This window comes from Scyliorhinus canicula, chromosome 7 (genome assembly GCF_902713615.1).
Source record: "Scyliorhinus canicula chromosome 7, sScyCan1.1, whole genome shotgun sequence".
Lineage (NCBI taxonomy): Eukaryota > Metazoa > Chordata > Chondrichthyes > Carcharhiniformes > Scyliorhinidae > Scyliorhinus > Scyliorhinus canicula.
This window is the reverse complement of record NC_052152.1, coordinates 20522589-20666767: the sequence shown is the minus strand read 5'-3', so window position 1 is coordinate 20666767 and position 144179 is coordinate 20522589. Positions and strand designations below refer to the sequence as shown.

The window sequence follows — 144179 nt, the reverse complement described above, 5'->3', positions numbered from 1 at the left end:
CCTATCATCACAGGCTGAGCACAAGGCTTCACATAGAACCATCTCTCAACATATTCTGTTGTTATATCATCTTACATCACTGATGATGTCGGCAGTCTATTTACATTAATCCTTCACACTACATATCCTCCCAATTCTCTAAATCCAATAAATACCTCATTGACAATGCCCTACATCTTCTCCCAGAAGTCTCAGCCTTAATCCCTGGTTCACAGAGAAAGTCAGTGTGGTTCTTCATCACTCTCCCCAGTCTTGTTCTCAGCTTTCCTGGAGGATGGATGGGTTAGTTCCGTGTTCTCTCTGGAACTTGGTGGAGTAGTATGTAAATCATCAGATTCTGGACACCCTCCTGATCTTCTGGGTAACTGGTCCATTCCATGGAAGGTCTGATTGTCTCTTTTTCCCCACTATTCCATTTTCAATCTCTACAAGATAAAATGACTGTTTAAGGGTATGATTTAAAGGAAACATTTCAAAATGTCATTTTGGTCGTGATTGACGGGGTGTTCCTCGACAGCCGCATTGACCCACATTTAACGGCACTTAGTGCTGGAAATGAGCCCCCACAAGCTTCTCGGCATTACTGGCTGTCTCGCTGTCTGATTCACCAACATTGCGCCTCATGGTCTCCCGCTAACGGGGGGCGGAGCTGCTTTTAAACGGTCCCTCACCACTCACTCCCAGTCCACACACAAGCGTGACATCGCGCAGACGTGCACCTCGCTTTGGCGATGGTGACCTGGCCAGGCTTCTCCAGGCTGTGGATGAGTTACGCGACATCCTATTCCCGCAAAGGGGTCGGAGGACCAGCAGCAGGGTCACCAATACCGCGTGGGAGGCAGTGGCAGCATAACCAGGAGAACCGTCAACGGAGGAAGAAGACCAACGATCTCCACCGAGCTGCAGGGGTAAGTTATCACCTCCCTTCTGGTTCCGCATCAGTGATCCAGGCAACAGTACCGCATTTTGAGCAGTCCGTGGCACTGCCGCATGTGGCAACATGGGCCTCGTTATATCTGGGCGCAACCTCACTACTCGGTCTGTGGCCTCTGCACCAGCACCATCTGCCAGGACCTCGGCAGGTAGCCCTTACCCCCAAGGCCCATCCCTGGGATGGTCCTCAAAGATGCCGAAGATCTCCGAGTGCTCCAGGCTGAACCTGGAACATCCCTGCGATGGCAGAGAAACCTGTAGCCCCAGCATCTTGGTAGACCTGATCCAGCTCAAAGTTGATAAAGTCTGATGCCCGGGCACACAGGGCATCCATGACCTCATGTGGGATGTAGTTTGGGAAACGCTGCACAGCCCTGGAATAATCCAGTTGCGTAGAGGTTAGGGCTGCGGTGATATTCGCGGCCACCAGGAGCAGGTGTCCTCCTCCACCACGGGTGCCAAGTCCGCGAGGATGTAGCACGGTGCCACACTGTCTCCTTGCTGAGATGGAGTCTCTGCGACACATGCTGTCCGTCAGCTCCTAGAAAGACCAATGAAATACCTTGGGCCTGTGGGTTCCTCCTTGGCCTGATGGGCGGCTGGGTTATCAGAGTGTGTGGCGGCCCCCTGCACATGGGGTGCTGCCTTCAGCCCGTGTCGACGCTGCTGCCTTCTCCAGCATCTGGCCGCCTCTGCGGGATCGACATAATCAGCCATATTGTTGTATCTGTGAGGAATTAGAGAAGGTGAGAGGCAGATAGTCAGTCAGAGCTTCCACACCGGGACTCTTAAATCCCCCAAGCCTTCCCCACCCTTACGTGTCCTGCCTTCTCTCAGAGTGCCATCCATCGAGCCGGTTGTGCTGAAGATTCTCGTTCTGCACACTCACCCCGGCCACAGCAGGAGCCTCTAGACCCCAGGCTTCTGCCGGGAAGATAGGGAGACCCTGCTCAGCTGCCCTCCCCTGACTGTCATGATATGCACTCATGTACATAATGAGATACAGACACCCGGTACAGCCAATCAACACACAGGACAGAACACAACCAATCACCAGGCAGAGGGGGGGTCTCCCACTATAAAACACACAAGGCATCAGCATTCTGCCTCTTTCCACTTGTGATAGCTGTAGTCAGGGTGGAAATACCAGTTAGCACCTTCTACATGTGGCTCAGAGCTAGTCTGATCTAGTTAGTTTTAACATCGCTGTTTAATATTGATACCAATACAACGCTATATCAACTAATTTTCACAAAACAAAACAAACACACGGTATCTCCCCTCACAGGTTCCTCAACAGAAATGGAGGGTAAGCCTGAGAAGGTCCAGAACTTTGTTGTAGAAATGACCTGTCCATCAATATGATACTTGTTCCACATATCAGAGCCATTCCAGGAGTCACAGCTGTGCAGACCCACCCACATGGTTCAATCTCACCGGAACCAAATCCTGCCATCCACATATTCCACTGGTACTCAAGGTGCAGTTGAACATCATGGACTTCCAGCGTGTTTAACCCGCAATGATGTGCCAGTTACAGGCAGCACTCACCGCACCAGCAACAAAAGCATCACCAATCTCCGAAAGCATTTCTTCAATGGCGTCATCTTGGTCCATTTGGAACAATGTCGCACACCAGGCCACACAACATCTTCTTGCTTCAAACCGGGTTGCCTTCTGGACTCACACATTCCCCCTGAGCCCAGTGTTCCAGGACCCAGGTACCTTCAAAATAATTGTCCTTCTTTCCGGCTACAGAAAAGGAAGGAAACAGTAACAGCAGCCTCCAGGCATCAGCAGCCACCAGCAGGAGCAAGCAGCAAACACAACCTGCAGCTGTGAAGTGCTCTCTCAACAAGACCAATTCCTCATTAGAAAGTGACTTCAGCTGTGAAGCTAGAGGTTGCTCACAGTCAAAGGGAGTTAAAGTGACCTTCAGCACAGAACCAAGAGCAGGGCTCTGTCCTGGACGTATTTGGTAGGACAGACAGGCGGAAGCTAGAGTTGCCCCCGTTATGGGTATCTAGAATATTTAAAGATGGCTTGAAGGCCTCACTGACGAAAACCCCTTCACCCCCCCCCCCCCCCCCCCCCCAATTCCCAGCACAGGGGTGAACTCTGAATTGGAATGCATCAGCACCCCAACCAAGGGCACCCCCCCTGAGGGGTTCCTCCCTCCCCCTCCCCACCCCCGAGCTCTGGTGCCCTTGACCTGCATGTCGGAAAATAGAAGTGGCTACTCACCTCCTCAGTTCCCTGCAGCAGCCATTGCGCGAGCTTCACGGTTTTAGAAAGATGTACTAAACGACGCTCGCGTGATTTTTCACTGAAGAGCCGGTTAATTAACATAGAACATAGAACATAGAACATAGAACATAGAACAGTACAGCACAGAATAGGCCCTTCGGCCCTCGATGTTGTGCCGAGCAATGATCACCCTACTCAAACCCACGTATCCACCCTATACCCGTAACCCAACAACCCCCCCACCTTACTTTTTAGGACACTACGGGCAATTTAGCATGGCCAATCCACCTAACCCGCACATCTTTGGACTGTGGGAGGAAACCGGAGCACCCGGAGGAAACCCACGCAGACACGGGGAGGGCGTGCAGACTCCGCACAGACAGTGACCCAGCTGGGAATCGAACCTGGGACCCTGGAGCTGTGAAGCATTTATGCTAACCACCATGCTACCATGCTGCCCCGGGAGGCCGTGTCGTTCGACTTCAATCACGCTAATGAGGTGGAAATGAATAAAAATGAGAGTTAATTTTAGAGGTAGTGACTATAACAGAGTTGGGTTTAGCATAATTATGGAAAAGAATAAAGATAGGACAGAAGTAAAAGTTCTAAATTGGGTCATGATGCACGATCAATTGCACGAAAGACTCAGATTGGTACAACTGTGGCTTTATTACAGTCAGATGCGTGGCCTCCTGCTGCAGCTGGCGAAATGACTGATCAGGAGGAGGACACGCATATTTATACAGCTCCTTATGGGCGGAGCCAGCCGGCAGGGGCTACCGGTGAACCTGTAGTGCAGGTCCTACCTTACATCCCCTAATACAGGTGCACACAGAGGTTCACCACAGGGAAAGGCAAAGATGGGGCGACACGGTGACACAGTGGTTAGCACTGCTGCCTCACAGCACCCGGGACCAGTGTTCAATTCCAACCTCGGATGACTGTGTGTAATTTGCACTTTCTCCCCGTGTCTGTGTGGATTTCCTCCGGATGCTCCGGTTTCCTCCCACAGTTCAAAGATGTTCAGATTAGGTTGATTGGCCATGCTAAATTGCCCCTTAATGTCCAAAGGTTGGGTGGGGATACAGAGTGAGAGCGAGGATTGGGCCTAGGTACATTCGATGCAGACTCGGTGGGCCGAATGGCCTCCTTCTGCTCTGTAGGGTTTCTATAACCTGGTGAAAGTGAACTGGTTGCAGCTATTAGAAGGGAAATCATTGGAGACCAATGGGGTGCATTCGAAAGCAAGATTCTACAGGCACAGCGCAGACATGCCCCACAAACAAAAGAGGTGGTGCTACCAAATCTCGAGTCCTCTGGCCATATAGAAGCATCCAGGCCAGAAAAAGAAAGCTTATGACAGTCACAATAATGTTCGAAGTTAGAAAGCCTGGAGAAGGATTGGGAATACAGGGGTGAAGTAAAAACATTAAATCAGGAATGCAAAAAGAGGGTATGAAAAAATATTGGCAGGTAAAATCAGGGTTAACACAAAGATGTTCCATCAGCACATTAAGAGCAAAAGGATAACAATAGAAAGGGTATTTCAGGAATGTACAAGGTAACATATGCGTGGATGCAAAATATGTGGGCAGAATTCTTAATGAATATTTTGTCTCTGCTTTCACAAAGGGGAAGGATGATGCGGGCATTGTAGTTAATGAAGTGGGGTGTGAAACATTAACACAATAAGCACAAGGAGTGAGGACGCAATGCAGGGATTGACGTCCTTGAAGGTGGATAAATCACCAGGAACAGATGGATTGTATCCTGAGCTGTTAAAGAAAGCCAGAGAGGAAATAACGGATGCCCTGGGTTTTTTCTCAAGCCTCAGTAGGTACAGGTGAAGTAGCAGAGGTTTGGAAGTCTGCGAATGTTGTATCAGTGATTAACACAGGTGTGAGGGACAGGCCCGAAAATTATAGGTCAGTTAGTCTGACTTCAATGGTGGACAAATTATTAGAATCATTTCTGAGGGCCAGGATTAAACTATCACTTAGAAGGGCACGGATAGGCAGCACGGTTTTGTTCAGGGAAAGTTGTGTGTTACTAACTCTATTGAATTTTTTGAGGAAGTAACAAGGAGAATTGATGAGGGTATTGCAGTGGATGTGGTCTACATTGATTTTAGTGAGACACTTGACAAGGTTCCACATGACAGACTGGTCATCAAAGTAAAAGCCCATGGGTTATAGGCAAACATGGCAGGTTGGATCCAAAATTGGCTCATTGACAGAAAACATAGGGTCTATGGATGTTTATGCGAATGGAAAGTGTTTTCCAAGTGATGTTCCACAGGGTTTGATGTTGGAGTCATTGCTGTATGATGTCTAATGATTTAGACTAAGCATTGGAGGCATGATTGGGAAATTTGCAGATGACACAAATATTGCCAATGTAACAGTGACTCCCAAATGATGTCAATAGGTTTGCCGAATGGGCAGAGAAGTGGCAAACGGAATTTGGTAAGGTAACAAATAACGGGAGGATTTGGGAGAGTAGAAGGAGTGAGAGTCCCTGGAGTCCCTGAAGGTGGCAGTACAGGTGGATAAGGCAGTAAAGTAAGCTTGTGAAAGAATCCCCTTTATGGGATAAGATATTGAAAACAAAAGCTGGAACGGAAAAGGCCCTGTATAATTGGAGCAAGACATCCCTGTTCTTGAATCAGTGTCATAGTGGTATTGTCACTGGGCTGGTAATCCAGAGATCCAGGTCAATGCTGTGACGACCTGGGTTCAAATCCCACCACAGCGGATGGTGAAATTTGAATTCAATAAATATCTGGAATTAAAAAGTCGAATGATGACCCTGAAACTATTATTGTAAAAACCCACCTGGTTCACCAATGTCCTTTAGTATAGTGGGCCACGGTTGCACAGTGGTTAGCATTGCTGCCTCACAGTGCCAGAGACCCGGGTTCAATTCTGAGTGACTGTCTGCGTGGAGTTTGCACTCTCTATCTGAGTGGGTCTCCTCCAGGTGCTCCAGTTTCCTCCCACTGTGCAGGTTAGGTGGATTGGCCATGCTAAAGTCTCCAAAGGTTAAGTGGGTTTACTGGGTTACGGAAATAGGGTCGAGGCTTGGACAAAGGTAGGGTACTGTTTCCAAGGGGCGGTGCACACTCAATGGGCTGAATGGTCTCCTTCTGCATTGTAGAGTGTCTATGATTCTATGGTTTTGAAAGGCCAACATACAATTTGCCTTCTTTACTGCCTGCTGCACCTGCATGCTTATCTTCAGTGACAAGGATACCCAGGTCTTGTTGCACATTCCTCTCTCCGAATTAATGACCATTTAGATCATAGTCTGCCTTCTTGTTTTTGCTACCTTTCATTTCTTAAAATTATACTGTATCTGCCATTCACGGTTTGTCCCCGGAGCTGTTAGCGACATTAAGGTGAGGGGTGTCCTGCCTCTTCAGTACCCTCTGGTAACATCAATTGTCATCATTTGGCTTGCCGTGCATGGTTGCTTGATGCATCGTTTCTTAGAACCAATAATGTCGTCACCTTTTCCCCATGGGGAAAAGAAAGGAAGGGAAGGAAAGAGGTGTTTTTTTCCAGATCACATTTTCTCCAAGGTCCAACCTGCCATTGACGTTGCGGATACAATGCCAACAGCGACAGCGTTGCCACATGCCTGAATTGCTCAACATGCATGGGATCAGCAGCAAGGAACTATACAGGTGAATGTCCATCTTGGCTGATCGCAGCGGCTGACGCTGTTATTGTCATGTGAGCCCAGCCGCCCCACATTGTTTCCTGATAATCGGAAGGTTGGCTGCTTTGTGACCCGTGCAACTCAATGTGAACCTGGCTGCTGACCCCCTTGTGGCACTCAATTGCCGCAGAGCCACAAAGATACAACAGGGACAGACAGGCCTCTGCCAGATGCTTCCTCGAGCAGACCATAAAAGAGCAGGCCCAAAGCCTGTGCCCTTCAGACAACATTCCAACCACGATCACAATCCTGTCATTGAAAAAAGGCATCTGCATGGAGCCCCTTGGTGTAAACCATCTGTCTAATAGGTGCAGGGGTTCTAAAGAAGCAGAAGTCTCATTCCTTTTCACATAAAAGATTAAGAGGTGTCTAATGGACCTGTTTAAAATATTCAATGCAGTTAGATAGAGAGAAACTGCTCCCTCTGGTGGGGAACAGGGGACATGCAGAAAGCACTCATGCATAAATGGTGGAGTGCTCTCCTCAAAATGCTGCGGACTTTGAGCATCATGTGAGAATTTCAAAACTTAGATTGATAGGTTTCTGAAATAAAAACAGAAAATGTTGGATAAACACAGCAGGTCTGGCAGCATCTGTAGAGAGCAAAAGAGTTTATGTTTTCAATCAGTATAACTCTTCTACAGAACTGAAGAGGGGTAGAAACTGAATGAATGATATAGTATAGTGGGGCTGAATGGAAAGTCAGGAATAGGGCAGAGCTCTGGAGAGGTTGCAAATATATCATGGACAAAAGACAAAGGGGGTGTTAATGGTAGAATGAAAGACTGAAAATGCTAATAGTGGCAATAGGTAAGACAGCAGAATGTGCTAATAGGAGAACAAAGGGCAGGTGAAAATGAAAATTGCTTATTGTCACGAGTAGGTTTCAATGAAGTTACTGTGAAAAGCCCCTAGTCGCCACATTCCGGCGCCTGTTCAGGGAGGCTGGCACAGGAATTGAACCATGCTGCTGGCCTACCTTGGTCTGCTTTAAAAGCCAGCGATTTAACCCAGTGTGCTAAACCAGCCCCAACCAGGTGATCAGTGGACACAAAGCTGAAAGCCAAGGGACAGATGGCCCCTTGGGGGAGGGGTGGGGATATACTGGGGTAATCCAAGGGAACAAAAAAAACAAAAAGGGGGTCAAGATAGAGAGCGGTTGGGGGGGGGGGGGGCGAGGAAGTTCACAGTCAACTCAATGTTGAATACAGAAGGCTGTAATGTGCCTGACTGGTAGATCAGTGTTAGCATTGTGCTTCACTGGGACATTGCACCCAGTCTGCGTTTAGTCTCCCCAATGTAGAGAGGACCGCATTGGGAGCAGCAAATACTGTAGACCAAACTGAAGGAGATGCAAATGAAACACTGCTTCACCTGAAAGGAATATTTGGGCCCTTGGACAGTGAAAAGAGAGGAGGTAAAACGGCAAGTGTTGCACCTTCTGCGAATGCATGGGAATGTGCCGCGGGAAAGGGATGAAGGGTTAGGGGAGATGGAGCAGTGGTACAGTGTGTCACGGGTTGTCTTATTAACAAGAATTTATTTCAAGGATAGGATTGTCAAACAGAACAGAACTGGGTAGAAACAAATTACATCAGTGATATGTCTATCATTTCATAGAAAGGTGCTACTTGGAGGAGGGGAGAAAACATAAGTTGGAGCTTCATAAAGTGAAGATTAAATTCCAACCTTGTCTACATTAAACCATTCAACTAGAGCTATACTCATTATCATCCTCCTAGCTAGGGTCTATCTGTCTTTCCTTATCTTCCCAAAGATTGCACTTATGCTGCTCTGATTCAATGTCTACTCTTCTAGCAGTAAACAATCAAGGCCTTGCTGAGAGTTCTGCTGATTCTGGTCCTTGTCACATACAAGGTTCACATATAAGAACGTAAGAACTAGGAGCAGGAGTAGGCCATCTGACCCCTCGAGTCTGCTCCGCCATTCAATGAGATCACGGCTGATCTTTTGTGGACTCAGCTCCACTTTCCGGCCGGAAAACCATATCCCTTAATCCCTTTATTCTTCAAAAAACTATCTATATCTTAAAACCATTTAATGAAGGAGCCTCAACTGCTTCACTGGGCAAGGAAGTCCATAAATTCACAACCCTTTGGGTGAAGGAGTTCCTCCTAAGCTCAGTCCTAAATCTACTTCCCCTTATTTTGAGTCTATGCCCCCTAGTTCTGCTTTCACCCGCCAGTGGAAACAACCTGCCCGCATCTATCCTATCTATTCCCTTCATAATTTTATATGTTTCTATAAGATTCCCTTCATCCTTCTAAATTCCAACGAGTACAGTCCCAGTCTACTCAACCTCTCCTCGTAATCCAACCCCTTCAGCTCTGGATTAACCTAGTGAATCTCCTCTGCACACCCTCCAGCGCCAGTACGTCCTTTCTCAGGTAAAGAGACCAAAACTGAACACAATACTCCAGGTGTGGCGTCACTAACACATTATACAATTGCAGCATAACCTCCCTAGTCTTAAATTCCATCCCTCTAGCAATGAAGGACAAAATTCCATTTGCCTTCTTAATCACCTGTTGCACCTGTAAACCAACTTTTTGCAACTCATGCAACTAGCACACCCAGGTCTCTCTGCACAGCAGCATGCTTTAATATTTTATCATTTGAATAATAATCCCTTTTGCTGTTATTCCTACCAAAATGGATAACCTCATATTTGTCAACATTGTATTCCATCTGCCAGACCCTAGCCCATTCACTTAACCTATCCAAATCCCTCTGCAGACTTCCAGTATCCTCTGCACTTTTTGCTTTCACCAAACAATTTGTGCTACTGATATGGGCCCTTAGGGTGTGTAAGGTTCAGTGGTGTACAGAGTTCACCGACTGTAGTCCGCGGTAACTTTTACTAAATTAATTAATTTCTCCTAACAAGGCCAGATGGAGGGGTCCTGGTAAAGCGAGAAGACTAGATCCGGGGAAAGCGATCCAGTGAATGGAGAGAGGACTTCTTCCCAGAGATGTGAGCATGGAGATGTATTCCGCAGGGACCACTCCCTCCATGAGACCCTGCTGCACATCTCCATCATGCCCAATCCTTCATCCACTTCCCACAACACCTTCCAATGCAACCGTAGAAGGTGCAACACTTGCTCCTTTACCTCCTTCCTCCTCACTGTTCAAAGGCCCAAACACTCCAATCAGATGCAGCACAATATCATTCCACCTCCTTCAATTTAGCCCACTATATTCACTACTGTCAATGCGGCCTCCTCTACATTGGGGAGACTAATCACAGACTGGGTGACTTTTATGTGGAACACCTTCACTCAGTCCACAAAAATTACCCTAACCTTCCTCCGCTCGTCACTTCAACTCACCATCTTGCTCTCATGACCTGAGCCTGATGTAATGCTCCAGTGACGTTCAAGCAAACTAGAGGAGCAGCATCTCATCTTCCGATTACGCACTTTTCATTTCAGCTTTTCCCGATAATATTCCCCTTTGCTTTCGAATAAATAAATATTCGCAGGCAGCACGGTGGCACGTGGTTAGCACTGCTGCTTCACAGCTCCAGGGACGCTGGTTCAATTCCGGCCTTGGGTGACTGTCTGTGTGGAGTTTGTACACTCTCCCCATGTCTGCGTGGGTTTCCTCCGGTTGCTCCAGTTTCCTCCCACAGCCCAAAGATGTGCAGGTTAGGTAGATTGGCCATGCTAAATTTTTCCCTCAGTGCTCAAAGATGTGCTATGGTTAGGTGTGCAAACGGGGATAGGAGCGGGCCCAGGTAGACCGCTCTTTCAGAAGGTGGATGCAGACTCGATGGGCCGAATGGTCTCCTTCTGCTCTGTAGGGATTTTATGATTCCCAGCTTTCCCAATATTGGCGTTCCAAGGCCAGGGAATAACAAATTGACCATGAAGGTTCCTAATGCAAGTCAACCACCACTTATTTTCCAGTATATACTGTCGGTGCAGGTTCTGACACCATATGCTTCACCCATCCAGCAGTGCGGCCCTGTCACAATGCTGAAGATACTCGTGTGTCAACTATGCAGAGGTTGGCCGTTGAGATGCTGAGAGGTGAGTACTGCCAACCATGAATAGCACGAACAGCTGAGGAATCCATCGAGCCTGAGTGTGAACAGAATATTTAATCCCTACTTGTGTCCTATTCTCTACTTAATTAACCCATATTTCCAATGGTGAACTGTGTTTTAAGGAAGCAGGGGACACAAGGGTGGGCTATAAAAGCCCAGCACTTGTCTTTCAGCGCTTTTTGAGTGCCTATTTCCACTGGGAGTGTGGCACCAGTGAACTAACTCTTCAATTTAATTCAGGGATGGTTTGTGGTGAAATTAACACTAATACAGCAGAGGGCGCTCTTTTCAAGTTAGAACCACAGTGAAAGACTTTAACTTTGCATCAAACTTAAGCCGCACAGAGCGATAATTTGATGAAATCCTGTTCCTGGAAAGGGGAATTCAAATTCACGACTGTCATGCATTTCTGTCGGCTCAAGAGTGGAAAATTGTTATGACTGAGTGCCCATATTCTCAATCTGTGCTTCCGGTGAGTGAGGCATCTCGCAGAATGTTAGGTTTCATAATATTATTTCTTATACATGGCTTCCCTTACTGAGCTTAAAAGTGGAAATGCTTCAGTTAGGATGGCATAAAGGTGCAGTACATTATGGCCTCCATCTCATACATTACGTGACAAATGTTAAAGCTGTAGAAATGAGGCTATTCCGTACTAGCCATGGCTCCAAAAGCCAACACTGAACTGGACCATTCCAGCCATTTGTGGCATGGCAGAGGCAGTGCCCCCTGCTGGGAAGCGCATTAACATGCATGTGTTAATTATGTGCTGGAAGTCAGAATAGGTCGTAGCATGACATCAATCAGCTGATTCAATGCCTATTTCATGATCGTTTTTTAAAAAATATTTTTATTCAGGTTTTTGATACTTTAACGTTTTAAAACAAAAATGTAACAAAGAAAAAATGCCATTAGATCTCCCAGCCACATCATAGCACAGGGCGGAGGAACTGACCTCCACCCCAACAGGACCTGCCTGCAAGCGATCAGCGAGGTGAAGGCTAAATGAAATGAAATGAAAATCACTTCTTGTCACAAGTAGGCTTAAAATGAAGTGACTGTGAAAAGCCCCTAGTCGCCACATTCCGGCGCCTGTTCGGGGAGGCTGGTACAGGAATTGAACCGTGCTGCTGGCCTGCCTTGGTCTGCTTTAAAAGCCAGCTATTTAGCCCAGTGTGCTAAACCAGCCCCTAAACCACCGCAAGCCCCCACCCGTGGGCAGCACGGCACGTCCGACACCCCAAATATGCCCCAGGGGACTGGGCTCCAAATCCACGTGCAAGATCGCCGACATGGGGGGGCAGTACGGTGGCGCAGTGGTTAGCACTGCTGCCGCATGGCCCCGGAGTCCCAGGTTCGATCCTGGCTCTGGGTCACTGTCGGTGTGGAGTTTGCATATTCTCTCTGTGTTTGCGTGGGTTTCACCCCCACAACCCAAAGATGTGCAAGGTAGGTGGATTGGCCACGCTAAATTGCCCCTTAATTGGAAAAAATGAATTGGACATACTAAATTTTTTTTAAAAGGTCAGCGACACGGTGCTGAAGAAAGACATCCAAGCTTTCTCCAACTTTGGGCAGGGCAAACATATTTATGTGTTTGGCCTGGCCCCTCCCACACCGCTCATTGGCCATAACCCCTCCAGAGATGCCAGATCTGCCTCCAAATTCCTCCCATAGATCACCAAGTGAACCTCCTACCAGCCCCATCACCCACAGCACCCCCACCAACAACGAGGAGGGTGATGCCATAGGAAAAGTTGGAAAGACCTTTTTTGTGAAATCCCGCACCTGCAGATAGCTGAAAATCACCCCCCTTGGGATCCCAAACTTCTCCTTCAACTCCTCCAAACCCCCCTTCCAGAATTCGGTCTTTCATTTCCATCACCACTCGCTCCTCCCATTCCTGAAACCGAGCATCCATCCTCGCTGGCTCAAACCCATGGTTCCCTCGGATCAACATCAACTTCAACCTCTCCCCTAACTGAAAGTGTTGCCGAAACTGCCTTCATATCTTCAGCGTGGTCACCAAGAATATTTCCCTGGGGCAAACGGGAGTGGCGCCATTGCCAATGCCCGCAACCCTGGCCCCTTACCAGAGCCTGTCTCCATTCTCACTTACAAAGTCTCTGGCTCCCCACTCCAACCCCACACTTTCTCCACATTCGCCGCCCAATAATAACACATCAGGTTTGGAAGGGCTAGGTCCCCCGATTGTATTTCATCATCTTGATCACACAGTATGACTGAGCTCCTGTGCCAATGACTCATGGCTCAACATGTCCGTAGAATCCCTGTAGTGCAGAAGGGTGCCATTTGACCCATTGATTCTGCACTGACCCTCTGAAGGGCCACCCTACTTAGGCCCACTACCCCGCCTTATCCCCACAACCCCACCTAATCTGCACATCTTTGGACACTTATCTTACCCTACCCCTGAACCATCCTGCCCCCACACCCACCCCACCCCCTTACCTACTTACCTCATCTAGGGGCTGGTTTAGCACACTGGTCTAAATCGCTGGCTTTTAAAGCAGACCAAGGCAGGCCAGCAGCACGGTTCACTTCCCGTACCAGCCTCCCTGAACAGGCGCCGGAATGTGGCGACTAGGGGCTTTTCACAGTAACTTCTTTGAAGCCTACTCATGACACTAAGCGATTTTCATTTCATTTTTCATCCACCCTAGCCCCTCACTCACCCAAACCCGTTATCCACTTGCCTTACCCACCATTCCCCCTCATCCTATCTCCCTTTTTAGGTAATCGTTCAAAGGATTTAGGGATTACTGGCTAAGCCAGCATTTAATGCCCATCCCTAATTGCCCATGAGAAATTGGTGGTGAGCTGCCTTCTTGAACCGCTGCAGTTCATGTGGTGTAGGTACATCCACTGAGCTGTTAGGAAGGGATTTCCTGAATTTTGAGCCAGTGACAGTGAAGAAACGGCGATATATTTCCAAGTCAGAATGTGAGTTACTTGGAGGGGAACGTCCAAGTGGTGGTCTTCACATGTGTCAGCTGCCCTTGTCCTTCTAGATGGAAGCTGTCGTTGGTTTGGAAGGTGCTGTCTAAGGAGGCTTGGTGAGGTCCTACAGTGCATCTTGTAGATGGTACACACTGATGTCACACTGCGACAGTGGTGGTGGGAGTGCATGTTTGTGGATGGGGTGCTAATCAAGCAGAGCTGCTTTCTCTTGCATGGCATTGAGCCTCTTGAGTTCTGTTGGAACTGCCCTCATTCAGGCAAGTGGAGAATATTTCATCACGCTCCTGACTTGTGCATTGTAGGTGGTGGACAGACCTCGGGGAGTCAGGAGGTGAGTTACTTGACACAGATTTCCTAGGCTCCAGCCTGCTCTTGTAGCCACAGTATATGGTTAGTCCAGTTCAGTTCAGTTTCTGACCAATGGTAACCCCTGTATGCTGATAGTGGGGTGTTGTGGGGGGTGGGGGGGATTCAGCAATGGTAATGCCATTGAATGTCATGGAGCGATGGCTTCATTCTCTCCTGTTGGAGATGATCATTGCCTGGCACTGTGCACTGTTACTTGCCACGTGTCAGCCTTAGTCTGTGTATTGGACATGGGCTGCTTCTTTATCTGAAGAGTTGTGAATGGTGCTGAACATTGTGCAATCATCAGCGAACATCCCCACCTCTGACCTTATGATGGAGGAAGGTCATTGATGAAGCAGCTGATGATGGTTGGGCCTAGGACACTACCCTGAGGAACTCCTGCAGTGATGTCCCAGAGCTGAGATGACTGACTTCCAACTACCACAACCATCTTGTTTTGTGCCAGGTATAAGTCCAACCAGTGGAGAGTTTGCCCCCTGATTCACATTGACTCCAGTTTAGCTCGGGTTCCTTGATGCCATATTCGGTCAAATGTTGCCTTGATGTCAAGGGCAGTCACTCTCACCTCACCTCTGGAATTCAGCTCTTATGTCCATGTTTGAACCAAGGCTGTAATGAGCTCAGGTGCTGAGTGACCCCGACAGAACCCAAACAGAGCATCAATGAGCAGGTTATTGCTAAGTAGGTGCCGCTTGATAGTGCTGTTGCTTACCGCTTCCATTACTTTGCTGATCACGGAGAGTAGGCTGATAGGGCGGTAATTGGCCTGTCTGGATTTGTCCTTTTTATATTCAGGTCATACCTGGGCAGTTTATCACATTGCCGGGTAGATGCCAATGTTATAGCTGTAGGTGAACAGCTTAGTTCGGGGTGTGGGCAGTCTGGAGCACAAGTTTTCAGACCTATTGTTGGAATATTATCGGGACCATAGCCTTTGCAGTATCCAGTGCCTTTAGTTGTTTCCTGATATCAGGTGGAGTGAATCGGATTGGCTGAAGGCTGACATCTGTGATGCTGGGGACCTCTGGGGGAGACCGAGATGCATCATCCAAATGGCACTTCTGGCTGAAGATTGTTGAGAATGCTTCGGACTTATCTTTTGTACGATGTGCTGGGCTCCCTTACCATTGGAGATGGGAATATTTGTGGAGCCCACATCTCCAGTGGCTGTTTAATTCTCCACCACCTTTCACAACTGGATGTGGCAGAACAGCAGAGCTTAGATCTGATGCGTTCAATGTGGAATCGCTTCGCCCTGCCTATTGCTTGCTGCTTGAGCTGCTCGGCACACATGGAGTCCTGAGTTGTTGCTTGCCCACTTACCCTACTCCTTGACCTATTCTACCCCCTCACCCACTGAATCTCCTTATCCACCCTACCCCCTCACCCACCACACCCTCTTATCCACTTACCTTACCCACCCTACCACATACCCACCGTACCAAATTACCACTGAGAAACACACGGCTGGGATGCCGGACAGCACCACCCTTTAATTATTGGAATACGGCAGCTCGTGCTGTAAAAAGTGGGAGTAGGTTTTGCACTGATTCTCTGAGAGGTAGGTCCTGCCAGCTGTTCTCCATGAGATTTGCTGCACTTGGGCAGACGTGTGGGATGCTCGATTGCTCAGAAAAATCGGAGGAAGATAAGCGCGCATTTTTTAGTCCGATCAGTGTCGGAAATTCCCGATCCTGATTGGAAGCTTCGGGCCAGGGGGCCAATATTAACTCGTTGTTTTTCAGACTGGAGGATGGTAGACGATTGTGTCCTGCAAGGGTCAGTGCTAGGACCGCTGCTTTTTATGATATATATAAATGACTCGGAGATTGGAATAGAGTAAAGTCTCAAGATTTGCCAATGATAATGAACTCGGAGGAGTGGCAAACAGTGAGAATGATACCAATCGACTGCAACAGAACAGAGATAGGCTAACAGAATGGGCAGACTGGTGGCAAATGAAATCAAATGTACAGAGGTGTGAGGTGATGCATTTTGGCAGACGGGGTAGGGAGAGACAGTTTCAAAGAGTGTACAGGGACAGTTTCAAAGAGTGTACAGGGACAGGCAGGCACGGGGATGTTCATACGCATAGATATTTTACACTGGCAAGACATATAGGTCCATAACTTCTGGGTGTCGTCGATACTGAGAGAGTAAATTGCGCATTTAACTGCGCTCAAAAAGCACGGTGAACTTTCTGACTCCAGCAGCAGCCTGAGGCATTCGACAGGACACTCCTGTCACAGGTCACAGCGTAGTGCGGCGCAGTTTGAATGGAGCCACATCCCCCTGTGACACAGCAGCAAAGGGAACGCCCAATGTGGTCGGGCATTTAAATTGCAGGTTTGTATTGAAGACAACAAGCGACACGTTTTACAAGTGTCTTGAAGGTTTGTTGAAATTTTTTAACAGTTATTTTTACTCGTTCTTTGACACAGCTAATGCAACCTTACTGGTTCTTTTAAAGTAATTTTAAATTTTATTTTTTGTGATTAAAGGTGATTTTTGTTCAATATTTATAAGTGAACATAGGTTTTGTTATTTGTTTTAAATCTGTGAAACTATTTAAATCTGAACTATATTATTATATAACTTTGCACACGGCATGCTCAAAAGTGTTTGTATGTTTTAATTTAGATTACGCAACTGAAAATTTAGTTGGGGAAGAAAATAAATCAGAACTTCTCGGACCACAGACAATGGAGTTTTGTGAAGCAGAAATGTAAATAACACCGCCTCCTTCTAGTCCTGTGGAAGGAGTCAGAAAATAACCTTGGAGATGCTTCTGATCTGGTCATGAGATTGAAAAAGTGCTTTTTTGCATTTAGTTGTCCTTGTAACATCTGTTTTTTCCCAAATTTTGTTCATCTTTATTATTTTTCTGCCTTGTTTACTTCAGTTATTTCATCATAGAATCCCTGCAGTGCAGAAGAGGACCATTCGGCCCATCGAGTCTGCACTAACCCTCCGAAAGGGAACTCTAGGTAGGCCCAATTTCCCACCCTATGCCCATAAGCCCTTAACCCCACCAAACCTTTGGACAATAAGCGGCAAGTTTAGCGTGGCCACTCCAGCTAACTTGCACACCTTTGTACTGAGGAAGGAAACCGGAGCACCCGGAGGAAACCCACGCAGACACGGGGAGAATGTGCAAACTCCACACAGTCACTCAAGGCCGGAATTGAACCTGGGCCTCTGACGCTGTGAGGCAACAGTGCTAACCATTAATTCATTATTCTCATAATTAAATGTTGTGTTTTGATGTTTCAATGAGACATTTATTGAAGTTTGTAAAGTTTAATGGAAAACATTTATGAACAATAATAATGTTATGAGTACAAAACATTGATACCATGGGCGAAATTCTCCGACCCCACGCAGGGTCGGCGAATCGCCCGGGGCTGCCGAAAATCCCGCCCCCGCCGTGGCAGAAATTCTCCGCCACCCGGGAATTGGCGGGGGCAGGAATCGCGTCACGTTGAGCGGCGTGCCCCCCACGGCGATTCTCCGGCCCGCGGTGGGCCGAAGTCCTGCCGCTGGGAGGCCTCTCCCGCCGCCGAGGTTTAAACCACCTCTGGTGGCGGCGGGGTCGGCGGCATCGACGGCGCGAGTGGGCCCGCCCCATGTTAACATTTAACTTAATGCAACTAGTTAGAGATGATGGGCGGGATTCTCCCCTACCCGGCAGGGCGGGGGGTCCCGGCGTAGCGGAGTGGCGCCAACCACTCTGGCGTCGGGCCTCCCCAAAGGTGTGCAATTCTCCGCACCTTTGGGGGCTAGGCCCGCGCTGGAGCAGTTGGCACCATGCCGACTGGCGCCAAAGCCGGCACCGGCGGCCTTTGACGCCAGCCGCCCGGCGCCGGGGCTGGCCGAAAGTACTTCGCCGGTTCCCGCATGCGCCGGTGGTGACGTCAGCAGCAGCTGCCGCTGACGTCACCCCGGCACATGCGCGCTGGGGGATTCTCTTCCTCCTCCGCCATCGTGTAGGCCGTGGCGGCGGCGGAAGAGAAAGAGTGCCCCACGACACTGACCCGCCCGCCGATCGTTGGGCCCCGATTGCGGGCCTGGCCACCGTGGGGGCACCCCCCCGGGGTCCGATCGCCCCACGCCCCCCCAGGACCCCGGGGGCCCGCTCGCGCCGTCGATCCCGCCGCCACCAGAGGCGGCGGGAGAGGCCTCCCAGCGGCGGAACTTCGGCCCATCGCGGGCCGGAGAATCGCCGAAGGGGGCTCGCTGCTCGACGTGGCGCGATTCCCACCCCCGCCAATTCCCGGGTGGCGAGAATTTCTGCCACGGCGGGGGCGGGATTTTCGATGGCCCCGGGCGTTTCTCCGACCCTGCGTGGGGTCGGAGAATTTCGCCTCAGATCTCAGCTGTGATTAAGGAAGGCACGATGGAGGATTCAAGCACTGAGGCAATATGGGTAGAGCTAAGAAATAGGAAGGGTGTAGTAATATTGTTGGGACTGTACTACAGGCCTCCCAAAAGTGAGCGTGAAGTAGAGGTACAAATATGTAGACAGATTATAGAACAATGTAGGAGCAATAGGGTGATTGTGATGGGAGATTTTAACTTCCCCAACAGCAGGTAGCATTGTGGATAGCACAATTGCTTCACAGCTCCAGGGTCCCAGGTTCGATTCCGGCTTGGGTCACTGTCTGTGCGGAGTCTGCATATCCTCCCCGTGTGTGCGTGGGTTTCCTCCGGGTGCTCCAGTTTCCTCCCACAGTCCAAAGATGTGCAGGTTAGGTGGATTGGCCATGAAAAATTGCACTTAGTGTCCAAAATTGCCCTTAGTGTTGGGTGGGGTTACTAGTTTATGGGGATAGGGTGGAGATGTTGACCTTGGGTAGGGTGCTCTTTCCAGGAGCCGGTGCAGACTTGATGGGCCGAATGGCCTCCTTCTGCACTGTAAATTGTATGAAACATTGAATGGGACTCATGTAGTGTTGGAGGTGTAGATGGAGCAGAATTTGTAAGGAGCATCCAGGAGATTTTGTTTTAGAGCAGTATGTAAATAGTCCAACTCGAGAAAGGGCCATACTGGACCTGGTATTGGGGAATGATCCCAGCCAGGTGGTTGAAGTTTCAGTCGGTGATTACTTTGGGAATAGCGATCACAATTCCGTAAGTTTTAGAATACTCATGGACTAAGATGAGAGTAGTCCTAAAGGAAGAGTGCTAAATTGGGGAAAGGCAGAGTATAACAAAATGCGGCAGGAGCTAGGGAATGTGGATTGGGAGCAGCTGTTTAAGGGTAAATCCACATTTGAAATGTGGGAGTCTTTTAAGGAAAGGTTGATTAGAGTGCAGGACAGACATGTCCCTGTGAAAATGAGAGATAGAAATGGCAAGATTAGGGAACCATGGATGACGGGTGGAATTGTGAGACCAGCTAAGATGAAAAAGGAAGCATACATAAGATCGAGGCGACTCAAAACTGATGAAGCTTTGGAGGAATATCGGGAAAGTAGGACGAATCTCAAACGCGCAATAAAGAGGGCTAAAAGGGGTCATGAAATATCTTTGGCTAACAGGGTTAAGGAAAATCCCAAAGCCTTTTATTCGTATATAAGGAGCAAGAGGGTAACTAGAGAAAGGATTGGCCCACTCAAAGACAAAAGAGGGAATTTATGCGTGTAGTCAGAGGAAATGAGTGAGATTCTTAATGAGTACTTTGCATCGGTATTCACCAAGGAGAGGGACATGACGGATGTTGAGGCTAGGGATGCATGTCTAAATACTCTAGGTTATGTTGGCATAAGGAAGGGGGATGTTTTGGGTATTCCAAAAGGCATTAAGGTGGACAAGTCCCCAGGACTGGATGGGATTGATCCCAGGTTACTGAGGGAAATGAGGGACGAAATAGCTGGGGCCTTAACAGATATCTTTGCAGCATCATTAAGCACGGGTGAGGTCCCGGAGGACTGGAGAATTGCTAATGTTGTCCCTTTGTTTAAGAAGGGTAGCAGGGATAATCCTGGGAATTATAGACCTGTGAGCTTGACGTCAGTGGCAGGCAAACTGTTCAAGAAGATACTGAGGGATAGAATCTATTCACATTTGGAAGAAAATAGACTTATCAGTGATAGGCAACATGGTTTTGTGCAGGAAGGTCATGTCTTTCAAACCTAATAGAATTCTTTGAGGAAGTGACAAAGTTGATTGATGAGGGAAGGGCTGTAGATGTCATATACATGGACTTCAGTAAGGCGTTTGATAAAGTTTCCCATGGCAGGTTGATGGAAAAAGTGAAGTCGTATGGGGTTCAGGGTGTACTAGCTAGATGGATAAAGAACTGGCTGGGCAACAGGAGGCAGAGAGTAGTGGTGGAAGGGAGTGTCTCAAAATGGAGAAAGGTGACTAGTGGTGTTCCACAGGGATCCGTGCTCGGACCACTGTTGTTTGTGATATACATAAATGATCTGGACGAAGGTATAGTGGTCTGATTAGCAAGTTTGCAGATGATACTAAGATTGATGGAGTTGCAGATAGCGAGGAGGACTGTCAGATAATACAGCAAAATATGGATAGATTGGAGAGTTGGGCAGAGAAATGGCAGATGGAGTTCAATCCAGGCAAATGCGAGGTGATGCATTTTGGAAGATCTAATTCAAGAGCGGACTTTATGGTCAATGGAAGAGTCCTGGGGAAAATTGATGTACAGAGAGATCTGGGAGTTCAGGTCCATTGTACCCTGAAGGTGGCAACGCAGGTTGATAGAGTGGTCAAGAAGGCATACAGCATGCTTGCCTTCATCGGACAGGGTATTGAGTACAAGAGTTGGCAGGTCATGGTCCAGTTGTATTGGACTTTGGTTAGGCCTCATTTGGAATACTGCGTGCAGTTCTGGTCGCCACATTACCAGAAGGATGTGGACGCTTCAGAGAGGGTGCAGAGGAGGTTCACCAGGATGTTGCCTGGTATGGAGGGTGCTAGCTATGAAGAAAGGTTGAGTAGATTAGGATTGTTTTCGTTGGTAAGACGGAGGTTGAGGAGGGACCTGATTGAGGTCTACAAAATTGAGAGGTATGGACAGGGTGGATAGCAACAAGCTTTTCCCAAGAGTGGGGGTGTCAATTACAAGGGGTCACAATATCAAGGTGAGAGGGGGAAAGTTTAAGGGAGATGTGCGTGGAAAGTTTTTTGCGCAGAGGGTGGTGGGTGCCTGGAACCTTTTGCCAGCGGAGGTGGTAGAGGCGGGCACGATAGCATCATTTAAGATGCATCTGGACAGATATATGAATGGGCGGGGACAGAGGGAAGTAGATCCTTGGAAAATAGGAAACAGGTTTAGATAAAGGATCTGGATCGGCGCAGGCTGGGAGGGCCGAAGGGCCTGTTCCTGTGCTGTAATTTTCTTTGTTCTTTGTTCTTAATGTTTAACATTGCAGCTGCTGTGTGACATTTCATTTAATAACGACCTCAACATTTCCAAATTGTTTGCAATAAAATATATCTTTTCACTTTAACCCAGCGATCAATAAATTGCATTTTTTACTTGAATGCAACGGTTATGTTGTCCTTCTAGAAATAGGGGAGGGAGAGGATGGGAGGGGATGGAGGGAGGGATGGGAGGGGAGGTAGGGGTGGGGGAACTAGGTAGAGACGTTCTTGGAGGAATTTCCAATTCTTCCCAGACACCCAGTGGCAAGAGGAGGCCCAGAAAAGGAGCCTGAGAACAGAATGGACCTGAAGTCCAAGGATCAACCTCACCTCTGGAAACATCTGGCAAGTGTGCGGTTGAAGATGCGGGCACATCAACCATGGAAGGAGCCCACAGAACACAGAGCTTCTTATGGTGGACAATCATACTCGTTAGCGAGTGATCGCTGAAGATTACATACACACCAAACTCATTCTACCCAATATTGTTCCTTTAATGGAATTAGCATCTTCATGACAGACCAAAGTTTAAAAACAATCTTTCTTTTACTTTCTATGATTCCAAACTCACTTTTTAAAAAAATAAGTTTTGTTGAGATTTTCAAAAACATATCCAAAACAGAAAATAACAACAAGAAAACAATATTAACAACAACAAAAAGAAAAACACACCAACCCCCAAAACCAAACCCTCCCCCCCCCCAGTAACTACAAAATGAGAGATAGATAAACACCTGGCATATCCAATAAACACGTATACACATTTATCCCTTCCCCCGAAACAAACCCCCCCTCCCCTCCCCTCCCCTCCTCTCCCTCCCTCCCTCCTCCCCCGGGTTGCTGCTGCTGCCGGCCTATTTTCCTATAGTTCTGCCAGGAAGCCCAGGAAAGGCTGCCACCGCCTAAAGAACCCCTGTACTGATCCCCTCAGGGCAAATTTCACCTTCTCCAACTTGCTGAACCCCACAATATCATTGATCCAGGCCTCCACGCTTGGGGGCCTCGCATCCTTCCATTGAAGCAAGATCCTCCGCCGAGCTACTAGGGACGCAAAGGCCAGAACACCGGCTTCTTTCGCCTCCTGCACTCCCGGCTCCTCTGAAACCCCAAAAATTGCGAGTCCCCAGCCTGGCTCGACCCTGGATCCTACCACCCTCGACACCGTCCTTGCTACCCCCTTCCAGAACTCCCCCAGCGCTGGGCATGCCCAGAACATATAGGCGTGGTTCGCTGGGCTCCCCGAGCACCTAGCACACCTGTCTTCGCCCCCGAAAAACCTACTCATCCTCGTCCCAGTCATGTGGGCCCTATGCAGCACCTTGAACTGTATGAGGCTAAGCCTCGCACAGGAAGAGGAGGAATTCACTCTTTCCAGGGCATCCGCCCACGTCCCCTCCTCAATCTCCTCACCCAGCTCCTCTTCCCATTTACCCTTCAGCTCCTCCACCGAGGCTTCATCCACCTCCTGCATGACGTGGTACACGTCCGAAATCCTCCCCCCTCCAACCCACACCCCGGAGAGCATCCTGTCCCGTACCCCACGTGGGGGCAGCAGACGGAACCCCGCCACCTGCCGCCTGGCAAACGCCCTAAACTGCATGTACCTAAACATGTTCCCCGGGGGGGGAGCCCAAACTTCCCCTCTAACTCACCCAGGCTCGCAAACCTCCCATCCACAAACAGGTCCCTCAACCCCCTAATACCTACCCTGTGCCAGCCCAGAAATCCACCATCAATGCTCCCTGGAACAAACCGATGATTCCCCCGTATAGGGGCCTCCATCAAGCCCCCCTCCTCCCCCCTATGCTGTCTCCATTGCGCCCAAATTTTGAGGGTAGCCACCACCACCGGGCTCGTGGTATACCTCGTTGGAGGGAACGGCAACGGCTCCGTTACCAGGGCCTCCAGGCTCGTGTCCACGCAGTACGCCATCTTCATCCTCTTCCATGCTGCCCCTGCCCCGTCCATTACCCACTTACGCACCATCTCTGCGTTGGCAGCCCAGTAGTACCCACAGAGATTGAACAACGCCAGCCCCCCCCCCCCCCCCCCCCCCCCCCCCCCCCCTATCCCTGCCCCGCTCCAAAAACACCCTTCTCACCCTCGGAGTCCCATGCGCCCATACAAATCCCGTAATACTCCTATTGACCCTCCTAAAAAAGGCCTTCGGGATAAGGATGGGGAGGCACTGGAACAGGAACAAAAACCTTGGGAGCACCGTCATCTTGACGGACTGCACCCTGCCCGCCAGTGACAGCGGCAACATGTCCCATCTTTTGAACTCCTCCTCCATTTGCTCTACCAGCCTAGTGAGGTTAAGCTTGTGAAGGGCCCCCCAGCTCCTAGCCACCTGGACTCCCAGGTACCGAAAGCTCCTCCCCGCCCTTTTCAGCGGGAGCCTACCAATCCCTTCCTCTTGATCCCCCGGGTGCACGACGAACAGCTCACTCTTACCCAGGTTGAGCTTGTACCCAGAAAAGCCCCCAAATTCCCTAAGAATCTTCATCACCTCCGGCATTCCCCCCACTGGGTCCGCCACATATAGCAACAAGTCATCTGCATATAATGACACTCGGTGCTCCTCCCCACCCCGCACCAGACCCCTCCAATTCCTCGACTCCCTCAACGCCATGGCCAGGGGTCAATTGCCAACGCAAAGAGCAAAGGGGACAGGGGACACCCCTGCCTCGTCCCCTGGTACAACCGAAAGTACTCCAATATCCTCCTATTCGTGGCTACACTCGCCATCGGGGCCTCATATAACAGCCTCACCCAACTGACAAACCCCTCCCTGAACCCAAACCTTTCCAGCACCTCCTACAAGTACCCCCACTCAACCCTATCAAAGGCCTTCTCCGCGTCTAATGCTACCACTATCTCAGCCTCCCCTTCTACCGCCGGCATCATTCTAACATTCAGAAGCCTATGTATATTGGTGTTCAGCTGCCTTCCCTTCACAAACCCTGTCTGGTCCTCATGAATGACCCCCGGCACACAGTCCTCTATCCTTGTGGCTAAGATCTTCACCAAAAGCTTGGCATCCACATTTAACAACGAGATCGGCCTATATGATCCACACTGTAGGGGGTCCTTGTCCCGTTTAAGGATCAAGGAAATCAGCGCCTGTGACATGGTCAGAGGCAAAGCCCCCCCCCCGTCCCTTTCCTCGTTAAAGATCCTAACCAACAGGGAGCCCAACAGGTCTGCATACATTTTGTAAAATTCGACCGGAAACCCACCTGGCCCCGGCGCCTTCCCCGACTGCATGCTGCCTATCCCTTTGACCAGCTCCTCCAGCTCAATCGGCGCCCCCAGCCCCTCCACCTGTCCCTCCTCCACCTTCGGAAATCTCAGCCTATCCAAAAAGCGCCCCATTCCTCCCCCTCCACCGGGGGCTCGGACTGGTACAGTTCCCCATAAAAGTCCCTGAAGACCCCATTAATGTCCACCCCCCTTCGCACCACATTGCCTCCCCTATCCGTCACTCCACCAATCTCCCTGGCCGCGTCTCGTTCACGTAGCAGATGCGCCAGCATCCTACTCGCCTTCTCCCCATATTCGTACACCGCTCCCTGTCCTTTCCTCCACTGAGCTTCCGCCTTTCCGGTGGTCAGCAAGTCGGCCTTGGCCTGAAGGTTACATCGTTCCCCCAACAGTCCCTCCTCCGGAGCCTCTGCATATCTCCTGTCCACCCTCACCATCTCCCCCACCAACCTCTCCCTCTCTCTTTGCTCTCCCCTCTCCCTATGGGCTCGGATGGAAATCAACTCCCCTCTAATCACCTCCTTCAATGCCTCCCAAACCGTCCCCACCCGACCTCCCCATTATCATTGGCCTCTAAGTACCTCTTGATACACCCCCGAACCCGCCCGCCCACCTTCTCATCCGCCAGCAGCCCCACCTCCAGGCGCCAGAGTGGGCGCTGGTCCCTCTCCTCCCCCAGCTCAAGGTCTACCCAGTGCGGGGCATGGTCCGAAATGACTATGGCCGAATACTCGGCATTCTTCACCCTCAAAATCAGTCCTCTGCTCAGGACAAAAAAATCGATCCGGGAATAGGCTTTATGCACGTGGGAAAAAAATGAATACACCCTAGCCCTCGGCCTCGCGAACCTCCACGGATCCACCCCTCCCATCTGGTCCATAAACCCCCTCAACACGTGGGCCTCCTGCCCGTCCTGGACATGGATCAATCCAATGGGGGATCCAGCACTGTGTTAAAGTCCCCCCCCCCCCCCCAGTATCAGGCCCCCCGTCTCTAGATCCGGAATGCGGCCCAGCATACGCCACATAAAACCCGCATCGTCCCAATTTGGGGCATAGACATTCACCAGCACCACCCGCTCCCCTTGCAACTTGCCGCTCACCATCACATACCTCCCTCCACTGTCAGCCACCACCTTTGACGCCTCAAACGACACCCTTTTTCCCACCAGAATCGCCACCCCCCAATTTTTTGCATCCAGCCCCGAATGAAACACCTGGCCTACCCAGCCCTTCCTGAGTCTAACCTGATCCGCCACCATCAGGTGCATCTCCTGGAGCATAGCCACGTCCGCCTTCAGGTGCGTAAACACCCAGGCCCGTTTGACCGGCCCATTCAGCTCCCTCACACTCCACGTTATCAGCCGGATCAGAGGGTTCCCTGCCCCCCTCCCCTGCCGACTAGCCATAACCCGTCCCCTGCCCGCCCCAGGCCAGCGCCCTCCGCTCGTCCCGTTCCCCACGGCGGCAAACCACCACCCCGGCCCCCCCTGCATACTCCAGCTCCTTCCTGGCCATTTCAGCAGCAACCCAATACCCCCCCCTCTTCCCCTCCCCTCCACCCCCCCAGGCTAGTACCCCTCCCAGCCACGTTACTCCCTCCGTAGCACTCCCGTGAGCCAGCTAACTTCTGCTGACCCCGGCGACTCCCGCCACATCTCTGACCCCCCCCAACGTGAGGCTACTCCTCCTCCCCCAGACCCATCAGCAGACCCTCCTCCTCCCCCTCCCGCTCTTGCGTGGGAAAAAAGCCCGCGCTTCTCCGCTCCGACCCCGCCCCCATCCACCCACAGCCCGGGAAACAGAAGAAAAGCCCGCGCTTTCCCTCTGCCCGACCTCGCCTACGCAAAAAAGACAGCACCCCACCCGCCCTAGAACCAACACACAACCAGCTTAAAACAGCATAAAACAGCATAAAACAGAGACCCTTCCCACCAAAAGTTAACACAGTTATTTACAAACCCCCGACACTCAGTCAGAGTCCAACTTCTCGGCCTGCACAAAGGCCCATGCCTCCTCCGGGGACACAAAATAAAAGTGCCGGCCCTTGAAAGTGACCCACAGACGCGCCGTCTGTAACATGCCAAATTTCACACTCTTTCTGTGGAGCACCGCCTTCGTCCAGTTGTACCCGGCCCTCCGCTTAGCTACCTCCACACTCCAGTCCTGGTAGATCCACACTACCATGTTCTCCCACTTGCTGCTCCGCTCCTACTTGGCCCACCTAAGCACACACTCTCGGTCAGCGAACCGGTGGAACCGCACCAGCACCGCCCGTGGCGGCTCATTCTGCTTGGGCCTCCTGGCCAGTATTCTGTGGGCCCCCTCCAGCTCCAGGGGCCCCTGGAAGGACCCAACTCCCATCAGCGAGTTCAACACAACGACCACATAGGCCCTCAGGTCTGACCCCTCCAGCCCCTCCGTGAGGCCCAGGATCCGCAAATTGTTCCGCCTCAATCGGTTCTCCATCTCCTCGGACCGCTCCTGCCACTTCTTATGGAGCGCCTCAAGCACCTCCACCTTTACCGCGATGGCCACGGCCTCAATCTCTCTTTCAGAGGCTTGTTGTCGGAGCTCCTGGATCTCCACCCCTTGGGCTGCCTGCGTCGCCATCAGTGTGGTGAATGAGATTCACACGGTGTTATAAGTTACCAATGTCACTCTGTTCCATTGTATATACGTACCGATTTTGTAAGTGCAGTTGCACTACCTGACCACCAGGGGGAGTAGCTCTGGGAGTACTCGAGAGTTTGTACTGGGCTCCCCCCCTGGCTCCACCCAGAACTCCTCCCCCTGGAGCTGCTGTATAAAGATCCGTGCCACAGAGCCAGCCAGCCAGTTCATCGAAAGTTCAACGGGAAACAGGCTGGCTCTGTTGTAGGTATATTAAAACCACTATTCTAATCCTACAAGCACTTGTCCATAGAATTGATGGTTCCATCAATTTAATATACTTACGAAACAGTCGAAGTAAATCACGGAAGCAGCCCTCAAGCCCGGACGCCTAGAACTCGACCCGCAGGATGCAGAGGCTAAATAAATTTTCTCCCACTGGCTGAGATGTTTTAAAGCCTGCCTGGCAGAAGCCAGCACCGCTGAAACAACGGAGGAACAAAAACTCAGCCTACTGCACGCGAGGGTAAGCCACAGAATCTCCACACAGCTAAATCCGGCCGGTTCTTACACCGCAGCGCTGGCAATATTGGACAAAATGTACGTTAGGCCCATTAACGAGTTATATGCATGCCACGTGTTTACGCTTCGCTGTCAGCAGCCTACAGAAACGCTAGCCGAATTTGCACGTGAACTGAACAATCTCTCTAATGACTGTAATTATCAGGCCCTTACCGCGGCTGAACATAGGGAGCTTGCTGTGCGGGACGTTTTCGTGGCGGGCCTTAGATCGAACTATGTGCGCCAAAGACTGCTGGAAAAGGGGGCCCAGGACTTAGATACTACTGTGGAGGCTGCTACCACTATGGAAGTCTCCTTCCGCAGCCTCAACTCGTTTCCCGCGGACCCCGCGACCTCATCGTGGGCCCCCGACCAACAACTCCCCCAGGCCTGTGCCGCACGGCCCTCCATTTCCTCCGGGTTCCCTTCGGCGTCACTAACGAGGTTTTGGTGTTCCAACAAGCAATGGACCGAATGGTGGACCAGTACGGGCTGCAGGCCACGTTTCCGAATTTGGACAATGTTACCATCTGCGGCTATGACCAGCAGGACCACGACGCCAACCTCCACCGTTTTCTCCAAACGGCACAGAAATTAAACCTCACTTATAACAAAGAGAAATGCGTTTTCCGCACAAACAGACTGGCCACCTTCGGCTATGTTGTGGAGAACGGAGTCCTGGGCTCAGACCTGGACCGCATGCGCCCCCTCTTAGAACTCCCCCTCCCCCATTGCCCCAAGGCCCTCAAACGGTGCTTGGGGTTCTTTTCATACTATGCCCAGTGGGTCCCTCAATATGCGGACAAAGCCCGCCCACTCTTTAAGGCCACACGATTTCCCCTGTCAGCTGAGGCGTGCCAGGCCTTCAGCTGCATCAAGGAGGACATCGCCAAAGCAGCCATGCGGGCGGTGGATGAATCCACTCCCTTTCAGGTTGAGAGCGACGCCTCAGAGGTAGCTCTAGCAGCCACTTTAAATCAGGCAGGGAGGCCCGTTGCATTTTTGTCCCATACCCTATCCGCTTCAGAACTCCGACACTCCTCAGTCGAGAAGGAAGCACAAGCCATCGTGGAGGATGTTCGTTACTGGAGGCACTACCTCGCAGGTAGGAGGTTCACCCTCATCATCGACCAATGATCGGTTGCCTTTATGTTTGACAACTCGCAAAGGGGCAAAATAAAAAACGATAAAATGCTTCGGTGGAGGATCGAACTCTCCACCTGTAGTTACGATATTAAATATCGACCGGGGAAGCTCAACGAGCCCTCAGATGCCCTATCCCGCGGGACATGCGCCAGTGCGCAGATCAGCCGTCTGAAAGCCATCCACGATGACCTCTGCCATCCAGGGGTCACCCGGCTCGCCCACTACATCAGAGCCCGAAACCTGCCTTTCTCCAACGAGGATATAAAAGCGGTCACCAGGGACTGCCCGATCTGTGCGGAGTGCAAACCGCACTTCTATAGACCAGACAGGGACCACCTGGTCAAGGCTTCTAGGCCCTTTGAACGCCTTGCGATCTATTTCAAAGGGCCACTCCCCTCCACTAACAAGAACATTTATTTCCTCAACATCATCGATGAGTTCTCCCGATTCCCTTTTGCCATTCCATGCCCAGACATGACCTCCCACACAGTCATTAGGGCCCTGCATAGTGTCTTCACCCTGTTTGGCTTCCCCAGCTACGTGCACAGCGACCGGAGTTTGTCCTTTATGAGCGACAAGCTGCGTCAGTACCTGCTCGACAAGGGCATCGTCTCGAGCAGGACTACCAGCTACAACCCCAGGGGGACTGGGCAGGTGGAGAGGGAGAATGCGACGGTCTGGAAGACCGTCCTACTGACCCTCCAGTCTAGAAAACTCTAGGTCTCCCAATGGCAAGAAGTCCTCCCAGATGCGCTCCACGCAATTAGATCCCTCCTCTGTACAGCGACAAATCAAACCCCTCACGAGCGGCTCTTCATTTTTTCGAGGGGCACTACCACGGGGGTCTCACTTCCGGCGTGGCTGAGGACACCAGGCCCGGTTCTCCTGAGGAAGCACGTCAGGGCGCACAAAACCGACCCCCTTGTTGAAAAGGTGCGCTTCCTCCATTCCAACCCACAGTGCGCATTTGTGGAGTTCCCGGACAGTCGCCAGGACACAGTATCCCTTCGGGACTTGGCACCCGCTGGATCTAGCCCCCCCACCCCCGCTGAGGAACCCCTTACCCCGTTCCCTATGCTGCCGCCCCCTCGCGCCCCCGATTCTGCAAGCTCGCCCCACCAGTTCCACGTGCCAGCACCAGCCCGCCCCCAGCACCCCCAGTCGCCGGTCGAGACAGAGGTGTATGAAGTTCGGACGAGACCCGCCCCGGAGTCTGCCATCGTACCCCAGCTCTCAACACCCACCCAGCCACCGCAAGAGGCTGCAACCCCGGTGCTCCGCAGATCGCAACGAACAATTCGTCCACCGGACAGACTAACTCTGTGAGCCACCACCCCCGCCGGACTTGATTTATTTTACGGGGGTTAATGTGGTGAATGAGATTCACACGGTGTTAAGTTACCAATGTCACTCTGTTCCATTATATATACGTACCGATATTGTAAGTGCAATGGCGCTACCTGACCACTAGGGGGAGTAGCTCTGGGAGTACGTGAGAGTTTGTACTGGGTTTCCCCCTTGGCTCCGCCCAGAACTCCTCCCCCTGGAGCTGCTGTATAAAGATCCGTGCCACAGTGCCAGCCAGCCAGTTCATCAAAACTTCAACGGCAAAAAGGCTGGCTCTGTTGTAAGTATATTAAAACCACTATTCTAATCCTACAAGCACGTGTCCGTAGAATTGATGGTTCCATCAATCAGCTTGTCTGCATTCGCCTTCAGCGAGTCCAGCGGCTCCACTTTAAGCTCCTGAAAACATCCCTGGAGAGTCTCCTGCTGCACCTGCGCCCACTGCCTCCATTCCTCGAGGCCTCCGCAGGCCGCCATCTTGATTTTCTTCCCCCGCTTTTTCTTAGGCGCTGCCACCGCTATTTTGCTGGCCCCACTCCTGGTCAAGACCATAGACCACTGGGGATCCACTGCAGACACCTTCCCACGTCGGGAACCGTCGAGCAAGTACCGCTGGGGGCTCTTAAAAGAGCCCAAAAGTCCGTTCCTGGCGGGAGCTGCCGAACGTGCGGCTTAGCTCCGCATAGCCGCAACCGGAAGTCCCCAAACTCACTTTTTAAAGGAATTAGCAGCCTCATGACAATTCAAAGTGAATAAAAATTACTTTATTTGCATTTTAAACATATTTATAAACATTGAACACTGATATTCTAAAACATTAACTGACCAAAAAAGGCTCCCGATGTCTCCAGCCTGTACTCCATGATTGTGAACAGAGGAAAAAAGTGCAAATAAAAAGCGTAAAAACTTACTGAACGTTGGGGCAAGCCGGCCAGGTTAGCGCAGTCCCTGGATCTTTAATTCAGCCGGTTCACCATAGTGCTTCCAGAAAAATGGTAAAATAAAATGGGTTGGTAGTTTAAGCGTGGCATGCTTTCAGCGCACACGTCTGTGTGTCGGGACGTCCGCATCACCTCAACATGTACGTGCGGCGGAGAATCTCCGTAAACCCAAAAAATGAATGGAAGTTACGGCTATGGGGATAGAGCAGAGGAGTGGAGCTGATTGGGTTGCCCTGCAGAGAGCCAGCAAAGACTCAGAGGGCCAAATGGCCTCATTCTGTGCTATAATGACTCTATGGGTGGATTTGCCACCCCCCTGGTGTGTTTGGAGCATTTAATCAGGCTGGAGGGTGCTGGGTGGGGACCCCATAGCCTTTTTGCCTCTACCCTGGTTAAGCCTGAGGTGGGAAGGCACATGAATGGCCATTCACCCTGACTGTTACTTGAGGCTCTTAAGTAACAAATTAAGATCTACTTGATTGACTCATCCTGCCAGCACAGGCATTCAGGAGGGAAATCCACAAAACAAGCTATCCCCTCTCAACCCACAGCTCCTTACCCCATGACACCCATCTCATCCTCACTCACTGTGTCCCTCAGGGATCCTTTTCATGGGATGTAGATGTGAATATGTAGGTCAGCATTTATCGCCCATCACTAACTGCCCTTGAGAAAGTGCTGGTGAGCTGTCTTCTGCAACTGCTGCTGCCCAAGTGGTGTAGGTACAACCACAGTGCTGTTAGAGAGGGAATCCCAGGATTTTGCCCCAGCGGCGCTGAAGGAACATCGATATAGTTCCACATCGGGATGGCGAGTGACTTGGAGGGGAATTTGCAGGTGGGCGTGCTCCCATGTGTCTGCTGCCCTTGACCTTCTAGGTGGTAGAGGTTGCGGATTTGGAAGGTGCTGCCTAAGGAGACTTGGTGAGTCTCCCTGTGTCTGTGTGGGTTTCCTCCGGTTTCCCCCCATAAGTGTCGAAAGGCGTGCTTGTTAGGTGAAATGGACATTCTGAAATCTCCCTCAGTGTACCCGGATAGGCGGCGTGGTGTGGAGACTAGCGATTTTCACAGTAACTTCATTGCAGTGTCAATGTAAGCCGACGTGCGACACTAATAAAGACTATTAGTATTATTAATAGATAGCTGCCAGCTACCAAATGGCTCTCAAGTGGCAGGATTTGCGACCTCCTCTCTTCCCACCTCTCGGGCCTTTGGTCTAGGGGAAGACCCACCACTGGCCACTTCAGTCGCCTACATTACATTCCACCCTAGGTGCTGGAAACTCTGGTCACTGAAGCCAGGTGGAACCAGAGCGATAACTTTCTGTATACCTGTCTGCACCAGGATACATTGCCTTCCACTGAAATGACAGAGAGGTGATCACTAGAGGGCAGCATCGGGCTTGCAACTGCTGGGATCAAGAGGTGTCGAAACTGTGTAGACACACTACAAGCAATCGGGCCCCACATACATTGAAACACTGAATAACGTTGGGAACTTACTCAAAGGGGAAAAATCTTACATTTCAATGGAGAAAGAAGCAAGGGTGGAAGTAATGGGATTGTTCTTTCAAAGAGCTGCCAAAAGTTCGATGGGCTGAATGGCCTTTTCTGTGCTTGATAAAAATTATTTTGCCTTTATCTGTCTCTTCGTTCGTGCAGTTCTGCGATTGTAAATACATTTAGATAAGTCGAGCAATTGGGCAGAGCGTCGGTAAATTAAATTCAACCGTGATAAACTCAAAACCTACGTGTGGTGAAAAAATAGGCGACGCGAGAATTCAATGGATAGTTTTCTCCGGCAGGGAGAGGGTCAAAACAATTCGATTCGAGCTTTGGAAATCCTTCAACTGCAAGAGCTTGGTGTGAAGATAAAATAAGCTTTGGAATAATGTTTAAATTGCCAATTTATATGAAACTTGCAGGCTGAAATCGCTTTGTGTGGTATTAATAACTAACAGATTGGCTTGTGTGTATGAAATTCCTCTATCTGCCATTTGAATAGAGGCCTTAACTTTTATAAATCAAAATCTGGTGCATTTGCTAAAATAAAGAACAGAAGAATGAGTGTCAGTGTGTTTGTTAATGCACTAAGCTTAACTCGTCTGTTACTAATAGTGCACACTGTGACTTCAAAGTTAATTGCAAATTTCTGTGCCAACGTCACCAAGTTCAGTCAAGTCCAGGTCTTCTATACAAACTACGGCTTTGCTAATTAGTGAAGTAGGCAGAACACTATTATTCTAATCTCTTTTTCAATGGGATTGCTCTCCCTGTCTCCATTTTGCCAGTCTGAAAGGCAATCATTTCATCAGCTTTTCCTTTTTCCGTGCTTGACTTTCCAAATCACGGATGCACGTCGGGCACACATTTTTATTTAATAGGACATGGCTGGCTTTGAACTTTCTTGTGTCCTTCAATAAATTCAGACTTCCATCGCACATCAAACAAGAGTGTTTGCTCAGTAATTTAACATTGATTTCCCAGCCAGCAGCCTGGTGCAGTTTAAACAGATACGCCAGGGCCTCCCGAAACTCCAGCACCTTCATCCTTTTCTTCCCTGAGATATTGGTTCTGACAGGGATCCTGACTCTTCTGGGTGAACCCCTTGTCTCACCATCATCCATCGTTCTTTTTGAAACTCTAATACGTGACTGCAAAGGTCTGTAGCAATGGGTTGATTCAATTTTGAGCTCAGCAGAGTAAGTTTTATTCATAAGCATTTACTCTGTGCCCTTGGGTAACAGTCTGACTGAGTTGGCGAGACCCCCATCTCTGAGACAGAGCATCGTGTCCTCAAAGCCCCGCCCAAGCAACTCAGCAGATGATCTGGATTGTCACTTAGTTCAGCAAAATGGAAGGTGCTGATGCTTAGCTGCAACACGGAAACGTGGTCACGTTCAGATGGATGAATATTATTTTGGCGTAATGTTCTTTGATTGGGTTGATGTTGAATCTTGATACTGTAGTGTGCACAAAGAACATTAGACTTTGTTTTGTAAACAAAGTTATTTATTACTAACACTACACTAACAAAATGGCAGCACGGTAGCACAGTGGGTAGCACTGTTGCTTCACAGCTCCAGGGTCCCAGGTTCGATTCCCAGCTTGGGTCACTGTCTGTGCGGAGTCTGCACGTTCTCCCCGTGTTTGCGTGGGTTTCCTCCAGGTGCTCCGGTTTCCTCCCACAAGTCCCGAAAGGTGTGTTGTTAGGTGAATTGGACATTCTGAATTCTCCCTCTGTGAACCCGAACAGGTGACGGAAAGTGACGACGAGGGGATTTTCATTGCAGTAACTTCATTGCAGAGTTAATGTAACAATAAAGATTATTATATTAAAATGTCTCAGATTAATACAGTTGGAAATAACCGTCTAACACTACCTTACACTAAGATACTACGGAGCTACTCAAAGATGCGACTGCCACGCACTCCTTACTAACACCTTCCTCTGGAACACATGGTGTGTCCGTGTCACGACCCTGCATACTCGCACCACCTGTTGGTCGGATGCTGGAACCACAACAGCTATGGTGGGGCGGGGGGGGGGGGGGGGGGGGGGGGGGGGGAGCTCTATTTAAACATCTATCCAACACTTGTTCCAAGTCCAGTCAGGAGGATGGCTGCTAGGAAAACAGCTCCAAAGTGCCCGGAGGGAGCGCTCACCACAATCCTAGGTGGGGTGGAGGAGAGATGTGACATAATGTTCCCTGCGCCGATCCAGATCTTTTATCTAAACTCGCCGCCTATTTTCCAAGGATCTACTTCCCTCTGTTCCCCGCCCGTTCATATATCTGTCCAGATGCATCTTAGATGATGCTATCATGCCCGCCTCTACTACCTCCGCTGGCAAAGCGTTCCAGGCACCCACCACCCTCTGCGTAAAAAACTTTCCACGCACATCTCCCTTAAACTTTCCCCCTCTCACCTTGAAATCGTTACCCCTTGTAATTGACACCCCCACACTTGGAAAAAGCGTGTTGCTATCCACCCTGTCCATACCTCTCATAATTTTGTAGACCTCAATCAGGTCCCTCCTCAACCTCTGTCTTTCCAATGAAAACAGTCCTAATCTACTCAACCTTTCTTCATAGCTAGCACCCTCCATACCAGGTAACATCCTGGTGAACCTCCTCTGCACCCTCACTAAAGCATCCACTTCCTTCTGGTAACGTGGCGACCAGAACTGCACACAGTATTCCAAATGTGGCCTAACCAAAGTCCTATACAACTATAACATGACCTGCCGACTCTTGTACTCAATAACCAGTCCGATGAAGGCAAGCATGCTGTATGCCTTCTTGACCACTCTATCGACCTGCGTTGCCACCTTCAGGGTACAATGGACCTGAACTCCCAGATCTCTCTGCACATCAATTTTCCCCAGAATATTATTCTGGGTTTCTGGATTACTAGACCAGTGACAACACTACTACACCATTGCCTCAGTGATTGCTGATGATGTTCACTGTACTCGATGGTTAAACCTGGGTGTGGACTCAGAGGAAAGTAAGCAAAGCGACGGAAAGGGCTGGAAGCTGGAGCTGAAACATGGAGGAGACATTTTAAAGCATTGTGAATAAAACCAGTTACACGCTTGTACGCAAAGCTTACTTTGTTTTTATTGGATAGAATGACAAGCATTAATTTTATGGCCACAGAATATCTCAAAGCATTTTACAGTCAGTTAAATACTTTTAAAGTGTAGTCACCATTGTCCTGTGTGGAAATGCAGCAATCAATTGATGTACAGCAAGCTCCCACAAACAGCGGTGACAGTCACAACAGTAACCAGATAATACCTTTCAGTAAAATGAGCGGACGGAGATATATTGGCCGGGACACGGAGGAGAAATGGCTCTTCTTCAAAATGGTGCCATGGCATCGTCTACATCCACTGATAAGAGCAGACGGGCCTGGAAGATTGCAGCTCCAGCAGTATCGCACTGCCTCAGCCAGCCAAGATGCATGGGGCCTCACGGTAGCATGGTGGTTAGCATCAATGCTTCACAGCTCCAGGGTCCCAGGTTCGATTCCCGGCTGGGTCACTGTCTGTGTGGAGTCTGCACGTCCTCCCCGTGTGTGCGTGGGTTTCCTCCGGGTGCTCCGGTTTCCTCCCACAGTCCAAAGATGTGCGGGTTAGGTGGATTGGCCATGCTAAATTGCCCGTAGTGTAAGGTTAATGGGGGGATTGTTGGGTTACGGGGTTACGTGGGTTTAAGTGGGGTGATCATGGCTCGGCACAACATTGAGGGCCGAAGGGCCTGTTCTGTGCTGTACTGTTCTATGTTCTATGTTCTATGACGTATGCAACTTTGGTTATTTTCTTTTGAACTTTGCATTTCCCAGTTCACCAGCAGTAGCAATGAAAGCTTTGGCTGTTCATCAAAGCACCCAAATGTGTGATGAGAATCGAACCCGGGACCCCAGAGTATTACCCCGGATCTCTGGATTACTAGTCCAGTGACAAATGCCACTAAGCTACCGCCTCCCCTTCTCCAGTTGCATCCAGGCCACTGTATCCATTAATTGGATAGTGGCAGCAAGCAAGAAAAACTGGCTGTGCGTTCTCATGTGGGAGGTGAGGATGGGACGAAGCTGACCGTACCCATGGAGACGGGATGGAATATGTGTTTGGTTTGAGCATATCTGGTAAACCTCACAACCTGATAATCCTTCTGTTCCGTTGCTTTCTCGTTATATCTCGGCAGGAAGCTCAACACCCCAAATTGAAATTCAACCTATTATATAGTAGAATAGTCTTTATTGTCACAAGTAGGCTTATATTAACACTGCACTGAAGTTACTATGAAAAGCCCCCAGATGCCTGTTTGGGTGCACGGAGGGAGAGTTCAGAATGTCCAAATTACCCAACAGTACGTCTTTCGGGATTTGTGGGAGGAAACTGGAGCACCCGGAGGAAACTCATGCAGAAACAGGGAGAGCGTGCACACTCCACAGAGACAGTGACCCAAGCCAGGAATCGGACTTGGAACCCTGGCGCTGTGAAGCAACAGTGCTAACCACCGTGCTGCCGTGTCATCCTAGAATCCTTCTCACAAAACCAGATTAAAGTCCAACAGGTTTATTTGGAGTCACTAGATTTCGGAGCGCAGCTCCTTCATCAGGTGAGTGATCCTAGTGTTGTAAGATTTCTAACTGTGCCCATCCCAGTCCAACGCCGGCATCTCCACAGCATCCTAGAATAAGGCTGTGAATCCATTAAGACACAGGCAGTTGCTGGGAAAAATACACTCCCGAAGCATAATTCCTTGAATATCCTTTTTTTGCTGATTAATGTTGTTACACAACTGCTAAATAGCTAGGAGGGTAGATGTGATGCCAACCGTACCATAGGAATTTAATGTGTGTGCTGCCCTCTGCTGATGGATTGTCACGAGGTGGGGGTGGGGAGGGGGGCAAAAGTTAAAATGCAGGTGTTGTTAAGAGGCTGCAGGTCCTCTAATCACAGCACTGAGGGTCTGTGGATGCCAAGCTCCAAGCGCAGCTCACCAACCTTGTGAGGGCTTGAAACCAACCAGCTCCCTGGCTTAATTGTCAGGTCTGCCTAGAAATGGTAGTCAGGTCAGGAGGGGCTTCGGACTAGCTTGTTGCAGGCTAAGATGCTTTAATGGATCAGGAGGAGTAGGATCATTGCTGCTGGGAGTGGTAAAGAGCGGCACAATGGCACATTAGGTAGCACTGTTGCCTCACTGCGCCAGTGACCCGGGTTCAATTCCGGCCTTGGGTGACCGTGTGGAGTTTGCACATTCTCCCCGTGTCTGCGTGGGTTTCCTGCGGGTGCTCCGGTTTCCTCCTGCAGTCCAAAGAGATGCAGGTTAGGTGGATTGGCCATGATCAATGTGTGGGGTTACGGGGATAGGGTGGGGTTGTTGGCCTAGGTGGGGTGCTCATCCTGAGGGCCGGTGCAGAAGTGATAGACCAAATGCCTCTTCTGCATTGTAGGGATTCTAAGGAAAATATTTGAAAGCTTCCTGGGTCTAGTAGCCTTCAGTCTGTCAGGAGCACTAGTCATACTCTTTGACGCCAGGGGCATGTTCCTCCTGTTTGAACTTGTGAATTGTTTGGAGGGCATGTTGGTGTCACGGTCATATCACTGGGCGAGTACACCAGAGGCCCAGGCTAATGCCAGGGGTCACGGGTTCAAATCCCACCATGGCAATCTGCGGAATTTGAAATGAATGAATGGAAACTCGGATATTTGAGCAATCTGTGAAAAATAATCAGGACACTGGGGTGCTCAGTGAACAATCCAAACTCTCCTGGCCAAACCCAGACATCTCCTCACCTTACCTGGTCAGGCCTACATGTGACTCCAGGCCCACAGCAATGTGAGTGACTCTTAACTGCCCTCTGAAATGGCCGAGCAAACTACATAGTTCAAGGGCAATTAGGCCTGGGCAACAAATGTTAGCTTTGTCTCCGATGACCAGATCCTATGGAAGATTAATGAAACACTACAAACGGCCTCCTCCTCGTTCAGAGACCATGCCCTGAGAGGATGTTGGCAAGCATGGAATTCTGAGGATTGGTCCCTGATAATGCTTCAAAACGTACTGCAGTTATTTGCCGTTGCCTAACCAGGAAAACTTCCCATTTTTCCCGCCTGCCATCAGGCATATTGGAAGAGCTGGCAAGCTGGTTATCAACCTGTTTGGCCACATCATGCAAGCTCCTCCTGTGAGTATCATTGCGTTCCATGATCTCCTCCTTGGATCCCGGTTTATTTATTTAAATAGATGCCCACCTGTTCTGGACTGGTGGTCTACCTACAACAACAAAATAAATTTTCACCTGGTGGGTAAGTGGGCACTAATGACACAACCAAAGCGGTCATGCCAATTTTGAGTGCTTCAATAACTATTTTTTCAGGTGATAAATAGGCATCCAGCAGTTGAAAGCCCATAAGACGTAGGAGCGGAAGTAGGCCACTCGGTCCATCGAGTCTACTCCACCATTCAATGAACCATGGCTGGTCTGATAGAATCCTCAACTCCACTTTCCCGCCTTATCTGCATAACCCTTGATTCCCTTACTGATTAAAAATCTGTCTCTCAGCCTTGAATATATTTAACGACCCAGCCTCTACAGCTCTCTGCGGTAAAGAATTCCACAGATTCTCTACCCTCAGAGAGAGGAAATTCCCCCTCATCTCTGCCTTAAATGCCCCTTACTCTTTGATTATGGTGCCTGGTCCTAGACTGTCCCACAAGAGGAAATATCCTCTCAGCATTGACACTGTCAAACCCCCTGAGAATCCGATATATCTCAATCAGGTCACCGCTCATTATTTTAAACTCCAATGAGTACAGGCCAAACTACTCAACCTCTCCCCATAAGAAACTCCCTCCATCCCCGGGACCAGCCATATCGGTTGCTAAAGTTGTGATCTCTACAATGGCTCTCCGCTAGTCCCCAGCAAAACGGAGAATCTGTGACCTTTCGATGCCAGTTTTCCTGGCGTAAAAGACCACGGTTTTCCCGACAGGGTGGGGACATAGTCCCAAAAGCGGAGAATCCAGCCCCACATCTTTCAGGACTTGTGGGAGGAAACCGGAGCGCCCGGAGGAAACCCAAGCAGATAAGGAGAGAACGTGCAAACTCCGCACAGACAGTGACCCAAGCCGGGAATTGAATCTGGGCCCCTGGCGCTGTGAAGCAGCAATGCTAACCACTGTGTTACCGTGCTGCTCTACACGGTACAGCTCTGGATCACTCCCAGTGAGAGTGAGTCCCAGACCGTGTCAACTTGCGAGATCTTATTAAATCTCGTGAGGCCTTTCAGGCGTCGCAATTCTCGAGGCGGCTTCCCGTGAGATTTAATGGCCTCGCCCAACACCAAGACGGGTGCGACGAAGTTGCTAAATCGGGGCGAAGATCTCCTTTTGACAAATCCATGCTGACTATCCTTCCCTTAGATTACCCCCCAGTGTTTTATTCCCCCTCTTTGCTCTCCTAATTTCTTTTTTAAGTAACCCCCTACACTCTCTGTACTCTGTATCAGCCATGAGCCTGCCTTTCTTTTCTTATCCAACCCTGGATATCCCTCAATATCCAGGGCTTTCTGGACTTGTTGCTCTTACCCTTCATTTTTATAAGAACATGTTGGCCCTGTGCTCTCTCTATTTCCTTTTTAAATGAATCCCACTGCTCTGATGTATATTTTCCTACAAGTACCTGCTCCCACTCGACTTTAACCAGATCCTGTACTAAAATTGGCCTTCCCTCAATTCAGAACCTTTATTTCTGGTTCACCTTTGTCCCTTTCCACAACAACCTTAAATCTTACTGAGTTATGATCACTGTCACCAAAATGCTCCCCCACTGAAACATCTGCTATTCGCCCAGATTCATTCCCTGAAATTAGGTCAAGGACAGCCCTGTCTCTTGTAGGGCATTCCACAATACTGGCATAAAGCTCTCCTGGGTGCATTTTAAGAATTCCGCCACCTCTAAGCCTTTCACATTTTTACCATCCCAGTTGATATCGGAGAAGTTGAAATCCTCTCCTATTATTACTCTATTATTCTTACATTCCTGAGAGACATGTCCACCCACCTGCCCTTCTAACTCTCCCTGACTGTTTGGGGGCCAACGGCACACTTCCAGCAATGTGATTGCCCCCTTTTTGTTTCTAGGTTCTACCCATATGGCCTAATTTGAGAAACTTTCTCAGTTATTATCCCTCCTTCCTGCAGTAATTGACTTGTTGATCAATATTGCGACACCACCTCCTCTTTTACAGCTCCCCCATTTTATCTAAAGATTCTCTACCCCGGAATATTGAGCTACCAGTCCTGCCTCTCCCTCAACCCTGTCTCCCTGATAGCAACGATCTCATATTTCAATGTGTTAATCAACACCCTCAACGCATCTGCCTTACTCACAAGGTTCTTTGCATTAAAATAAGTGTCATGCAGCCTAACCATACTACTCCTTTGTGCCTTAACTTGCTAATAATCTATCTGCCTTCCCAACTGACTTGGATTTTCTTCTATATTTGGCTGTGCACCACTTGCTACGTGACCTCCACTCCATACCCCATCCACCTGCCAAATTAATTTAAACCCCACCCAACAACACTAGCAAAAATGGGATGCAAGTCCATTTTGGGTAGGTGCAACCCATCCAACCTGTACATGTCCTACCTTCCCCAGGAACAAACCCAGTGTTTCAGCAATCTAAAGCCCTCCCTCCTTCACCATCTCTTCAGCCATACATTGATTTGCTCTGCCCTATTATTCCTACGCTCACCGGCATATGGCACTGGGAGTTATCCAGAGATTACAGCCTTTGAGATCCTTATTTTCAATATGGCACCTAGCTCCCTAATTTCCTGCTGCAGGACCTCACCTCTCTTTCTACCTATGTCATTCGCACAAATGAGAACCATGACCACTGAATGTTTGCCCTCCCCTTCAGAATGCCCTGCAGCCGTTCAGGGACAATATTCATGGTACCAGGGAGGCAACAGATCATCCTGGAGTCACATCTGTGGCTGCAGAAACGCTGGTCTACACCCATCACTATCACTCCTGCCACTATTGCTCTTCTACCCTTACTCCTTCCCCCTTGCGCAGCTGAGTCACCCATAGTGCCGCGAACTTTGCTCTGGCTCCCCAGAGGAACCGTCACTCCTGCCATTTTCCAATGCAGAAAAATGGTTCTTGAGTGAGATGGCCCTGGGGATTTTCCAATGACCTATCTCCCTCCTTCTTCTGGCTGGTGGTCACCCATTCCCTCTCTGCCTGCACCTCCTTAAGCTGCGGATGACGACATCTAAAAATGTGCTTTGCACATGACTCTCAGCCACGCAGATGCAACAGCCGACATTCAAGCTCTGAAACTCTGAACTCAAGTTAGGTATAGATATAGAATTTACAATGCAGAAAGAGGCCATTCGGCCCATCGAGTCTGCACCAGCTCTTGGAAAGAGCACTCTACCCAAGCCCACACCTCCAACCTATCCCCGTAACCCCATAACCCAGTAACCCCACCCAACACTAAGGACAATTTTAGACACTAAGGGCAATTTAGCATGGCCAATCCACCTAACCTGCACATCTTTGGACTGTGGGAGGAAACCGGAGCACCCGGAGGAAACCCACGCACACATGGGGAGAACATGCAGGCTCTGAACAGACAGTTACCCAAGCCGGGAATCGAACCTGGGACCCTGGAACTGTGAAGCAATTATGCTAACCACTATGCTACCATGCTGGCCTTGGTCAAATCGGTGGCACTTCCCGCATATGTTGTCGTCCTGACTGCAAGGAGCGTCTACGAATTCCCACGTGCTGCAGGCGGTGCAATAAACAGGACTGAGTTCCCTGCCATTCCTTTAGTTAATGGACTCTTAAATAAATTTCTATTGGGCATAAATCTAAGGCAAGTTTTTTTTAACAAGCTGGAACCCTTACCTTACCTGGTTTTCTTCAGTTTTTTGTTATTTAAATAATATTCAGCCTCTTTATGTTACTAACTGCCCTAGTTAATTCCCCGGCTTGACCCACGAGGAGACCATGGGCGGGATTATGTGGCCAGCAGCGCGGGAATTGTGAAAGGCGATTGGGCAGAGAATCGTGCGTGAGGCAGAAATGGTGGCCGGCGTGGGGCGTCTGACATTTTCTGGTGCCTCGGCAGTGGCGTCAATGCGTTCTACTCCGAACTTATAGCAAACGCCATTGACAAATCATTGCTGTCCCTGACCCTGTATTCACCTGGATTCACCTGGAAAGTCGCTTATTGTCACGAGTAGACTTCAATTAAGTTACTGTGAAAAGCCCCTAGTCGCCACTTTCGGGCACCTGTTCGGGGAGGCTGGTACGGGAATTGAACCGTGCTGCTGGCCTGCCTTGGTTTGCTTTAAAAGCCAGCTATTTAGCCCAGTGTGCTAAACCAGCCTCTGCCAAGAGGAATCACTGACGGCGAATTTCGCTTGCGGTTTTTAAAAATCGGGACACAAGCGGTGTGGTTGCTGAAGGATAGAGAGGGGATACGAAAAGTGTCCAACATCACAATAGTGTGCTCACACTTGTGCCGCTGGTCGGAGGTCTTCCGCCAGGGCTGGGGGGGAGTAGCGGAGGGGGTGGCCAGGAGATGAGCTGCAGGGTCGGGGTGCACGGGCAAGAAACATTATTGCTGCGGCCTGAAAGGCAGCCATTCGGCTGCGCACACCACTGACAGCCCACTGTGAACTTAGTGCCACAAGTCATATGGGTGTTCCCCCAGGCCACTCCCCTCGGTACCCCCGGCCCCAGCAAACCCATCAACGTGAAGGGCGCGCTCCAGCACAAACAGTGCCATCTTATTGGGTGGGGTGAGTGTGTGTGAGGAGTAGGGTGCTAATGTGCAGCTTGTCAGCCTCTCGAGTGCCAATCCTGACCAGGGCGAAACCGACAGTTTTGCATTGGAATCGATTGTGTTCCACGTGGTGCTGGTACTAACCCATTAACTGTTAATGAATTGGTCCGGAGCCGGCGCCAATGTTGTTGTTGTGGAAACCCACTGATTCAGCCCCAGCGTCAGCACTTAGTCTAATAATAATAATAATAATAATAATAATAATATGCTTAAATGTCTACCCTTCAATTACCAGCAATTTGTGTTAGATTTTAAGAAGGTAAAAGATTAAGATTTATTCTCTTAAACTCCCACATTTACCTCAGCTCTAGAGTCTCACTCACGGCAGCTAGCACCCCATGTTACAAGGAGTTGAAGAAAGGCTTTGGTGGCTTTACTAAGGCGGCCGCGATCTACTTCTGCAGCTGAGATATGCAGAGCTCTATAAACCTGAGAGCACCAGGGTTGGACGGCAAAATATAATCATTTCCTGCACTATTATAGTGGGTGCCGCAGCTGGTTCAATAAACTTTCCAAATGTTGGCAGTAGTTGAGTGGTCCGTTGTGCGCCTGAGAAACAGTCAAAGTTGATTATTGTGGGCCATGGCTTCAGTTTTCCCGTTACCAATCTCAGTTAACTGTCCCTTTAAAATCACTGGCTCAGAAGGACGCACTTTCTAGATTTCACTAGTGCGTCGTTAATCTCAGTGCATTTTGGACTTCTTTCAAAACAATATGAAGTTTAGCAACTGGCTGCATTGAACTATGGGGAGGGGCTGAACAAAGCTGCTTACTCACAGGTGCAACGTACTCAGTAAGTAGCTGGTTAGATATTAAACCTTTATTTGGTTTCTGTAGGCTTTAGCCTTCAGCTCAGTCAGAAATGTATTGCCGGTTTGACAGGAGGTAATAATTATATTCATTCAGTTTTGGCCACCTTCAGAGAAAGCCTGTTAATTTGCTCCTTTTCGAAGATCTTCCTCGGTAAGGTTAATTATTTTAAAAACATTTTCTAAGATATATCCGTTTGTCCATTGTTAATCTGTTACTGTTTGTCTCTTGGCCCTTTCACACACTGATCTGTGAGTTGGGAAAGCTGCTCTTGTTTTGGGCTCACGTCCAAGTTCTGCTGCTCCCTGCGATACCGGGAGAAAGACTGGGAAGTTCTCTCGTGATTTACTGGAACATTGTGTCGACACTTGGAGAAAGATTAGGAAGAATGAAAGTTTCCCTCTCTCATTCAGGCCTTCCACGCAGGTGTGAGGCACATTTACTTTTGCAGCAATCGCCACTGGTTCAAGGAGGCAGTCAACTCTTTAATATAAAAGAGAGATGGGTTGTTGCCACACCTAATGGGAAAATGTCATTGGTTTAAGATTAAAATGTAGCATCAAAAAAAAACCCAGACAGATTTATCCAAAATGGCAACTGGTCTGTTTGCATCAGAGAGATAGAGCCTCCATTTTTGAAAAGTAGGGAAACCATTCTCTAAGTGGACGGCTGTGCCAGGGAGTACCATGGGCCCAACAAAGATGGCTGCTCAGCTCCTCGGCTCCCCGCAGCAGCCCTTCCGCCAGGTTCATGTTTTTCAAAAGGAGTACTACTCGTCGCCAGCGTGACCACTTGCCGGGGAGGCCGCTGAATTATGGGAAGCCATTGAATATGGGGTGGCTCCTGTTAATTGTATGGAAATGGGGCTTAAGTGGTGATAATTAGTTTCTCACTGCGCTACGGTGAGATCCTGACCGAGGGGAGTGGGTCGGTGGCATCGCAAATGGTTTGGCGCCCGGTGAAGTTCTCGTTTTTGGCCTCTCCCATATTCACCGGCCTCGCCTTGCTCGAGCAAGAGCGCAACGATGCCGGAGAATCGCGCCCGAAGTGTAATTTTGAGCAGGTGTGGTGGGGTGATTCTCTCCGAGTGTTTGGGGTGCATTCCAGACCAGTATTCACCCACACAGTCATTTTCTTGGAGCTTGGGGAGTTTCTCACTAGTAAATCCCACATTTAGGGCACGATTTAACAGGACAGAAACAGTCTCGTTTTGGGTGCATATAGCCGAGCATTTCTTGATGGCTGCCGCGCTAAGAACGACTCTGCTAATTAATGGCACTTTACCGTTTTGTTTGACCTCAGTGATGACCGCCCCGGCAAGGCCACACTTACATCATTTCCTGCATCGGCGAGCAGGAAGAGTATTTGCGGATCGGGGCACCATTTTGCCTTTCAACATCCCTCAGCATCCCCACAGTGGCCTCCGTGCCCTCCCACTCCAGCCAGCATATCACTCGAGGTGTTCATGAATGTGAAACCCCCTCACCCAACCTCTTAAGGGCAAGGCATGCCCGGGCCTGATCCCTGGCACGGGGCAACCTGGCATCCGGGCACCTTGGCACTGCCAGACTGGCACCATGACAGTGCCATTCATTTGTGAAACCATGCTGAATGTTGCCATGGCGAGACTGTTAGTTCCCGGGCCCCGGGAGAATCCAGCATAGACATATTTGAATGAGCCGAATGCTCAATTCAATCTGTTAGTTGGGATCGCGCACAGCGAGGTGAGATCCAGATCGCGACGTCTCGCGAGATTTTGTTAAATCTTGCACAGCGTCTCAAGCCTCGCGAATCTCGTGAGATTCAACTCCCTTGTCGCATCACCAAGTCGGACACGACGAGCCCATTAAATCGTACCCTTATCTCCTCAGAAATATAAAATTTACAATGCAGAACGAGGCCATTCAGCCCATCGAGCCTGCACTGGCCCTTGGAAAGAGACCCTACTTATGCCCACGCCTCCATCCCATCCCTGTAATCCAGTAACCCTACCTAACCTTTTGGACACTAAAGTACAATTTAACATAGCCAACCCACCTAACCTGCACCTTTGGACTGTGGGAGGAAACCGGAGCAACCGGAGGAAACCCACGCAGACACAGGGAGAGCGTACATACTCCGGGCTGCATGGTGGTTCAGTGGTTAGCACTGCTGCCCCAGGTCACTGCGAACCAGGGTTAGATCTCAGCCCCGGGTCACTGTCGGTGTGGAGTTTGCACATTCTCCCCACAGCCTGAAGATGTGCAGACTCAGTGAAATGGTCACACTAAAGTCCCCTTCATTTGAAAAAAATAATTGGGTACTCTACATTTAAAAAAAAGAGAATGTACAAACTCCACATAGTCACCCGAGGCCAGAATTGAACCCGGGTCCCTGGAGCTGAGGCAGCAGTGCCGACCACTGTGCCACTGTGCCGACCTATTGAGCGCCATTTCTAAAGGGTGTCCAGATCTCAAAGTGAGGCTGTGGGCCTACCACAACTCAACCCACAGCATTGTGTCCTCCCACAGACATTGACAACACCCTTAACCCTCCACCCCGGAGGGGGGAGGGGTAACCTCCTCCCATCATTAACCACTTGACCCAAGGCGTGCCTCGACCCCCCTACCTCCACCACTTAGCTATGAGGGTAACTTGACTCCGCACCCACCCATCCTCATGGGCATCGAAGCATTCCCCCCTCCCCAACCTACCCAAATGAGCATAGAAAGAACAAAGAACAATACAGCACAGGAACAGGCCTTTCGGCCCTCCAAACCTGCGCCGATCACGTGTCCTATCTAGACGAATCGCCTGTATCCTGCTATACCCCGTCTGTTCATGTGCCTATCCAGATAAGTCTTAAAGGTCGCTAATGTATCTGCCTCAACCACCTCACTTGGCAGTGCATTCCAGGCCACCACAACCCTCTGTGTAAAAAAAAATCCCCCGCACATCTCCACTGAACCTATCCCCCTCACCTTGAACATCTGCCCCCTTGTAATTGTCACTTCTGCCCTGGCAAAAAGCCTCCCACTGCACACTCTATCTGTACCCCTAATCATTTTATAACCTTCTATCAGGTCGCCCCTCAGCCTCCGTCTTTCTAGGGAGAAGAATCCCAGTTTATTCAATCTCTCCTCATAGCTACTACCCTCCATACCAGGCAACATCCTGGTAAACCTTTTTTGTACTCTCTCCAAAGCCGCCGTGTCCTTCTGCTAGTGTGGTGACCAGGGGCGGAATTCTTCAACCCCCCAGGGGGTCGGAGAATCACTCGGGGCCGGCGTCAATCCCGCCCCCGCTGTGTCCCGAATTCTCCGCCCCCCGAGATTCGGCGGGGGCGGGAATCGCACCGCGCCGGTCGGCGGGCACCCCGCGGCGATTCTCCGGCCCGCGATGGGCCGAAGTCCCACCGCTGACAGGCCTTTCCCGCCGCCGTGGTTTAAACCACCTCTGGTACCGGCAGGATTGGTGGTGCAGGCGGGTCCTGGGGCGGGGGGGGGGTGGCGCGGGGCGATCTGACCCCGGGTGGTGCCCCCACGGTGGCCTGGCCCGCGATCGGGGCACACCGATCGGCGGGCGGGCCTGTGCCGTGGGTATATTCTTTTTCTTCCGCCCCGCCATGGCCTTCACCATGGCGGGGGCATAGAGACCCCCTACCCTGCGCATGCGCCGGTATGACGTCAGCAGCCACTGACACTCCGGCGCATGCACGGACTTCCGCTGGCCGGCGAAGGCTTTTCGGCCCCGGCTGGCGGGCACCAAAGGCCGTTTGCGCCGGCTGGCGGAGCGGGAACCACTCCGGCGCGGACCTAGCCCCTAAAGGTGCGGAGAATTCCGCACCTTTGGGGAGGCCCGACGCCGGAGTGGTTCACGCCACTCCGTCCCGCCGGGACCCCCTGCCACGCCGGGTACGGGAGAATCCCGGCCCAGAATTGGACACAGTATTCCAAGTGTGGCCTAACCAACGTTCTATATAACTGTAACATAATTTCCGAGCTTTTATACTTGATACCCCGTCCTATGCCTTCTTTACCATCATTTCCACCTGTGCTGCCACTTTTAAGGATCTGTGGACCTGCACACCCAGATCTTGCCATAAGGTCGCTGAGAACCCCCCTTACCTTTAGAAACTCTCCTTCCAGTCCCCCCATTCAGGCCCCCCCTTCAACCCTCCCACCTGTCATAGGCATGGCCCATTAAGGTGACACCCCTTGGCAGTGCCCTGACACTGCCAACCTGGCACTCTGGGATGTGGGCGTCGCTGGCTGTGTCCAGCATTTGTTGCCCATCCCTAATTGCCCTTGAACCGAGCGACTTGCTAGACCATCTCAGTGGGGTCAGTTAAGAGTCAACCACATCACTGTGTGGGTCTGGAGACACATGTAGGCCAGACCGGGTAAGGATGGCAGATTTCCTTCCCTGAAGGACATTAGTGATCCAGATGGGTTTTGACAACATTGACAATGGTTGGTTTCATGGTCATGATTAGACTTTTAATTCCAGAATTTTATTGCTTTCGAATTTCACCATCTGCCATGGTGGGATTCGAACCTGGGACCTAGTACATTACCCTGGGTATCTGGATTACTAGTCCAGCGACAATACTACTATGCCACCTTCTCTCCCATACCTGGCATCCTGGCAGTGCCAACCAATGGGGCTTCAATGACCTCTGAGCCATCTGGTGTGGCCATCAAGACTAGTCTCTGTTTGTGGAGACCTGTAGTAATCTGTGTTAAAGTGAGGCCTTGTGGGTGAGGCTGGTGACAGGGAGGATGGGGCCTCAAACGACTGTGCCTATTTAAATGAACCTTCTGGATCTCGTCCAGATCATGCCTGGCCTGGCAAGTCGGGTGCATCATGATCGGCTTGGCACCTGGTGCAAAACCCGTTTTGGGACTCTTCTGCTTTGCACACCGGCTTAACAGAATCGGCGCCGGACTCAACGGGGTGGGAAAAATCACATCCTATTATTCTCTTGTCTCCATCATTGGCAACTGTGCCATCAGCTGCCTTGGTCCCATTCGCTGGAATTCTGCCCTTTCTTCTCCCCCTCTCCCTCACCTCCTTAACGGCCCTCCTTTAACCCCAAATCTTTGACTAAGCGTTTGGTCACACCTCCTAAACCCTCACTCTTTTGATGTTGAGAAATAAAAGCTCTTCCCATTAGCTGCACAAGGACTGGGAGGCTCGGATTTCAGATTCCGGACAAAAGGTGGAAGGTGGAATGTGCAGCGAGTGGTAATGACCAAGAACTCCAATGAGGGTGGTGGAAGCAGAGACGATGAATGGTTTCAGAAGGAAATTGGAGAGGTAGTTCAGGGAAATAAACATGCAGAGCTATGAGTGTAGAGTTGGGGAACGACACAGACTGGATTGCTCTATGGAGAGCCAGCATGGACTCGATGGACCGAATGGGTGTTTGTGGCCAAATGACTACAGTGTTCCTGATGTGCAGCATTGCTCTGTCATAGGAAGAGGGCAGATTTTTATTTTGATATCTCCATTGGTGCTGGTGCAGCAGTGATTCTCTCTCCCTCCCTCCCTCCCTCACTCACTCACTCCCACAACCGTGGCCAGCAAACTGGAAATTGTCATTGATGTTACCTGTTGGTGGCTTGAAGCAGCCCGTTGTGAGAAAGTTAAGGACCATGGCGACCTTGACTGCAGGCCTGTGCCCTAGCTTGTGGCTCCAGCGTCGTTGCTACAGGTGACAAGGCTCAGAAACTAATGCCTTGAGGTGGGGTGAAAAGTCCTGACGCATCGCTCCGCTGGGGAAACTGAGGAATGGGACTGCAAAATTAAAATGCAGCAGATGTTGGAACACTGAACTTAAAAATAGAATATGTCAGAAGTACTCAGCATGTACAGAGGCAGGGAAAGGGGGAGGGGGAGGAAAACAAACAAAACGAAAGGTCTGTGTTCGGGAGGAAGGCAGGAGGCAGAATGACACGAGGGATTATGGTCCAAGTCAAAAGGGGTGGGATAATGAGTCAAGCAAGGAAACAAAAGACGGGTTTAGAGGAGATGTCAACGTGAAAATGCTGAATCATGAGCCAAGAACTGTCATCCAGAATCAAACTAAGAAAGAGTAAATGAGAACAGAGATTACAGTCTGAAATAGTTGATCTCAAGCACAGAGGGATGATATGAGGAGAAGTGAACACACAGGAACACAAGAATTAGGAGCAAGAGGCCCTTCTGCCCTTCGAGCCTGTTCCACCATCCTTTCAGATCATGGCTGATCTGGTTGCAGTCTCAACCCCACTTTCCTGCCTGCCCCCCATTAACCTTGAGTCCACTGCCTATCACCAATCTGTTCAACTCAAGCCTTGAATGTCTCAATGTCCCAGCTTCTAATGCTTTCTGGGAAAGAAAATTCCACAGACTAACGACTCCCTGAGAGAAAAAAGTACTTTCTCCTCATCCCCATCTTAAATAGGAGACCCTCATTTTCTGGACTTTTTCACAAGGGGAAACATTCTCTCAACATCCACCTTGTCGACTTCACTCAGGATCCGGCATGTTTCAGTAGGATCACCTCTCATTCTTCTAAACTCCAATGGGCATCGGCCCGACCTGTTGAACCTTCCCTCATAAGATAAACCGGTCATCCCGGGAATCAGTCAAGCGAGCCTCCTCTGAACTGCTTTGAATGCAATTTTATTCTTTCTTGGAGACCAACACTGTACAGTAGTCTGTCCAGTTCTGTAGAAAGGTCACATGGACCTGAAACGTTAACTGGGTTTCTCTCTCTGCACAGATGCTGCCAGACCTGCTGAGTTTATCCAGCGGCTTCTGTTCTTATTGTTGTAAAGTACCATGTGGTCTCACAATGACCCTGTGCAGCTGCAGCAACATTCAATTTGCTGTCTGTGGTAGTCACCACTGATGTATATATTGTATATAGGGGATGTCGATGTAGGTGCTTTATGGTTAGGCCTGCACTACAGGTACGGGGGTAGTTCCCTGCCTGCTGGCTCTGCCCAGTAGGCGGAGTATAAATATGTGCGCTCCCTGTGCAGCAGCCATTTTGCCAGCTGCTGTAGGAGGCCACACATCTTAGTGTAATAAAGCCTCGATTGCATCCAACTCTCGTCTTTGTGTAATATATTGTGCATCACTGTCCTAATCGCTCACTTGCTGAATTTGCATACTAACCTTCTTTTGGATTCATGTAACAGGTCACCCAGGTCCCTCTGTACAACAGAGTACTGCAGTCTCTCCCAAAGTGGACAAGTTCACCTTTCCTGCCAATATTTACGCCCACTCATTTAACCTGTCCAAATCCCTGGGCGGGATTCTCCGAGACTCCGTGCCAAAATCGCGCTCGGCGCGGGAGCGGAGAATGGGCATCAGACCCGAGATGGCCCTGGAGAATCGCCGGCAATCGGGCACGCGTGGCCGACGCAGCGCCGATCAGGGGGCATTGAAAAAGGCCCCCACAGCAATTCTCCCAGCACAGTTGGCCGAGCTCCCGCCGGCGTGGTTCTCTCATGGTTCCACCCAGCAGGCACTCGGCGTGGCGGCTGCGGACTCGGTCCGTGGCCGCTCTGGTGGGGGGTCGGGGCTTTATTCACTGGGGAGGGAGGGGGGCCTCCAGGACGGCCAGGCTATTGATCGGGGGTCACCGATCTGCGGCACGCACGATGTGGGCCGTGCCTATCTTCTTGGTGTCGGTCTGCGGTGTGAGTCGGCCATGTCACGCGGGGCGGCCGATACAGGCCGGCGCCGTGCGCATGCTCAGACCTCCGGCCGGAGGTGCAGGGCCCTGTACCTGCAGTCGGATCTGTGAGGAGCACTTTGGGGCCCTGCTAGCCCCCTGCAAATCGCAGAATCACCCTGGACTTACTCCAGGTAAATCCAGAGTGATTCACGCGCGTTTTATTGCGGGCGTGGGGACATAGCCCCATTATTGGAGATTTCCGCCCATTATTTCCTCTTACTTTCCTACTTATCTTTGCATCATCACCAAACCCAGCTACCATACACTCGGCCCCTTCATCTAATCCATCAATACAAAAGACAGCAAGGCTGATGTATTAACTACGTCCTTTGCATCTGGCTTTACCAATGCGGAAGGTGCTTTCCAAGCCAGACTGAAAGAAGAGGTAATTGAGGCTGTTAAGGGTTTCAAATTGATAAGCAGTGGTTTTTTTGGTAAGCTGTCTTTTGATTTGATTTATTACTGTCAAGGTCACTGTATTAGTATACAGTGAAAAGTATTGTTTCTTGCATGTTGTATAAACAATGCATACCGTACATAAGGAAGGAAGGAGAGACTGCAGAATATAATGTTACAGTTATAGCAAGGTGTGGAGAAAAGATCAATTTAATACGAGGTAGGTCCATTCAAAAGTCTGATGGCAGTAGGGAAGAAGCTGTTCTTGAGTCAGTTGGTACGTGACCTCAAACTTTGGTGTCTTTCCTGACGGAAGAAGGTAGAAGAGAGTATGTCCAGGTAGCGTGGGGTCCTTAATTATGCTGGCTGCCTTTCCAAGGCAGCGGGAATTATAGATAGAGTCAATGGACGAGCAGCTGGTTTGTGTAATGGACTGGGCTACATTCACGACCTTTTGTAGTTTCCTGCGGTCTTGGGCAGAGCAGGATCCATACCAAGCTGTGATACAACCAGAAAGAATGCTTTCAATGGTGCATCTGTAGAAGTTGGTGAGGGTCGTAGCTGACATGCCAAATTTCCTTAGTCTTCTGAGAAAGTAGAGTTGTTGGTAGGCTTTCTTAACTATAGTGTAGGCATGGGGGAACCAAGACAGGTTGTTGGTAATCTGGACACCTAAAAACGTAAAGCTCTCGACCCTTTCTACTTCGTTCCCATTGATGTAGACAGGTGCATGTTCTGCACTACGCTTCCTGAAGTTGATGAAAATCTCCTTTGTTTTGTTGACATTGAGGGAGAGATTATAGTCGTTGCACCAGTTCATCAGATACCTTCCTGTACTCTGTCTCGTCATTGTTTGAAACCTGACCCACTATGGTGGTGTCATCAGCAAATTTGAAAATCGAGTTGGAGGGGAATTTGGCCACAGGGTCATAGGTGTACAAGGAGTATTGTAGGGGGCTGAGGACACAGCCTTGTGGGGCACCAGTGTTGAGGATGATGGTGGAGATGTTGTTGGCGATCCTTACTGATTGTGGCCTGTGGATTAGAACGTTCAGGATCCAGTCACAGAGGGAGGATCCGAGGCCAAGGCCACAGAGATTGGAGATGAGTTTTGTAGGAATGATGGTGTTGAAGGCTGAGCTGTAGTCGATAAATAGGAGTCTGACATAGGTGTCTTTGTTATCTAGGTTTTCCAGTGTAGAGTGCAGGGTCATGGAGATGGTGTCTGCTGTGGATCTGTTGCAGCGGTAGGCAAACTGTAGTGGATCAAGGCAATCCGGGAGGCTGGAGTTGTTTCGTGCATGACTAACCTTTCGAAGCACTTCATGCTGATGGATGTCAGAGCCACTGGACGATAGTTATTAAGGCACGCTGCTTGGAATTTTTTGGTACATGGATGATGGTTGTCTTCTTGAAGCAGATAGGGACCTCAGATTGTTGTAAAGAGAGGTTGAAGATGTCTGCGAATACCCCCGCCAGCTGATCTGCGCAAGACCTGAGTGCCCGTCCGGGTACCCCATCCGGGCCAGTGGCTTTCCGTGAGTTGACCTTCAAGAAGGCTGCTCTCATGTCTGCAATGGTGATCTCAGATACAAGTTCATCTGAGGCTTCTGGGGTGCAGGGTTTTCTCTCACTGACCTCTTATTCAAAGCGTGCATAGAATGCGTTGAGCTCATCAGAGAGGGGTGCTTTGGAGCCGGCGATTTTACATGCCTCAGACCTAGACTTCAGCAAGCAGTGGATATCCCTGTTCATCCATGGTTTCCAGTTGGGAAACACGTGGATTTGGTTCTTTGGCACACAGTCTTCTACACACTTACTAATGAAGTCAGTTACTGTCGTGGCATACTCGTTCAGGCTGGTCGCAGAGTTTTTAAATACTGACCAGTCCACTGACTCTAAGCAGTCCCATAGGAGATCATCTGATTCCTCAGACCAACAATGCACGACTTTCTTTGACGGCTTCCCCTGCTTCAGTTTTTGCTTATAAGTCAGGAGCAGGAGCACAGCCAATTATAGGAAGGATGTGATTGCTCTAAAAATGATTCAGAGGAGATTCACCAGGATCTGGTCAGATTTGCCAAAGTGTGGGCGGGCGATAGAGCGGTAGGCATGTTTTATATTTGTGTAGCAGTGGTCCAGGATGTTTGGGCCTCTGGTGGAACAGGTGATGTGTTGGTGGTAACTTGGTAGTACGCTCTTGAGCTTGGCCTGATTGAAGTCCCCAGCTACAATGAACAAGGCCTCGGGACGTTTCGTTTCAAGGCTATTTGTGGTAGTGAATATTTCGTGCAGTGCGATTTTCACGTTCGCATGGGGAGGGATGTAAACTGCCGTCAGGATAACAGAGCTGAATTCCCGCGGAAGGCAGAAGGGGTGGCATTTTAGCGTCAGGTGTTCTAGGTCCGGGGAGCAGAAACTTGCCAGTGTTGCTACTTCTAGGCACCAGGAGATGTTGATTAGGAGGCAGACATCACCTCCCCTAGCCTTGCCTCAGGCTGCCTTTTGGTCCATTCGGTGGATTGAGAAGCCCCCTGGTTGTAGGGCACAGTCCGGTGAAGCAGGAATGAGCCATGTCTCCGTGAAGCAGAGCACACAGCAGTCCCTTAGTTCTCTTTGAAAAGTGAGTCTGTAGTTAAAGTTGATAAGTCACCAGGACAAGGTGGGATGCGTCCAAGGGTTCTGAGGGAAGTGAGGGTGGAAATTCTGGAGGCACGGTTCATGATTTTCCTTATACTCAGGGCATCATAGTCCGAGTCGTAGAGTTTAACAGCACAAAAATAGACCCTTCAGCCCATTGTGTCTGTGCCGGCCATTAAGCACCTATTTATTCTAATCCCATATTCCAGCACTTGGCCCATAGCCTTGTATGCTATGGTGTTTCAAGTGTTCATTTAAATGCTTATCAAATATTGTGAGGGTTCCTTTCTCTACCGCTCTTTCAGGCATTGAGTTCAAGATTCCCACCACCCTCTGGGTGAAAAGGTTTCTCCTCAAATCCCTTCTAAATCTCCTGCCCCTTACATTATATTTATGCCCCTGGTTATTGACCCCCTTGCTAAGCAGAAAAGTTTCTTTGTATCTCCCCTATCTATGCCCCTTAAAGTTTGTGCATCTCTATCGTGTCTCAGGCTTCTCTGCTCTAAGGTGAACAACCCCAGCCTAGTCAGCTTCAAAACAGCTGGAACACTCCAGTCCAGGCAACATCCTGGTCAATCTCCTCTGAATCCTTTTTAGAGCAATCACATCCTTCCTATAATTGGCGTCCAGAACCGAACACAGCATCCAGCTGTGGCCTAACATGCGTCGTATACAACTCCAACATAACGTCCATGTTCTTATATTCGATGCTTCAGCTAATCTATTGGCATGCACCACAAGATCACCCTGGTCCTCTGTACTTACTGTTTCATTATATATTCCCTTGCCATGTTAGCCCTCCCAGCATTCATCACTTCACACTTTTCAGGGTTAAATTCTATTTGCCTCAATCTGCCCATGTGGCCAGCCCGTCTGTATCATCCAGTAACCTAAGGCTTTTCTCCTCACTATTTACCACACCAACAGATTTTGTGTTATCTGTGAGCTGACTGATTGTACCTCCTACTTTCAAATCCAGATCATTAATGTACAGTATAAACAGCACCAAACCCTGAGGTACATAATTCTATACAGGCTTCCACTCACAAAAACAAACTTCGACCATCACCCGTTGCCATTTACCACAAAGCCAATTTTGGATCCAATTAGCCGAATTGCCCTGGATCGCGTAGGCTCTTACCTTCTTGAACAGTCTCCTATGCGGGGCCTTGTTAGAATCCTTACTGAGATCCATATAGATGACATCAACTGCACTACCCGTACCAGCCTCCCCGGACAGGTGCTGGAATGTGGCGACTAGGGGCTTTTCACAGTAACTTCATTTGAAGCCTACTCGTGACAATAAGCGATTTTCATTTCATTTTTCATTTCATTTCATTTCACTACCCTCATCTACAGACCTGGTCAGCCTCAAAAAATTCAATCTCACTTTTTTTATTCATCCATGGGACATGCGCGTCACAGGCTGTGCCAGCATTTATTGCCCATCCCTAATTGCCCTTGAGGGGGCAGTTAAGAGTCAACCACATTGCTGTGGGTCTGGAGTCACATGTAGGCCAGACCAGGTCAGGTAAGGATGGCAGATTTCCTTCCCTAAAGGACATTAGTGAACCAGATGGGTTTTTCCGACAATTGACAATGGTTTCATGGTCATCATTAGACTTCTTTAACTGTAATTAAAAAAAAATTAATTCAAATTTCCCCATTCACAATGGCAGGATTTGAACCTGAGTTCCCAAGAGCATTACTCTGGGTCTCTGGTTTATTAGTTCAGTGACAATACCACTACACCACGTCTCCCCTATCTTTGTTACACAGGAATTCCCCCTGACAAAGCCATTCTGACAATCCTTGAGTAATCCTTGCCTCTCCAAGTGGAGAGTAATTCTGTACCTCTGAATATTTTCCAATAGTTTCCCTATCACTGACGTTAGGCTCAATGGCCTGTCATTTCCTCCTTTATCTCTACTTCCTTCTTGAATAATAGCACCACTTTAGCTCTCCTTCAGCCCTCTGGCACCTCTCCTGTGGCCAGAGAGGATTTGAAAATTAGCATCAGAGCCCCTGCAACCTCCTCCCTTGCTTCACACAGCAACTTAGTGGCACCGGAGAACTGGAGAATTGTAGCAGTTACACCCTTGTTTAGAAAAAGGGGTAAACATAAGACCAGAAACTACAGGCCGTCCAGTTTAACCTTGATGATGCGGAAGCTTTTAGAAATGATAATTCAGCATCAAGTTAATAGTTGCTTATTTAAATGTAGATTAATTAAGGAAAACCAGCATGGATTCGTTGTGGGCAAATTGTGTTTAGCTTGAGCTTTTTCGATGAGGAAACAGAGGGTTGATGAGGGCAGCATTATTGATGTGGTGTACATGGAGTTCCAAAAGGCATCTGATAATGTGCCACATGACAGACTTGTTAGCAGAGGGACAGGAGCAACATTGAAATTGGTTGAGTGAGAAGCAATGGTGAGGTGTGGTGAACGGTTCCTTCTCAGGGACCAGTCTGGTAAACCTTCACTGTAGTGCCTACAATGCAAGTATGTCCTTCCTTAAACATGGGAACCAAAAGTGCACACAACACTCCAGGTATGATATCACAAAAGCCCTGTACACGTGCAGCAAGATGTCAGTGTCCATGTACTCCAATCCCTCTTGCAATAAAAGGCAACATATCATTTGCCTTTCTAATTTTATGTTCCTTGTCCAAGTGCAGCCAAGTCCCTCTGAACATCAATATTTACAAGGTTCATGTTTTTTCAAAAAGATTCTGCTTCCCTATGCTTACGACCTCACACTTCACCACATTGTACTCTATCTGCCACCTCCTCCCCACTCACTTAACCTGCTTACTTTCCCATCCAGGTTTGTATCGTCAGTAAACTTAGATACATTATACTAGGCCTCTTCATCTAAGACATTAATATAAATTGTAAATAGTTGAAACCCCAGCACTGATTCTTGTACTACTCCACTAGTCATAGCCCGCCAATTTGAAAACGCCCCAGTTATCTTGTTTCCTATCATTTAACCAATCCCTCTCCGTGTTAGAGCAGCCAGCTTCCTGAGTCCTTAACTTGCATATTCACCTTTCTTGTAATAATAATAATAATAATCTTTATTAGTGTCACAAGTAGGCTGACATTAACATTGCAGTGAAGAGGGTACGCTGAGGGAGAATTCACATTGTCCAATTCAGCTCACTTGTGGGAGGAAACCGGAGCACTCGGAGGAAACCCACGCAGACACATGGAGAACGTGCAGACTCCGCGCAGTGACCCAAACCGGGAATCGAACCTGGGTCCCTGGTGCTTGAAGCAATAGCGTTAACCACTGTGCTACCGTGTCGCCTGGCACCTTATCGAATGCTTTTGGTAACACAAAGAGGCCAGGATGTGGGTCCAGCAAGCACTGAACATTAAATTGAAAGAAGTGCAAATAAATCATTGTTTCAGCTGGATGAAGTGTTTGGAGTCCTAGACAGTAGCTGCTGGAAATGATCCTGCGTTGTACCATCATCTCTTTTGGATGGAATCCATCCTGCCTTCCACCTTGCCTTTTGCTTTAAGTCTGATTCGTCCCTAACTTCTCCCAGTTCTGATGAAAAATCATCAACTTGGAACTTTGGACAGAACTGAACGGAACCCTCCCAGAGTGGGCACAATGGCGGGTGTGGGTGGTGGTGGTGGTGGGGGGGAGGGGTCAGTAGGATCAGGCAGGAGTGCCCGCATCAGTTTCCCGGTGTCAGGAAAATTGTTTAAGTCAGGGGTGGGTAGGTCCGACTCGGGATTCGCACCCTCCAGCAGCAGAACACAGTTAGATTAATTAATAAGTCACTTTAGAGCAATTGTCCCTGAGCTCACCAGAATTTAATGGTGGCTCATAGATTTAATGGGATTTGCACAGCCCTCCCATGCCTCTCACTGAGGGAGAATTCAGAATGTCCAATTTACCTAACAAGCACATTTTTCAGGACTTGTGCGAGGAAACCGGAGCACCCGGAGGGAGCCCACGCAGACACGGGGAGAACGTGCAGACTTCACACCGACAGTGACCCAAGCCAGAAATCAAACCTGGGTCCCTGGCGCTGTGAAGCAACAGTGCATCCGGCCTTCAACCCCTGATGAGTTAGCCACGTGGGGGTGGCATTCATTCAGTATCCAACTGGGGGATCTGGTATCAGGAATGGACGGCACTGAAAGCTGCCTGCTTTGCCCTGCCCTTGCTTCCCACCCACCTTCCTTCAGTCTCCATTGACTTGGGTGGCATAGTGGCACAGTAGTTAGCACGGCTGCCTCACAGTGCCAGGGACCCATGTTCAATTTTGACTTTGAGTGACTGTCTGTGGAGTTTGTACACTCTCCCCATGTCTGCGTGGGTTTCCTCCGGGTGCTCCAGTTTCCTCCCACAGTCCAAAGATGTGCAGGTTAGGTGGAATGGCCAATGACGAACGACCCCTTAGTGTTCAAAGTTTAGGTGGGGTTACAGGGATAGGGTGGCGGAGTGGTCCTAGGTTGGGTTCTCTTTCGGAGGGTTGGTGCAGACCCCATGGACCGAATGGCCCCCTTCTGCACTGTTGGGATTCTACAATGCTATGACTCCCTCCCCACAACCCCCATCACCTGTGTCCAGCATCCATCAGCAGTTCTCAGGCTGTGCGTAGAAGCTTTATTGGCAGTTTCCACCTCTTCCGGTGACATTGCTGACAATAGAGAGTGACCGGTGCCTTGAATTTTGTACGATAAATAAGCCCAATAACACATCAGTAGGAGTGTTCCCCCATCGCTGGCTATAAATCCTGGATATTTAATCTGTTTTTCTCCCTGCAGATGTTGCTTGACCTGCTGATTAGTTCCAGCACTTTACTTGAGGTATGAAAATTCTCCTTGAAGACCCATTGTGAATATTTTCCCTGGGAAGTCCTCTTTCTTTTCCTCAATGATCCATCTCCCTCTTATCTCTTTCCCTTCTCCCTCTCTTCCTCCTGCCACAGAAGGCAGACCTCCCAGACCACGTACAATGGTACAAAACTGTGTTCAAGGGAGACAAAAACCGCTTAGCACTGGCCAATACTTATCCATTGAAGTCACAATTCAGTTGTAGAAAACAGGCAGAAAACAAACCCGCGTAAGCTAGAATCACAGTGAAGAGTTGGAACACAGAAGGAGACCATTTGGCCCGTCATGTCCATCCCATTTCTCATCCCTCTTCCTACTAGCCCTGAAATTCATTTCCATTCATGTGCTTATCCAATTCTCATTTGAAAGCGATGATTGAATCTGCCTCCATGAAAATCTCCAGATCCTAACCAGGTGCATAAAAAAATGTTTCCTCATGTTCTGTCGGTTCTTTTGTCAACCACTTTAGTTCGGTCTCCTCTGATTCTCGTCCCTTCTGTCAATAGTTTGTCTTTATCTGCTCTGATCATAGAAGAATCATAGAATCCCCATAGTGCAGAAGGACACCATTCGGCCCACCAAGTCTGCACCAATTCTCCAAAAGAGCACCTTATCTTGGCCCACACCCGCACCCCATCCTTGTAACCCAGTAAACCGCACCTAACGTTTTGGACACTAAGGGGCAATTTTAGCATGGCCAATCCCCCTAACCTGTACGTCTTTGGACTTTGGGAGGAAATTGGAGCACCCGGAGGAAATCCACGCAGGGACAGGGAGGAAGTGCAAACTCCACAGACAGTCAGCCAACGCTGGAATTGAACCCGGGTCCCTGGCGCTGTGAGTCAGCAGTGCTAACCACAAAGTGCCACCGGTCCCTCATGTTCCCTCATGATTTTGAACATTTCTCTCAGATCTCCTTTCATCCTCTTCTTCTCTCAATCTTCTCCAATTTATCGGCATGCACGAGTCCCTCAACATCTCAACCATTCTTGCAAATCATGTATTCACCCCCATTACAGCCTTCACACCATCTTAAAACGTAGAGCCCAGAATTATCCATAATACTCCAGGCAAGGCTGAATAAGGTTTTGATAAATTATGTAATTGTGCCTAAGTATACCCAGGTCGTAGGCGCTAATATTTATCAAAAAAAGCGGTAGTACTGAACACTGGTGAAAACAATTGTATACCTTTCTGCAGTTTGTAAAACTATCACTTAGCCAATTTGGTGTCCATGCTGCCACTTTCCCTTTTATTCCATGGGTTTCAACTTTGTTGACAACCTTACCAGGTGGGACTTCATTAAGTGCATATTGAAAGTCCATACAGGCAACATCAACCACATTACAGTTATCAACTCTTTCTGTTGCCTCACTAAAAAAAATCAATGCCAAGCAGTTAGTCCACCATGATTTGCCTTTAACCATCTGAACTGTCTTTCCTTAATTAATCTGCAATCACACAACTGTCTGTTAATTTTGTCCCCGATTATTATGTCTAAAAGATTTCCCTTCACTGAGGTTAAATTGACTCGCCTGTCGTTGTTGGGTTTATCCTTACACCCTTTTTTTTTGAACAAGGTATAATATGTACAATTCTCCAGTCCTCTGGAACCGCCCAAACTCTGTATCATAAGGGGATCTGAAGATTATGGCCATGTTGGCTACAGTTTTTACCCTGATTTCCCTCAGCAACCTCAGATACATCCCATCTGGTCCTGGTGACTTACCAAATTCAAGTCCAGCCAACCTTTCCAAGAGCTCTGCTTTATCGATTTTTTACCCTGTCTTGTACGGAATTACTTCCAGTTTCACAATGACTTTGGTAGCATCTGCTTCCTTGGTAAAGGCAGATTAAAATGCTCATTCAGTATCTCAACCATGCCCTCCATTTCCATGTGTCTATTGAAAAAACAACAGCCTGTAAGGACAAATAAGTAACTCCTCTATTTGGAGTTAATGAAATCTTTCAATAATGCTACTTTAGGGCCCTTAATGCCATGCTTTGAGTTATTGAATAATCTTGCCACATGGTGACCAGCGCCCTGGGAGAACCATTTTAATTAAAGACTGTGACACCAAGCATCAAACCCTTATTCGAATATTATAATGAGCATGTTTAAGACTTTTGGTGCATTTGATGGATGCAAAACTGTGTACAGTCTTGTTCGCCTTACTTGAGAAATAATGTACTGGCACTGGAGGGGGTGCAGAGGAGATTCACTAAGTTGATTCCGGAGTTCAGGGGACTGGCTTCTGAGGAGAGACTGAGTAGACTGGGACTATATTCATTGGAATTTAAAAGAATGATGGGGGGTGGGGGAGTGGTGGATGTGATAGAAATATATAAAATTATCAGGCGAATAGTTAAGCTAGAAGCAGGGATGTTGTTTCCACTGGCGGCTGAAATTAGAACTTGGGGCATAGCCTCAAAATAAGGGGGAGCAGATTTAGGACTGAGTTGAGAAGGAACGTCTTTACCCAAGGGGTTGTGAATCTCTGGAATTCCCTGCCCAGTTAAGCAGTTAAGGCTATATTGGTGGATTTTTTTGAGGCAAAGATAGATAGATTTTTGAACTGTAAAGGAATAAATGGTTACGGTGAGCGGGCGGGTAAGTGGAGCTGAGTCCACAAAAAGATCAGCCATGATCTTATTGAATGGCGGAGCAGGCTCGAGGGGCCAGATGGCCTACTCCTGCTCCTTGTTCTTACAGCGAAAAATTAGCTTAATGTTTTTCCTATACGGAATGAGTATGTGTATGCCTTCCGCCATATTGGATTCTTATTGGCTGATTTACACTGTAAAATGGTGGGCAGAATGATCAAGGTTTCCCCCTTGTTTCTATCCTATTTCTATTGCAGAGAGATCTGATGCGATGCTGGTGTGCAGTGCTCAATACTTATCCTCCCTTCTGAGAAGCGTGATTCAACTTCTTCAAGTAACACATGGCCCAGCAGAGTAGAACTGAGAACCTCTATTCTCCGTATCCTCACATGCAAATATGGATCAACACATTGGGTAACCGACCCTCTGGCCAGGAGCCTCCACAAGAAATTAATATTAATCTGCAGGACACTGCTGTGGGCAACCCTGGAGAAAAATCAAAGGCACATTAAAAGATCGCTTTTTGTCATTTTCTTTGAACATTTCTCTCACACAGATGTAAAAATATTGAAAATTGGGGGAGGGAAAAGTTGTTTGCCATCATCCAATTGGGCAAGTCCTTTTTGCTTTCCAGTTGGTGTGGGAAGGCAGTGCATCACAAGCGTGGATGTGTTGTCCGACTGATGGCTGGATTGGGGAGGGGGGGGGGGGGGGGGAGGGGCAAAGTCATGTGATTGAACATCCAGGAATACATCTAATCACAGTTGGCAACCCTACCAACAAGGCCTTTCAATATTGACAATCAAAAGCACTAAAATTGAGTATTTCTCTAAGTTTTCAAGTTATATTTCCTACAATGATCTAGAATATTCTTCTTTTAGCCACGACTTTTGAGATGACACTTCTTAAACATCATGGGGACTGTCGGAACAATTTTAAAGTTATTTAGCATAACTTTGGGTGAGTAAACTATATAATAGTGTGCACTTTACAATAAGGTGTAAAATGGTGGAAATCTGGGATATGTTTATGCTCTTGCTCTTCCAGCTAATTCTCTCTGTCTCTTTTCTCTCGTCATGCTGCGGTATGGTTCCAAGTTGACTAGTAGCCCTCAGATGCCTCTCCTGAGTGGCCTTTCTTCCTGGATGACTTCAGGTCGTCAATGCAACCTTGTGGAAGGTGAATGCATCAGTGCTGCTGAGCTCAATCCTCTCCACCCCATGTACCATTCCAATTGAGCTGACTATCCTCTCCACCCCATGTACCATTCTAATTGAGCTGAGTTCAATCCTCTCCACCCCATGTACCATTCCAATTGAGCTGAGCTCAATCCACTCCACCCCATGTACCATTCCAATTGAGCTGAGCTCAATCCACTCCACCCCATGTACCATTCTAATTGAGCTGAGTTCAATCCTCTCCACCCCATGTACCATTCCAATTGAACTGAGGTCAACCCTCTCCACCCCATGTACCATTCTAATTGAGCTGAGTTCAATACTCTCCACCCCATGTACCATTCTAATTGAGCTGAGCTCAATCCTCACCACCCCATGTACCATTCCAACTGAGCTGAGTTCAATCCTTACATTATATGCAGGTGCAAGTTTTGTGATCTTGCCTACCGCGGGAATTGTCCGATGACCTCGGGCAGGAATTTCCAGTTCCTGGGTGGGTGGAACAGGAAAATTCCACCCACAGTGTTTTTCATGGCCTGAAGACATTCCAATAAGACTCTTTAACAGTGGTCCTCACCCCCCCTCCAATTTTCGGACCCATACCCTGGGTGTCAATGACACGGCGGAAAATTTATGCAGATAATTTTTTATTTACTCACTGAGCAATAGTATATTCTTAAAGACTAGTTGCTTAGTAAGAGCAGCAGGAGCTTGTTTCTAACTGGTCGGTCTGCTGAACAAATTCTTCCTCATAACGTTTCATGACTTACAATGTCTATCTGCCCTCAGCTGCAGCAACAATGTCCTCATAGGCTCTAACTTTATATCCCTTCCTGACCCAGGTCCCGTGACATCTCAACTAATCCCTTAAGTTAGGTCATCCGTTTGGGTATCGGTGCCTTATCAATTCCACCATGGATATGCAAGACCACCTGTGCGTGGCCAAACCCTCCTCTCAGCAGTGGGTGTCTTCAGGTGCATGCCAGCAATGGATGTAATATCTGGAACTTGATAATGCAGGATAAAGCCATTTCCACATGTCCATAGAGACCATTGTCTGTGAGAGTTGTTATGGACAGAGTGTCTGATGGTTCAATTAGCTTGGCCACCACCTTAATGATATGTCCTGATGCATGCGTGTGTGCATTTGTGTGTGTGCATGTGCATTAGGGGCTGGTTTAGCTCACTGGGCTAAATCTCTGGCTTTTAAAGCAGACCAAGCAGGCCAGCAGCACGGTTTGATTCCCGTACCAGCCTCCCCGGACAGGTGCCGGAATGTGGCGACTAGGGGCTTTTCACAGTAACTTCATTGAAGCCTACTCGTGACAATAAGCGATTTTCATTTTCATTTCATTTCATGTGTGTGCATGTGTGTGCGTGTGTCCCTCTTCAATTAAAACTGTCTTTATTTTTTAATAAGTTCAATATGATGTCTTCGGTCAGAGTTCTTCATCCTCCGTACTGATGTCCTCTGCACCCCATGTTCCTACTACATGGTGAGCTCCATTCGCAGGTCCAAACATCACACCGGGTTACATTTTACTTACAAACAGAAATACAAGAGATATTAAAAATGTCTTACAGCATCCACCCTTAAGTGTATAATTTTGCCGACAAGCATTATCACACTTTTACAGATATCACTGGTGAGTTGGTTAGTGAATGCGGTGGCACAGTGGTTAGCACTGCTGCCTCACAACTCCAAGGTCCCAGGTTCAATTCCGGCCCTGGGTGACTGTCTGTGTGGAGTCTGCATGTTCCCCCCTTGTCTCCGTGGGTTTCTTCCGGGTGCTCCGGTTTCCTCCCACAGTCCAAAAATGTGTAGGTTAGGTGGATTGGCCATGCTAAAGTGCCCCTTAGTGCCCAAAAGGTTAAGTGGGGTTACTGGATTATGGGGATAGAGAGAAGTGTAGACTTAAGTAGGGTGCTCTTTCCAAGGGTCCGTGCAGACTCGAAGAGCCGATTGGCCTCCTTCTGCACCGTAAATTCTATAATTCTATGATCTTCCTCTTTCTAACACTTCAGTAACACTTTCAGCTGCTGTTTTGCTCTGTTACATTTGTGTAAATACACAGGTCATAAAACAGATACAATAAATGACGACAACACTCTGTACATCCTTGAATCCAAGGATGTATTTCGAGGCTATGACCAATGTCCCACCAGTGCCTATCACCAGTGTCTGGTATTTCTACCTTACTTTCCTTGCTCTTTCGTGGAAGAGCATAACAATATTTGTTGGAAGTGGTAATTCTCTGTAATAGTCCAAAAGATGTTCATGCAGCATGACATCTTCTTTGGTGATCACTCGCTAACGGGTATGATTGTCCACCTAAGAAACTTTGTGTCACTGGTCATGGGTTCTGTGAGTCCTTGCATGGCTGATGTGCCCGATCTTAGAGCTACATCTTCGATTGCACACTTGGTAAGTTTTTCGGGGAAGTGGGACCGGCCCATGGACTCTCGATTGCTGATATTCTTTTCTCAGGCTCCTTTTCTGGGCCTTCTCTTACCGTTGGGTGCCCTAGAAGAATTGTGTCCTGTTCCAAGACCTGTTTGAGGCCAAAAGTGGATCAGAAAGGAGGGGGGGGGGGGGGGGGGGGGGGTTTGGGGGGAACCAATAGATGCCAACAGGACCACATAAAGCCGACAGAGACAAGGAAGGAAAAATGAAATGAAAACCGCTTATTGTCACGAGTAGGCTTCAATGAAGTTACTGTGAAAGGCCCTTAGTCACCACATTCCGGCACCTGTTCGGGGAGGCTGGTACGGGAATTGAACCGTGCTGCTGGCCTGCCTTGGTCTGCTTTCAAAGCCAGCGATTTAGCCCAGTGAGCTAAACCAGCCCCTAAACCAGGAAGGAGGAGGCAGCAAGGGAGGAACCCAGGGAATTACCAGGAGGGGACACTGGAAAAGAACGAAGAGGGGAAAAGAGGGGAAATTTTGTCTATTATTTTTATATTGTGTACGCTCCCCTGGCCACAGAAAAATACTTTTCACTGTACTTCGGTACATGTGACAAAAAATCAAATCAAACCAAATCAAATCAGGGCTTAAGACGCAGACCAAATAACAATTGTACATAACAACTATCTCAATCACCTGCTGTATAGTTTACAAATATAAAATTTATGAAAAATATTTTTAAAAAAATATTCAGACGTTCCCCAGCTGCCAAACTGGATCAGGACCGATGAGAGGCGTGACTGAACCAGGCCATAATCCTGACTCAATCCCTGACAACAAGCTCCTGAGGACTGCCGCCATCTTAGCAGCGGCCCAAACATGGAGCCATTTTCACTGGTGGATTAGTAACACTTCACCTGACAACATTGAAATGAGGCCAAAGGATCGGGAGAGCATCAGGCCTCCACCGTCAGGTACCTGGGATGGTGACATAGTGCACAACAAAAGCAGGCCACAGCCCAATTTCTGGTCCTTCGCATGCCTAAGTGTGAGGCAAGTGTTTTTTCCAACGTGAGACCCTTGGGCGGGATTCTCCAGTTCCCCTGCCGCATGTTTCACGGCGGCGCACCCGTTTGTTGGCGATGGGATTCTATCTTCCCACCGCTTGTCAATGGGGTTTCATATTGCAACCACCCCACCATGCCGCTGCGAAACCCGTTGGTAAGGATGCGCTCCAAGCGGGAAAAGTGAACCGCCGTTATCCCACAACAGGTTGCCCTGCACAGGTAGCACGCAGCGGAGTGCTATGGCCCAGGGTTTAGAGAACCCCAAAGTGTATCACCTGACCCACGACCTTTCCCAGATTGCGGTATGGGGAGCACACGGCCCACTCTACAGGTGTGGTGCAACGGAAATTTGAAAGTAATTTTTAAAGCAAAACAATGTTTATTCTATGAACTCAGTTCACCTTTTTAAAACATACAGCGAACATCTTAGCAACCATCAATTCAAATACACCCCCCAAAGAATACAACACTAAGTCATTCTTAAACTTTCCTTTTCACATCCATAAGACAAAAATCCTTTTTACAAAAGCACATCAGGTTTAAATTCTCTACTGAGAGCAGTTATCACTCTGAATTCACCAAATGATCTAGAGATAGTCTTTAGATGGCAGAGATATTGGAATTACACCTTCTTTGGCTGGCTTCAGCTCCAACACTGAAACAAAACTCAAAAACACAGGCACACCCAAGCTTTTCCTCAAAGCGAAACTAAAAAGCAGAGCCAGAGCTCAGCTCCACCCACACTCTGACATCACTGCAGGCACTTGAGCAGACAAACATTTTTTAAAGTGACATTCCCATGACAGGAGCCCTAATTTACTCACATCCCATTCGAAGGCTTTCAATGCTGCATCCTCCCTTGATACAAGTTGATGAGTAGAGCACTAATGTGCAACACCTGAAGACAAAGAGGCTTTTCATTGCCAACTTTCTCCTTTCTTTAAGGCACAATTTGTCGCGCGGCTCAATGTTTCTTTGATCTAATGTCAACTATTTCTTTTTTAGGTGTGTGTTTATCTACAATTATCATAGAAGGTCCAAAAAACGCTTTTGTTTTGCTTAACTCTGATGCTACATTCAACTGCACAGTGTCTCAGCCTTGGCATGTTATTATCTGGTTAATGAACAGTGCACCTGTCCTTACTATAGTACCGAAAGGACCGATTGTTACAGACCCTCAGTTTGGACAACGTAACTATACAACTCAAGATCGTTTTACTTCTGAACTTGTAATCACCGCAGTGACCCTGAAAAACAATGCGACTGTGCAGTGCAACCTTCAAACTGACGGACATCAACAGGCACGCTTGTTTGTGCAAGGTCAGTATATTTCTCCACTTAAGACCGAGGGGCTTCAATTATGCGGAGAGGACAGGGAAGCTGGGAAAATGTTAAGCGGAGATTTGATCGAGGTTTTCCAAGTTATGAAGAGTCAGTGACCGCAGGACACGAATTGAAGATAATTGACAAAATGGCAAGGAGGAGGTGCGGGGATTTTTTTTTGTGTGCACAGTCTTAGTCTGGAATTCACTACCAGAAAGGCCGTCAAATGTAGATTCAGTATTAGCTTTCAAAAGAGAATAGCTTATGATTGAAAAAATAATATTTGCAGCGTTACAGGCTAAGATCAGGAGACAACACAGGCAGCGCGGTAGCACAGGGGCGACACGGTAGCACAGTGGTTAGCATAGTTGCTTCACAGCTCCAGGGTCCCTAGTTCAATTCCCGGCTTGGGTTACTGTCTATGCGGAGTCTGCACATCCTCCCCGTGTGTGCGTGGGTTTCCTCCGGGTGCTCCGGTTTCCTCCACAGTCCAAGATGTGCAGGTTAAGTGGATTGGCCATGATAAATTGCCCTTAGTGCCCAAAAAGGTCAGGTGGGGTTCCTGGGTTGCGGGGATGGGGTGGACGCATGGACTTAAGTGGGGTGCTGTTTCCAAGGGCCGGTGCAGACTCGATAGGCTGAATGGCCTCCTTCTGCACTGTAAATTCTATGATTCTATGTTAGTTTCTTAAAGAGTTGGCATATGCACAATAGGATGAATGGCCCCTTTCAGTATTATATGATTCCACGATCAGCACCTCATCTTCTATTTCACCATCATCCCTCTTGCTATTTAATTACTCCTATCCTATCATAGACCTTCCCTTTTGTTCTTTGCCCTTACCGACTTTCCCTGCCTCTGAGCTTGTTTAAAACCTGTCAGACCTCTTTTCCCAGGGGCAGAATTCACCCATCCCTGCTGTTCACGGCTGCCACCAACCTCCCCTCCGGCAACCCCCCACCCCCAACCCCCCCCCCCCCCCCCCCCCCCCACCCACCCACCCGCCAACCATTCCGCTCTGAGTTGGGGTGAAAGTCCTGTCTCAGTGAACTGCTGCCCAATCTGAATGGCCAGCCCAGTGGGGTTGGTTTTGGATGATCATGGCCTCAATGCTAGTGCGCATGACTCCTTCAAAGACACTGATATTAGCTTGCCTGTCCTCCCAACTGATGTGGAGAATCCGCCTCAGACAGGGTTGATGGTACCTTTTCAGGGCCTTGAAGTGGCATTCCTTTGTAGTCCACGTTTCTGAGCTCTATAAGAGAGTTGGGTGGACGACTGTTTTGTACGTGAGGATCTTGGTGCCAGCACGGACGTCACGGTCATCAAAAACCCTCGTCCTTACGCATCCGAAGGAGGAGCACATGGATTGGATACAATGTTGGATTTCCGCATCTATGTCCCTAATAGAGGAGAGGTGGCTCCCCAGGTGAGGTGGCTCCCCAGGGAAGGGAAATGTTCAAGGTTTGATTGGGTTTCTCCATCGACCTTGATGGAGGGAGAGACTGGATCTTGTATATTTTAAAATGGAACACCAGTAAAACGGAGAAACAAGAAACTGATTCTTTTCCTTCTGGGAGACGATTACAATAACAGGGGAGAGGAGGGGAGACCTGGTTGGGGGTGGCGGTGGGGGGGGGGGGGGGGGGTGAGGAGGTAATAGAGGGCATTACCAGCCAGAGAGGGAGCATCGCTGGAAGGGTGATCTCGAAGGGGAGCCAGTGAAGGTGGGGACCCCGTCCCCCTACTCGGGGCTGATGGTTGAGCAAAGCTGGCCTCCTTCCCATCCATGAGCGCTTCCCTTCTTCCCTCTAAACCTCATTCAAGGAACTCATTCGGGGCCTTCCCTTCCCTTGCCCCTGTGCAATTGGAGACAGGTTAGAGCATGTAGGAAGGTGACAGCATAGCAGTAAATTTCTGCCCTAGCTCTGACGTGAGCTCATTGACCAGAAGCGTTAACTCTCATTCTCTACAGATGCTGCCTGCCCAGCTGAGTAGTCCCAGCAATTTTCCATTTTTCTTTGGCAATTTGTCATACGTCTTTAGCTCTTTTGAGTTTTCACTCTCAGCAACTTATTCTTACATTATCTGGAAACCTATTTTGCAGCTAAGGTATTAGACAGCATCTGAGGGTTGTTTTGCATCCAGAAGGTTTAAGGTGAGGATGGAGTGCTGGTTTTCTGTCAAGGTTCATATATCAGGCCACATTTTGACTTATTTGTGACCATCACATAGGCCAGATGTGAATCACTTGAGTTGATGAACACCACTATTTCATTCAATAAGATCAGAGGTTTCAAGCATGAGATGAAAAGGGTGGCAGTCAGGACTGGGGATTAAAAAGATAAATTGAAAGATGGAAGGAAATGCATCATGGTGCTTTTCATACCAATCAATTATAGAAGCGAAGGCAATCGTTCCCATGCTCTTCACCTTGTGTACTTTGATTTCTGTGGTGTATGCAATTCTTTACACACTTCAGGTGCTTGAGGAGTATTTTTATCCGGTTCAGGCTATTTCCATTCATCTCCCTCCCCACCTGCTTCTGCTTTCACAACCCTCCATTACTTAGGAGAATGGATAGGCAGCCAGTTCTATCTCATTACACAACAACATGGGAAAAACTCCTGACACTTCACAGGAGAATCTTCGATCAAACGTTACCACCGAGCAACATAAGGAGACATTAGGACAGGTGGCCAAAGGTAAAAGACTTTAAGGCCTGGATTTTCTGACCCTGTCATGGAGGGGCCCGCCAGAAGGCCATTCACTTTCAGCAGGTCCGGCAGATCCCGTTGGAAAATGCCGGCAAAGTATCGCTTATCAGCATTTTTCTGCAACTCAGCACAAAGCATGCATCCAGCTCTTTTCAAAGGTGATTATTTGATCGAACTTTATGTAGAGCCACCCTTACTTGACCTTCTATAAAGGTCCCTGTCTGCAAAAGCGTACAATTTGGATGCGGGAACCAAAAGTAATATTTCCATATTTGAAATTAAATGAAATGAAAATCGCTTTTTGTCACAAGTAGGCTTCAAATGAAGTTACTGTGAAAAGCCTGTTAGGGGAGGCTGGTACGGGAATCGAACCATGCTGCTGGCCTGCCTTGGTCTGCTTTCGAAGCCAGCGATTTAGCCCTGTGCGAAACAGCCCTGGTGACACTGAACTTGGTGGGAAGGTGAATGGTGAGGAGGACGTTAAGAGGCTTCAAGGTGATTTGGACAAGTTGAGTGAGTTGGCAAACATGTGGCAAGATGCAGAATAATACGGATAAGTGTGAAGTTATCCATTTTGGACGGAGAAACAGAATAGCAGATGTGGTAGCATGGCTGCTTTAAGGGGGCGGGCTTTGTGGTCCACGTGACCGGCCCGGGACCAATCGCGTGGGGACCCCAACCAGTAGAGAGAAAGCCTGGGGCCCTGGGAGAAGTGGCTTGGGCAGTATGGACCTCAGAGCTGGAGAGTCAAGACATAAACATCATTGCTCTTTGTCTGCATATAATTGCCTTTGCCCACTGTTAATAAACCCCTTTAGTGTTACTGAAAGTCCCCAGTGTACTGACTCGAGTCACCACAACAGAGCATTATTTAAATGGTGATGGAATGGGAAAGGTTGATGTACAAAGGGACCTGGGTCTGGTGATTTCCCTTTAATGGCAACACAGCAGAGTAAGGGTCACATGGCCTGTGTGACCAATTGGGGTTCAGGGTGTGGAATCACCCACGGTGAGAGAGGCTCCGAGGCAAAGAGGAATTTTGGGACTGAGCTTCAGCCATGAGGCTGTTGTATAATTCTTATCAATAAATCCATTTTGTGTTTATTAATAAAATCTGTGAAAAGTGCATCTTTACACTGGGTGTTCTAGTCCACCAGTCACGAAAAGCAAAAATGCAGGTACAGCAATCAGTTAGGAATCAAATGATGTGTTGGCTTCCATTGCAAGAGGACTTGAATACAAGACAAGGAGGTCTTACTGCAGTTACACAGGGCCTTGGTGAGACCACACCTGGAGTATTGTGTGCAGTTTTGGTCTTCTGATCTAAGAAAGGATTTACTAGCCATAGAGGGAGTGCAGCGAAGGTCACCAGACTGATTCCTGGGATGGCAGGATTGTCATACGAGTGGAGATTGGCTCGACTGGGCCAGTATTCACTGGAATTTAGAAGAACGAGGGGGGATCTAATTTAAATATAAAAGATCCCGATAGTACAAGACTGACTGAACATAGAACATACAGGGCAGAAGGAGGCAATTCGGCCTATCAAGTCTGCACCGACCCAGTTAAGCCCTCACTTCCACCCTATTCCCGTAACCCAATAACCCCGCCTAACCTTTTTGGACACTAAGGGCAATTTATCATGGCCAATCCACCTAACCTGCACGTCTTTGGATTGTGGGAGGAAACCAGAGCACCCGGAAGAAACCCACGCAGACACAGGGAGAAAGTGCAGACTCAGCACAGACAGTGACCCAGCGGGGAATCGAACCTGGGACTCTGGTGCTGTGAAGCCACAGTGTTAGCCACTTGTGCTACCGTGCTGCCCACTGGATGCAGGGATGTTGTTTCCTCTGACTGGGGGTCTAGCACAAGGGGGTCACAGTTTCAGGATAAGGGATAAGCCATTTAGGACTGAGATGAGGCGAAACCTCTTCACTCAGGGGGGGGTGAACCTGTGGAATTCTCTAACACAGAAAGCTGTGGAGGCCAAGTCATTAATATGTTTAAGAAAGAAATAGACTTCTAGACTCTAAAGGTGTCAAGGGGTATGGGGAGAGAGTGGGGGCGTATGGTGTTGAGATCAGCTATGATCATATTAAATGGTGGAGCAGGCTTGAAGGGCCGAATGGCCTACGCTTGCTCCTATTTTCTATATTTCTATGAAGTAACCGATAAGTTGGTTACAGAAAAGTGCCTCTTAAAGAAGTCTCTGTTGTCGTCGTTAGATTAACTGTAAGTTTTATTGACAAGTAGAAGTAGTTACACACGTACAGTAAAGGACATAGGCTGGAGAGTTAAGTGTTGAATCACAAGACTCATCCATTGTCATTACTTGTGGTTATGTTCAGGGGAAAGTCGACAAGCAAGACAAAACGGTTCTTGAACTCATTTGTGGTCACCTTGCAAATGCAGCAGGCAATTAGGAAGGCAAGTGGCATGTTGACCTTTATTACAGAGGGTTGGAGTACAAGAATAAAGAGGTTTTGCTACTGGGAATACTGTTGGGCAGTTTTGGGCTCCTCATTTAAGAAAGGATATACTTGCATTGGAGGAGGTACGGCGAACATTCACTAAATTGACCCCCGGATGAGCAGGTTGTCCTATCATGAGAGGCTGAGTAAACTGGGCTTCGATACTCGAGAGTCTGAGGGGTAATCTCATTGAAACCTCAAAGGTTATGACGGGGCTTGACAGGGTAGATGCTGAGAGATTGATTCCACTGGTTGGAGATCTAAACCATGACAGCACAAACTCAGGATAAGGGGTCAATCATTCAGGATTGAGATGACTCAATGAAATGAAATGAAAATCGCTTATTGTCGCAAGTAGGCTTCAAATGAAGTTACTGTGAAAAGCCCCTAGTCGCCACATTCCGGCACCTGTTTGGGGAGGCTGGTACAGGTTGTGAATCTTTGGAATTCTCTACCCCAGAGGTTTGTGGTGGTTCCATCAATGAATATCTTGGTCAGGATTTTCTGTTTCCGATCGCTCGGGGGAGGGGGGGGGGTTCGGTTCGGGAATGGGAAATATTGCAAGAACTGCAAAGTCACGTGTTACGTTGGCATAAGGGCATCGTGTGATTGGTTCCTCCCCTGCCACTGTCAGGGTGCATTTCCCAAAGTTTAATGGCGGGAACATCGTTTGAATATATTAACGTATCAGGCCCCTTCACCTGAATCATCCCCTCCCCCCAACCGTCAGAACATCGAACCTGGTCAGTGTGATGGCAGAATGGAAAGAATCACAACTGGCCCCCCAAGGTGTGCATCTGCCGAGCAGACATCCCAGAGGAGTTCAGATGGGTGCAGCAGTCAGGGGGGAGAGAGTTGTGTCCGGGCAGTGCCTGGGGAGTGCCAGTGATCAATGCCTGGATAGTGCAGGAGGGGGCTGGGAGGAGAAGATGCAGGGGTGGGGTTCCAGGGTGAACTCCTTTGTTCTCTCTTCTCTATGGCGGCCTTTAGAAATGGCGCAGCAATCATCAGCTGTCTACGTTGTTGGCCGGCCAGGGTGAATCAGAAGCTGCCCCGCAGCGATACATCCTGATACCTGCCTCATAAAATGTTTCACTCCAAGTCCAGGACTGTATGGCAGAGACAGCTGCCATTGCTGTTGGCGGCATCTACACCACTTTTCCCGCCCGGCATCGACCTTTGCTGATTTGTCTAGAAAATCTCATCCATTCTAGGCTGGGGTAGACAGATTTTCAGTCTCACAGGAAATTAAGGGATATGGAGAGCGGGCGGGAAATTGGAGTTGAAATCCAAAATCAGTCTGATTGTATTTAATAGTGGAGCAAGCTCGACCAGCCATATGGTCTAATCCTGTTCCTGTGTTCTTCTTTAAAATAACTAACAGAAGTTTGATGCATGGATGAGGATATGCTCTGAGATTGGACTCACTGACTGGTAATTTTAATGCATTGAAATAAATTTTACTGCATACTTTAATTAAGTTATACCTCTGTAATAAAGCAATTTATTTCCTTTCTTTCGATTGTTATCATTCATCCATATGTCATTTTTTAATGAATGAGCAATGTACCCAGAATGAATTTCCATATGGATAATAAAGTGATAATTGAATTGAAATTGATAGGACAGTATATATAAGCAGAGCCAATTCAGGGCACATACCTTGCTGCAATAGGAGACCTAAATTCAATAGCACTTTCATGGAGCCACTGTGCCATGTCTTTGATTTTCTGCTGCTAAAGCCTTCACCAGCTGGGTTTCTCAGTTTGGGCAGAACCCTGAGAGCTGGTTACTTCAATGTAAAGTAGTGCAAGGGTTATGTTAATGGACTAATAAACCAGAGGGCTGGACTAATAACCTGGAGTATATGATGACGGGCCGAATGGCCTACTTCTGCTCCTGCGTCTCACGGTCTAATGGGTCCTATGTCTTATGATTTCAAATGTCACCCTGGCAGATTACGAATTTGAATTCAATTTAACATTAAAAGAAATCAGGGAATAAAAGCCTGACATCAGTGGAAGTGAATATGAAGCTGTTGGATTGTTGGAATAACCTCGCTGATTCATCAGTGTTCCTTAGGGAAGGACATGGTCCATCCTTACCAAGTCTGGGTTTACATGTGACTCCAAGTTCTACATCAAGGTGGTTAACGCTTAGCGAACCATTGAAATGTTATGGTACAGAAAGAGGCCATTCAGTCCATCGGGTTTGCATCGGCCTAAAAAGAACATAAAAAACAAATAGCCACCCAATCAAAGGCCAACTTCCAGGTCTGCAGCCTTGCAGGTCACAGCAATTTAGGTGCAGATCCAGGTACCTTTTTAAACAAATTGACGGTGTCTGCCTCAATCACCAAACTGCAGTCAGCAAATTCCAAACCTCCACCACCCTCTGGGGGAATAGGATTTTCCTCATGTCCCCTCTAATCCTCCTACCAATCGCCTTAAATCTGTGCCCCCCGGTAACTGACCCCTTGGCAGAAGTCAGGGTATGTCTACTCTATCTAGACCCCTCATGGTTCATGATCTGGTACACCTCAATCAGGTCACACTCCCCCCCCCCCCCCCCCCCACCCCCCACACCCCCACCCCTCACCCTCCTCAGTTGTCAGCAAAGCAATCCCAGCCTATCCAATCTTCCCTCATAGCTGCAGTCTTCAAGCCCTGGCAACATTCTTGTAAATCTCCTCAGTGCTTTCCCCACAACAATTATGTAATGACTGATCAAACATAGCCGGGCAGTTGTGCTCAAACGTTACCAGTGTTTAATAACGCAAGCTTCTCCAAACAGTTGGGGATGGCTGATAAAGCCGACCTTGTCAGGGACGTTCAACTCCTGAGAATAAATAATAGAAAATACACTCACGCATGTCGGTGATGGAAAAAAAATGTTTGACAGCAAGGAAGTGATAACAAAGGATGAATAAACCACTTAAGCTATTTTTAGAATAATTTCTAATTCAAGAGTGTTCAGAAAAATAATCGTCAAACTTGTCTCTGACAAAGCTAAACTTCTGCTGTTATTTTGCGTCACAGTTGCTGGGATGGTATTTTTTGAGAGCAAGATTTCGTCTGTGGTGATAAACCAGAGCACAGACATTGTCTGCAAGGCAGAAAGCTGGAGCCCTGCGCCGACTATCAGCTGGACTATAAACCAAACAGCTGTGAATGCAAAAATGTACACCAACACTTTTCATCCAGCTTCGGAACATCTCTACAATGCCGACAGCACCTTAAATCTCACACTTTCTGCCAATGCTGAAGTTCAGTGTCTTGCCACCATAAAGGCACTTCCTCAGCCTAGAACTGCTGAACTTTTCATCACCGTGAAACCACGTAAGTATAATGCCTTATATATGTAAGCGACATTAGGTTTGTTGATGGTTACTGATTGGTCACAATGTCAAAATCTGTATTAAACCAAGGCTGTGTGAGGTTCCTCTCGATGATTCACTAGATAAGACCACAAGTCCTAGGAGCAGAGGTAGGCCATTCGGCCCATCAAGTCTGCTCCACCATTTAATGGGATCATGGCGGATCTCAACTCCACTTTTCCACTTTATCCCTGTCACCCTTGATTCCCTTACTGTTAAAAACCTGTCCATCTCAGTCTTGAACATACCTTTTTCAAAAAAAAATTTAGAGTACCCAATTCATTTTTTCCAATTAAGGGGCAATTTAGCGTGGCCAATCCACCTACCCCGCACATCTTTGGGTTGTGGGGGTGAAACCCACGCAGACACAGGGAGAATGTGCAAACTCCACACGGACAGTGACCAAGAGCCGGGATCGAACCTAGGACCTCGGCGCCGTGAGGCAGCACTGCTATCCACTGCACCAACGTGCTGCCCGTCTTGAACATACTTAACAACCAGCCTCTACAGCCCTCCGTGGTAAATAATTCTACAGATTCACTATCCTCTGAGAGGAGAAATTCCTCCTCATCGCTGTCTTAAATGAGCGACCTCTTACTCTGAGATTATGCCCTCTGGTCCTAGAATCCTCTGGTCCCCTGAGAATCCTTTGTGTCTCAATAAAGTTGCGTCTCGTTCTTCTAAACAAAAATGAGTACAGGCCCACCTACCCCATTAGAAAACCCCTCCATACCCAGGATCAACCTAGAGAACCTTCTTTGAACTGCCTCCAATGCCAGTATATCTTTCCTAAGATAAGGGGGCGAAAACTGTTCCCAGTATTCCAGGTGTGGTCTAACTAGTACTTTGTATAATTTTAGCAAGAATTCCTATTTTGCTTTCCCAATTACCTGCTGAACTTGCACGTTAGCTTTTTGTGATTTATGCATCGGGACCCCCAAAACCTTCTGTGCTGCTGCTTTCTGCAGTCTTTCTCCATTTAAATAATAATCAGCTTTATTCTTCCAAATGAAGTGCAGAGCTTCACATTCTTCTACATTATGTTCCATCTACCAAGGTTTTACCCCCTCAGCCCACCTGTATATATCCCTCTGTTGACCCTTTGTGTCATCCTCACCATTTGCCTTCCCACATATTTTCCTTCCCACCTATTTTTGAGTCATCCGCAAACTTGGCAACAGTTCACTCACTTCCCTCGTCCAAGTCATTGATATATATTGTAAATAATTGTCAGTTCGGTGAAATTGAGTCATGTAAAAGAGGGTCCTCTCAATATTATCCTTTAGAAATTGAGGAATTTGACTAATGTTAGTGAGAGCGCCATTATCATTGGACTCTGTGATCCCCAAGCCGATGAAGGGAAAACAATGAATTTTCCTTTGATACCTGTTGAAATGCGAGTGTCAGGTGAGGACCAGGTGTAGTTCCATCCATGGCCAAATCTCTTGCCGACTTTCACTCTACGCAGAGCTCTCAAAAGAGGAATGGTCCTCTTAGTGAGGTGGATGAGCACCTACACTAACCATGAAACCAGCTGTAACATGAGTCTGTGTCTGAGGACAGAGAGGAGAAAATTCCGAAGATTCATTCGAACCTTCGGGTGCATTTACAGTGGACAGGCTACTTTTATGCCTAATCACATGACAGGGACGCCATCTTAGTGATAGCAGTACTCAGACTGTTGTCATATCACATGACCTGAAGGGAAGTATGAACCAAGCTACTTTCAAGAGATACTCCGTTTTATGAAGGAAAGGTGTCTGCAGGTTTATCGCAAAAACGCCAGCTTCTAATAGACTTGTGATGTTTAATGCTTATATTTTGAAGGTTCTTGCATCTTTGCTTTATATGTTTTGGTCCAATTTATCAGTTTGTTGTGCAGTACAAGAAACTAATAGGGTTAACTGAGGCAAAAGAACATACAAGAATGGAAGAGACCAGTACAGTCCATCAGGCTGGTCAAAGGTACAGACAGTATAACACACCCTTCTGTCTTCGATATCTCTCAACTCTCCCTCCACCAAATATCTATCCAACTCCGTGTTGAATTTATTACCTCAATTAGTCCTCACCACTGCCAAAAAAACACACTGTGAATTGAGTTCTTAGTGGCTGGATGCTTTTTTACCTGTTAATGGGTTTCTGGTACATAGACTAGTTTTTTTTTAACTAATATAAATTTAGATTACCCAATTATTTTTTCCAATTAAGGGGCAATTTAGCGTGGCCAATCTACCTACCCTGCACATCTTTGGGTTGTGGGGGCGAAACCCACGCAGACACGGGGAGAATGTGCAAACTCCACACGGACAGTGACCCAGAGCCGGGATCGAACCTGGCACCTCAGCGCTGTGAGGCGGTTGTGCTAACCACTAGGCCACCGTGCTGCCGTACATAGACTAGTTATATACCATTGATGCACTGGAGGCCCTGATCTTAGTTATTCTACATATTCCCCTTCTCAAACTGATTGTTGGTGTTTAATGACTATTTGTTAATCTTTCAACAAATTTGTGTTCACAAAAAGGGGGTTACTTATCGATCAACATTGAAGCTAAGCAGTGCTGACAGTCAGAACATGCACACTATTCTGCATGATATGGATAATAATAACAAGAGTGGCACCTAAAGGAGCTGGTGATGAGAACATCAACACTTTATTAAATTGATCAAAACTTGTCGACAATCATGACACCTCAGGAAAACAATATGCTAATGAATTAACAGTTTATTCCCTTTTTAAATATTGCCGGTGTTATGACTTACTTTGACAGTTACATAATGAGAAAGAAAGAAGGAGTATATAAGAAATATTTACATTTATAAAGCATCTTTCATATCCACAGGATGCCTTGCATTGCTTCACAGTCAATAAAGTTCCCTGTGAAGTGTAGGCATTGTTGTGATGTACGAAATGAAGCAGCTAATTTGTGGACAGTAAGCTCCCACAAAAAGTTGTGTGATAATAGCAGTTAATTTGTTTTTGTGACATTAATTGAGAGATAAATATTGGCTAGGGCCGTATGAGAATAGTGCAGTGGGATCTTTTGCATCTGCCTGAGAACTCAGATGGACTTGATTTAACATTTTGTGCAAACAACAGTATCTGTGACAGTACAGCACTCCCTCGGTACTGTACTGGTATATCAGCCTAGTTTTGTTGTGCTCAAGCCCTAGAGTGACACATGACCCTCCAAACTTTTAACTCAAAAGTGAAAGTGCTGATGCATCAATGTTTCATAGGATTTTGCAAATCTCCTTATATTATGACCACCTCAAAGTCACAGAGATTCTGCAGAACATTACACTGAGAGAAGAATGTCATCAATGTAATATTTTGTGATAATTATATCATAAAAATGCTTGCATTTCTATCGTGCTTTTTCCAACCTCAAGACAGCCAGTGAAATATATTCCAAATGTAATCACTATTCTATTGTGGAAAATGTAAAGAACACAGGATTCCAGTATTTTGCTTTTATTGCAGAATCCTGATGTCCTTTGTTACTTCTTCTTATTAAACAGGGTTATTTCACAATAATTCTGCAGTAATCGAGCTTTTATTTGCTACGTGGAAAAGTAACTGCCAGGGCAAGTGTGTCCGAGATTTAAATTGATGGCCTGTGGTGAGTTAACAGATCTTAGATGGTTGATGATGGGGATGCAAACAACTGGTCCCAGGGCAGGAGGGTCAGCTAACTGCAAACACCATTTTTGTCAAATGCACAGGCATTGACATTGGGTGATAACCGGCTCAGACTGAGTCTTTACAATTTCAAAGTCAAACAAGCTCACATAAGACCATAAGACATAGGAGTGGAAGTAAGGCCATTCAGCCTATCGAGTCCACTCCGCCATTCAATCATGGCTGATGGGCATTTCAACTCCACCCACCAGCATTCTCCCCGTAGCCCTTAATTCCTCGCGACATCAAGAATTTATCTATCTCAAATGACAGTGCTTCCGAGGTTCTGGTTCCTTTTTCAGTGCCTGCCCATATTTATCCCCAGGGCCTTCTTTAGGAGAGTGACCGGCAGTATTCTGAGCTTTGTGTGGGCACATGGGACTCCGAGAGTGAGGAGGGTATTCCTGGAGCGAGGAAGGGATAGAGGCGGGCTGGCGCTGCCCAACCTTCTGGGGTACTATTGGGCAGCCAATGTGTCAATGGTGCGTAAATGGGTGATGGAGGGGGGAGGGGCGGCGTGGAAAAGAATGGAGATGGCGTCATGTAGAGGTACAAGCCTGGGTGCCATGGTAACGGCACCGTTGCCGCTCTCCCCCAAGAGGGTTACCACGAGCCCGGTGGTGGCGGCGACCCTAAGAATCTGGGGACAGTGGAGACGGCATCGGGGGGGAAACAGGGGGCTCGATGGAGGCTCCACTGGGTGGCAACCATCGGTTCATCCCGGGGAACACGGATGGGGTATTCAGGGGATGGCAAAGGGCGGGCATCAGCAAATTGAGGGACCTGTTTATTGGCGGGAGGTTTGCGGGCCTGGGGGAACTGGAAGATAAATTTGGCCTTCCCCAGGGGAACATGTTCAGATACCTGCAGGTAAAGGCGTTTGCTAGGCGACAGGTAGAGGGATTCCCTTTGCTGCCCTCGCAGGGGACGATGGACAGAGTGCTTTCGGGGGTGTGGGTAGGAGAGGGGAAGGTGTCTGACATCTATAAGGTAATGCAGGAGGTGGAGGAGTCGTCAGTGGAGGAGCTGAAGGCTAAATGGGAGGAGGAACTCGGGGAGCAGATAGAGGATGGGACTTGGGCGGAGGCCTTGGAGAGAGTCAACTCCTCCTCCTCATGTGCGAGGCTTAGTCTCATCCAATTTAAGGTGCTGCACCGGGCCCATATGTTCGGGACTAGGATGAGTAGGTTCTTCGGGGGTGAGGACAGGTGCACCAGATGTTCGGGGAGTCCTGCGAACCACGCCCATATGTTCTGGGCATGCCCAGCACTGGAAGAATTCTGGAAGGGGGTGGCGGGGACGGTGTCGAGGGTGGTTGGATCCAGGGTCAAACCAGGGTGGGGACTCGCGATTTTTGGGGTTGGGGTGGAGCCGGGAGTGCAGAAGGTGAAAGAGGCCGGTGTCCTGGCCTTTGCGTCCCTAGTAGCCCGTCGAAGGATTCTGTTACAATGGAAGGATGCAAGGCCCCCAAGCGTGGAGACCTGGATCAGTGACATGGCGGGATTTATAAAATTGGAAAAGGTCAAATTTGCCCTGAGAGGATCAATACAAGGGTTCTATAAACGATGGCAGCCTTTTCTGGACTTCCTGGCTCAGAGATAGGTAACTGGGTCAATAGCAGCAGCAACCCGGGGGGGGGGGGGGGGGGGGGTGCATTATTGTAGTGTTTATTCTGTAACTTTATAGTGTGTTAATTTGCGTTGTTGTTAAAATGCTGGGTTGTTCATGGGGATGGGGCGAATGTATATGATTGTTAATATTATTGTTATTTTCGGTATTTTACTAAGGTGCGTTATTGTTGTATAAAATCAAAATTTCTCAATAAAAATTATTTAAAAAAAAAAAAGAATTTATCTATCTCTGCCTTGAAGCCATTTAGAGTCCCGGCCTCCACTGCACTCCGCGGCAATGAATTCCACAGGCCCACCACTCTCTGGCTGAAGAAATGTCTCCGCATTTCTGTTCTGTATTTACCCCCTCTAATTCTAAAGCTGTGCCCACGGGTCCTCGTCTCCTCGCCTAACGGAAACAGTTTCTTTGCGTCCACCCTTTCTAAGCCATGTATTATCTTGTAAGTTTCTATTAGATCTCCCCTTAACCTTCTAAACTCCAATGAATACAATCCCAAGATCCTCAGCCGTTCCTCATATGTTAGACCCGCCATTCCAGGGATCATCCATAAGAAGGAGATACTTGGGCGAGAGTCTGAAGCAAGACCAGTGCCCTTGGAGTTTCTATCCCAGCTAGTGTCAACACTTTCCGGCGAGATAGGGAGCAAATTCGACCTTGACCTGAACTTCCCTCTGGTGTTTTGAGACAGGGCCTTGAATTCAAGCCCCATAGCTCCTTATCGCCAAGTCCATATTATCAGGAAGGTTTGTACATTCGGGTTATCAGTTATTGACTAATTCCTTGAAGTGTTTGACTTTGCAGCCAATCAAGATGAAACCTGGCTGATTGTTGCCATTGTGGTACCTATCATTGGGGTTATCCTGCTCATAATACTCATCATAATAATTGTATTCTGCATAAAACGATCCAAACATACTGGTCAGTACCTTTTTTTTATTCATCTTTAAATGCTGACGTACTTATTTATTTGCAATTTTTTTTTTTATTGGATTTGTTCTTTGTTTGCAACATATTAAATTAATTTGTGATACTCGCTATTCAAGGTAATTGGGCCGAAGTGGATTGGAGTATGCTTTGATGTTGTATAATCGGACGGTGATATTCACATATGTAGGAAATGTTTGTCCCTTGGACTCTCCAACTGATGGTTGTTTGAGTATTTACTGTACTGCAGGTAACAATTACCTGCAGAAAGGCAATCTTTATTTAAAATTGATAAGGTGCCAGGACCGGATGAGATGCATTCAAGGGTACTGAGGAAAGGGAGGGTGAAAATATGCAGAGGCTTCAGTGATAATCTTCCAGCCTTCCTTAAACACCGAGGTGGTGCCAGAGGACTGGAGAATTGGGAATGTTTCACCCTTGTTCGAAAAGGGCAGCAACAAATCAGTCAGTTTGACTTCAGTGGTGGGCAAATGTCTGGAAACTATAGTTCAGGACAAAATCAACAGTGACTTCGATAAGCGCAGGATAATTAAAGAAAGCCAGCATTCAATGGGGAAAAATTGTGATTAACCAACTTGGAGATTTTTGAGGAGATAACAGAGAAGGAAGATAATAGCAATGCTGCTTGATAAAGCGCCACACAACAAACTTTTGAGAACATTCTAGCTCATGGAATAAAAGGGAAAGTAGGCACTTAAATAACAACTTGGTTGAGTGACAGGAAACAGAGTAGCAATGAATGATTATTTATCAGATTGGAGGAAATTTGCAGTAGAGGTCCCCAGGCTTCAGTGTTGGGACCCTTGCTCTTCCTGATATATATTCATGACCTAGTCTGTGGTTTTCAGGGCATTCTTTCCAAATTTGAGGATAATACAAAGATTGGACATGTTGTCTAATATGGGTGGCATGGTAGCACAGTGGTTATCACTGTTGCTTCACAGCGCCAGGGACCCAGGTTCTATTCCCGGCTTGGGTCACGTGCGGAGTCTGCATGTTCTCCCCTTGTCTGCATGGGTTTCCTCCGGGTGCTCCGAATCCCTCCCACAAGTCCCGGAAGACATGCTGTTAGGCGATTTGGACATTCTGAATTCTCCCTCTGTGTATTCGAAAAGGCGGCTTAGTGTGGTGACCAGGGGATTTATAGGGTAGATTGTAGTTTAGTTATAATATTGCTTGTTTTAGGAATAGTGATCGAACTGTATAATAAATAGTGTAATTAATTTTAGCTTTGTTTATTTGACTTAGCTTTTTGTGGTCATTGCAGTGTCATGTGAGCCTACTTGTGACACTAATAAAGATTATTGTTATGAGGATGATCTTGAACTTCAAACGGACAGAGACATATTTGTGAATTGGGCAGACAAGTGGCAGATGAAGTTAAATGCAGAGAATTGTGAGTTGATTCAATTTGGCAGGAAGAATGTGGACAGGCAGTATAAAAAAAGGGATAAAACTCTAAAGGAGGTGCAGGAACAGAGGGATCTCAGTGTATCTCTCCCATTTAAGATGGTGGGCATGTTGAGAGAGCTGCTAATAAAGCATATGATATCTTAGCCTTTAGTAGTCGGTATGACATTATGTATAATGTCTAGCATATTAAGGGTTAATGTAATACTCAGCCGACCACTAGATGGAGCTAGGAGCCAACCTATAATATGGAATCTCTCTCAGCCTTCTGGGGAGAGAATGTAGAGACGGCGGGAGAAGGCTAGAGAGAATAGGAGCAGAGCAGAGAACAATTTGCAATAGTGTGCATGAGACAGGTGTTAGTATAGTGTAGATTGTAGTTTAGTTATAATATTGCTTGTTTTAGGAACAGTGATCAAACTGTATAATAAGTAGTGTAATAAATTTTAGCTTTGTTTATTTGACTTAGCTTTTTGTGTAGATTACAAACCCTCCTGAGTATCAGCGACACAAAGAACACCACAAGAGGGACATTGAGCAAAAGAGTAAGGCGATCATGTTGAATTTGTATAAGACGCTAGTTAGGACTCATCTGGAGTACTGCGTCCAGTTGTGAGAGCCTGACTTGAGAAAGGATGTGAAAGCATTCGAGAGAGTACAGAGGAGATTCACAAGAATGATTCCAAGGATAAAGAACTGCGGCTATGAGGATAGATTGGGGAGGTTGAGACTGCTTTTCTTGGCAAATTGAAAGCTAAGAAGAGACTTAATAGAGGTGTTCAATGTCCAGAAGGGTATGGACAGCGTAAATAGTGAGAAACTGTTTCCATTCAAGAGAGCATAAAGAACTAGAGGGCACAGATTCAAAATAATTGGCAAAATTAGTAAAGTGATGTGAGAAAAACTTTTTCACGCACTGGGTGGTTGGAGTGTGGAACAAACTTCCTAAGAGTTTGCTGGTGGCAGGTTTGATCGAGGTATTTAGAAGTGAATTGGATTGCTATCTGAAAAGAAAGATTGTTCAAGGTTTTGGTGATGAGGCATGGGGATGGGATTAGGTAGAATGCTCTTGCACAGAGCCAACACAGACTCGATGGGCCAAATGGCTTCTGTGATTCTGTAATCCTGAGGTTTAATTTCAGGTAAATGCAGGACTCTGTGTCAGAATCCGATTTCATCTGCGCTCCCAGGGCTTTTGATAGTTATCCTACCTTGAGTAAGGTGCATTAATTTCTTTAACATGAATAAACTAAATTCTGACACTGTAAACTAAGATAGGGATATAGGAATGGAGCTCTAGAATATAGGCCAATGTGGTTCATTTGTCAAATTTCCTCAGTTGTTATCTCAACAGACAGCTAGCTTGTTTCACCGTGTTCTTGCCAAAGCTATACAACATTCCTTTTCAGTCAATCTGTGCAATATGTTCACCACTTCCATGGACAGTCATTAAATATAAACAGCTCATCTCATCTGAACTTTTGTAATGAGATAGGATTAGAACAAAGAACAAAGAAAAGTACAGCACAGGAACAGGCCCTTCGGCCCTCCAAGCCCGTGCCGACCATGCTGCCCATCTAAACGAAAATCTTCTACACTTCCTGGGTCCATATCCCTCTATTCCCATCCTATTCATGCATTTGTCAAGATGCCCCTTAAATGTCACTATCGTCCCTGCTTCCACCACCTCCTCTGGCAGAGAGTTCCAGGCACCCACTACCCTCTGTGTAAAAAACTTGCCTCGTACATCTCCTCTAAACCTTGCCCCTCACACCTTAAACCTATGCCCCCTAGTAGTTGACCACTCTACCCTGGGAAAAAGTCTCTGACTATCCACTCTGTCTATGCCCCTCATAATTTTGTAGGCCTCCATCAGGTCATCCCTCAACCTCCGTCGTTCCAGTGAGAACAAACCAAGTTTATTCAACCGCTCCTCATAGCTAATGCCCTCCATACCAGACAACATCCTGGTAAATCTCTTCTGTACCCTCTCTAAAGCCTCCACGTCCTTCTGGTAGTGTGGCAACCGGAATTTAACATTATACTCCAAGTGTGGCCTATCTAAGGTTCTATACAGCTGCAACATGACTTGCCAATTCTTATACTCAATGCCCCGGCCAATGAAGGCAAGCATGCCGTATGCCTTCTTGACTACCTTCTCCCCCTGTGTTGCCCCTTTCAGTGACCCGTGGACCTGTACACCTAGATCTCTCTGACTTTCAATACTCTTGAGGAGTCTACTATTCACTGTATATTCCCTACCTGCATTAGACCTTCCAAAATGCATTACCTCACATTTGTCCAGATTAAACTCCATCTGCCATCTCTCCTCCCAAGTCTCCAAACGATCTAAATTAATTATTTTTTGTGGAGCTAGATAGGATTGATTAATAGGTTCATAATGAAGGTGTGCCTGGGTAGCAGTGATCATAATATAATTTTATTTTACATTCAGTTTGAGGAAGAGAAGAATGTGTCTATAACTGGTATTTTTAACTTAAAATGGGGCAATTATGAGGGCAGGGCGAGGGAAAGTGAACTGGCTAATTAGTTTAAGGAATAGGGCAAGAGAGATTTAGTGGCATGCATTTAAGGAGATATTTCAGAATACACAGAATGGATACATTGCAATGAGAAAGATAAATTCCAAAGGGAGGATCCACCATCCATGATTAGCTGAAAGTTATAGTATCAAAATTAAAGAAAAAGCATGTACTTGCACAAAGATGGGTGGCAGGTCAGAAGATTGGATGGAATATAAAAAACAGTAAAGAATAACTAAAAGATTAATAAAGAGGGAAAAATTGGAGTGTGAGAGAAAACTAGCTAGAAATATAATGACAGATAGTAAGAGATTCAATAGACACTTAAAGAGGAAAGGGTTCTCAAAGTGTGAATTGGTTCTGTAGAAAGTGAAATCAAAATCAAAATTGCTTATTGTCACAAGTAGGCTTCAAATGAAGTTAATGTGAACAGCCCCCTAGTCACCACATTCTGGCGCCTGTTCAGGGAGGCTGGTCCGGGAATTGAACTGTGCTGCTGGCCTGCCTTGGTCTGCTTTAAAAGCCAGCTCTTTAGCCCTGTGCTAAACCAGCCCCCGAAGCTTCAGAATTAATAATGGAAAATAAGGAGGTGGCAGATGAATTGAATAGGTATTTTGCATAGGTCTTCACTATAGAGGAAACAAGTAAAATCCCCAAAATAGCTGTAAATCAGGAACTGGGAGGGGGGAACTCAAGGAAATTACAATTACTAGTGAACTGGTACTTAGAAAATTATTGAAATTGTGGGTTGTCAAGTCCCCAGGTCCTGATGGACTTCAACTTAAGGTCTTGAAAGAAGTGTCTTGTGAGATAGCTGATGCATTGGTTTTAATTTTCCAGAATTCACTAGATTTGGGTAAAGTTTCATTGGATTAGAAAAAGAGAGGGAGACAGAAAGCAGGAAACTACAGGCCAGTTAGCTTAACATCTGTCATAGGGGAAAACGTAAGAGGTTATTATTAAAGACGTTGTAACAGGACACTTAGACAAATTCAAGGTAATCAGACTGAGTCAAGATGATTTTGTGAAAGGGAAATCATGTTGAAACAATTTAGTGGAGTTCCTCGAAGAAGTAACGGGTGCTGTGGGAAAATGGGAATGTGTTTATGTACTGTACTTAGATTTTCAGAAGACATTTGACAAGGTATCGCATCAAAGATTACTGCAGGAAATAAAAGCTCATGGTGTATGGGGTAACATATTGACATGGATAGAAGATAGGCTAGTTATTAGGAAACAGAGAGTCAAGCTGAATGGGTCATTTTCTGGTTGGTGAGATGTAACGAGTGCTGTGCCGCAGGGATCAGTGTTGGTGCCTCAACTTTCTGCAATCAAAAAAAGTGATTTCATTGAAGGAATTGAAGATATGGTTGTTAAATTTGCTGATGACACAAAGGTACATAGGGCAGTAAGTTGTGAAGAGCCCATAAGAAGGTTACAAAAGACTATCGATAGGTGAGGTGAGGGGGAAAGGGCTGGCAAATGGAGTAGGTGTGAAAATGTCAAGTTGTCCAATTTGGCATGAATCAAAATTGGCATTTTACCTGAACAGTGAGAAGTTGCAGAACTCTGATTCAGAGGGATCTGGGTGTTCGAATGCATGAATCGCAAATGGTTACTCATAGAATTTACAGTGCAAAAGGAGGCCATTCGGTCCATCAAGTCTGCACCAGCCCTTGGAAAGAGCACCACACTCAAGCCTACGCCTCCACCCTATCCACGTAACCCAGTAACCCCACCAACCTTTTGGGACACTAAGAGCAATTTAGCATGGCCAATCCACCTAACCTGCACATCTTTGGACTGTGGGAGGAAACCGGAGCACCCAGAGGAAACCCATGCAGACACAAGGAGAATGTACAGACTCCGCACAGACAATGACCAAAGCCGGGAATCAAACCTGGGACCCTGGCGCTGTGAAGCAACTGTGATAACCATTGTGCTACCGTGCTGCCCACCAGTTTGGTTTTTACAACCATCAATGACAGTTGTCATGGTCACTATTGCAGAGACTATCATTATCTTCCAGATATAATAATTGAATTAAAATTCCACCAGCTGCTACGGTGGGATTCGAACCTCACTTCTCAAATCATTAACCTGGGTTTCTGAATTACTAGTCCACTGACATTACCATTACACCACGATCTCCATTTAATGGTTGGGTTAAAGTGCATCAATAAAGCATAAGTTGGTTATCAATGTGGTCACCCATGATGGACCAAAATTGATTGAACTAAAATCAATGCAGCATACTGGACCCTGGGAGCTTTATTTTAAGACACTGCTTTGCCTTTTGAAATTTAACATACTGTTTCCAACTCAAACACATTTCCCAAAACACCAAAACTCCTTACTTCCCTTGGTGAGTCATTGGCAAATTGATGGAGATTATCAAAACCCAAACTTGTGATCATCTAACCAGTATTTTCTGCATCTCTTCAGTTTTGAGTGTCTCTTGCTCTGTCAGTGTTGGCCCTTCACCCAGATGTAACTTCCTGTAAATTCCTACTCCTCCAATTGTCACACTTGCCTACTTGGACAAAGACCACAGTTAAGATATCACTTTGTGTTGGGAAGAAAATTCTACATGATGAAAAAACAGAGTAGCTGATAAATTAGGTGGTATCTTCAAAATAAGAGGCAATCTTCATTTTTAACTACATGGTTAACATTCTTCAATTTACAATTCTTTCTTTTCCTCCTAGAATCCAGTTATCAGAATGAGTTAAGGTAAATAAGCACTCGTTTGTTCTTTCGCTGTATTGTATGTTTATTCCGAAAGGGGCAAAAAGTCTTTAACAGTGTTTCATCTTCCTGATTGCCCAATATCTTGCTGAACAGTACAGACCACATTCTGTACAGAGTTAGATGGTCCTAGCCAGTGCGCATCTATAATTGATGTCAGCTCGGGAGAGGAAGGTCAGTCGGTGTTCCTGTTCCTCATCGTTGTCTAGTAACTCTTGTTGGAAGGGGCATAAGCGAATGTCAGGTGGGGACAGGTTGAGGCTTAACTGTGATGCAAACTCGGGTTGATCAGACCATTGAAACTTACTCGATGTAGACCGATCAATGAAGATGGACAGTTGGGAAAGTTACTGGATGGGAACCACGACCAATGACACTGAACCCCAGGATAAGCCAATGCTATTGGGAACTGTAATAACCCTCACATATACCCAAGGGGATGACCCAATTGATCTCCCGCGGGGCTCATGGAATGTGAACTCCCCCACTGAGGGGCAGAGGCCCAGCAGTTGGGGCTCGTGAACCGGGTACTTAAAAGACACCCCGGATTGGTACCGGCATGATCGATGATCCCGGATGGTCCCGGCTGGCACTGATGTGCAGTCTGCCGCTTTGAAACTTTTATTTCTGTTCAACTAAATAAACCTTTGTTGTTAAACCTTCTCGGGCTCCTGAGGACCTTATAGAAATGAAGGGGAGAACATTATGAAAAAAAGGAACTTTTCAACATAAGTCCAAAAATAAAATTTTGTCACCAGACATAGTACAATCTCACCTTCAAAACTAGAAATAGTACTGCTAATAATAGGAAAATATTTGTGTTCTAATAGTGGCAAACTGTCTCAAGGTGTTTCATGATGAGCTATGTTTGAATCTAGTGACTTTTCTCTTGTAAAAAAATGGAACATTAACCAAGTAAATGAGATGAATGTCAGTTAATACGTTTTACTGTTGCATTAATTGAGGGATGAATATTGGCCCAGGAGATTATTAGGATATTAGACCAGACCCCAACATTTGTCAGTGTATGGTTAAGAACACCAAACAATATTTTCAATTTGCAAAACTGTTTGGAAAGAATATTTCATCCCAGGAGTGCTGACTCTGACCAATAGATGTCTTTTATGTTTAAAAAAAACTTTACGGCGGCACGTGGCATAGTGGTTAGCACTGCTGACTACGGCACTGAGGATCCGGGTTCAAATCCCAGGCCTAGGTCCATGTGGAGTTTGCACATTCCCTCCATGTCTGCGTGGGTTCCACCACCACAACCCAAAGATGTGCAGGTTAGGTGGATTGGCCGTACTAAATTGCCCCTTAATTGGAAAAAAAATAATTGGGTATTCTAAATTTATAAAAAAGAAGAAACAAACTTTAATTTAAACACAAAATTAACTACATTAACATTAAATAGATAGGTTTCCAATTAACAGTTAAGCAATTCTTAAATAAAAGGAAAAAAAAACTTTAACTTACTGTCTACACTTACCACTAATTCTAATTAAGCAATCCAATACAGTTCAAATGTCACTGATAAATAAAGTTAACAAAACAGGTTGCCTACATATCTGTGCTGACCTTTGGAGAGAGAGGCCCATTCAGGGACAAGGTGAAAGTCTTTCTGTCTTGTCAGACTCAAATCCTATGGCAAACTATTGTTCAGCTTAAAATCCTATAATGGACTGCAAAACTACAGACAGACATTGCTCCTACATTAATTACATCATCTGTATCTCACTAAGATGTCCCATCACCTGTTTAGCTAAGGCTAAATACAATCACTCATAAACTACCTCCCTTCGAGGAATCTCTGGCAATCACAACCATACCTCATTAGCTATCTTTCGGTAAACAAGTAACTCGTTAAAATCAATCATTACCCCATCATTTATGACTCCTTAATTACATTTTTAGTAGACACACTGCATGTATGTATTTTAAATCAGAGCTTTTAATAACATTAGTGTCACAAATATGAAACCAAATATATATCAATTTCTACATTCATTAAAAGATGAATAGTGTCTTGGAATCATCACTGTCCACCTGATAAACCACCAGAACAGAGCCCCTCTCCTCATGTTAGTTGTTTAATTGTCCACCGCCATTCATAACAGGTCTGCAAAGTTTTGACCTGACATATTGATTATTGGGTCGCTTCGTTTCTCTCCATAGCATACTGTTTCTGCTGGTTAACTTTCATTTACTCGTGCTTCGCCCAAGTATTCTGGGTGAACTCTGGCTTTTGGAAATCAAGTGTAGAGAATTCCCTGCAATTAAGGTTGTAAGTCGGAGCGTCAATGCTGAAATGTGTAATTAAAAAAAATTATCAAAAACTTGGCAGTGACCCAGCACAATGAAACTGCCAGCTTGCTCCAGTTGGCTGCATTCTCAAAGGCCGTGGGTTTGAACCTCACCTCACTCCAGGAGGGATGACCGAAAAGAGGCCTTTAAAATTATGTAGGCATTCGAGAAGGTCGGAGTTGAGAAAACGTTTCCAATTTTAGGGGCAACTAAACATTATAATATATTATACCATTATATGATGGTTGTCAATAAGCCAAACAGGGAATGGAAGAAAAATGACTTCACTTCGAGAATCTGGCACTCATTATCACAGGCAGTGGTGGAGATGAATTATAGAGATGCATTTAAGTTGATAAGCACCTGAGGGAGAGATGAAGTAGGGTGGAAGGAGTCTCATGTGGTGCATAAACACTGGCTTAGGCCATTTGGGTCTGCTTCTGGCTTTATATTCCAAGTAACTATGCAATTAATTCATTGCACAAAAGATGGATTGGGAGCCTGTTTTGTTCCTGCCTGTGATGTTGTGCAGACATTCCTCCAATGTGTTTCAACTCAGTGGGTCACTGCCACTCAACCTACAATTTCGATCTGGGACCATCTGCTCTCTCCCCTGCCATTGAACAAACAATAGCCTTGTTACTCACTCTCACCCGTTCCACAATCCATCTGTAATTTTCCAGATCAGATTTTTCGTTTGGTCACAACCTGCTACATTTTAACCTTCTTTTGTCACTCTTAAGAAAAATATCGAGGAAGAAATCTCTTGAGGCGACTGGGAATGGTCTGAATAACTCCGGGCTGGAGAACTTCGGAATGTCCACTGAAAGTAAGAATGATTTGCAAGTTGGTGTTAAAATGTGTGTGGTGGTATGATTAACGTAGCTGCCTGCCATTGGTGCAGAACACCGGCTTACCATTGGCCCTGGTCGTGCATGTGCCTCTCGACCGATTGGTCGAAACCAGTCATGTGACGGCTCCCTGATTGGTCGAGAGGCTGAGTTAACCCCGCCTCCAGGGCGAGGTGTAAATACCCAGTATGCCCGGCGGTCGTCCATTTACTGTAGTCGACCGCAGGGGTAACATCTAGCTTATTAAAGCCTAACTTTTGTACAGCAACTCGTCTCGCGTTCAATTGATGGTTCTTCAATGTGTGTCTCCCGACATTAACAGATTGAAATCTATTCGTGTCTGTTGGAACCAACAATTCTATGGACACGTGCTTGTCGGATTAGAATAGTGGTTTTAATATACTTACAACAGAGCCAGCCTGTTAGCCGTTGAACTTTCGGTGAACTGGCCGGCTGATCCTGTGGCACTGATCTTTATACAGCAGCTCCCGGGTGAGGAGTCCTGGGCGGAGCCAAAGGAGGAGCCCAGTACAACTCTCGAGCATTCCCAAAACTACTCCCCCTGGAGGTCAGATAGTGCAACTGCACTTACAATATAGACACATGTATATACAGATTATAATCCGGTGTGAATCACATTCACCACAGTGTCCACCTGCAATCTCTGATAATGTTTTGGATACTTTGCATTACCCCTAATTTGGCATAGCCATTAAACTCCAATTTAGATAGATGTCTTTGAACACATTTGTGCCAAAACATTTTGCAAGGCAAAACAATGGATGACACTTCCCCACTCAGGAGCGGTGAACACTGGAAGGTGGGTGATGAAGCATTCAAACATGTCTCATGCTACATCCAGCCTTATCATGGTAGTAATGCCATTTAGTAAATGTCAGGTGAGAGGCTTGGCGAGAGGGATTGGGGCACCTCGATCCCTCCAGGTACACCTTCTCCTCAAGGAGGCAGGGAGAGGCCTTGAGCACCCAAAAATGAAAGAGGAGCAGCAGACAGATATCCCTGGGGCATCCACCCAGGACACTCGAAGGGTGTCCAAGTATTCGCAAACCCATTGTTCTTTGACAAGGGAGCTGACCTTGTTGGGATCTCAGTGGAGTGGAAATGTTCCATAGAATCCCTACCGTGCAGAAGGAGGCCATTCGGCCCATCAAGTCTTCACCAACCCTCAGAAAGAGCACTCTATCTCAATCCCTCCCCCACCCTAACCCCGTAACCCCATGTGTTTGATCACGGCCAATCCACCTAGCCTGCACACCTTTGGAATGTGGGAAGAAACCGTAGCACCCAGTGGAAAGCCACGCAGACATGGGGAGAACGTGCAGACTCCCCTCAGACAGTGACCCAAGCAGGAACTGAACCTGGGACTCTGGCACTGTGAAGCAACTGCACTAACCACTGTGCTACCGTGCCGCCCATAGGTGGATAGTAACAGACTTCAAGAGAATATAGGCAGGCTGATGGAATGGGTGGACGCATGGTAGATGAGATTTAATCCTACCATGTATCAGGTAGAAAGAATGAGGAGAGGTGATACATGGAACAATTTTAATAGGGAAATAGGGGTGCTCGTGCGCAAGCCTTTGGGGTCGTCAAGGCAGTTAATGTAGGATAATGGAATTAGGAATCAGGGCATACAGTGCAGAGATCTACTTTGACCTCAGCTGGAGTATGGTGCCCATTACTAAGCACCACTAAGGAGGTATCTGGACAGCACGGTAGCACAGTGGGTAGCACTGTTGCTTCACAGCTTCAGGGTCCCAGGTTCGATTCCCGGCTTGGGTCACTGTCTGTGTGGAGTCTGCACGTTCTCCCTGTGTCTGCGTGGGTTTCCTCCGGGTGCTCCGGTTTCCTCCCACAAGTCCCGAAAGACGTGCTTGTTAGGTGATTTGGACATTCTGAATTCTCCCTCCATGGACCCGAACAGGTGCCGGAATGTGGTGACGAGGGGATTTTCACAGTAGCTTCATTGCAGTGTTAGTGTAAGCCTACATGTGACAATAAAGATTATTATTATGCGAATGCCTTCCAGCGGCTACAGAAGAGATTTACTAATATTATTTAATGGGTAAGAGAAAAACCTGGGATGGTTCCCATTTGAGCAGAGAAAGCCAACAGGAGATTTGATAGAGGTGTTTAAAATTATGAAGAGAAATGAAATAAAGATAAACTGTTTGCAATAGCTGAAGATTTGTTAACCAGAAGACAGATTTAATGTGACATGACGAAAAACGTTTCAAGTAAGGATTGATTAGGATTTGGAATGCATTGTCTGACAGGATGATGGTCTGTACACATTTGATATTAGTGTTCAAAAGAGAATTGGATAAATATATGAAGGAAAAAAAAAATGGAGGGATATGGGGAAGGAGTGGGGTAGTGGGACAAACTGGATTCCTCATCCAAAGAGCTGGCACAGACTCGATGGGCCAAATGGCCTTCTTCTGTGCTGTTCTATTCTATGATTCCAAGATTGCCTTCAATTTTATTGGCACCTGGCTCCACACACACATACACATACAACAGACTGCTCTCAAAGCTAGAATTGGCACAAGACGAGGAGTGTTCTGTCTTCCTGTGCTCTAAGCAGTATTATGGAACGCTGGATAGAAACCGTTTATGGAAGAAAACAGTTTGAAAACTTGGCAATAAAAGCCTGTTGTGCATTTGCAATGAAAATGCAATTGCTGTAACGACCGGTGATCAGCAAACTTTATTTTTGAACTAAAACAAAATGGTGTTTATTAAAATTGCTTTTGAATATGAAGTGACGCTCGCTAATTTTATGTCGCTCATGGTACTCTTTCTTTGCCAGGTATGCCTTCATCTCGCCAGGTAGACTCGTGGCCTGGGAGCATGAGCAATGATGCCTTAGAGGTAAGCACGGCAAATTTGGTTAACACTGACAATCCAATCTGAGGAAGACTTTTTTGTGCACAAAGACTCAACCAAGCAGCAAAGGCCCAAAGTCGGAAGGACCAAATTTAATAAAGGGTTCACATCTGTGCCTGAAGAAACATCTGTTGTTCCCGTCACTATCAAATCGCCTCACATTTTCGATTCTCCAATTTTCTTCTTCCACCCACTGTGCAGCTGAGCCAGATGTGGTAACACGGGTCTGGTTGCACTCCCCAGAGGAACCAACACTCTCACCAGTATTTAGAACTGGAGGACAAGGTGTTCTATATCTGTCCAACCAATTGGTGATCTATAAAACACACCCAGCAGTGGAAGTTGCCTCTCTTGTACCTGAGTTCTAACTAAATAGATTCTGTCCTTGATCCCTCTTGGACATCCTCTCACTCCAGCACTGTAATATTTCCGAGGATTCCTGCACGATTTGCTTGGCTCTCCTTGACTGCCTGGTGGTTAGTTATTCCCTCTCTGCCTGTATACCTTTAAGCTGCAGGGTGATCACATCCAGTAACATGCTGTCCACCTAGCTCTCAACTTTCCCGATTCACTGCAATGATACCAGCTATTGCTCGCGCTTTAAAATCCAGAGCACAAACCCCTCCGCCTAACAGCGTTTCCTGCATATGTGGTTGTCCATGAAACAATCATTTTCCTGGAGTTCCTACATGGAACACGGGGCGGGATTCTCCCAGTCTGGGGCCGGTCCGGAGAATCTCCGGGAACGGGCCACGCCTCCCTGACGCCGGCACGCGATTCTCCGCAGCGTGGTTGGCGCGGCGCCGGTCGCGGGCTGCTCTATGTGGCCGGCCCGCCGATTCTCCGGCCCAGATGGGCCAAGCGGCCGTAAGAAAAGAACCGAGTCCCGCCGGTGTCGTTCTAACGTGTTCTGGGCTCATAACTTACATTGGGCACCATTACTTTATTTTTCAACAGGTTTGCTATCAGTCGGTGAAAACTCCAAATCTGGTTCTCAGGACAGTACAAATAAACTGCCCTTCCATGCACAGAAAAGATACATATAAAGTTTCAAACCAACAGATGTATCTATTGGGAGGTCAATAGGACAAAGGGAATCGAATCTCTCTGACATGACAGTCAGTATCTGGCTTGCAAAGGAATCTTGGAGATTTTTACAGTCTTGCTGACCTTCTCCTCCTGTTGTAGCTAGTCTCTAGATGAGTTGTCTTTTCATCACAAAATTGAATCCTAAATACAAAATTAAATCAGAAGATGACTTTACATAGCGTAACTTCACTAACAATGCTGTATGAAGAAAATCAGGGAGTTCTCCACATATCCAGGCCATTATTCTTCACTTAATTGAAAGCACCTAAAGACTACTCTTTCATAGGAGCAGTGCCTGAGTTTGTGGGAACACTGATGGTGTAGTGGTAATGTCACTGAATTGGTAATCCAGAAGTCCAGCCTAATGGTATGGAGACACGAGACATGGTGGAATTTGAATTCCATGAGCAAATCTGCAGTATAAAACTGGTCTTGGTTATGGTGAGCATGGAATCACAGTGGTTAGCACAGTTGCTTCACAGCTCTAGGGTCTCATGTTCGATTCCCGGCTTGGGTCACTGACTGTGCGGAGTCTGCACGTTCGCCCAGTGTCTGCGTGGGTTTCCTCCGGGTGCTCCGGTTTCCTCCTGCAGTCCAAAGATGTGCAGGTTAGGTGGATTGGCCATGCTAAGTTGTCCCTTAGTGTTCAAAAAGATTAGGTGGGGTTACTGGGTTATGGGAATAGGATGCAGGCATGGCCTTAAGTAGGGTGCACTTAGGGCAGCACGGTGGCCTAGTGGTTAGCACAACCGCCTCACGGCGCTGAGGTCCCAGGTTCGATCCCGGCTCTGGGTCACTGTCCGTGTGGAGTTTGCACATTCTCCCCGTGTCTGCGTGGGTTTTGCCCCCACAACCCAAAAATGTGCAGAGTAGGTGGATTGGCCACGCTAAATTGCCCCTTAATAGAAAAAATAATTGGGTAATCTAAATTTATTTTAAAAAAAAGTAGGGTGCACTTTCCAAGGGCCGGTGCTGAGTCAATGGGCCGAATGGACTCCTTCTGCACTCTAAATTCTATGATTCTATGACAAATGTCATTTTTTTTTGTTGCAAAACCCATCTGGTTAACTAATGCCCCTTCGGGAAGGAAACCTACCTGACTGTGACTCCAGACTTTCAGCAGTTCTTATTTCCCCCAGAAATGGCCCAGAGGGCCACTCAGTTTAAGGGCAGTTAGGGATGGGCAACCAACGTGGAAATTACCAGTCACATCCACCATGAAAGAACAATTTTAAAAAACGTAACTTGCACCAAATGGAATTAATTCTGTCAAGAGCTGATGGCCTGCAGGTATGAGTAAAAGTGATATTGCTTATTATGTTATAATTCAATTTTTGTAGCTGAAATAGGAATACAACTAACAGATAGATTGTGCAAATATTTGATTGAATTAGTGGAAGCTAATTTTTTGAATATCACATTAGTCTTTCCCCCACCAGAGACCCCCCCCCCCACAATTACAGAGGCCGCCACCAGAGAACCCCGCATAAGAGAAACCCCAGCCTGGAAGCCCCATAAGAGGGACTCATGTCTGGAAGCCAGAGAGCAATCAAGACAGAGACAGTGAAAAAAAATCATTGTTTGAAAACTCACCTGTGCAATGCACCTGCTAGCTCAGGCAGAGGAAACATCGTCTCTAAATTCCTGGAAAGAGAAAACCAGTCAGCTGGGTTTAAACCCCCCTCAGAATTTTGATCTGCAAGCCTTTCATTCATATCTCTGTGAAATTTATTTTACTCGGCTGTGATTGACAGCTTCCTCACACACCCAGCTGTCTGAAATATTTAATTCATCTCCCTTCTCGCTTGAATGGATTTCAAGTAGTCAGCTGCGATATTTATGAACATCTAGCTATGATTGACAGCTCCTGGACCACATCAAAGACAATTAAGTGCTCTCACTTCCTCCTTTCATCTGCTGAAAGCACTTGTCTTTAGCACTGATATGCAGGGCTCCTCCATAATTGAGGATGGGGATATTTGTGGAGCCTCCTCCTTCAGTGAGTTGTTTAATTGTCCACCACCATTCACAACTGGATGTGACAGGACTTCAGAGCTTAGATCTGATCTGTTGGTTGTGGGATTGCTTAGCTCTGTCCATCACATGTTGTTTGGCATTCAAGTAGTCTTATGTTGTAGCTTCACCAGATTGATACCTCAGTTTTTGGAATGCCTGTTGCCACCAGTGGAGTCCCAGCATAATATTCAAAAATCCAGGAATCTAATTCAGTTCCCACAAAGAAGGGGAAGGAAAATTGTGCTGGGTTTCCTCTCACTGATCTCCCATTTTTCATTGATGTCTGTGGTGCCTCCCCTCATAAATGAAACATGTTCAAGTCTGCTCAGACTTGTCCTTCTTCCCATACAATGAATAGTACAGTGGCACGTGGAAATGCGTAACATTTTTAGAGGGCTTGGCAGGAGTAGATGCTGAGAAGCTGTTTCCTCTGCTTGGAGAGCCTAGAATTGGGGCGTGTAGGCTAAAGGATAAGTGATAAGTCATTTAGGACTAAGATGAGGGGAAATTTCTTCACTCAAAATCTTGTGAATCTCCGGAATCTACTCCAGGGAGCAGTGGGTGTTCAGTCATTAAGTATATTCAAGGCTGAAATCGATAGGGTGTTTCCGGTAGTATGAGAATTGAGGGGCATGGGAAAGTAGAGTTGATGAAGAAGGCCAGCCATGAGCTTATTCAATGGTGAAGTAACCTTGAGGGACCTTATGATCTACTTATGTTCTGATAACTGTGAGATTAATGTTCTACGACAACAACATTGGGCAGTGAAAGATATTCTCACTTCAATCGACAAAAATCCTCACATGCCCTCCTCTAAGGGCAACATCGCACAATGAAAGCAGGGTGATTTCTCCTGGAAACGCAGTGGATGGGGCACAGTTGCCTACAACTGGTGTACTGTCAGTCGAGTCACTTACAGCAGAGATTTTGGATGAATGACAATATCGACCCAATTGATCTTTATCTTTATTAGTGTCACAAGTAGGCTTACATTAACACTGCAATGAAGTTACTATGAAAATCCCCTAGTCGCCACACTCTGGCGCCTGTTCGGGTGCACAGAGGGAGAATTCAGAATGTCCAATTCACCGAACAAGCACGTCTTTCGGGACTTGTGGGAGGAAACCGGAGCGCCCGGAGGAAACCCACACAGGCACGGGAGAACGTGCAGACTCTGCACGGACAGTGACCCAGCCGGGAATCGAACCTGGGACCCTGGTACTGTGAAGCTAACCACTGTGCTACTGTGCCGTGATTGAGAATAGTGTTGCCATGATATGATGCTACGATTCTATGGTCTGGATAGATTAGTTTGCCAATCTAATTCTGATTACCAAATCAAGAGCACGTTTTACTATTGACTTATCCTGATTAAGAGTTAGATTGAGATGCTTCACCTCGTCTCATGCAGGGCCTTGCTTCTCTTTAGTCACGACTTGCATTTCAACGTTAGTTCCAGAGGTAAACACTTGGGTTCGTGACACACAAACAAAATTCAATCCTTTACTTTAAATTTAATGCGGCTGAAATCGTGCTCCAAATGTTAGAATTGTAATGTTGGCCCGACTCACAGTGAGGCCTGATGAATACTTGTACTTTCAAAACTGATGTGCTAATTCATTACTGTGAGTTGTGGAGCAGCCTCTCTTGTGGAGCAATTTATCAGATCTACTGCTGTCCATGACTTGCGTTGTAAACTGTAAAGTTCCTTTGGGACACTCAGCATAGATCCGAGATGCTGACACAGCAGCAACATGTGGATTATTTTGCTGTATTTTACCCCAGAACCTTATTAGAATGATTGCAAGCATTCCCTGTTGGCTTTGACCAGCTCTGCTGCTGCCTCGACTGTAAGTGAATATATCATCAAGTCTGCACCATTTCCGTAGAATGAAAGAAGCTTTAACAATAACAGCTTACATTTTTATAATGCCCTTAACCTAAAATGTCCCAAAACCTTCACAGGAGAATTACTGAGGTCAGATGACTGAGTGCAGGGTCAAAAGGATAGGCTTCAAGAATGAGTTCAAGAAGGACGAATGCCTTGGAGGATTGTAGCTCTGATGAGCATTACAAAGATAACGAGGGCAAGCCTATAAAGGGGTTTAAAAACAAGAATGAGAATTTTAAGTGGAAGTGTTGCTCGACTGGGAGCCAGTCAGTGGGCGAAGGGATGATAGATGAAGATAGGTGAATGGAGTTTGATGCAAGCTGGAACACAGGCTGCAGACTATTAATAATAAAACTATTGTCACAAGTAGGCTTATATTAACACTGCAATGAAGCTACTGTTAAAATCCCCTAGTCACCACACTCCGGCGCCTGTTCGCGTACACTGAGGGAGAATTCAGAATGTCCAATTCACCGAACAAGCACGTTGGGCGGGATTCTCTCAGCCCACGCCGAGTCGGAGAATCACAGGACCGGGTGCAATTTGCGCAATGTTGCCCCGACGGCGGAATGCTGCCCTGGCGCCAGGCGCCATTGGCCCCTTTGCGGACGGCGCGGTGCCGGTAGGAGACCGCTCTACGCGGCCCAACGGCGATTCTCTGCCCGGGATGGGCCTATTGTCCGCCCAAAAATGCCCGTGTCCCGCTGGCGCCATTCACATCTGGTCTTACCTGGTGGGACCTTGGCATCCATCCTGTCTGGGGCGGCCTGGAGGGGGGGGTCCAATCCCGGGGGGGGGGGAGGCCTCCACCGTGGCCTGGCCCGCGATTGGGGCCTACCTATTGGCGGGCTGGCCTCTCGTGGTAGGGGCCTCTTTTGCTCCGTGCCAGCCCCTGTCGCCCTATGCCATGATGTGTCGGGGCCAGTACGGAGAAGGATGCTATCGCGCATGCGCGCATTCACGCCAGTCGCAGCGCGCATGCGCAGACCCGCTGTGCCCATTTGATGCCGGTATCAGTAGCTGGAGTGGCATGGGTCACTCCAGTGCTGTGCTGGCCTCTTGTAGGGCAGAGGATTGCTGCACATCGCGTTCCGATGACGCTGTCGTTAAACTCTCCATTTTTTTACAACGGCATTAACACTCGGCCTTCAGATGGGAGAATCCCGCCCGTCCTTCGGGACTTCGGGGAGGAAACTGGAGCATCCGGAGGAAACCCACGCAGACGCGGGGAGAATGTGCAGGCTCCAGACAGACAATGACCCAAGCCGGGAATCGAACCTGGGACCCTGATGCCGTGAAGCAACAGTGCTACCCACTGTGCTACTGGAGTTTTGGATGACCTCAACTTTAAGCAGAATGTGTGAGACTAGCCAGGAGACAATTGGAATATCAAGTCTAGAGGTAACAGAAGCATGAATGAGGGTTTCAGCAGCAGATTAACTGAAATGGGGAGGAGAAGGTAAGGTTATGGAGGTGGAAACAAATGGTTTTCATGGTGATCCGGGTATGTGGAGGGAAGCTCAACTCGGGGTCAACTACAGCACACAGGTTGCAAACAGTGTGGCTCAGCCACTGACAGTAATCAGGGTGAGGGAAAATGTCAGTGGAAGGGAGTGGAGATTGTCACAGGGACCAAACACAAAGGCTTTGGTTTCTCCTCTATTTAATTGGAGGAGCTTTTTTCCGATGCAGTACCGGATGTCAGATATTGGACCCGATTTTCCATTCTGTGTAAGTGAACGAGTTGTGAGCGGGTTAAAGATGGGCCCCACAGCCGGACAGTTTTGAGAGAATGAAGATGTTGAGAGAGGTGCTGGCAAAGTAGAGCTGGGTATCATTAGAGTACCCATGGGACTTAATCCTTTCTTCTCTGACGATGTTACTGAGAGGAAGATAGTAGGCGAGAAATAGGAGATGGATCCCGGGGGGATACCAGTGATAGCAGTGTGGGAGCAGGACGAGAAGACATTGCAGGTACTACCGTGGCTGGTATCTAACAGATAAGATGGGCATTAGGTGAGGGCAGTTATAGCCAGCTGGATGATGGTGGAAAGATGTTGGAGGAGGATATTGTGGTCAACCATGCCAAAGGCTGTCCGCAGATCAAGAAAGGCAAGGAAGGAAGGATAGTTTACCTTTCGTCACACATGATGCCACTTGTGACTTTGAGAAGAGCCATTTTGGCACTATGGCACAGGTGGAAAGCTGGTCAGAAGGACTGAAACATGGAATTGTGAGAAAGATGGGCAGAATTTGGGAGATGACATTATAGATGGCACGGCACAGTGGTTGGCACTGCTGCCTCATAGCGCCAGTGACCCGGGTTCAATTCTGGCATTGGATGACTGTCTGTGCGGAGTTTGCACATTCTCCTCGTGTCTGCATGGGTTTCCACTGGGTGCCCCGGTTTCCTCCCGCGATCCAAAGATGTGCAGGTTAGGTGGATTGGCCATGCTAAATGTTCAAGTTCTTTGGAAAGGAAAGCAAAGTTGAAACTGTGACAGTAGTTTGCAAGGATGGACGAGTCAAAGGTTTGTGTTTGTGTGAAGAGAAGTCATGCCACTTGATTTGAAGTGGCTGGGTGGCGGCGGGGGGTGGGGGGGGGGGGGGGGGGGGGTGCAGTGCACAGGACGGACAGTGGGTGAAAAGAGAGAACTGTTCAAAATATCCGGTAACATGCGATGTAGGAAGGGAAGTTCGGTGGTTACCAGTTTAGTGGGAATAGGGAGCTGGCTTCCATTTATAAAGTGTTCTTCATGACCACAGGATGTCTCAAACTGTTTCACAGCCAATGACACACTCCTGAGGCACGGTCACCACCACTTGCTCAAGGACAAATAGGAATGGGCGACAAATGTTGGCATTGCCAGCAATGCTCAAATCCCAAGAACATGGGGCGGGATTCTCCGACCCCCCCGGGGAGTTCGCAGAATCGCCCGGGGCCGGCGTCAATCCCGCCCCCACCGTGTCCCGAATTCTCCGCGCCCCCAAGATTCAGCAGGGGCGGCAATCTCGCCGCGCCAGTCGGCGAGCTTCCAGCGGCGATTCTCCGGCCCGCGATGGGCCAAAGTCCCGCTGCTGACAGGCCTCTCCCGCTGGCATGGTTTAAACCACCTACCTGACTGGCGGGATTGGCGGCGCGGGCGGGCTCCGGGGTCCTGGGGAAGGGGGAGGCGGCACGGGGCGATCTGATCCCGGGGGTGCCCCCACGGTGGCCTGGCCTGCGATCGGGGCCCACCGATCGACGGACGGGCCTGTGCCGTGGGGGCACTCTTTTTCTTCCGCCTTCGCCATGGTCTTCACCATGGCGGAGGCGGAAGAGACCCCCTCTCCTGCGCATGCGCCGGTATGATGTTAGCAGCCGCTAACGCTCCGGCGCATGCGCAGATTTACACCGGCCGGCAAAGTACTTTCGGCCCCGGCTGGCGTGACGCCAAAGGCCGTTCACGCCAGCCAGCGGAGTGGGAACCACTGTGGCGTTGGCCGAGCCCCTCAATGTGAGGACTTGGCCCCTAAAGGTGCGGAGCGGCCCGACGCCGGAGTGGTTCATGCCACTCCGACACGCCAGGATCCCCCTCCCCCGTCGGGTATGGGAGAATCCCGGCCATGTTTTTTAAAATGTAGCAATCATGGTAGCTAATTTCCAAAGTCAGCAATGTAATAATGACCAGGTAATCTGTTTTTGAGTTGGACATTGGGGAGAACTCCCCTTGACTCCTCCATTCCTTGAATAATGTCTCGGGATCTTTTATGTCCACCAGAAAGGGCAGACAGGCCCTCAATTTAACTTCTTATGAATAAGACCTCTAACCGTGCAGCACTCCCTCAGTCCTGATAGAGCGTTGGGCCGGAAATCTCTGGAGTGACTGAGGAGGAGAGGCAAATACTACCAGTGAGCCATGGTGACAGCCTCCATACATCTGTCTCCGTGTGGTAGATGGTACATTTTCCCAGATTGCAAGGTTTTACTTTATGCCAATACAAACACAACACTGTAACTACAGAATCAAAGCTGCCTCAAATATCCATGGATTGATTGTGGTTCGAGGTGTGAAGGCTGCTGCATTGCACCTGCAGCTTGCAGCTGATCAGAAACCAACTCGGAAATAGTTGCAGACAAACACAATATTTGGAATATTGATTTACATTCTGTTATGTTTCTCCCACCCTCTCCTGAAGTCATTGCGACACCAGGTTCGGATGAATTTCCATATATGTTGGATGTCTGCCAGTGTCTCCCCCAACTGGCCAGTAACACATGAGCTGCATAGTCTGGTGTTCCTGCCCAGCATAGAGCTCAAATCCTGGGAGCTAGCCCATGAATCTACAAAGAGCAAGCTGCTAGTGATGGGTGTTTTTGATGTGTATAGTTATGTTCCCCCCTTGTTATTCAACTGATATGCTCAGCAGCTGGGACCAGCATACTCCTCCTCAGTGCTCAGTTGCAAGCTGTGCTTGGCCATTTTCCTGGTCAGGCAGTTGCCCAAGTGGAGAAGTGAGACCAGGTTATTTGTGGGCTTAGACAACTGTGGCAGCCAAGGCCGCTTCTTTCCAGCCAAGGAAACACTTTCCAAGAAAGGGCCAGTTGGAATGCCAAGTGGAGTGGGAATGTTGCTTGGCGTATCTCTGTTCCAAGGTCTCTGGTGGCAGACACCACTGGTATCTATACTGAGAACAGCTCCCTCAGTACATGACAGAATGCATGGCATTAACTCCAACTATGCGCAATGCGCAAACATTCTCTCTTTCCTGTTTCTATGGATGCAGACTTGATGACATCAAAACAGTGGTGGAAGTGGCCAAAACCAATCTGCAATCTTTGCAATAATTCGCTCTTCATGCTTTGGTGGGATGCTGCTTGCGTGTCTGTCCCATACCTGTCTTGTTAATGGTGTCTATTCGAGATGCTGCTAGAGGAGGAGGGACTTCCTAATGGATGGTGGGCAGTGGTGGGCATCTTAGTGGAGAGGTAAGAGAAGGGGTCTCCTGGTGGTGTCTCTATGGGAAAGGAGAGAGTGAGGGAGAACGGCACACACACAAACTGGGGGTGGGAAAGTGTGAGCGAGAAACACAAAGTGTGGAGGTGAAGTAAAAGAGAAACATACACACATTTGGGGCAATTGAGAGAAACACTAACTGGAGGGAGGGAGACTGCTAGTGTCAGTCTCTGATGTGCCCTCTTGTGTAATGGGCTTAAGGGGAATTAGGCAACTTTGAACTCTCTGAGGATTGAATCTCATTGCCCTGAAGCTGGGTTTCAGGGATTAGTTAGGTTTTATTTTATTGTTTTTGTAACTTACTGTGTATTATAAAAAGTCACCAGGTTGTATGAAAACTTAAGTTTGAAACTTACTGGGTTTTGTTGAATAGTGGTTTTACTTTGTGTTCCTTTTGCCATCAATGCTAAAGAAATATCACTGAAGTATTTTTTATTTGAACATTAAATCTTACTGTTCTTTCTTTGGTTTATAAGTTATTAATCTTTCTATATTAAAAGAAATTGGTGGCTTTATTCGGGGCTTGTAGACATTCACATTCAACTAAGGCAAAGGTTGTGACGTGTAAACAGTGAGTAAATGTCACATGATCAAATGTCACGTGACTGAGCATCTTCCGAGCGGCTTGACCAGATCAAATCTCCAGGAATACGTCAAATGAAAGTTGGCAACGCTACCAGGCAAGGGCCAAATAAGACCAAGCTGGGGCTAAGCTCTGGAAGAGGAGGTCAGGGTGGGGCTCCTTCCAATGGGGATGTCCTTTTTATAATTTAAACCATCCAATTTTCATTTCATTTCAATTTCCTTTTGATTCCAATTAAGGAGCAATTTAGCGTGACCAATGCACCTAACCTGCCCACCCCCTGGGTTGTGGGGGTGAGACCCAAGCAGACATGGGGAGAATGTGCAAACTCCACATGGACAGTGACCCGGGATCACTGGGTCGAGAGGCAGCAGTGCTAACCACTGCGCCGCCGTGCTGCCCTCCAATGGGGATATCTACGGCCACTTCCCGGGGGCCTAACATCAGCTCAATATTCCCTCCTTTCCTCGCTGCAAATTAACAACAACATGTGTATATAATTGATAAATAATTCAAAATGTAAAGTGACAATCCAAAGTGCAATTTGATAAATGCACAATTACATGAATATAATTTAATGCATAATGATTGCAGCAGAAACAAGCCAGATGCAAATGTAAGAGGCATTTTTCAGGACTGAGTTTCAAGCAGCTCATTGGCATGACACCGATGCAGGAGAGTCATAAAGGGCTTCTCCCTGTTTTTGTGCCAAATTCCCCCTCCCCTCCCCTACTCTATCTGTTCTCATTAGAACTCTGGCACCTCAGATTACACAGTGTTCTATTGCAAACTGTTTCCATAGTGACAATACAGTCCGGACCTTTCAAGGGATAAATCTGTCTACAGCTGTGTCTGGATTTCGGGTGGGGGTGATTAAAGCACTCTGATTTGAGGATTCAAAATAGAGACGGTGGGGGGGGGGGGGGGGGGGGGAAGCCCGTCTAATCTCATAGTTCGTGCGAAGGGTCAGCATTGGGGCAAAGGCCCGAATGGACGTCTTCTGTGCCGTAAGAGTCTATCTTTTGTTCCCTGAACGTGCTGACTCATGTTCGGGTCCAGTTCCAAATCAATGGCTTACCCCTCCAATGCCTTCCCACAAGGTGCCACTAATCTGGAGTGAATCCAGAATGCAAAATGCTGAGATACCACTTGGCTGCAGACCAGAAGCAGCCCAGCCCAGCCCAGCTGGTTTCTATCTTCCCAATGCTCAGATATCCATACCTCCTAGCTGGGGAGGCATGGGCTGGATGGAGGGGTGGGATGGATAGGGGGAGGGGGGGGGGGGGGGTTCACTAGAATGCGGTCCGGTGTGAAAACTGCTTCGGAAAACACTGCAGTCTGGAGACTGGTTTTAGCTCCAAGCCCAGACAATGTAATGACAAACTCTAAGGTTTTTAATTGCTTCTTAACAGCTGCAAATGAAATAGATCCTGGAAGTCAGTTTCTTGGTGACCTTGAATCTACTCTTAGATAACAATGCTATATAACATTATCCTTACCCCAGCCCTCGCAAGATCATTTACAGCTCACATCAGAACTTAATGCCGTCGCCTGTACTCAGACCAGAGGTCTGAGTGGCTCGGTCTGTGTCCCTGAGAGGTATTTCGTTCACAGTCTGACCTGTGAGCTCAGTAGCTAGAAATCCCCATCTTTGTCTCTAATGCCAAGTGATGTGTTGGGTAAGCTGGGTCTACGAGGACTGCGTTTGCTGCAGTAGTGAGAGAGACAGGCTTCCAACACTTGAAGAAATGCAACTTGATTTTATTGAACACTTAACTATAATACAAGCTTTAACTATGGGGTTGACACTATGCTGACTTGACTGGAGACCTGAGGCTAACCTGACCAGACTATCTTACTACCACATGGTGTATGTTCCAGTTGCTGCTCACGAGCTCTGACTGTCTCAGGGGCTGGATCCCGAGAGAGCGGGAAAACTCTCCACTCCTGGCTGAAGAAGCAGGGGCCGTTGTCACTCATAACTGTGAGTGCCCTCTGGCTTTATAGTGGTCGTGTCCTGTCTGGTGATTGGTTGCTGTGTTCTGTGTGTTCACTGGTCATCCTGTGTGTCAATCACTGCCTGTCAGTGCATCATCATTTATCTGGATGTATATTATGACATCTGCCCCTTTTTTAAAAAATGTGTTCCGGTCAATAAATAGTGAGTGTGTGTGTACAGGAGCCTGATGATATACAAAATATGCTAACGTATTTACATGGGAAGGTGTCTAGTGCAGATAGAGGGCAGTTAACACATGAGAAAAAAACAATATGTGCAGATGTGTAAATGATGAGATAACAAGGTAATGCAACATTCAGTCTATAAATTCAGTCTCTGTGGCGGGCGACAAATTCTGGTTGACCGCCTCAAGGGTGGGTCAGGGGCCTCGTGCACTTGAATGGGCGGAACTGCCACCAATGCAGAGGTCGGTAGAAGAACTGGCAGATCGGTGGCCTTGTGGAAAGGCGCGCCCTGAGGAACCAGCATGCGAGGCGGGACATCACGGTTAGGTGACAGGCACGGAAGTCGACGCAGTGCCCGCCTATTATGCCGAAGAAAGGAGCCATCAGGCATGCGAACGAGGAACGATGTCGGGACCACTTGCTTGACCACCACAGCTGTGGCAGACTAGCCACCGTCAGGTAACTGAACACGAACACGGTCAGCAGGGACCAGAGCAGGGAGATCTGTGGCATGGGTGTTGTACGCCAACTTGCATTGGGCCTGAGACTGTTGCATCCTCTGCAGGACCGGGAAGTTGTCAAGGTCCGGAATGTGAATAGCCGGCACCGTCGTTCGCAGTGTGCGGTTCATTAGGGGACAGCCCAGTGGACAAAGGAGTCTCCCTGTAGGCTAACAGCGCCAGGTTGAAATCAGAACCCGAGTCAGCAGCTTTGCACAACAGTGTTTTAATGATGTGGACCCCTTTTTCAGCCTTGCCATTCGACTGGGGGGTAGTGGGGGCTGGATGAGACGTGCCGAAAATTGTACAGCCGGGCAAAGTCTGTCCACTCCTGGCTGAAGAAGCACGGGCCATTGTCACTCATAACTGTGAGTGGGATGCCATGCCGGGCAAAAGTCTTCTTGCATGCCTTGATTACTGTTGCTGAGGTGAGGTCAGTCAGTTTGACCACTTTGGGGTAGTTTGAAAAGTAGTCCATTAGGAGGACATAGTCTCAGCCTTTGGCATGGAACAGGTCAACACCTACTTTGGACCACAGGGAGGTCACCATTCCATGCAGCTATAGAATCTCTTTAGGCTGAGCCGGCTGGAACCTTTGACACGTTGGGCAATTGAGGACCGTGTTGGCGATATCTTCGCTGATGCCTGGCCAATATACTGCCTGTTGGGCTCGACGGTGACACTTTTCGACCCCCAGGTGTCCCTCGTGGATTTGGCCGAGGACCAACTCTCGCATGCTCTGTGGGATCACAATTCTGTCTAGCTTCATTAGTATGCCGTCTACCACCGCTAGATCGTCCTTTACATTATAAAACTGGGGGCACTGCCCCTTTTGCCAACCATCCGTGAGATGTCGCATGACCCGCTGGAGTAGAGGATCCCTGCCGTCTCCTGACAAATTTGTGCGACCCTTTCATCAGTGGTCGGAAAGTTGGAAGCACAGAATTGCACCTGCGCGTCTATTTGACAAAGTCAGTCTGCTCACACGGTGTGGTGATAGATCTGGAGAGTGCATCGGCCACAATGAGCTCTTTGCCCGGGGTGTACACCAGGTCGAAACGTAACGGCGGAGCTTGAGGAGGATACGTTGTAGTCGTGGCGTCATGTCATTGAGGTCCTTTCGGATGATGTGAACCAATGGCCTGTGTCCGTCTCGACCGTGAATTTGGGGAGGCCATACACAGAATCATGGAACTTGTCGATCCCTGTGAGGAGGCCCAGGTATTCCTTTTCAATCTTAGCGTATTGTTGCTCAGTGGGTGTCATGGCTCTCGAGGCATATGCGACTAGGCCCCAGGAGGAGAAGTCGTCCCGCTGGAGGAGTACTGCCCCAATGCCAGCCTGGCTCGCGTCGCTGGATATTTTCGTCACATTGGTGGGGTCGAGAAACGCCAGCACCAGGGCCTTGGTGAGTTTCGCCCTGAGCTCACGCCACTCTTGCTCATGAGCGGGGAGCCACTGGAAGTTCGTAGTTTTTTTAACGAGATGGCGGAGAGCTGTGGTGTAAGATGCAAGGTTGGGGATAAATTTCACAAGGGAGTTGACCATCCCTAGGAAGCGGAGGACCGCCTTCTTGTCCTTCGGGGTCTTCATGGCATTGATCGCCGACACCTTGTCTGCATCTGGCTGCACACCGAACTGCGAAATATGGTCGCCAAGGAACTTCTTTTCTGATTGACCAAATGAGCATTTGGCTCTGTAGAGTCGGAGGCCATGCTCGTGGATCCTGTGGAACACCCACTTGAGGCGATCGATGTGCTGCTGAGGAGTTGTGGACCAGATAATGATATCATCGACGTACACTCGCACCCCCTCGATGCCCTCCATCATTTGCTCCATTATGCAGTGGAACACCTCTGAGGCGGAGATGATGCCAAAGGACATTCGGTTGTAATAGTAGCGACCGAACAGGGTGTTAAATGTGCACAGCTTTCGACTGGATGCGTCCAGCTGTATTTGCCAAAACCCCTTGGAGGCATCCAGCTTCGTGAAGAACTTGGCATGAGCCATCTCGCTGGTTAGCTCTTCTCGTTTAGGTATAGGGTAGTGTTCCCTCATGATGTTACGGTTCAAATCTTTGGAGTCGATACAGATTCGAAGTTCCCCTGACGGCTTTTTGACACAAACCATGGAGCTAACCCAATCCATGGGTTCCGTGACCTTAGAAATGACGCCCTGGTCCTGGAGGTCTTGCAGCTGCTGCTTGAGGTGGTCCTTAAGGGGTGCCGGCACCCGACGCGGTGCATGGACCACAGGGGTAGCATTTGGCTTGAACAGGATTTTGTAACGGTAAGAGAGTGTGCCCGTACCTTCGAACACGCTATGGTATTGTGCTATGATGTCATCGAGTTGGGCTTGGAAGTTAACATCTGGCGAGGCCGTTGCCTCTGCGGACGACATGCGGACCCGCTGCACAAGATTCAGGATTTTGCAGGCCTGAGCACTGAGCAAGGAAGCTCTGTTGGTTCCTACAATTTCAAAATGCAGGGTTGCTTTTGAAGAACGATGGAACACAGCAAGCTGGCATGAGCCACTGGCAGCAATGGCATTGCCATTGTAGTCGAGGAGCTGGCAGGCCGGTGGAAGAATGCTTGGCTTGATGCGGATGGTGGTAAGGTCAGACTTTGAAATGAGTTTGTTGAAGTGCCAGTGTCCAGCTTGAAGCGTATGCGAGCCTTGTTGACCGTAAGGGTGGCATACCACCTATCGCCTGGATCAATGCTCATTATTGGGAGTTGTTTCACCATCGTTGATAAAGGCAGCGTTTGCTTGGTGATGATGCCTTCCCGGAATGAGGATTTGAGGCCCTCAGAGTCGGGATCTGGTAGATTGTCGGGGTCGGAGTCTGTGACGGGCTGCTGTACTGACCGGATGCTCCTGCGTTGTGGCAGGGATCGCTGTGTGTTGGGCAGTGGAGCAGATGTGCAAAGGGCTGCGTAGTGGCCAAGCTTGCCACACTGGAGACAGCGTCCAGATTTCGCGGGACATTGCCGCTTTAAATGGGCGGAGCCACAGTTGGAGCACGTCATAGTGCCGCCGTCAGGATGTTCCGTGGGCCACCGCGCATGTGCAGTGCGGTCGAACGACGGCGCACTTGCGCGGTTCGGTCGTTGGCCTCACTGTCTCCTTGGTCGTGGCGCGCATGCGCAGGAACCTGGAAAAAGCGCGCAAAATGGCTGCCCTCATCCAGACTCAGGCCCTGCATTTGTTTGATGGCCTGCACCCTTTCCGCATCATGGGATTTTGCCGTGCCGTTTCTGCCGCCTTCATTGTGGTGATTGTAGATAGTAGATGCAATACAACTGAGCAAGCAGTAGAGGGAGCACGGGAGAGCTATATATACACAGGGACAGGAAGTGACGACACACTTCACGGAAGGCAGAACTGGGAGCAGGACACAGACAGGCAGCATTTGAGGTAGCCGTAAGTCAAGCTCTGAAGACAGAACAAATTCACAATAAAGCACCTTCTCCACCTTTGAGACTACGAGCTTTATTAAGACACGAGGAACAACACGTGGTCCCAGGATTGGCTTCAGACGCTTACTACAGGACAACTCAGCTGCAGACACAGAAAGAACAAAATGGCATGGAAATATCCTACTGGACATTGGACTTGGGAAGGTATCGCTTATTCGAGGATGTGGCTTGGAACCCCACCTCAGCTGGACACGACCGGCAATATAAGAAATGTCTGGAAAATGTTTAAACAAATGTTCGATTTATATCTATTAGCTAATGATGTAGCAGCAGCCTCAGACGAAATTAAAATAGCAATGCTCATCGCAGGACGTGAAGCTAGGAAAGTATATAATGGATTTAAATACTCAAAAGATGAAGACAGCAACAACTTACAAACAATACTAAACAAATTTGAAGAGTACTGTAAGGAATTTGAACAGCACGGAATGCTCAGAGGTCAAACTGCACAGAGACTGAGTGATGCAAGTCTCAAACAGTCAAAATCAGAAAAGAAAGGGTTCAGTCAAGAAATCGCGAGTGAAAAGTACAGATCAAAAAGAAGAAATAACTTGAATTTTTCACACAGCCACAACGCTGAAATCCAGTCCAGATCGAAAGGAAAAGGTAACTTACAACTTTCAGAAAGAAAAAAACGCTGAAATCCGCGATAAAATGGCGCCGGAGCACATTTTACAGTCTCGGGCAGACAAAGAACAAAAAACGGCGTCTGCGCATGCGCAGGAAACAGAAGCCGTGCATGCGCAGTTACAATCACCAATTTTGCGTTCTGCGCATGCGCAGTTTTAAAAAAATTCTTGTTGCTGATTGGTATGTGCATGCGCAAGCCGCGCATGCGCAGTGGACACAAAACCGCACAGTAAAGGAAGGCCGATTTGTGCATGCGCGATTCATTCCTACGCATGATGTCACGAGCGTCATGACGTCTGAGCATCCGGACCACGCCTACTTAAAAAGGAAATGCCCAATAATTGAAAACAAGATACTTAAAGCGGTAAAACCAAACTTTCTTGCCTCAGAAGACAAAAATACGCCTGAACTTAAACCAGCAGTTGAAAACAACTCGCACAACACCCTGGAAAAAGCAGTCTGCACCACCCAAAGTGAAGAGAACAAAAAGAAACCAAAACAAAAAAAGATGATTTGGTTTTTGAAGAATACTACTCAGACATGGCTGAGTTATTCGGATATGCTGATCACAGCATCAGCGACACGGTCGCAAAGCTCAACACGAATCTACTCGTGGGAGATGAATCCAACACCACGGTGCCATGGCAGATCGTCGATACATTGGATGACAGCAATACCCAAGAAGAAGACAACGCCACACAGAGAACACAGAAAGACTCCACAGAGAGAGCGATGACAGGCTCCACAGTGAGAGCGATGAAAGACTCCAAAAGGGAAGCAAGCAAACACTCCCTGGCGAACACCATGCATGAACAAGACCATGAAGGTCAACCCGCCGTATCTGAGCAACCGCAAGCAGACTATGAAAGTCTACCAAGCTCACATAAACAAGAAGAAGACAATGTACATCTACCCACTGCATGTGAAAACAGTGACAAGGTGATCACACTCGACATACAGGAGGTACAGGATCACAGCAAGACTGACAGTTCTCAGCTTGTCTGTACAGAAGCACATAGTAGGGCCACCCAAGAGTCCAGTGAGACCACATCAACCGAAACCATGAAGATTTTGACTCCAGAAGAGGAGCGCCAAGAGTCCAGAGAGACCACATCAATTGTAATCATGAAGATTTTGACTCCGGAAGAGGAGCACCAAGAGTCCAGAGAGACCGCGTCAAATGAAATCGCGAAGAATTTGACTCCAGAAGAGGAGTACCAAGAAAGCAAAGACGAGGAATCAAATCCACCAGCATCAATGCAACATCAGATCATTCTCACCATTCTCGAGACAAAACGTTCAATGACTCAAATTATCCACACGGGACACTCATTGAGCATAACAAGAAAACGAAAAGCCAAAAGAAGCACAGCAGAAACAAGAACAACAACAGCAAGAACAAAAGCAACATGAAGTGCGACAAGAACAACAAAATTTGCAAGAAGCACTGCAGAAACAAGAACAACAACAGCACCAACAAAAACTACAAGCACGATGACAAAAACTACAAGAAGAACAACAAAACCAACAAGAAGAATAACAAAGATAGCGACAACAACAAAGACAGAAACGACAAAAACAGCAACATGAACGACAACGAAAACAACAAAGACAGGAACGACAGAAACAACAGCAATAAAACAACGACTTGTACAAAATGGTACAACTCTGCACATGAAGGACAATGCCACAGCACACTGCAAAACAATGACAAGACTACAAACATGCCATGGGATGACAATGAATCGCACAAACTCACGTCTGCTCCAGAACAAGCAAGCACACCAGCTTTCAAGGCAGATGACATAATAAATCGATACCACAAGCACAGAAAAAAAGTCCATGTCAGTCAAAATCAGTGGTTCGACCATGCAAACACCTCGGGATGACGCATTGGTTACTTAAAATAACAAGAAGACAAGATTCACCACATCAACAACAATAAAAGAAAAAACTCAGTGAACAAATTCATCACGTTTGGACTCATAAATGTTTTTATTAAGAGTGGACTCATAAATACAAATTGGCTTTGTAAAATATGCAATAGCACCATCACTTGTATAGATACACATATCATAAGTAACAGTTTTGTACAATTTTCTTTAACGATGTACAGAAAATATGTAAAGAAAAAAGGGGGGATGTGGTGATTGTGTATCGGTGTAGATGCAATACAACTGAGCAAGCACTAGAGGGAGCACGGGAGAGCTATAAATACACAGGGATAGGAAGTGAGGACACACTTCACGGAAGGCAGAACTCGTAGCAGGACACAGACACAGGCAGGCAGCATTTGAGGTAGCCGTAAGTTAAACTCTGAAGACAGAACAAATTCACAATGAAGTATCTTCTCCACCTTTGAGACTACGAGCTTTATTAAGACACAAGGAACAACACATTCATATTGGAGTACCGGTTGTTAGCGTGCTCGTGGAGGATGGAGGTCTTGATGGCGATGGTAAGGGTGAGCTGCTTAACTCTTAGGAGCTGCTGGCGAAGGGGATTGGAGTGGACCCCGAAAACGATCAGATCCCGGATCATGGAATCGGAAGTGGAGTTGCTTGACAGCGCGAGGATGCGGAGATGGGTTAAAAAGGACTGGAAAGGGCCTCAGGTGGGAACCTCCAGTCTTGAAGTGGGCAGGGCTGGAAGATCCTGCCCAGTACTGACAGTTGGTATGTGTGTATGTAGTATGAACAGAGGACAGAAGAAAGTAGGAAAGGAAATAGAACATAGAACAGTACAGGCCCTTCAGTCCTCAATGTTGTGCCGAGCCATGATCACCCTACTCAAACCCACGTATCCACCCTATACCTGTAACCCAACAACCCCCCCCTTAACCTTACTTTTATTAGGACACTACGGGCAATTTAGTTTGGCCAATCCACCTAACCCGCACGTCTTTGGACTGTGGAAGGAAACCGGAGCACCCGGAGGAAACCCACGCACACACGGGGAGGACGTGTAGACTCCACACAGACAGTGACCCAGCCGGGAATCGAACCTGGGATCCTGGAGCTGTGAAGCATTTATGCTAACCACAATGCTACCCTGCTGCCCAAATGACTTTAGACTGGAAATAAAAACAAACTTAAGCAGATTCCTGTCTCCACCGCAGGGGAGGGTAGGAAGATGAGGTTCACGCTTCTTGAAGCTTGTTGTTCGATGTTGCAGTTCAGGTAGAATAGCCACCAACCCAGAACATCTTGAACAGTCAGGCCCTGGAAATAGTCCCAGCTTGTATCTATATTCAAAGTCCGGGAGAGAAGGAAAATCCAGGCTGGAAAACCACTAGCTCCCGACTCCTACTTTCGTATACATTATACCGAGGTTCGCTCAGAGTGTGCACCATCAGAGGTGACCGTCAGATCAGTGTTAGCTAAACCTCAATTTACCTCAATTTGCCCCACCCCCATTCCTGGTGAGCAGGACTTGGGGTCCAATCTGTCTGTCTCTCTTTCTCTCTCTCTCTCTCTCATTCCTTCAGAGTGGAAAAGGCAAAAAAAGGGTTTTATTCATTAGCTCTGCTGCTTCCCACTTTTTAATGGTCATTTTTATTAATTACTCATCTTTCAAATACATTTATTGCTTTGTCATTCTTTTGACTCAGCAAACCGTTTATGTTTTCTTCACACCTTCACTATTTAAAAAAAAAATCATATTTAATATCGAGCCAAACCTTGCCTCAGGCCGATGCTCGCTGGGTTTCTTGCAGTGAGAGGCTCCCAAAAAAGTCAAAGTGCTTTTTGGGGGGCTGGAATAAGGGGTTAATGAAAACAGGAAGTGTTGAAAACGCTCTGTATGTCTACTGGCATCTTTATAGTGAGAGAGGTGAGTGACCCAATGTCAGAACTTCTTTTTTTATTTTTTATAAATTTAGATTACCCAATTATTTTTTCCAATTAAGGGGCAATTTAGCGTGGCCAATTCACCTACTCTGCACATTTTTGGGTTGTGGGGGCGAAACCCACACAGACACGGGGAGAATGTGCAAACTCCACACGGACAGTGACCCAGAGCCGGGATCGAACCTGGGACCTCAGCGCCGTGAGGCGGTTGCGCTAACCACTAGGCCACCGTGCTGCCCTCCAATGTCAGAACTAATGCAGATGGTGGATCTGAATCATTGACTCTGTTTCTCTCTCCACAGATGCTGCCTAACCTGCTGAGCATTTCCAGTATTTCTGATTGTATTTCAGATTCCCAGAATCTGCAGTGCTTTACTCTCCCACTATAAGCTCCATGTTGGGCGTTCGGAAGCTTCAATTAGTTTCAGTTTAAATTGCGGAAATATTTATTACCCAATGCAAAGTGTAATTTTTCCGAAAAGCCCACTTGTGTGGATGGAAGCAGCACTTGATTGCAGGTTGGGGCTAATTTACTGCAAGGATTTGACACTTTTAAAATTGGGAGAGAAACCAGGCCAATCAAATATATCACTGTGACTTCAAGACATTCTTTTTTTTTCTTTAAAAATTTAGAGCAGCCAATTTATTTTTTCCAATTAAGGGCAATTTAGCATGGCCAATCCACCTAGCCTGCACATCTTTTGGGTTGTGGGTGCGAAACGCACGCAAACACGAGGAGAATGTGCAAACTCCACACGGACAGTGACCCAGAGCCGGGATCGAACCTGGGACCTCGGCGCCGTGAGGCAGCAGGGCTAACCCACTGCGCCACCGTGCTGCACTGAGTTCAAGATATTCTTACTTGTACATGGGATTGTTGTTTGCAGTGCTTGTGAGTTCAAGTGTTTTGGGTGTCGCTGTCTGGATATTGTGCAGGGTAAGGTTCAAAGCAGTAGAGCTGGTTGCGTAATATGAATGACCACATTGTCTGCAATTGCCTGACAAAGTTGTGGTTAAAAAATGTATCATACTTGAAACAGGTGCTTTATTGGCTTTATAAATAGAGGCATTGAATACAAAAGCCAGTAGGTGTTGCCGAAGCTATTTAAAACATCTGACCCCACTATGACCATGGTTCCCTATGATAGAGCACCCTAAGGATGTGAAGGTTTTGTAGAGGGTTCAGAGGTTTTACAGGCATGGCTCCAGGGATGAGAGATTACAGAGAGCTGACGTTGTTCTATTTAGAATGAAAACGTCTGAGGGGATTTGATGGAGGTGTATAAAATTATGAAAGGTTCAGATAGAAATAATAGACACTGGTTCCAATGGCTGAAGAATTGATAATCAGATGACCCAGATTTAACTTCATTTAAATTGATTGAGAAAAGAACCTGAGGAAACACGAGGAAAACATTTTACACAAAGAGTGTTTTGGATGTGGAATACATTCCCTTCCTGATAGTGAGTTGGATAAAGATTCAAATTAGATAAAAATGGGGAAAGAACAGATAGGGGAAGTGGTGGTAGGACTGACTGGGTTTGGGATTCGATGGGCTGATAGGCCTCCTTCTGTACTGTGCTATTCTATAGGACCCAAAGCACATCGTGAAAGCACCTGGCAGAAGCTTTCAAAGGTTAAAGGTGGGGGTTCAGGGAAATAAGGAACCTGGAAACAGGATAAGCACCAGGCCCTGTGATTTCGCTCTCTGACCCTGAAGGATGCTACCACTGTGCCACAAGACCTCCTGGAACATAAAAACAAGGAAATCAGGCGAAATCCTAACAAATCACTAGTCACACCTTAATGAGAGGATGATTCATCATTCTGGCATCGCACTTCAAGACGAATATCGAGGGAGAGGGGATTTAGGAGTTTAATACCGGGGATAAGTAATTTCAGGAATTTGGAGAGATTGGAGAAACTGTGACTGTTTTCTTAAGGCACACCCACACACAAACACATATCTCCATTCACACACACCCATGACTCCTCCCCCCCCCCACGCGTCTACCCCCACAAACACATCTCCACTCACACACACCCATGCACAAACACATCTCCACTCACACACACACCCACACATAAACACATATCTCCACACACATACACACACACACACACGGTTCTCCCCCCCCCCCCCCCCCCCCCCCCACTAACACACACAAAGACATATCTCCATACACACAGAAACTCGCACCCAACGCTTCCTCCCCCAATTAGGCCACTCGGCCCATCAAGTCTGCTCCGCCATTCACTCATGGCTGATATTTTCTCATCTCCATTCTTTTGCCTGCTCCCCAAAACTCCTGATCCTCTTATTAATCAAGAACCTATCTATCTCTGTCTTAAAGACACTCAGTGATTTGGTCTCCACAGCCTTCTGTGGCAGAGTTCCACAGATTCACCACCCTCTGGCTGAAGAAATTCCTCCTCATCTCTGTTTTAAAGGATCGTCCCTTTAGTCTGAGATGGTGTCCTCTGCTTCTAGTTTTCCCTACAAGTGGAAATATCCTCCCCACGTCCACTCTATCCAGGCCTCGCAGGATTTTGTAAGTTTTAATAAGATCCCCCCTCATTCATCTAAATTCCAACGAGTACAGACCAGATTCCTCAACCGTTCCTCATCCAACAAGTTCTTCATTCCAGGGATCATTCTTATGAACCTCCTCTGGACCCTTTCCAAAGCCAGCACATCCTTCCTTAGAGATGGGGCCCAAAACTGCTCACAATACTCCAAATGGGGTCTGACCAGAGCCTTATACAGCCTCAGAAGTACATCCCTGGTCTTGTATTCTAGCCTCTTGACATGAATGCTAACATTGCATTTGCCTTCTTAACTGCCGACTGAACCTGCACATTAACCTTGAGAGAATTGTGAACAAGGACTTCCAAGTCCCTTTGTGCTTCTGATTTCCTAAGCATTTCCCATTTAGAAAGTAGTCTATGCCTAAATTCCTCCTTCCAAAGTGCATAACCTCACACTTTTCCACATGGTATTTCATTTACCACTTCATTGCCCATTCTCCCAGCTTGTCCAAATCCTTCTGCAGTCCCCTTGCTTCCTCAATACTACCTGTCCCTCTACAGACCTTTGTATCATCTGCAAACTTAGCAACAATGCCATCAGTACCTTATTCCAGATCATTAATGTAGATTGTGAAAAGTTGTGTCCCCAGCACAGACCCCTGAGGCACATCACTAGTCACCGGCTATCATCCTGAAAATGACCCCTTTATCCCCACTCTCTGCCTTCTGCCAGTCAGCCAATCCTCTATCCATGACAGGATCTTACCCTTAACACCATGGGCTTCTAACTTATTTAACAGTCAACTAAACGGCACCTTGTCAGAGCGGCCTTCTGGAAATCTAAATAAATCACGTTGACTGGTTCTCCTTTGTCTAACTTCCTTGTTATCTCCTCAAAGAACTTTAGCAGATTTGTCAGACACAACCTCCCTTTGACGAAGCCGTGCTGACTCAGTCCTATTTTATCACGCACTTCCAAACACTTCGCTATTTCATCTTTCATAACAGACTCTAAAATCTTACCAATGACCAAAGTCAGGCTAATCGGCCTACATTTTCCCGTCTTCTGCCTCCCTCCCTTCTTAAACAGTGGTGTTACATTAGCCACTTTCCAGTCCTCTGGGACCCTTCCTGCCTCCAGTGATTCCTGAAAGATCATCACTAATGCCTCCACAATTTCCTCAGCTATCTCTTTTAGGACCCTGGAGTGTAGTCTATCCGGTCCAGGTGACTTATCCACCTTCAGACCTTTCAGTTTCCCCAGAATCTTCTCCTCACTAATGGTCACTGCACTCACCTCTGCCCCCTGATTCACCTGGAGCTCTGGCATCCCACTGGTGTCTTCCACCGTGAAGACTGATGCAAAATAACCATTCAGTTAATCCTCCATTTCTTTGTTTCCCATTATTACTTCTCCAGCCACATTTTCCAGTGGTCCAATGTCTATTTTTGCCTCTCTCGTACCTTTTATATATTGAAAAAATCTCTTCCTATCTTCCTTTCTATTACTAGCTAGCTTGCACTCATACTTCATCTTCTCCCCCTTATTGCTTTTTTAGTTGTCCCCTGCTCACTTTTAAAGGCTTCCCAATCCTCTGCCTTCCCACTAATCCTTATTATTATTATGATGTCCTTGAGGGAGGGAAATCCTTTTAGGACACCCTGTTAGGGCTTTTCTATAGGCCTCCGAAAAGTTCCAGAGATGTAGAGGAAAGGATTGCAAAGCTGATTCTGGATAGGAGCGAAAATAACAGGGTAGTTGTTATGGGGGACTTTAACTTTCCAAATATTGACTGGAAACACTATAGTTCGAGTACTTTAGATGGATCCATTTTTGTCCAATGTGTGCAGGAGGGTTTTCTGATGCAGTATGTAGATAGGCCAACAAGAGGCGAGGCCGTATTGGATTTGGTACTGGGTAATGAACCAGGACAGGTGTTAGATTTGGAGGTAGGTGAGCATTTTGGTGATAGTGACCACAATTCGATTACGTTTACTTTAGCGATGGAAAGGGATAGGTATATACCACAGGGCAAGTGTTATTGCTGGGGGAAAGGCAATTATGATGCGATGAGGCAAGGCTTAGGATGCATAGCCTGGAGAGGAAAACTGCAGGGGATGGACACAATGGAAATGTGGAGCATGTTCAAGGAACAGCTACTGCGTGTCCTTGATAAGTATGTACCTGTTAGGCCGGTAGGAAGTGGTCGAGTGAGGGAACCATGGGTTACTAAAGCAGTTGAATCACTTGTCAAGAGGAAGAAGGAGGCTTATGTGAAGATGAGACGTGATGGTTCAGTTGGGTCGCTTGAGAGTTACAAGTTAGCTAGGAAGGCTCTAAAGAGAGAGCTAAGAAGAGCCAAGCGAGGACATGAGACGTCTTTGGCAGGTAGGATTAAGGATAACCCTAAAACTTTCTATAGGTATGTCAGGAATAAAAGAATGACTAAGGTAAGAGTAGGGCCAGTCAAGGACAGTAGTGGGAAGTTGTGCGTAGAGAGGAGATAGGAGAGGTGCTAAATGAGTATTTTTCGTTAGTATTCACACAGGAAAAAGACAAAGTTGTCGAGGAGAATACTGAGATACAGGCTACTAGACTAGAATGGCTTGAGGTTCATAAGGAGGAGGTGTTAGCGATTCTGGAAAGTGTGAAAATAGATAAGTCCCCTGGGCCGGATGGGATTTATCCTTGGATTCTCTGGGAAGCTACGGAGGAGATTGGAGATAACCCCGGTAACTATAGGCCAGTGAGCCTTACTTCTGTTGTGGGAAAAGCCTTGGAAAGGTTTATAAGAGATAGGATGTATAATCATCTGGAAAGGAATAATTTGATTAGAGTTAGTCAACATGGTTTTGTGAAGGGTATGTCGTGCCTCACAAACCTCATTGAGTTCTTTGAGAAGGTGACCAAACAGGTGGATGAGGGTAAAGCAGTTGATGTGGTGTATATGGATTTCAGTAAAGCGTTTGATAAGGTTCCCCACGGTAGGCTATTGCAGAAAATACAGAGGCATGGGATTCTGGTGATTTAGCAGTTTGGATCAGAAATTGGCTAGTTGATAGAAGACAAAGGGTGGTGGTTGATGGGAAATGCTCTGACTGGTGTCCAGTTACTAGTGGTGTGCCACAAGGATCTGTTTTGGGGCCGCTGCTGTTTGTCATTTTTATAAATGACCTGGAGGAGGGCATAGAAGGATGGGTGAGTAAATTTGCAGATGACACTAAAGTCGGTGGAGTTGTGGACAGTGCAGAAGGATGTTACAAGTTACAGAGGGACATAGATAAGCTGCAGAGCTGGGCTGACAGGTGGGAAATGGAGTTTAATGCAGAAAAGTGTGAGGTGATTCATTTTGGAAGGAATAACAGAAAGGCAGAGTACTGGGCTAATGGTAAGATTCTTGGTAGTGTGGACGAGCAGAGAGATCTCGGTGTCCTTGTCCATAGATCCCTGAAAGTTGCCACCCAGGTTGAGAGGGTTGTTAAGAAGGTGTACGGTGTATTAGCTTTTATTGGTAGAGGAATTGAGTTTCGGAGCCATGAGGTCATGTTGCAGTTGTACAAAACTCTGGTGCGGCCGCATTTGGAGTATTGTGTGCAGTTCTGGTCGCCACATTATAGGAAGGAGTGGAAGCATTGGAAAGGGTACAGAGGAGATTTACAAGAATGTTGCCTGGTATGGAGGGAAGATCATATGAGGAAAGGCTGAAGGACCTGAGGCTGTTTTCGTTAGAGAGAAGAAGGTTAAGAGGGGACTTAATTGAGGCATACAAGATGATCAGAGGATTAGATAGGGTGGACACCGAGAGCCTTTTTCCTCGGATGGTGATGGTGAAGGGGCTGGTTTAGCTCACAAGGCTAAATCGCTGGCTTATAAAGCAGACCAAGCAGGCCAGCAGCACGGTTCGATTCCCGTACCAGCCTCCCCGGGCAGGCGCTGGAATGTGGTGACTAGGGGCTTTTCACAGTAATTTCATTGAAGCCTACTCGTGACAATAAGCGATTTTCATTTCATTTCATTTCATGTCCAACACGAGGGGACATAGCTTTAAATTGAGGGGAGATAGATATAGGACAGATGTCAGAGGTAGTTTCTTTACTCAGAGAGTAGTAAGGGCGTGGAATGCCCTGCCTGCAACAGTAGTGGACTCGCCAACACTAAACGCATTCAAATGGTCATTGGATAGGCATATGGACGATAAGGGAATAGTGTAGAAGGACTTTAGAAGGGTTTCACAGGACGGTACAACATCGTGGGCCGAAGGGCCTGTACTGCGCTGTAATGTTCTATGTTCTATCTGTCGACCTTACCCAATCTGGCCTACATGTGACTCCGGACCTACAACAATGTGGTCGACTCTTAAATGCTCTCTGAAATGACCTAACAAGCCAGTCAGTTCAGGGGCAATTAGGGATGGGCAATAAATTCTGGCCCAGCCAGTGATGCCCATGTCCCATGATGCATCCCCCTGAGGACACAACATGACAGGGGAATGAGCAGAGGCAGCACAGGAGGACACGCGGTTTGTAAGGGAGGAGAGAGTAAATAGCACCCAGCAGGAGGCCTCATCCACCTCGGTTTTTCTAAGAGCATTTCCCTTACCCCAGCCTCACGCAGGAAAAATGTGTGTGACTTCTCTGCTTTACGAAGGAGGTTCTCACTGAGATGTGCCACCTCTTGAAGCCTCACAGCAGGGGACAGCACTGCCAGTGGCTGCAAAGGTCACCATGGCAATGCGCTTCTTTATGTCAGGATCCTTACAGGATGGAGCAGGTGACATTTCTAACATCTCGTAGTTTGCTGCCAACTGTTGCACAGACTTACACTCTGTGAATGGGAGAGGGGAGTGCAAAGCATTCTCTCTAGCTGGAGAGATGGGAGTGCATAGGTTTTCAAAAGAATAATTTAAGTTTCCCTAAGATGCAAGGTCCAACCTTCACATGCGTGTCTTCGTGTGTGGGGCATATAAGTACAGAGATGCACCACAACTACAGTTGGTGCCTGACCTTGCTCAGCACATCATACAGGTGAACCCCAGTATCATGGCAGTAGTCATGATGCCTTTATTCTTTGGCAGTCTGCTGTACTATTATAGAAACATAGGGCCTGATCTTCCCAAAAGAGAACACAGTCCCCTAGCGAACGTGTTTAGCCGTGTGTTTCCCGGCAGTTGCAATGCCGAGCAATACATGGATATTCAACGTGACTTGTTTGAATAAGGGGCCTGAATGGGGAACGCATGGATGAGGCCGTAAATAGCCCCGTTTTTTGCAATGGGGAGCTCCGTTCATTGGAACTCCCCATCGTGGAGAGTGATCGGGGCGCCACGAAAAATATCCCCGATCTCCTCCCCAAGCCCGAACCCAACATGGGAGGGTCCTCTCGGCCCCGCAAAAATCTCTACTTCTGAACTCAAATCCTCACGCAATGAATCATATAATTTACAGTGCAGAAGGAGGCCATTCGGCCCATCGAGACTGTACCAGCCCTTCTAAAGAGCACCCTGTCCAAGCTCATACATCCACCCTATCCCGGTAACCCAGTAACCCCACCCAACCCAACCTTTGTGGACACCAAGCCCAATTTAGCATGACCAATCCATCAAACCTGTACATCTTTGGACTGTGGGGGGAAACCGGAGCACCTGGAGGAAACCCACGCAGACACGGGGAGAAGGTGCAGACTCCGCACAGACAGTGACCCAAGCCAGGAATCGAACCTGGGACCCTGGAGCCGTGAAGCAACTGTGCCAACCACTATGCTACTGTGCTTCCCCGGTAGGCTGACATGGTATGAAGGCCAACATACCATTTGCCTTTCTAATTGCTTGCTGAACCTGCCTCTCCATTTTCATTGACTGGTGTATAAGGGCATCCAGATCCCTTTGTACATCCACACTTCCCAATACACCACCATTTAAATAATACTCTTCCTTTCTGTTTTTCACACTCAAATATAGAACTTCACATTTAGCCATATTGTACTTCATCCGCCATGTGTTCCCCCACTCTTTTAACTTGTTTGAATCACCTTGGAACCTCCTTGCATCTCCACACTAATCACAATTCCGCTGGATTGAGTCTGCAGCCGCCACGCCCAGTTCCCAATGGGCGAGACCACACGTATCCCACATGGTTGGGAACTCGGCTGGTTGGGGGCAGAGCTCCGGGGGAGGGGGGGCTTCAGGCAATGTCCTGAGGCCGTCGATATGTGGCGCGGCTTTGGAGGGGGCAGAGCATCGCGAAAGCGGCGGCACCTCCGATTTAATCAGGAACTCAGATTCTCTGGCCGGTCGCCGATCGCGATCTTGGCGTCGGCAACCAGAGAATCCAGCCCCGTGTGCTTTAGTTTTGCCCAGTAACCTCTTCTGAGGGACCTTATCAAAAGCCTTCTGAAAGTCCAAATATGCCACATCCGCTGCTTCCCCCTTATCTACTCTACTCGAAAACCTCGATAAGATTTGTTAAGCATGATTTGCCTTTCATAAACCCGCACTGGATTTATCCAATCCCGTTAACGCTTTCTGAAAGTTCCGTTATCACGTCTTTCATTGCTCTTTGAGCTCATTGTTTTAATTTTTTTTCCTCACAGCGTATAGAATGAAAAGGTTAAAATGGTGAAAGAGTTAGAATTGTACAGTGGTGCTGTTGACAGAAATATAAAAGAAACAATATTACAAAGAGACTTGAAGGGGCTGGTTTAGCTCACTCGGCTAAATCGCTGGCTTTTAAAGCAAACCCAGCAGCACGGTTCGATTCCCGTACCAGCCTCCCTGGACAGGCGCCGGAATGTGGCAACTAGGGGCTTTTCACAGTAACTTCATTGAAGCCTACTCGTGACAATAAGTGATTTTCATTTCATTTAGAGAAGCTAGGTACATGTGCTGACAAGTCTTGTCATAGCAGAAAAACAAGAATTTGATGATAACTGGTCTGCATAAAAATTGCTTTCTCAAATGAAGTACCAGTGAAAAATGACGATCGGCAATATATGGGAAAGCATGGTAAAAAAAAGGCATAGAAAATAAAGATAATAAGTGGTGTTGGGCTGGAGTGGAGGTGGAGTGGGGAGTGCTCTCTGTGGTTTAGTGTATGTGAGAAATATTCCCTTTACTGCAATCCACCCCTGGAATAAAAATTTTTTAATAGACTCCATCATCTTCTTTTACTGATTCAGGCAATCTGCTCTGTAATTCTCCCTTTTATCCCTTTTTCAATAGTGAGGTTACATTGGCCACCCTCTAACCTGTACGAACTATTCCAGAGTCTATAGAATTTTGGAAGATGACCACCAATGCATCTCTTATTTCCAGGGCCACTTTCTTAAATACGCCGGGATATAGATTATCAGGCCCTGGTGATGTGTTAACCTTCAAAACCATAAATTTCCCTAGCACCATTTTCTTACTGATTTCCTTCAATTCTGCTCTCTCACTAGACCTTTGGTTTCCTAACATTTCTGGGGGGTTATTTGCAGCCTCTATTGTGAAAAAAAATGAAAATCGCTTATTGTCACTAGTCGGCTTCAAATGAAGTTACTGTGAAAAGCCCCTAGTCGCCACATTCTGGCACCTGTTCGGGTAGGCTGTTACGGGAATCGAACTAGTGCTGCTGGCTTGCCTTGGTCTGCATTCAAAGCCAGCTATTTAGCCCTGTGCTAAACATCCAGAAGACAGAACCAAAGTATGTGTTCAGTTCTTCTGCCATTTCTTTGTTTCCCCGTTATAATGTCCCCGGCATCTGGCAGCAAAGGTTTGTGAGTCACCGTGGTAAGCCAGAGAGTGGCTATTGAGAGACAAGCTCTGCTGACCAGCTGGTTCATGACTCTAGTGTGCAATGCAACGTGGGCAGCATGCGTATAATGAGGGTAATGCTGCCACACAAAATGCCATCTGACATACCAATGGGGTTCTCAGACCAACCCATTCTCTGCCAAGATCTCTCTGGAGCAGCCATGCAGTACTCAGCAGATCGCGTGTCTCACTTTGTCGGGCAATTTGCACAAGCTCAGAGTCATGAGGACACAGCCCATGCCATCGATAGGCGAGTAAAAAAGGCCATCCAACCCAAAGGATTCAGGCCCGCGTTCATGTCCCACTGGAGCATCCTCAAACCTTTTCTCATCTAAACCCACCTTTGTAATCACCTATCCCCTTCTCCCTCATCTGCTCGTCTAGTTTCCTCTTGCAGCCGTGATTTTCACTTCAAACGCTCAATGTGATATCGAACTCAGCTCTCTTTGAGTAAAGAAGATTCTTCTGAATTTTCTGTTGCATCTCTTGGTTGCTAGTTTGTATTGGTGGCTTCTAGTTGCTTTCTCTCACAAGTGTAAATATTCTCTCTGTGTGTATTCCATCAAAACCTAGTAACATTTTAAAGACCTCCAATAGGTAACCAGTCAATGCTTGTGTTTCACAAGAGCAGAAGCCGGGGTTACTTGATATGCGTATCAGACACTTTTCCTAGCATCCTTGTAAATCTTTTCTGTGCCCTCTCAAGTGCCTGTGTATCGTTTAAATAATATGATATCCAGAACTCCTGCCAGTATTCAAATTGCGGCACAGCAAGGTTGGTAAAAGCTGGAGCATAACTTTCCTACTTTTCAATTCGATCTTTTTGGAAATAAAACCTAGTGCTTGTTTTGCTTTTTTATGGGCTATTCTCCAATCTATTAACTTGGTTTCCATAATAGTTATGTCCTTCTCTCTCATCACCTTAAAGTGTATGATGTTATGGTCACTATTACATGGATGTTCCCCCCGCCCACTTTTATCTCTCTTTTGTGCTCTGGTCCATTTCCCATTACGAGATCCAACAAGTATTTCATTGTTGGGTGTTTTTCCTCATTGAGTTCGAAAGGAGGTCTGTACACATTGGAGGAACTCCATTTCCTTAGCCCCTTTGCCTATCTCTTTCGTCCAATTAATATTGGAATAGTTGAAATTCCCCCATATTATCATTCTACGTTTTTTGCTCAATTCCCTAATTTTTCTGCACGTTCCTCCCTCCATCCTGGTCCTTCCACCGTTAGATAGAGGTAGAACAATGACAGGAAGTGAGGGAATTGAGTCTGCGATTATTGAGTATTGAGAATAAGCAGGAAGAGGAGGAAGAAATGAAGAGATAAACAACACACACCCTTTCCAGCCAGGCTGCCCATGTTCGGATCAACTGACTGTGACCACAATCCCAATTCTCCATTCACTAAAAGTCCCTCAGTCCCTGATCATTGCAAATTCCTCTTGGCTATAATGCTGAAATAAAAGCCACCACTAAACAATCATTCCAAATCAACTGTATCAAAAAAGAAAATCACACGAAAGTCAACGAATCATCCTTGTGCATTCCCTTCGTGCCTGTCGTACAGGTATCTTTCCCGGTGCTCCTACGAGGGCTGCAGACTGGATGGTGGAGGGCTGCTGACTGTGGGTGAAGGAGGTGGCACATGGCCTCACAGGAGACCGCTCTGAGCCCAGACGTCCTGACCTTGGGATGCACTGACTCGACGTGGCGGCATGCAGTCTTGAACTGGCTACCTGGCAAGCAATGGCAATGGCATCATCAAAGTGGCAGTGGTGGGAGGACGAATGCTGCCAACCTGAGAGAAGACAGCAGGCTGGTGCCACTCCCCCTTGCATGGTGCCCACGCAATCCTGGCAATCAGTTGAAGGGCAGATTGCTGGACTGTTGCGACACCCTGCAACCACCTTTAATCACTGTTATAACAATTACCATAATAATGATGGTACGCTGTGCCTGCAAGGATGCGCTTCCATGGCAACAAGCACAGATTACATGTCTTGAGCCTGAGCTTTCACTACAGTGGCCATACAGCTTCTGCTGCAATGGAAGCTGTCATACTGAGCTTCAGGTGTTGCATCGCGGTTGGGTCTGCAGATTTACTAACGGAATTGGTCACCACGTTCACACACTGAAAAGGCCACGTATGCTGGATGAGTCACCCAGTGTAGATTCTGCCGCTCTGTTAAAGTACGCAAAGTGGCAGTATTCGAGCTGGGTCGGAGCTCAACTTGAGTGACAGTGTTTCATCACCATTGGTCTCTTACTCCTGTTGCACTCCTTGGAGCAGCTTTTGGGTATCAGGGAGAACAGCGGAAGGGTAAGGTTACATTGAGAGAAGTGGGGGGAAAGGGGGAGTTGCATTCTTGCTCCACTGGCAGCTTGTGAACCTGAAGAGATTGTGGGCTGCGAGGTGTGGGGAGGAGCATTAGGTAGGAACCGAACATTATCTTCAATGAGTTCCAGTCTAATCCATTTGGCTGATGTGCCTGCATGGTTGGGTAGCAGGCAGTGTGAGCAAACTGTGAAATGTGGGTGTGAGGCTTTGCAGCAAGTGCTAAGTCGCTGAGGTGAAGCTAGGAATGTGCGGTCGGTACGAGATATGATTGGCGGAGATTATCAGTACAGTGACAGGAGCTGGTACGTTGAGCAGTGTGTGAAGTTATTGGTTCAGTTGGAAGAATGTGATAAGTGAAGGTGAATTTACTGACCTTGACCACCTGTGTGAGGTTATTAAATTTGTTTTGGCACAGCATCCAGATGGTCGGGACTACACTGTTGGCATTGTCCTGTGTGGCTGTCTGCTCCGACCACCCCTCCCGTGTCGGGCCAGTAGGCCTCCTGTTTCCCTGTGGATGGAAGGCCTCACTCCTCCTGTTAACTTCCTGCACCAAAGCCTTCAGTGTTGTGCCTGAGACCTGTGGAGCATGCTCTCCATCCTGTAGCAGTATTAATCAATACTCTCTATGCTCAGAATATCTTTCGCAGCCACCCTGTGCTGTTGCTAGAATGCACCTCCCTTTTGGTGAGCATTAATAATGCAAGCCTCGCAAGAACTTTGGGCCCGTACTGAGGAATGCAGTATACTGAGCTGCACGCTACTATCATTCAAATTAGCAGGCAATGTGAAGAAATACAACTTGATTCAGAAACTGAACTGGACCAGACATATACATATCGTGACTACAAAAATAGGCTGGAGCTGGAATTCTGCTGCGAGTAATTCACCTCCCGATTCTTAAAGCCTGTCCACCATCTACAAGGCACAAGTCAGGAGTATGATGCAATATCCAACACCATCCAGGACCAGGTTGACTGCTTGTTTGACACCCATCCACCACCTTGACCATACCACTCCTCCAATACTGGTGCACAGTGGCTGCAGTGTGGGCTATCAAAGATGCATTGCAGTAACTCACTAAAACTCGTTTGGTAGCATCTTCCAAACATACGGGGTGGGACTCTCCGGTCGGCCAGCCACGTTGTCCCGTGTGATGTGCCCCCGCTATAGCGGGATTCTCTGTTGCTGCAGCCAGCCAATAGGGTCTCCCATTGCGGCCGCCCCACACCGTCGGGAAACGCGCGGGCGTGGGCGCGCTGCTGGTGGACCGGAGGATCCCACTGCCGGAGAATTCCGTTAATGACCTTTGACATCAAGAACAGCATCGCCACCTGTAAGTTCAGGTCTTGCATCATCTTGACTTGGAAATATATCAGCCATTCATTCACAATCGCTGGGTCAAAACTCAGGAACTTCCACCTCAGCCGCACTGTGGATAAGGCAGCATGGTAGCACAGTGGTTATCACAGTTGCTTCACAACTCCAGGGTCCCGGGTTCGATTCCCGACTTGGGTCACTGTCTGTGTGGAGTCTGCACGTTCTCCCCGTGTCTGCGTGGGTTTCCTCTAGGCGCTCCGGTTTCCTCCCACAGGCCAAAGATGTGCAGGTTAGGAGGATGGGTCACGCTAAATTGCCCTTAGTGCCCAAAAAGGTTGGGTGGGGTTACTGGGTTCTGGGGATAGGGTGGAGGTGTGGGCTTAAGTGGGGTGCTTTTTCCAAGGGCCGGTGCAAACCTGATGGGCCGAATAGTCTCCTGCTGCTCTGCAAATTCTATGATCAATGATCTATGTTCTATAAGGCCCAAAAATAGGGGCAAGGATCATCAAGCATGATTAAACCATGCCTGTTGCTTTTTAAAAAATCATTCATGGGACGTGGGCATTGCTGACAAGAGGACCATTTATTGCCCATTGGGCACACAGCACGTGGACTGCTCATGAACACCTTCTCAAAAGCAGCCAAGGATGGGCACAAAAAATACTGCTCTTGCCAGCGATGCCCACGCCCCATTAATGAATTTTTAAAAAAAGCAACAGTCATGGTTTAACCATGCTTTGTGATCCTTGCCCCATGTTTGGGCCTTAGCCAGTTTCCCGTCCATGCGATTCAGGTGTACTCCTCCCTGTGGCTCAATGTTGGGCATCGATGGGGCCCCATGAAGGCAAAGGGCTTGAACACCTCTGGTTTAAAAGTCTCTGCAGCACAGTTTATTGGAGGCCCAGCCCGTTCCACCATGGGCTGATATCCTGAAGTCTGTCATATAATTAATCACCTGATTTTTTATCCGTGCCACAAAATGGAGGCTGGGTGCTTTCCCACTGAGAGAGAGTGAACAGAAAGGGGGAGTGTCAATCGTGGCCCTCTCTCTTTAGTGGTATTAATGAAGGCAGGTCATGGTATCACAGCTTAGGGCGGTGTTATCTATATTACAGAGCTACGACTGCATTTATAGCCATATAAAATTCTGCTTCCTCATTTTTAGTGAAGTCTGTGAATTCAAATTGCTGCAGAACATATTTTTCTCAGGAAAGTAAGCCTAACAATGCTGTTTTTAACAGTTTAAATGGGTATCAGTAACCCCATTAAAACGGACTAAAAATAGCATTATTAACACATTTATTACAGTCAGAATGACCCGAAATTGACCTGTTACATTACACTTGCAATCATTTCCTGTTTTGCAATTTTAATCAGCTAATTTCCCTCTTAACGAGTATATAGATCAGACGTTGTTTAGCTTGCCAATCTCTTTCTGATTGATCTCCATTCTTGTCTCTCAGGATCAATGACCAACATATGCTCTTGAACTTCAAGTTCACAGGGTCACTGGTGCCGTCTTAACTCACTGCTGGGAACGTGCGGTGCATGCAGCACCATTCATTCATCACTACATCTTAGCTGGAACTCCTGCTGCTTATTCCAATTGCCTATGCTAAAATGTAGGTGTGCGGTTGGTGGGTGTTACCTGCTTAATGCAGCAATAGACAGCATAACAAGTGATGCCTGTCGCACCTGCAGTAGTTGTCTCAAAATGATGATCTCCTGTGTAGTGCATGCCCGTGAGCAGGATACTCCAATACCATTTGTACTCCTAGGTTTTCTTCTCCTGGCATCATAGAATGATACAGCGCAGAAGGAGACCATTTGGCCCATTGCGCCTGTGTTAGGTCTTTGAAAGCGCGATCCAATTGGTCTCTCTTCCCTGCAGGTTTTTCCCCTTCAACCATGGGCGGGATTCTTCAATCACCGGTGGACCGTTTCTCGGCTGAGGGCAGGATTTTCCAATAATGGGGCTATGTCCCCATGCCGGTGTGAAAAGCAGCACCAAGTAGTCCAGCGTCATCGGTCCCTGATAATGGGGAATGCTCCCCTTCCTAGGGAGCTAGGTTGGCACCGGAGTGGTCCCCGCAGTTCCAGGCGGCACAGAACGGCCCGCGAGTTTGCGCATGCCCAGAACGGCCGGCGTATTTCCGCGCATGCGCACTACGGCCGGATATTTCCACACATGCGCGGGGGTTCCCTTCTCCTCGCCGGCCTCCGGGCAATATGGTGGAGCCCTACTGGGGCCCGGTGTGGAGTAAAATAGGCCCCCAAGGAACCAGCCCGCCCGCCGATCGATAGGCCACGATGGTGGGGAAGGCCACCGTCCACCCCCCCCCCCCACCCCCTCCAGGACGCCCCCCGCAGACTCACCTTCCAGGTCCCGGCGTGTGGGACCTGAGTAACCCACGCCGGTGGGACTCGGCCAAACCCGTCGGCCACTAGGCCCATCGGGGGCTGGAGAACCGGCAGGTGGGGGGGTGCCACTGTCAACGGCCCCCGACCGGTGCAGCGGGAATCCCGCGGGCCCCCGAGAATCAGCGCCGGAGAATGGGAAAGCCGGCGTCTGTGCGGCGGGGCGCGATTCCCGGGTCCAAATCCGGGCCCAGATGTGAGGAGGTGGAGACAGAGAAGGGGAAGGGAGAGATCGAAAGATGACAAAGGAGACAGTGACATTATGCTGGGTGGGGAGAGACCTCTGTGGGACCAAGATCAAAGGGGAGAGATCACAAGGGGGGAGAGATTGTGAGAAGTTCAGATGATTGGCAGATGAGGCAAGGGGTAGTTGGTGGGTTGGCTGATTGCCCGGAGGGAGAGGTGACAGAAGATTCATTGAAACTCAGTCCAACCTGCCGTGATGGTCTTGAAGCACCTGGGAAAACACTCCTAATCCTCCTCCCTCTCAGCTTCCAGGTTTCCAAAGCTTTGGGAAAGTCAAATGCTCCCAAAATCTGAAAAACAGAGCCACATTTCATTATTATTATTACTGACATGTCTCTCCAGAATGGATGATCCCAAATCGGGTTAAGATCGGAAGTAGACACTTGGATCAGGTTGAGGTGGGTTTTACCTTTTTACCCCACCTCCATGGGGAAAGAAAGCTGGAGCTATGGGCTGTTGGGCAAGTGGGTGGGGGGGGGGGGGGGGGGGTACTAAAATTCCACCCAGCATGCCTAAAATTGGCTCTTGTTCTGAATGTTTATGCACTCATCTCCCAATTCGGTGCACCTTTTTTGATGAGATCCTCAAAAAAACACTTTTCTCACTTCCAGCCATTTTAGCAAAGAAAGAGGAGTGCTAAACGTGTGGACCACCTTTTCTACGTTAAAATATTGCAAGTTATTTCACTGAAGTGGAATGGAAGGAATCAGAGAGAAGCAAAGTAACTTGAAAAGTGTGGGTTTGAAGTTTCTGAAGACACGGTACAAAGTAGCACGTTGCAGAGACTTAAAAGAGTGAGTTCCAGAAGATGGGACAAAGACAGGTGAAGGTTTTGATACCAAGTGAGGAATTGCTCGAAGAAGGCTGACGTACAGGAGCCTGGAGCTGGAGAAATGAAATGAAAAATGAAAATCGCTTATTGTCACGAGTAGGCTTCAATGAAGTTACTGTGAAAAGCCCCTAGTCGCCACATTCCGGCGCCTGTCCGGGGAGGCTGGTACGGGAATCGAACCGTGCTGCTGGCCTGCTTGGTCTGCTTTAAAAGCCAGCAATTTAGCCCAGTGAGCTAAACCAGCCCCTGGTATCCCCTGGGAAAGTGCAGGTTACACAGCATGACTACGGTACAGAATATCACCACTAGTTTCTCAGGGTGACTCAGAATCAACAATAAATCATGCCCTTGCCAGCAATACCAATGCATTGTTAGTAAATAAAAATTTTAAAATGTGCATTTATTTGGGCTACTTTTCGAAGTGCATCTTACTTACAAAGAGCTCATCTCCTTCCACCACATTGAGAAATCCTTCGGCCTATTGTCCGCAAATTGTCCGCAAATGTTCCAATATCCTTTGATTTCCCAGAACATACGACAGTAATAATATAAGAAATCAGTGCAGGAGCAGTGCAAGGACCCCTTTCAGGGTTGAACTTCTAAGCCAATTGTACGTGCCTGCCTCCTCCCCATATACCTCGGTTTCTTCAGCGTCAACAATATCCATCGATCTGTCCCTTGAATATACTCAAACCTCAGCCTTCGGGGGTTGAGGATTCATGATCCTTAATGGCCAACCCCCGAACCTGACCCCCCGGCTCTATAGACTCTTCAGCCAGGGAGAAACAGCCTCTCAGCATCTACCCTGTCAAGCCCTCCAGGATTTGTACACCATTCTCTTGGTTTAGCTCTCACCCTTCAAAACCCCAGAGACTTCGGGACCACTCCATTCAACCTCTCCTCAGAAGGCAGCCCTACCATCCAAGGTACCTCTTTAGTGCACCTCCTCTAAGGCAAGTAGGTGTGTACTTGAGAAATTTAGCCCTTGAATGTAATCAGTCTGTACGAGCTCTAACTTGGATTTACCTCTGTCTTTTCTCTGCTTTGAACAGACGCCAGAGGGTCCAACCAGTAATCGTGGAACCCAGAAGGCAGCAATAAATCAATACATAGCCAACATTCCTACTTACCCACGGAAAACCAGGCACGTGACTGCTGTTTGACCAGATGGACTGTGCCCTGGAGGACTTTGTATATTTTACGTCTCGGTCTAGTTTTTGTACTCTGTTTCTTTGCATTAGAAATCATGACTCCTGGCAAGCATTCTGAGTTTGAAGAGTCTCTGACAACAAGAATCGTTCCTTAATGGGAAAAAGATTGATTGTAGGAAGGGGTTTGAGTTGCTGTCTGTGTGCGATTGATCAAAGCTGTGTGGACTGAGGCAATTTGAAACAAATGAAATTAAACCCAAGGTTGGGGATTTCTGTTCTCTCCCACAGGCATTTTGTTCCAAATGAAGGGAAAGCTGCTTCTTATTGCTTTGTGCTCTTGGTGAATCATTTATTTAAATTGCCCTTGACTCACCGTTTACTGACCAATGCCAAGAAATGGGATTGTGGTCAGTTTTTGCACCTCTCCCCCCACCTCCCCCAACCTTCAATTCCGCAGTCCTTCTGTGTGACCAGAGTGTCCAATTGGCGTCAGGTGAACTAGACCTTGCTCCAAGTGAACACTGGGACAATATAAGCCATCTTATTCTGCTCTGCTTAATGATTCACCAGTTTCGCTCCTGTTTCTGACCTTCCCAATGGTGGCTCTTTCCCTACAACTCCACCTCGGGGGTGGTTTGTATGTAAGATCTGCCGCAGAGTTTTAAGACCCTATCTAAATATCATATTTAGCACCATGCCCATGAACAGCCAACCTCTGCAACATTATCTGCCTTCAACCCCCACGGGCAGTAACCTAGAGGAGCAGATTGCCACCCTTCCTAGAACCCACCTGCTTTTCGTTCCGTTAAATCCAGATTTATAAAGATGGAAAACACTTGCTTTTATACAGCCCCTTTCACAACCTCAGGCCATCCCACAAAGTGCTTGACAGCCAATGAAGCACTTTTGAAGTGTTGCAATGTCGGAAATGTGGTGGTCGATCTGCCCACAATCAGCAATGTGATAACAACCAGATAATCTGTTTCTGAGATTTGAATGCGAAAGAAATATTGCCCAAGACACACTGCTCTTAAAGGTAGATGATCTGCTCCATCAGATTACCCTGCCCCTTCGAGATGGTGGAGATGAAGATTTACCTCAGCTAAAAGATTTAATCCCGCTGGTGATCAGTACCGCAGGCAGTCTGGTTCTGAAAGGCCTTTTCTTATTCTTGTCGTTGCACCTGTATTTTCTGCTATTAATTGTGTGATTAATAAACAACTTTTACACCCTAGCTAAACGCTGTTGACTGTAAATCCATGAATTTAAATTGATTGGGAATGAGTTTGGTTAGTTTGATTTGCTATATGTTATGAAAGATGTTGAAATGGGCTGATGGATTTTTTTCAAATGGACAATCTGAGTTACTACTGAGAATTTTAAGCATTGCGTATTGTGCATTCGGTTAAGCCAGATGGCTGACCTACCTAACCCTTTACCTGAAACTATTTTAGTAGTATAAAATAAATTCTCTCACATCTATACCTTGCCACCTCCAGACTTGACTATTTTATTGCTCTCCTGACCATCGTCCCATCTTCCACCCTCTATTCATCTCAGTTCCGTCCATGTTCTAACGCACATATCTGTGCCCTACAGCAGGTCCCTATCACCCATCACACCTATTCCCGCTGACCTTTTTTAATGACATTTTTTTAAAACCCCAAATCTAAAATGATCATCCTTGTGTTGAAATCTCTTCCAGCCCTCCTCAAGCCTGCTCGTTCTCCGCCCGCCACACCAGTGGGTCATGCCTTCATGCTTTGAAATTTCATCCTTTTGACTGCTGCTTCACTTCTCCCCTCTTCCACCCACACAATTATTGGTCAACCCTCCCAAAATCTCCTTCTTTGGTTTGGCTTTTTTTTAATGGCTCGAAGCACCTCGAGATATTTTTTTCTATTTTAAAGGGGCGATATAATTGCTGGTTTGTTACCAAATGAGCAACTCCCATGTCCCTGGATTTTTTTTTTTATACATTCGTTCTTGGGTAGTGGGCATCACTGGCTGGGTCAGCATTTGTTGCCCATCTCTAATTGCCCTTGAACGGAGTGGCTTGCCTGGCCATTTCAGGAGGGGGTAGCTGAGAGTCCATGACATTGCTCTGGTAAGGTTGGCAGGTTTCCATCCCTGAAGGACATTAGTGAACCAGATGGGTTTTTAACGACAATCATGGCATCATTCAACTTTAAATTCCAGATTTTTATTGGATTCAAATTTGACCATCTGTCTTGGCAGGATTCAAACCTAGGATCCTAGAGCATTACCCTGGGTCTCTGGATTACTAATCTAGTGACAATACCACTATACCATCACCTCTCCTGATGTACAAGTTAAGCTAAAAACAGAAGACATAGGATGAGACTGAAATAGCACGATTGCAGGGCAGGAAAGGCCATTTGAAAAAATGTTTGTTTTCTTGAATTGGAAATAATAATGAACATAGAACATAGAGTGCAGAAGGAGGCCATTCGGCCCATCGAGTCTGCACTGACCCACTTAAGCCCTCACTTCCACTCTATCCTAATAACCGCTCCTAACGTTTTTGGACACTAAGGGCAATTTATCATGGCCAATCCACCTAACCTGCACGTCTTTAGACTGTGGGACGAAACCGGAGCACCCGGAGGAAACCCACGCCGGCACGTGCAGACTCTGCACAGACAGCGACCCAGCAGGGAATCGAACCTGGGACCCTGGCGCTGTGAAGCCACAATGCTAATGACTTGTGCTACCATGCTGAAGTAGGGGGTGAGATCTTGTGGTGCAGCAGTAGTGTCCGTGCCTCTGAAACAGAAGCTTTGGGTTCAAGCCTCAGTTCAGGACTAGGTGGCTGCAGAAGATGGCAGCTTCTAGATAACCTGATTCCAGAGCTGGAGCTGCGGGTGGACTCACTGGGGAGCATCCACGATGCTGAGGAAGCCATTTAGCATGTTCAGCGAGGAGATCAAACCGCGGGTGAGAATTGCACAGGCAGAAAGGAACCATCAGGGACAGTAAAAGACTCGGGAAGGTAGTGCAGGAGTCCTCTGTGGTCATCCCCCTCGGAAACAGATCAACCACTTTGGGTACTGTTGAGGGGAATGGCCTCTCAGCGGAAAGCAGCAACAGCCAAGTTCACAGCACTGTGGGTGGCTCTGCTGCTCCGAAGGGCAGGAGGAAACCAAGTGGCATGGCTACAGTGATAGGGGATTCAATGGTTAGGTGGACAGACAGATGCTTCTGTGGCCGTATACGTGAATCAAGGATGGCATGTTGCCTCCCTGGGCCAGGGTCCACAATGTCACGGATGGCTGCTGGGCATTCTGGGGAGGGAAGCTGAACAGCCAGTGGTCGTGGTACACATTGGTACCAATGGTATATTAAGGGATGAGGACAATAAGCTGAGTACAGGAAATTGGGAGATAAATTAACTTGCAGGACTTCAAATGTTGTAACCTCAGGATTATTCCCAGTTCCACGTGCTAGCGAGAGCAGGAATAACAGGACAGACCAAATGAAGAAGTGGCTGGAAAGATGGTGTAGGAGAGAGGGATTCAGATTTTTGGGACACTGGGACTGGCTCAGGGGCAGGTGGGACCTGTACAAATCGGATGGTTACTCCCAGGTAGAGCTGGGAAAAGTCAAGGGAAAATGACGGGGTTAAGCTGTTCATACTTCAATGCAAGAAGTATTACAAACAATATAGATGAGTTAAGGTCACAGGTAGAGACATGGCAGCAGGATGTCATTGCTATAATGGAAACCCGGCTAAAGGAGAGCCAAAACTGGCAGCTAAATATCCCAGTTTTGTAAAATTAATTTATGGGATGTGGGTGTCACTGGTTAGGCCAGCATTTATTGCCCATCCCTAATTGCCCTTCAGAAGGTGGTGGTGAGATTCCTTCTTGAACCGTTGCAGTCTTTGAGGTGTAGCTACACCCACTGTGCTATTGGAGGTGGGGGGGGTTCCAGGATGTTGTCCCTGACAGTGAAGGAACAGCGATATATTTCCAAGTCACGGTGGTGAGTGACTTGGAGGGGAAACTTCAGGTGGTGGGGTTCCCAGGTATCTGCTGCTCTTGTCCTTCTAGATGGTAGTAGCCATGGGTTTGGAAGGTGCTGTCTAAGGAACCTTGGTGAGTTACTGCAGTGCATCTTGTAGATGGTACACACGGCTGCCAATGTTCATTGGTGGTGGAGGGTTTGAATGTTTGTGGAGGGGGGAGCAATCAAGTGGACTGCTTTGTCCTGGATGCTGTCGAGCTCCTTGAGTGTTGTTGGAGCTGCACACATCCAGCTAGGTGGAGAGTATTCCAATACATTCCTAACTTGTGCCTTGTGGTGATTTAACCCAAGGGTCACCACACGTCAGGCAAGGTTGAGAAGGCTTGGCCTTCATGGATAACCTCAGCCCGCACGGGAATTCAACCCGCGCAGTTGGCGTTGTTCCACATCATGAACCAGCTTTCCAGCCAACTGAGCATTACTGGGCAGACATTAACATGAATTGGAAGAAATCTGGCAGATGCTTCACATGTGTGAGGTATAAAATGTTTTAATCGTGAACATTTTATTGTGACCAATTTCCATTTCCCCAAAGTTACAGATCGTGAATTCACCAGTACCCACTCAGTGCTCCTCACTCTTCTTGATCTTATGCGGTCCACTGCCACGTCTAGGTTTGTCCCCATGATGCAAATCAGATGTGGATGCAGCTTGCTGCTTTCCCCACCCCGTGGCCTTTGATGCCCTTGGTAGATGTCCTCTGGAGGGCCTCGAGTTGGGCAGCCCCAAACGACTTCCTGGTGTCACTGGCATCACCATGCCACCCTATCCTGCCAGCTGCCCTTAAGATGCACCGGTATCAGCAGGGGGGAATTCGGAAGAAACGGAAACCACTTTTGTCTCCTTGGTAGCAGGCCCTGGGTTGGCCTCCAGCGCTTACTCCTCTTGAGGGTCTCCAATGGACAGAGGGGCAGCTGGAGTGAGTTCCAGAGGCCTCTGAGTCTTCTGGCGCTGCCAGTCCAGGAGGCTCCCCATTGTTTTTTTTTATAAATGTTTTTATTGGGTTTTTTTTGAGCAAGGTATAATTACCGTTATGTACACAGAATAAGAAACACATATATATATACACACATTTAGAGGAGAAGGGCACACCCCAACATAAAAAAAAATACAATAACATTTGTAATGGAATAACTGGTGGGGTATTGTGCACCAGCTCGACAGTGGCATCTCTGTACATCTGTCAAAATTACCCACCCCACAGAAGTAGGCGACTGCCTGCGGGTGGGTGGGTGGGGGGGGTGGGGGGGGGGGGGGGGGGGGGGGGGGGGGGGGGGGGGGACTGGGGGGGCAAGCATACCTTTGGGTGCCGGGGAGAGAATCACAGCGTGTGATATTTGGCCGTGCTGTGTGTTGCTGTCGCCCGCCCTTCCCGGACGGGTCTCGCTGCCGTCCCACGCTCGCCCCCACCTCTGCCGCTCCTCCCGTCCTCTATCTCCAGTTTCCTCATTTCCCGCTCCTGGAGATGTCATGCACGTTTTGGCATCCCATGTCCTCCCTCCGGCTCCCGCTTCCCTGCCCCCCCCTCCACGGTTCGCCTCCCTCTCCCCAGGTTTAGCTGTCTTCCCCCCTCCCCCCCGGTGGTTCGGCCCTCCCACCTCAGGTTTTTTTTTTTAAATACTTTTTATTGAAGAAATTTTTCAGAGTACAAACATTTTAACCCCCCCTACATTTGAATTATATCAAAACAAAGTCAAACCCCCCTACTTAACAAGAATCCCCCCCCACCCCCTACCCGCGCGCCCCCCCCGCCTCCCCCCCCCGCCGACGAACCGGCCGCCAGACCATCTTGTCGTTTCTGGCAGTGTCCTCGGGCAGGCCTTGCCCGTGACACCACCGATACCGTGTTTCCTTCGTTGTTATCCCCCCCTCCCCCCCCCCCCCCTCCCCTCCCCCCCCACCCTCCCCCCCCCCTCCCTCCCGCCCTCCCCTCCCCTCCCGGGTTTCTATCTCTGATCTAAGAGGTCCAGGAAGGGTTGCCATCGCCTGAAAAACCCCTGCACCGACCCTCTCAGGGCGAATTTGATTCTTTCCAATTGGATGAAGTTTGCCATGTCGTTTAACCAGGTGTTAACACTTGGAGGCCTTGCGTCCCTCCACTGAATCAAGATCCTCCTCCGAGCCACCAAGGACGCAAAGGCTAGTATTCCAGCCTCCCTCGCCTCCTGTACCCCCGGCTCCGCCCCAACCCCGAAGATCGCAAGTCCCCATCCTGGCTTGACCCTGGACCCCACCACTCTCGACACCGTCCCTGCCACCCCCTTCCAGAACTCCTCCAGTGCCGGACATGCCCAAAACATGTGTGCATGATTCGCAGGGCTTCCCGAACATCTGACACACCTGTCTTCACCCCCGAAAAACCGACTCATCCTTGTCCCCGTCATGTGGGCTCTATGCAGTACCTTAAATTGAATAAGACTCAGTCTCGCACATGACGACGAGGAGTTGACCCTCTCTAGGGCGTCTGCCCATGTCCCATCCTCTATCTGTTCCCCCAGCTCTACCTCCCACTTGTCTTTCAACTCCACTGCTGGTACCTCCTCCACCTCCTGCATAATCTTATAAATGTCCGAGATCTTCCCCTCCCCGACCCAGACCCCTGATAGCACCCTATCACTCGCCCCCCTGTCGGGAAGCACGGGAAACCCCTCTACCTGTCGTCTGGCAAATGCCTTCACTTGGAGGTACCTGAACGTGTTCCCCGGGGGGAGCCCGAATTTCTCCTCCAGCTCTCCCAAGCTCGCAAACCTCCCCTCTATAAACAAGTCCTTCAGTTGCCTAATGCCCACCCTCTGCCAGCTCAGAAATCCCCCTCCTGTATTTCCCGGTGCAAATCTGTGGTTCCCTCTTAGTGGTGCCCTTATCAAACCCCCCACTTCCCCCCTGTGTCGCCTCCACTGCCCCCAGATCTTGAGGGTGGCCGCCACCACCGGGCTCGTGGTATACCTCGCGGGAGGGAGCGGCCATGGTGCCGTTACCAGTGCCCCTAAGCTTATGTTGCCACAGGACGCTCTCTCCATACGCTTCCAAGCTGCCCCCTCCCCTTCCATCATCCACTTTCGTACCATCGATGCATTTGCCGCCCAGTAATATCCTGAAAGATTGGGTAACGCCAGCCCTCCACTATCCCTACTCCGCTCCAAAAAGACCCTTCTAACTCTAGGGGTGCCATGTGCCCACACGTACCCCATGATACTACTCGTTACCTTCTTGAAAAAGGCCCTAGGGAGGAAGATGGGCAGACACTGGAACAAAAACAAGAACCTCGGGAGGACCGTCATTTTAACTGACTGCACCCTCCCTGCCAGCGACAGCGGCACCATGTCCCACCTCTTAAACTCCTCCTCCATCTGTTCCACCAGCCTAGAAAAGTTCAGCTTGTGGAGGGTCCCCCAGTTCTTTGCCACCTGCACCCCCAAGTACCTGAAACTTTTTACTGCTCTTTTGAAGGGGAGCCTCCCAATTCCCTCCCCCTGGTCTCCCGAGTGTATTACAAAGACCTCACTTTTCCCCAGATTTAATCTGGGGCTGGTTTAGCTCACAAGGCTAAATCACTGGCTTATAAAGCAGACCAAGCAGGCCAGCAGCACGGTTCGATTCCCGTACCAGCCTCCCCGGACAGGCGCCGGAATGTGGCGACTAGGGGCTTTTCACAGTAACTTCATTGAAGCCTACTCGTGACAATAAGCGATTTTCATTTCATTTCATTCATTTCATTTCATTTCA

General features: G+C 47.8%; 1 protein-coding gene across 7 annotated transcripts; it reads left to right on the top strand.

Moving 5' to 3' along the window:
- The first annotated feature begins 44716 nt into the window (after nucleotides 1-44716).
- On the top strand, nucleotides 44717-137890 carry LOC119968770 (immunoglobulin superfamily member 5-like). Of its 7 annotated transcripts, XM_038801475.1 has the most exons (11): nucleotides 44810-44928; nucleotides 60315-60356; nucleotides 63245-63401; nucleotides 63869-63947; nucleotides 68644-68958; nucleotides 77192-77491; nucleotides 83633-83764; nucleotides 90453-90477; nucleotides 93540-93625; nucleotides 96481-96542; nucleotides 136308-137890. In XM_038801475.1, exons 4-11 carry the CDS (start codon nucleotides 63902-63904, stop codon nucleotides 136416-136418), a joined length of 1077 nt encoding a protein of 358 aa, XP_038657403.1. In that variant the 5' UTR covers nucleotides 44810-44928; nucleotides 60315-60356; nucleotides 63245-63401; nucleotides 63869-63901; the 3' UTR covers nucleotides 136419-137890. The 7 variants fall into 7 exon arrangements, with proteins under 7 accessions (XP_038657405.1, XP_038657402.1, XP_038657409.1 ...); XM_038801476.1 differs by lacking the exon at nucleotides 60315-60356; XM_038801477.1 differs by lacking the exons at nucleotides 44810-44928; nucleotides 60315-60356; nucleotides 63245-63401 and adding an exon at nucleotides 44717-44758.
- Nucleotides 137891-144179: the final 6289 nt, after the last annotated feature.

Bases quoted from the DNA above. Each gene is read 5' to 3' on its own strand.
- LOC119968770 (XM_038801477.1), top strand. From the start codon at position 63,902: ATGGGGACTGTCGGAACAATTTTAAAGTTATTTAGCATAACTTTGG. The intron at 83,765-90,452 runs GTCAGTACCTTT...TTTTCCTCCTAG, and splicing joins AAAACGATCCAAACATACTG to AATCCAGTTATCAGAATGAG. The intron at 96,543-136,307 runs GTAAGCACGGCA...TGCTTTGAACAG, and splicing joins TGAGCAATGATGCCTTAGAG to ACGCCAGAGGGTCCAACCAG.